Source organism: Phaethon aethereus (assembly GCF_964289735.1).
Source record: "Phaethon aethereus genome assembly, chromosome: W".
Lineage (NCBI taxonomy): Eukaryota > Metazoa > Chordata > Aves > Phaethontiformes > Phaethontidae > Phaethon > Phaethon aethereus.
Window position 1 is genome coordinate 26,374,644 of NC_138581.1, and position 126,298 is coordinate 26,500,941.

At 54.1% G+C, this 126,298-nt stretch overlaps 4 protein-coding genes across 11 annotated transcripts; 1 reads left to right on the forward strand and 3 right to left on the reverse strand.

The window, feature by feature from the left end:
* Positions 1-30,794: 30,794 nt before the first annotated feature.
* LOC309415048 (gamma-secretase subunit Aph-1b-like) lies at positions 30,795-34,856 on the reverse strand (the record flags this gene model as incomplete). The annotated part of the gene is made up of 7 exons (XM_082012439.1): positions 30,795-30,832; positions 31,073-31,196; positions 31,502-31,629; positions 31,980-32,102; positions 32,260-32,333; positions 33,767-33,937; positions 34,744-34,856. The coding sequence occupies 7 exons, from the start codon at positions 34,854-34,856 to the stop codon at positions 30,795-30,797; spliced, it is 771 nt and encodes a 256-aa protein (XP_081868565.1).
* Positions 34,857-39,302: 4,446 nt separating this feature from the next.
* On the reverse strand, positions 39,303-55,473 carry LOC309415066 (tropomyosin beta chain; the record flags this gene model as incomplete). Of its 8 annotated transcripts, none has more annotated exons than XM_082012461.1 (9): positions 39,303-39,580; positions 42,659-42,728; positions 43,446-43,508; positions 43,640-43,715; positions 44,480-44,550; positions 44,688-44,805; positions 48,855-48,988; positions 54,523-54,648; positions 55,360-55,473. In XM_082012461.1, the coding sequence occupies 9 exons, from the start codon at positions 55,471-55,473 to the stop codon at positions 39,498-39,500; spliced, it is 855 nt and encodes a 284-aa protein (XP_081868587.1). The 8 variants fall into 8 exon arrangements, with proteins under 8 accessions (XP_081868587.1, XP_081868585.1, XP_081868591.1 ...); XM_082012459.1 differs by lacking the exon at positions 43,640-43,715 and adding an exon at positions 44,156-44,231; XM_082012462.1 differs by lacking the exon at positions 39,303-39,580 and adding an exon at positions 42,253-42,335.
* Positions 55,474-59,842: 4,369 nt separating this feature from the next.
* LOC309415152 (talin-1-like) lies at positions 59,843-85,432 on the reverse strand (the record flags this gene model as incomplete). Its single annotated transcript, XM_082012592.1, is given in 53 exon segments — positions 59,843-59,974; positions 60,612-60,628; positions 60,631-60,730; positions 61,455-61,637; positions 61,893-61,955; positions 62,089-62,214; positions 62,510-62,634; positions 62,776-62,881; positions 65,767-65,874; positions 65,991-66,176; positions 66,257-66,373; positions 66,684-66,740; positions 66,742-66,882; positions 67,825-67,971; positions 68,255-68,374; positions 68,499-68,504; positions 68,508-68,867; positions 69,058-69,228; positions 69,346-69,447; positions 69,570-69,702; positions 70,059-70,240; positions 70,495-70,635; positions 70,724-70,885; positions 71,190-71,333; positions 71,713-71,910; positions 72,069-72,188; positions 72,277-72,393; positions 72,397-72,485; positions 72,566-72,668; positions 72,779-72,907; positions 73,068-73,202; positions 73,365-73,478; positions 73,705-73,818; positions 74,160-74,270; positions 74,272-74,286; positions 74,657-74,823; positions 74,925-75,210; positions 75,476-75,643; positions 77,299-77,349; positions 77,540-77,638; positions 77,756-77,830; positions 78,367-78,547; positions 78,730-78,806; positions 79,013-79,114; positions 79,358-79,513; positions 79,829-79,930; positions 80,231-80,315; positions 81,226-81,353; positions 81,780-81,922; positions 82,237-82,386; positions 82,620-82,749; positions 82,974-83,071; positions 85,303-85,432. Coding segments are annotated over 53 exon segments (6,702 nt in total).
* Positions 85,433-98,251: 12,819 nt separating this feature from the next.
* Positions 98,252-103,746, forward strand: LOC309415153 (cyclic AMP-responsive element-binding protein 3-like; the record flags this gene model as incomplete). The annotated part of the gene is given in 13 exon segments (XM_082012593.1): positions 98,252-98,368; positions 98,372-98,389; positions 98,468-98,741; positions 98,952-98,956; positions 98,960-99,064; positions 99,293-99,385; positions 99,979-100,074; positions 100,078-100,082; positions 100,602-100,670; positions 100,826-100,910; positions 101,047-101,124; positions 101,126-101,158; positions 103,531-103,746. Coding segments are annotated over 13 exon segments (1,194 nt in total).
* Positions 103,747-126,298: the final 22,552 nt, after the last annotated feature.

Consider the following 126,298-nt stretch of genomic DNA (forward strand, 5'->3'; position numbering starts at 1 on the left):
GACAGGTATCAATGGTGTTGGTTTTCCAGGACTGAGTTTTGAACACAGGCACCTAACAGTGGAAGTTAGACACAGAAAACTTTCCAGTAATTCAGGACATTGGTTTCTACCAATTCTTGCAGCAAACGACTTGGCCAACAGTGTGATCCCAGATCCCTCTCTAGAGGTCAGTGCGAGCCTGCTCAGCATCACAGACTGCAGCTGGACAGCCATGCAAAAGTGCGTCTCCTTTTTTAACACATTTGCTACCGATGTTTGTTTGAAAACCACAATTTCCATCACACATGAAATTCTGTCACTTCCACATTTGTCTTCATGCTGATTCAGAAGGAAAACATGACATTTTGAGACTTTTGTGATAAAGAGTATCTCAAACCTCAGTGTATTTAATTTTAGTGAAGCAGATTTCTTTCTTCCTAATATAAATTACATTGAACGAATAACATTAAATGCAACAAGTGAATATAGCAAATTGTGTTTTGACACAATGAAATTAAATGAGCACCCTGGGTGAAATAATTGCAGCCTGTCAACATGAATTGCTGGCAATATTCCTGTAGAACATTTCCATTTCAGAGAACCTGAATGTTCAAAGGAGATGTAACCAGAAAAGGCATTACACTTGTACCTCTGCACTTGGCTTTCCAAATACTGGACTGGGTCTCTGGGTTATTTCAATCCTACCCAAGTGCAAAACAAGGACAAATATATGAGCAATTAAAGTTAAATGCCAGGGGAAGTTACTCTACTTGCAAGGACATAGGTGAAAACAAAACAAGGCCAAATGCCGGGTCCTGCACTTCGACCACAACAACCCCATGCAATGCTACAGGCTTGGGGAGGAGTGGCTGGAAAACTGCCCAGCAGAAAGGGACCTGGGGGTGCTGGTTGACAGCCGGCTGAATATGAGCCGGCAGTGTGCCCCAGGTGGCCAAGAAGGCCAACAGAGTCCTGGCCGGTATCAGAAATAGTGTGGCCAGCAGGAGTAGGGAAGTGATTGTGCCCCTGTACTGGGCACTGGTGAGGCCACACCTTGAATACTTGTCCTGGTTTCAGCCAGGATAGAGCTGGTTTTCCTCACAGAAGCTAGTGTGAGACTGTGTTTTGGATTTGGGATGAGGAACTGTTGATAATGTGCTGATGTTTTGGGTTGTTGCTGAGCCGTCAAGGACAGTCCAGCTTCTTGTGCTGGCCTGCCAGCGAGCAGGCTGGGGGTGCACGGGGAGCTGGGAAGGGACACAGCCGGGACAGCTGACCCAGACTGGCCAAAGAGATATTCCCTACCATACGACGTCATGCCCAGTACATAAACTGGAGTTGGCCGGGGGGGCGGAAATCGCTGCTCGGGGACGGGCTGTCGATCACGGGGTGGTGAGCAATTTCTGTATTGGGCATCACTTGTTCTTATACATTCCTTTGTTGGTATTATCATTATTGTTCCCTTCTTTCTTTCTGTCCTATTAAACCGTGTTTATCTCAACCCACGAGGTTTTTCCTAATTCTCTCCCCCGTCCCGCTGTGGGAGGGAGAGTGAGCGAGCGGCTGCGTGGTGCTTAGTTGCCGGCTGGGGCTAAACCACGACAGTCCTTTTTGGCGCCCAACGTGGGGCCCGAGGCTTGAGATAATAACGGTTGCAGGTCACAATATCAGTTTGATTTGCATCATGCTCTCGTCTTTGCTGTACATGTTAAGGATCGGTGTTGGTTTCTGCGGGCTGCTGTACTCTGCAATGATTAGTAATGTCTCGCCTGTGAATTTTGTTTTTAGAGCACTGACCTTGAGCTTAATGTGGTATCATCTGAGCTCTGTACTAAAGCCGTTACTGTATTTTGGCTACAGTCTTGTGGAGACGATTAGCAATTATACTTCTGCCTCTGAAAGGTTTTTTATGGAGGAAATGCAGAATGGTACCTTTGATACCCTCTATCATAACATTTCCTCCTTCATCACAATAATTTTTCAGTATTTTGAACACCCTTGGCTGGTTAAAATACCTCTATTGCTACTTCTGGGGAACATGGTTTCAGTTTTGTCTAAGGTTGGCAAGCAATTTAAGAATATCACCCGGAGATCTGCCCCAAGGCTGGATAGTTATGAATGGCAGGGTGTGTGGAACAGCATGGGCAAATGCCTGGGGCGGTGGGCACCTCCGGTGTTTTGGAGCTTCACTCCCGAACAAGTGCAGAATCCTGATAAACTAGCAGAATATCTGGAAGAAGTATGCTGTCAGCCTGGCAGCTCCAAGGAGACACAAATCATTGCCATGTGCTGGGGCCTGGCCCATGCCTACCGAACCCTATTTAACACTATGCAAAGGGGAGAGGGGCTCTCTGGGTCTGATGGCAATGTGGCAGGCACTGTGACTACTCCAACCCCTGTGGCAGGCACTGTCACTACTCCAACCCCCACGGCGGGCACTGCCACTACTCCAACCCCCACGGCGGGCACTGTAGCTACTCAGACTGTTGCAGCTGAACCAGAGAACCAGCCCATCCCGGTATCAGTTGCCCCTGTACAAAAGAAGAAATCTTGGAAGCGGAAGTCAGCTCGTTTAGTAAGGGAGGAGGAAGATCCTGCTAAGAAGGAGCCAGAGGAAGAGAGTGAGGAGGCAGAGTGCTCTGAAGCAGGGCCATCACAAGCACGGAAGAGGGAAGAGAGCGAGTCATCGCTTGAAGAGGAGGAAGAGGAAGAACTTATAAAAGAGACGGTAACTACCCGATCTCTATCCCTGAGTGAATTGCGAGATATGCGAAAGGATTTCAGCCGTCGTCCAGGTGAGTGCATTGTCACCTGGCTGCTCCGATGCTGGGATAATGGGGCCAGTAGCCTGGAATTAGAGGGTAGGGAAGCCAAGCAGCTGGGATCCCTTTCTAGGGAAGGGGGCATTGACAAAGCAATTGGAAAAGGTGCACAAGTCCTCAGCCTCTGGAGACGACTCCTATCGGGTGTGAAGGAAAGGTATCCCTTCAAGGAAGATGTTCTATGTCACCCAGGCAAGTGGACCACCATGGAGAAAGGTATCCAGTACCTGAGGGAGCTAGCGGTGCTGGAAGTGATTTATGGTGACTTGGACAATGGACAATCATCCAAAGATCCAGATGAAGTCAATTGCACGCAACCTATGTGGCGGAAGTTTGTACGGAGTGCACCATCATCATATGCCAACTCATTAGCAGTAATGGCCTGGAAGGACGGAGAGAGACCAACGGTGGATGAATTGGCTGGCCAACTCCGGCAATACGAAGAAAGTCTCTCTTCCTCCCTACGGGCCTGCGTCTCTGCTATAGAGAAACTGTCCCGAGAGTTCCGGCAATTCAAAGAGGATATGCCCTACCCTCCACCCATACGGACCAGTGTCTCAGCCATTAGGAGTAAGCGCTCTTCTGTTCAAGAGAGAAGATATAGAGGATACACACCACGAGCCACCCTGTGGTTTCAATTGCGTGACTACGGAGAGGACATGAGGAGGTGGGATGGAAAACCTACCTCGACCCTAGAGGCACGAGTACGCGAGCTGCAAGGAAAAACAATTACAAAAGGGGGTTCAGGTTCCTCGAGGAAAATCGTCGCTCCACTTTCCAGTGGGCAGCTTCCCAGAAAGAATAGAAGAGCTGATCTCACCTCTGATCCTCTTGAAGGGACTTCTGATTCCTATTTACAAGAAGTGGGTAACGAGTACTATGAGCAGGATTAGAGGGGCCCTGCCTCCAGCCAGGCGGAGGAGAGGGACAACCGAGTTTATTGGACTGTGTGGATTAGATGGCCTGGCACGTCAGACCCACAGGAATATAAGGCTTTAGTGGACACCGGTGCACAATGTACCCTGATGCCATCAAGCCATATAGGGGCAGAACCCATCTGTATTTCTGGAGTGACAGGGGGATCCCAACAGCTGACTGTACTGGAGGCCGAAGTGAGCCTAACTGGGAATGAGTGGCAGAAGCACCCCATTGTGACTGGCCCGGAGGCTCCGTGCATCCTGGGCATAGACTACCTCAGCAGAGGGTATTTCAAGGACCCAAAAGGGTACCGGTGGGCTTTTGGTATAGCTGCCTTGGAGACGGAAGAAATTAAACAGCTGTCCACCTTGCCTGGTCTCTCAGAGGACCCTTCTGTGGTGGGGTTGCTCAGGGTCAAAGAACAACAGGTGCCGATCGCTACCACAACAGTGCACCGGCGGCAATATCGCACCAACAGAGACTCCCTGATCCCCATCCATGAGCTGATTCGTCGGCTGGAGAGCCAAGGAGTGATCAGCAAGACTCACTCACCCTTCAACAGCCCCATATGGCCAGTGCGAAAGTCTAATGGAGAGTGGAGACTGACAGTAGACTATCGTGGCCTGAATGAAGTCACGCCGCCACTGAGCGCTGCTGTGCCGGACATGCTAGAACTTCAATATGAACTGGAGTCAAAGGCAGCCAAGTGGTACGCCACCATTGATATTGCTAACGCGTTTTTCTCGATCCCTTTGGCGGCAGAGTGCAGGCCACAGTTTGCTTTCACTTGGAGAGTTGTCCAATACACCTGGAATCGACTTCCCCAGGGGTGGAAACACAGCCCTACCATTTGCCATGGGCTGATACAAACTGCACTGGAACAGGGTGAAGCTCCAGAGCATCTGCAATACATTGATGACATCATCGTATGGGGCAACACAGCAGAAGAAGTTTTCGAGAAAGGGAAGAAAATAATTCAAGTCCTTCTGAAAGCTGGTTTTGCTATAAAGCAAAGTAAAGTCAAGGGACCTGCACAAGAGATCCAGTTTTTAGGAATAAAATGGCAAGATGGACGTCGACAGATCCCAACGGATGTGATCAACAAAATAACAGCTATGTCTCCACCAACTAGCAAAAAAGAAACACAAGCATTTCTGGGTGTTGTGGGTTTCTGGAGAATGCATATTCCAAATTACAGTCTGATTGTAAGCCCTCTTTATCAAGTGACCCGGAAGAAGAACGATTTTAAATGGGGCCCTGAGCAACGACAAGCCTTCGAACAAATCAAACAGGAGATAGTTCATGCCGTAGCCCTCGGGCCAGTCCGGGCAGGACAAGATGCTAAAAATGTGCTCTACACGGCAGCCGGGGAGAATGGCCCTACCTGGAGTCTCTGGCAGAAGGCACCAGGAGAGACTCGAGGTCGACCTCTAGGGTTTTGGAGTCGAGGATATAGGGGATCTGAGTCCCGCTATACTCCAACTGAAAAGGAGATATTGGCGGCATATGAAGGAGTTCGAGCTGCCTCAGAAGTGGTTGGTACTGAAGCACAGCTCCTCCTGGCACCCCGACTGCCGGTGCTGGGCTGGATGTTCAAAGGGAGGGTCCCCTCTACGCATCATGCGACTGATGCTACGTGGAGTAAGTGGGTCGCGCTTATTACACAGCGGGCTCGAATAGGAAATCTTAATCGCCCGGGAATCTTGGAAGTGATCATGGACTGGCCAGAAGGCAAAGATTTTGGAATATCACCGGAAGAGGAGGTGGCGCGTGCTGAAGAGGCTCCACCATATAATGAACTGCCAGAGAACGAAAGGCAATATGCCCTGTTTACTGATGGGTCCTGTCGTATTGTAGGCAAACATCGAAGGTGGAAAGCTGCTGTATGGAGCCCTATACGACGAGTTGCAGAAGTGGCTGAAGGACAAGGTGAATCAAGTCAGTTTGCAGAGGTGAAAGCCATCCCGCTGGCTTTAGATATTGCTGAACGAGAAAAATGGCCAGTACTCTATCTTTATACTGACTCATGGATGGTAGCAAATGCTCTATGGGGGTGGCTGCAGCAATGGAAGCAGAGCAACTGGCAACGCAGAGGCAAGCCCATCTGGGCTGCTGAATTGTGGCAAGATATTGCTGCCCGACTAGAGAATCTCGTCATAAAAGTACGTCACGTAGATGCTCACGTACCCAAGAGTCGGGCCACCGAAGAACATCAAAACAACCATCAGGTGGATCAGGCTGCTAAGATCCAAGTGGCTCAGGTGGATCTGGACTGGCAACATAAGGGTGAATTATTTATAGCTCGGTGGGCCCATGACACCTCAGGCCATCAGGGAAGAGATGCAACATATAGATGGGCTCGGGATCGAGGGGTGGACCTGACCATGGATGCTATTGCACAGGTTATCCATGAATGTGAGACGTGTGCTGCGATCAAACAAGCCAAGCGGTTAAAGCCCCTCTGGTATGAAGGACGATGGTTGAAATATAAATATGGGGAGGCCTGGCAGATTGACTATATCACACTTCCACAAACTCGCCAAGGCAAGCGCTATGTGCTTACCATGGTGGAAGCAACCACCGGATGGCTGGAAACATACCCTGTGCCCCATGCCACCGCCCGGAACACTATCCTGGGCCTTGAAAAGCAAGTCTTATGGCGACATGGCACCCCCGAAAGAATTGAGTCAGACAATGGGACTCATTTCCGAAACAACCTCATAGACACCTGGGCCAAAGAGCACGGCATTGAGTGGGTGTATCATATCCCCTATCATGCACCAGCTTCCGGAAAAATTGAACGATACAACGGACTGTTAAAGACTACACTGAGAGCAATGGGTGATGGGACATTCAAAAATTGGGATAAACATTTAGCCAAAGCCACCTGGTTAGTCAACACTAGGGGATCTACTAATAGAGCCGGCCCTGCCCAATCAAAACATCTACGTACTGTAGAAGGGGATAAAGTCCCTGTGGTGCATGTGAGAAACATGCTGGGGAAGACAGTCTGGGTTACTCCTGCATTAGGAAAAGGCAAACCCATTCGTGGGATTGCCTTTGCCCAGGGACCTGGGTGCACTTGGTGGGTAATGCGGAAGGATGGGGAAGTCCGATGTGTACCTCAAGGAGACTTGATTTTGGGTGAAAACAGTCAATGATTTGAATTGTATTATGTTAATTGTTCAGAATGACATTACTACTATGGCTGCTATCTACCATATCAATGGTATTATAGTAAGAATCACCCAGACTGATGAAGAATGAGCTTCACTGAAACCAAGCAACGTGCAGCAGTGATGAAACCAGAACTGGCTTCAGCAGCTTGCGCCCAACAAATCCCTCGAGATCGACATCTTCGACCTGCAGATCATGGACATGGACCGTGCCAGATGACAATCCAACACCACATACCATCTCCCCTGCCCTGAGAGACTGCTATGATGGATGAAGCCCAGAGTCATGGACTGAATGAACTCCATAGACATTTTAAGTGATGGCCCATGGACTAAGAGAGTGATATCTGTGTGTATATATTAAAGGACAGGAAGAGTAATAATGAATAATTGGAATGTATTGAAAAGTATAGGACCTGGGCATGACGTAAATGGTATGGAATAAGCAAAAGGACTGTCGTGGTTTAGCCCCAGCCGGCAACTAAGCACCACGCAGCCGCTCGCTCACTCTCCCTCCCACAGCGGGACGGGGGAGAGAATTAGGAAAAACCTCGTGGGTTGAGATAAACACGGTTTAATAGGACAGAAAGAAAGAAGGGAACAATAATGATAATACCAACAAAGGAATGTATAAGAACAAGTGATGCCCAATACAGAAATTGCTCACCACCCCGTGATCGACAGCCCGTCCCCGAGCAGCGATTTCCGCCCCCCCGGCCAACTCCAGTTTATGTACTGGGCATGACGTCGTATGGTAGGGAATATCTCTTTGGCCAGTCTGGGTCAGCTGTCCCGGCTGTGTCCCTTCCCAGCTCCCCGTGCACCCCCAGCCTGCTCGCTGGCAGGCCAGCACAAGAAGCTGGACTGTCCTTGACGGCTCAGCAACAACCCAAAACATCAGCACATTATCAACAGTTCCTCATCCCAAATCCAAAACACAGTCTCACACTAGCTTCTGTGAGGAAAACCAGCTCTATCCTGGCTGAAACCAGGACAATACTGTGTTCAGTTTTGGGCCTGTCACTACAAGAAGGATGTTGAGGTGCTGGAGCATGTCCAGAGAAGGGCAATGAAGCTGGTGAGGGGTCTGGAGCACAAGTCTTATGAGGAGCGGCTGAGGGAACTGGGGTTTTTTACCTTGGAGAAGAGGAGGCTGAGGGGAGATCTCATCGCTCTCTACAACTACCTGAAAGGGGGTTGTGGTGAGGTGGGTGTTGGTCTCTTCTCCCAAGTAACTAGCGATAGAACGAGAGGAAATGGCCTCAAGTTGCGCCAGGGGAGGTTTAGATTGGATATTTAGGAAAATTTCTTTACAGAGAGAATGGTCAAGCATTGGAACAGGCTGCCCAGGGAGGTGGTGGAGTCATCATCACTGGAAGTATTCAGAAAACGTGTGGATGTGGCGCTTCAGGACATGGTTTAGTGGACATGGTGGTGTTGGGTTGACAGTTGGACTTGATGATCTTAAAGGTCTTTTCCAACCTGAATGATTCTGTGATTCTCTGATTCTGTGCTTGGAGAGGCTTTGGCCAAGAGTATTGTGCCTTCTCAGCATGCTAATGCCTTACTGCACCAGCAAGCCTGAGTCTGGAAACCTCTAGCTGGGAACACATGGGTCTGACGCTGGCCTCCCTGGGGACTGGGAGCACTACCATGGTAGCACGTGAGATAAGTTGGGAATCCCTGCACAGAGGCAGCTGCTCACTGTCCACTGAAAAACTCTTTCTTGCTTCCAGGGAAGCTGAAAAATTGCTGATTGACAAGCCTTTGGGTTGTTTCCTTGTTCGGATCAGCCAGAGCCAATCAGGCTACACCCTCACATACAGGTAATGAGCCTTGCAGAGATGGAGAAAGAAGGTCCTAAACTGAGCTATGCATGGCTGGAGGAGTTAACGTCCTCTACAGAGGAGTCCACTGACGATGATGCTCAGCCTCTCCTGTTGTGGATGCCTCAGACAGATTGGAGTAGCAGACAGGACACTGCAGAGTCTGTCTCTTGCCAAAGACTAGATCTGTTTGTGGGTGGGGTGCTGCAGCTCCAAGGCATACAGGATGCAAATCCTGCTTGGGACCTGCAGGTCCTGTGCTATATGGCTGAGTGGGCAAATCGGAAGAAGCATTGACTGGAGCAAAGGAGATGAGTCTAGAGGAGGGCCTGAGGAGAGGCAATCAAAATGCTACAAAGGCATGGTCTTTGTATAGCATCAGGAAAGGGGTAGGGCAGAGTTGTAATGTGGACAACAGGCATGGGAGGCAGTACAGTCTGCTGGGGTTTGGATCTGGCTGCCAGGGTTCTCCTGCCCCTGTCACTGACTTTGGGGAAAATGCTGCTCCTCCAGCACCTATTAGAACAGTGTGCGATACTCCAAGATGGAGCATCTCCTGCATCTTTGTGATATTTGTTACTGTGGCTCCTGATCACACGTGGGCTCTTGAGACAACAAATGCAGAAAGCAATGACTGGGTCCTGGAGAGATGCTACGGCCCCATGCCATGACTATTTCTGACTGTCCATCTCCCCAGGAGTGAAGGTTACTGCAGACACTATGTGATCGAGATGCAGCCTAATGCACGCTATGTCATCCTGGGGGAAGACCAGGCTCACGCCTCACTCACTGAACTGGTTCAGTATCACCAGACTGTGGGCGTCCAGCCCTTCATGGAGATACTGACTGTCCCCTGTGGGCAGGTGAATGTTGAGGATCTGCAGCAGGAAAAGAGGATGGGGCATAGACTGTGTCCTGAGCTGATGTCACTGAGTTATGTGGCAGCATCTCTCTTGGGGGTGTCACATTCTGGCCAAGCAGCTTGGCCTCTTTGCACACACCGGGGAACACTACTAGCTGGGCACTGGGGAGTCCTGGGGTGGGGGAGAGGCCCTGGTGGGTAGGTGACACTTTCCTGCCCCCTGAATGTCAGCAATGGTCACAGCTGGGTGTTCCTCTGTGCTATTTGGGGTGTGTGGAAGGTCTGCAAAGCCACTGCTGAATACGCCCTTCCCTCCCTCAGAAAAGCAGTGAGAGTTTGGATTACGAAGACCTGGAGTGCCTCAGGTTGGGTCCACCAGCAGCCGAAGAGGAAACCCCTCCAGAGGAGCAGTCCTGCCCCTTTGGGCCTCCTGCTCTGCAGTCAGGAGCAGCCATGGTTCCCAGATGTGCGTGGTTCAGGAGGACCAAGAATTGCCAAGAGCAACAGAGCCTGGACAAGAGCAGAACAAAGCCAAGCCCAGGCAAGGAGGGAGGCAGAAATGTATAAATATTTTCCATGTGTTAACCGAGGTGATGTCAGAGACAAATGAAAGATTCTAACGGGGCAGGTCAGTAGGAGACAACACAATTAAAAAAAGATTAATGAATGCAGATTTAGTGGTCAAGAAGATGATGAAGTAGTTGTACTTAAGCAGTAAACCATGAAGACTGAGTTGTTCTTTTATTCTTGAAAAATGTAACTGTCATGAGGTCAGCAGAATCCACAGTAACTAGGGTAAAGGTAAAGGCGGCAGAGGGAGATCGCGACCACCAACTCAATTGAGGGATTACGCAAATTACCCCCCCCCCTTCTAGGAGCATGCATGATAATTTAAATATGTGTAACCAATAGTATGCAATGTGGTAATTACTAGCCAATTAATGTAAATTTGGGAGGATTCTTTATTGTTTTCGCTAATTGCGTACCGGGATAAATATGTGGTGATTCCTCTGTGTGGTGTGCTAGCTTTGTGGAATACCACCTAGCACCCAACTCTGCACAGATTTGGAATAAACCGATATCTCGTCTCTGTGTGTGAAATTGGCTTATTGCACACAAGGTAACGAATCCGCCTTTTTGGACAACAGTTTTCTGGTGACCCAGGTGGGACCACCGTAAGGCCTTGCCCGGATCAACTTGCTGCACCCGGCAGGGAGCTGTGGACCGATTAGACTCCAGCGTGCACCAACCTCTTGTTTGGGGACTCTATCAGGCCATCCCCCCTGCTGGAGCGGTAAGTGACACAAAGGTGCAATGTTTAAATCAAGATATCAATTAGTAGGATAGCAAGGAAAATAAAGAGGATTTGTTTTATTAGTATTGTTGGTATTGGATAATTTCGATAAAAGAGCTGGCATTTGGTATTGGTATTTGGTCTGGTAGAACTGATCATAACATACATGTAGACGCCTGAGTGCTGAGTGTATGAGATCCTAAGTAAAGGACTTTTTAACAATAATATGGGGACCGGTCTTTCCTCTGAAGTATCTCCTTGCTCTCCTTTAGGATGCATCCTTTAAAATTGGGGTAAATTTGGTGGGGATCCCTCAACAAAGGAAAAACTGAAATGCTATTGCATGCAATGGTGGCCAACGTATAAATTGGAAGATGGGGAAAAATGGACAGCTATGGGAATTCTGGGGTACAACAATATACTGCAGTTGATGTTATTTTGTTGCTGAACAGGAAAATGGGATGAGATCCCATATGCAGATTTGTTTTTCACATCACAAAATGATTATGATGTTAGAAAAAAAATGTAAATTAATGGAAACTGATTCAGGAGCTATAATGATGTTGTCAGAAAATGAGAAAACCAAGAACGAAAAGAGGTATTGTTCTGCATGTAGCATTGGAAAAAAATGTTTAAAACAGAATAATGAGGAGGAGGAGGATGTGCAGTTGTTGGTGGCTGGTGCTGTGGACGGAAGGTGGGATGATGATGTTTCAAATGGTAGTGGGGAAGTAGGAAATGGTCAAACGATGGGATTGGAGGGATTTAGTCCTACTGTGGGAAGAACTAGGTCTCAGCAAGCCCCGGTTGTCTAGGCACCACTGAGGCAGGCTGTAGGGCCCATGGGAGCGCCTGTCTGGGTGCAGGTTCCTTTTTCTTCCTCAGATCTAATGAACTGGAAGGAGTCGGCTGGGTCTTATAGGGAAAATGCAGAAAAAGTTTATAGAACTATGCAAATGATCATTTTAAATCATAATCCTGACTGGAAAAATATGCAAGTTCTGTTAAATACGTTGTTACTTCCTGAAGAAAAGCGGCTGGTTTTAGAGAAAGCAAATGAGGAAAATAGAAGGGTAAATGCGAGGGAAGGTCCAGAAAGATTTATGCCTGAACTAGAACCAAGGTGGGATCCCAACACAGAGAGAGGGCATTTGATGACCAAACAATACCAGCAATTGACATCATATGGAATACAACATGGAGTAACAAGACCTAAAAATATTTTGAAATTATATCAAGTAACTCAGGGCCTGACTGAAGAGTCATCAGCTTTCTATGAGAGATTGTCCTGGTTTCAGCCAGTATAGAGTTAATTTTCTTCATATGACGTCATGCTCAGTATATAAAGCTAGGGCAAAGAAGAAGGAAGGGGTGGAGGGACGTTCGGAGTTATGGCATCTGTCTTCCCAAGAAACCATTACACGTGATGGAGCCCTGCTTCCCTGGAGATGGCTGAACACCTGCCTGCCCATGGGGAGTAGTGAACAAGTTCCTTGTTTTGCTTTGCTTGCGTGCGCGGCTTTTGCTTTACCTATTTAACTGTCTTTATCTCAAACCATGAGTTTCCTCACTTTTACTCTTTCAATGCTCTCCCCTGTCCCTCCATGGGGGAGCGAGCGAGCAGCTGTGTGGTGCTTAGTTGCTGGCTGGGGCTAAACCATGACAGTCCTTTTTGGTGCCCAATGTGGGGCACGAAGGGTTTGAGATAATGACAGATTGGATTGGAATGTGCTAGATCGAGTTTATAGCTGTTATTGCCATTTATCTATTAATTTTCAGGCTCCTGTGCTTGCCATGGGTTTGCTTTCCTTAAGTATATTAGAGTCTAATGCTCATTAGTGGCTGCTTTTTGCTTTCGCTGCTCGCCGTGCTGCTGTACTGCTTATAGTCTGAGTCTGCTGTGCCTGGGAGCATTTTGATAACAGCAATGGTGATGTGCCTGGGCTGGCAGATGGCCAGGGCATTGCTGCTGTTTCTGTGCTGCTGTACTGGACAGGCTGGAATTCCAGCATGAACTCAAGTCGACGGGACTGTGACCTGTGGACAAGTCCATGCGGGAGCAGGACACACACAGAATCACACAGAATCACAAAGGTTGGAAGGGACCTTCAAGATCATCAAGTCCAACCATCAACCCAATGCCACCATGTCCCCTAAACCACGACCTGGAGCGCCACATCCACATGTTTTTTGAACACTTCCAGGGATGGTGACTCCACCAACTCCCTGGGCAGCCTGTTCCAATGCCTGACCACTCTCTCTGTAAAGAAATTTTTCCTAATATCCAATCTAAACCTCCCCTGGCGCAACTTGAGGCCATTTCCTCTTGTCCTATCGCTGGTTACTTGGGAGAAGAGACCAACACCCACGTCGCCACAACCCCCTTTCAGGTAGTTGTAGAGAGCGATAAGGTCTCCCCTCAGCCTCCTCTTCCCCAGACTAAACAACCCCAGTTCCCTCAGCCGCTCCTCATAAGACTTGTGCTCCAGATCCCTCACCAGCTTTGTTGCCCTTCTTTGGACACGCTCCAGCACCTCAACATCCTTCTTGTAGTGAGGGGCCCAAAACGGAACACAGGATTCAAGCTGCGGCCTCACCAGGGCCGAGTATAGGGGCACGATCATTTCCCTACTCCTGCTGGCCACACTGTTTCTGATACAGGCCAGGACGCTGTCGGCCTTCTTGGCCACCTGGGCACACTGCCGGCTCATATTCAGCCGGCTGTCAACCAGCACCCCCAGGTTCTTTTCTGCCGGGCAGCTCTCCAGCCACTCTTCCCCAAGCCTGTAGCATTGCATGGGGTTGTTGTGACTCAAGTGCGGGACCCGGCACTTGGCCTTATGAAGCCTCATACAGTTGACCTCTGCCCATCGATCCAGCCTGTCCAGATCCCTCTGCAGAGCCCTCCTACCCTCCAGCAGATCAACACTCCCACCCAACTTGGTGTTATCTGCAAACTTACTGAGGGAGCACTCGATTCCCTCATCCAGATCATCTATAAAGATATTGAACAAGACCGGCCCCAGAACCGAGCCCTAGGGAACACCGCTTGTGACCAGCCGCCAGCTGGATTTAACGCCGTTCATCACAACTCTCTGGGCTCAGCCATCCAGCCGGTTCTTTACCCAGTGAAGAGTAAACCTGTCTAAGCCATGAGCCGCCAGTTTCTCCAGGAGAATGCTGTGGGAGACGCTGTCAAAGGGTTTACTAAAGTCCGGGTAGACAACATCCACAACCTTTCCCTCATCCACTAGGCGGGTCACCTGGTCATAGAAGGAGATCAGGTTGGTCAAGCAGGACCTGCCTTTCATGAACCCATGCTGGCTGGGCCTGATCCCTCGGTTGTCCTTCATATGCTCCATGAGCACTCTCAAGACGAACCGCTCCATGATCTTCCCTGGTACAGAGGTCAGGCTGACAGGCCTGTAGTTCCCAGGATCCTCCTTCCGGCCTTTCTTGTAGATGGGCGTCACATTGGCAAGCCTCCAGTCTTCTGGGACCTCCCCTGTTAACCAGGACTGCTGATAAATGATGGAGAGTGGCTTGGCAAGCTCCTCCGCCAGCTCTCTCAGTACTCTCGGGTGGATCCCATCAGGCCCCATAGACTTGTGGGTGTCCAGGTGGCGTAGCAGGTCGTTAACTGCTTCCTCCTGGATTATGGTGGGTTTATTCTGCTCTCCATCCTTGTCTTCCAGCTCAGGGGGCTGAATACCCTGCAGATACCTGGACTGGCTATTAAAGACTGAGGCAAAGAAGGCATTAAGTACCTCAGCCTTGTCCTCGTCCTTGGAAACAATGTTCCCCGCCATATCCAGTAGGGGATGGAGATTCTCCTTGCCTCTCTTTTTGTTGTTAATATATTTGTAGAAGCATTTTTTATTATCCTTTACGACTGTAGCCAGACTGAGCTCTAGCTGGGCTTTTGCCTTTCTAATTTTGTCCCTGCTTGACCTAACAAGATCCTTGTACTCTTCGTGAGTTGCCTGCCCCTTCTTCCAGAGGTGATAAACTCTCCTCTTTTCCCCGAGTGCCAGCAAAATCTCCCTGTTCAGCCAGGCCGGTCGCCTTCCCCGCCAGCTCTTCTTACGGCACATGGGGACTGCCTGGTCCTGTGCCTTTAAGATTTCCTTCTTGAAGACTGTCCAGCCTTCCTGGACCCCTTTGTCCTTCAGGACTGTCTCCCAAGGGACTCTTTCAACCAGTGACCTGAACAGGCCAAAGTCTGCCCTCTGGATGTCCATGGTAGCAGTTTTGCTGACCCCTCTCCTTACTTCCCTCACAACTGAGAATTCTATCATGTCATGGTCGCTAAGCCCAAGACGGCCTCCGACCACCACATCTCCCACCAGTCCTTCTCTGTTCGTAAACAGCAGGTCCAGTAAGGCACCTCCCCTGGTAGGCTCACTTACCAGCTGTGTCAGGAAGTTATCCTCCACACACTCCAGGAACCTCCTAGACTGTTTCCTCTCTGCTGTGTTATACTTCCAGCAGATGTCCAGTAGATTGAAGTCCCCTACAAGAACAAGGGCTAGCGAATGCAAGACCTCCGCCAGTCGCTTATAGAATGTCTCATCTGCCTCTTCGTCCTGGTTGGGTGGTCTATAACAGACTCCCAGCAGGATATCTGCTACCTGAGTGCACTGCGTGCACTGGTGTAGATGCATTTGAGCTGGGCTATCAATTTCACCCCCAACTCCGGCATGCCACCCCTAGGCTCATCTCTAGTGAGCCTGGTTTTATCCCCTTCCCCCTTCAAATCTAGTTTAAAGCCCTCTCGATGAGGCCTGCCAGCTCATAAGGAAGAATCCTTTTGCCCCTTGGAGACAGTTGCACTCCATCTGCTGCCAGGAGGCCCGGTGCCATGTAAACCGCCCCGTGGTCAAAAAACCCAAAATTCTGATGACAGCACCAGCCCCTGAGCCACGTGTTGATCAGGTGTGCTTTCCTGTTCCTTTCAGCGTTCTTCCCTGTCACTGAAGGGATTGATGAAAACACTACCTGTGCTCCTGCTCCATCAACCAGTCGTCCCAGTGCTCTGAAGTCCTTTTTAATTGCCTTTGGGCTTCTTAGCGCAACTTCATCATTGCCAACCTGTAGGACCAACAGCGGGTAGTAATCAGTGGGCCGAACCAGACCAGGGAGTTTCCTGGTGACGTCTCTCACCCAGGCCCCAGGGCGGCAGCAGACTTCCCTGTGGGTTGGGTCCGGTTGACATATTGGGCCCTCTGTACCCCTCAGAAGGGAGTCGCCTACGACAATTACCCTCCTTTTTTTCTTAACAGAGGATGTCTTGATGCGTGGGGCTGGCTGACTCACCCTCGGCACCCCCCTGGATGGACCTTCGTCAGGATCCTCATGTTCCTGTCCCTCAAGTTCCAGAGCCCCATACCTGTTGTGTAAGGGCAGCTGGGACGTTGAAGGAGGCCAGGAGGGGATTCGCCTGCCGCCCCAAGCAGGGACCTGCTTCCATTCCCCCTCATCTCCTAGGTCCCCTCCTTCTGCCCGGCAGCAGGAGGGCCGGGGATCCCCTGCTGCTTGTGGAGCCTCCACTGGCTGCCCCTGCCTCAGGGATGGCAGGGTGTGGCTCCACCAACCTATCCCCTCTCACACTCCCTGATGCTCCTCAGCCTCTCCACTTCCTCTTTCAGCTCTGCCACCAGACTGAGCAGGTCGCTCACCTGGTCGCACCACACACAGGTGGTGTCTCCGCTGGTCTCTGGCACAAGCAACAGGCTCGGGCACTCTTTGCAGCCCGATATTTGGACAGCTGTGTGCTTGAGCGGGAGCTCTGTCTGTGTTTCCATATTCCTTCGGGCCACAGTTTTCAGCCGAGTGGTGACCATGGCTGAGCCTCTTCTGGGAGGCTGATGGCCACTCATCAGAGAGCCTCTAGTGCCGGGGGGGGGGGACTGCGCCCTGCCCGCACGCCTTCCCTGCACGCCCTGCCTGTGCGAACTGCCACGCAAATTGACGCGCTACGTCCTTCTGACGCGCCACACCCTGTTTGCCCGCCCTTTCGCCGCGCTCCGGGTCACTCGTGCTCCCTGGAGCTGCTCTTGTATGTGAGGGGCTTTGGCCGCCGCCGCCCTTGGCCCCGCCCACGCTGAGTCAGAGCTGCCGCTCGTCAGGAGCCCGCTCTGCCGGCCTGGGGGGGCTGGGGCACCCTCTCTCTCCCCGTGCTGCCGCCTTCGCGGTTTTGCCGCTTCAGGAAGGGTCCCCTGGCACGATCCTTCGCTTTGGAGCCCTTCGCCTCGGTGGCTTTGCCGAAGCGTCTGTGGCCGTGGATAAGCCCATGCCAGAGCAGGTATATCTTGAAGCATCTGTGGCCATGGTTGTGTCTGTGCCGCAGCAGGTACACCTCTGATAGGATTGTGGCACAAGGATAAGTCCTGGAGAAGGTACATCTCAAAGGTACATCTCAAAGCGTCTGTGGCTGTGGATAAATCCACGTTGCAGCAGGTACACCTTGAAGCATCAGTGACTGTGCATGAGGTCATGCTGGAGCACCTCAAAGTGTGTGGCCATGGAGAAGCCCTCGACAGTGCAGGTACATTCCTGGAAGGACTGGAACTATGGATAATGCCACGCTGGAGCAGTTTTACTTCTGAAGGGACTGTGGCTGTGGATAAGGCCACGCTGGAGCAGATTTATCTCTGGAGGCATTGTGGCCCATGGAGGAGGAGGCCATTTTGGAGCAGGTGCACCTCAAAGTGACTGTGACTGTGGATAAGTCTATGCCACAGCAGATATACCCCTGGAGAGACTGTGGCTCATGGAAGGGACTGCAGTGTGTGGATAAGTCCAAGCTGGAGCAGGGGCAAGGGGAGGAGTTCATTGCAATGTTAAACCCTATAGTCCGGTCCAAAGGGGCCAGGGGTGGAGATTGTAATGGAAATACCTTTAAACTGTTGTAACCCATGATTTGAGTTGCATGTTATAGTATACTATAGTGGGAACCACCTGAACCAATGGAGGACAAGCCTTACAAGAAGCAGTGCAAGTGCAGCAGTGACCTGACCTGAGCTAGCTTTGGTGCCCAGTAACTCCACACAACACACCACCTCGCCTGTCCTGAGTGACCACCATAAGAGATGGAGCCCAAAGTCTATGGACTAAATGAACTCAACGGACATTTCATGGACATTTGTGGACATTTCACGGACATTTTACAGGGATGGTCTATAGACTAAGGGAATGATAATCTGTGTATTATATCAAAGGATGGGAAGGGGGGTGGTGGTCAATGAGGCTGTATTGGATAGTGTGGTACCTGAGCATGTTGTAAATGGTATGGAATAAGGGGTGGATACTGTCCTGGTTTCAGCCAGGAATCTCATCAGAATCTCAGCTTGCTGCAGCACAGCCAGGTGCATCCCAAGGCAGTGCCATTAAAGCAGGCATGGAGCAGGCACTGCAGCGTGTCCTGCGGCACACACGTTCCTGCCTGATGTAGGCAGCCATGGCTTGCCTGGCCCTCTGCTTGCTGCCCCTTCTGCATATGCCTTTGGGAGTACCCTGTGCCTGGGTGAGTGACTCCTGAGCATCAGAAGTGCTGCATAGATGAGTCACTGGAGATGCTGGAGGGAGCCCTGAGGGCTGTTCCCATCTCTGCAACTCCTGGTGCCCCTAAGCACCCTCCAGTCCTTACCAGCCTGTTTTTGCAGTGGCCATCTGTTCTCTAGGGCGGCAGCTGTGCCAAAAGCCCCTGGCAGCGCCTGTGCCCAGATCCTCACTGAAGAGGAGGGCAGGGTCCCACTGGGCTTGGGACCTCACACAGGACATCTGGGCTTCCGAAAGTGTGCCTCTTCCTTTCTCACCCCTGAGCTGGAATCTACTATTAATAGCAAGTGGCTGTCAATAGCTGTTGTCAGCAGCAGGGACAGGGACCGGAGCAGTGCCTGCTGAACCACTCCAGAAGCTGGACAGTCCTTGACTGCTTAGCAACAACTGAAAACATCAGTACGTTATCAACATTATTTTCATCCCAAATCCAAACCACAGCACTATACCAGCTATCAGGAAGAAAATTAATTCTATCCCAGCTGAAACCAGGACACTAGGGAAAGGGTTTGCATGAGGTAGAACCCTTATGCACCTCTGTGGGAATTTGGGTGGTCAGGTGAGTTGGGGCAGGGGGCTGCTGGGACAGAAGCTGCATGTTTGGTCTGGCATGTTTTCCTGTAGCAGTCTGCCCCTGTGGCTAGGGGCACTTGCTGTTGAGGAAGATGAGGTTTTGGTGCTCATTTGCTTCCTCTGCTGTGAGTCCTGGGGCTGCTTTCCCCAGTGGGAGGAGGGTGTCTGCATGGTGCATTATAACTTGCTACCCAAATTCTTTGTGGTGCAGGAGCTGCTCTTCCCCCACACCTCCTCCAGTGCTTTGGCATTGCAGGAGTGCCACCAGGACAGCCACTTCCTTGCCTGCTCTTGCTTACAGAGCCTGAACAGGGAAGCTGCAGACCTGTCTCATTAAGTGCTTTGTCTCGGGATAGTGGGAGGTTTTGGCTGCTCCCGAGTAGCTTCAGGAGCGCCGGTACAGCTGCTCAATGATGGAAGCCAATATCTGTGATTTTTCCATTATAAGGATAATAAGAAAATGTCAAGCTGTTATGGAAATTACGCATGCCAGCCACCATAACAGGGTTTGACTTTAGGTTTCTGTGTAAGCCGAAAGATAGATTCCTTTATGAAAGTACTTTTTATTAATAGCGCTACAGCTTGAGCTGGGTGCCTCCGAAGAGGGACCCCAAACAAAGAAATCCCTGGGCAATTATACCCTTACAATCTAAGTTCCCCACCCCTCACACAATAGTTCAGACCAATAATAATATTAAGGTCTGGGGTCATCTTGCTTTTTTATTGGTTTGATTTGCTTGCTGTTTCGTTACTAAGCGGTTGCTAAGTGGTCATCTTCTTATACAATACCACATCCTCTTAGGTCGGTTTTGGCTGATTCTGTAGTTAGCTATTTGGCATGTTGTAATATGGTTGTTACAGTTCATATGCCACGATCTATAGGCTTTGTCTACTCTAGCTATTAATGTTTAAGATGCTAGCTCTAAGTTTGAACTAACGTTTTCTACAACAAGCCCCGGGGTTTTCCCTCTGGATGAAGTGTGCAGACCTGGCCCTGCTCAGAGGAGGCAGAGCCCTCTGGGAACATCCCCCTCACTGGGGCGGGGGGAGTTAGAAAGCGAAGGCAGGGAGAGGGATTGAAGGCAGAGGGGTGTAGTGGGAGCCCAGGGACCTGCTGTCAGGGCTGAGAGTGCTGCCCAGCAGAGGTGTGTTTGCTGCCAACATTTCCCTTCCATTCATGTGGGGATTTTTATCCTTTTCAAGGTCCTGACCACAGTCACTGGAGCTATGAAGGTAAATACCCTGCAGTTACTCCTGCTTTTTTCCTACCACCCAGCAGACCCTGGGCCTGAGCCAGCTGTGGTTAATGATTACAGGGCTCCTGTGCACACTCTGTGGCTTGCCCTTCCCTCCTGCCTGACTCTGCCACCTCAGCAGTGCCCAAACCTGGGCACAGATGGGCTGAAGAGCTGGGGTTTGCTCTGATTTGAGCAGGAAGCAGTGGCTGCACCAAGTGCCCCTTGGGTGTGGGGGGGATGCCCCTCAAGGCAGGGCTTCTTCCTGAACAGGCGCTTGCCTGGTCCTGTGCCAAACTGGGAAGCAGACTGGGCTCTCCAGGCTGGTCTTGCAGCCTGTGCTGGTACTTTGACCTGCTTGGGGATTAGCTCATGTCCTCGCCCCTGTCCTCTGTCCCCTTCCCTCCCCATACTGCCTGGCCCTGCTCTCCCACCATGACTTGGGGGGCTTCTCCATGGTACCTGTGATGGGCATTGCTGCAGCTCTAGCACAAATGCACCCCTTCCTGTCACGGTGGTGGACCAGACCCTGGCATCATCACTCTGCTTGGGACCAGGGGCTGGCTCAGACCTGCTAATGCCCATCTCAGTCTTTACAGGGGTCCTATGAGGGGCTGGTGAGGTGAGCCTGGGCTTGCACTGGCCCAAGGCATGCTAGAAGCAGCCTCTGTGGTGCAAGGGGAGGTTTTGGGGGCATCAGCCATGCTTATCCCAGCTATGGCGCTGCAGAGAAGGAGCAATTTAAGCAGTCACCCCAGCCATGTGAGCTAGCCCTTTGCAGGGCTGTACCAGCACAGCTACAGCTGGGAACCCATCAGACCTGTGGCTGTGGACTCGCATGATTCCAGCAGCACTGTAGCACCTCGCACCCTGCACTTGGCCTTATTAAACCTCATACAACTGACCTCAGCCCATCGATCCAGCCTGTCCAATGGTTCTACACTTTCCAATATATTCTAATTAATCACAACCACTTTCCCTGTCTTTTGATATATACACATGGATATCATTCCCTTAGTTTATGGGCCATTCCTCTAAAATGTCTGATGAGTTAAATTAGTCCATGACTTTGGGCTCCATCTGACATAACACTATCTCAGCAGGAGAGATGGTGTGTAGTATTGGATTGTTGCATGCTGAGGCCAGTTCTGGTTCTATCAATCACCACTGCTCTTTACTCAGTTTCATTAAAGTTCATTCTTCATTAATCTGGGTGGTTCATACTATAATACTGCTAATATGGCATATAGCAACTATAGTAGTGATGACATATAGTATTATATAGCAATTAACATCATATAATTCAGAACACTGGCTATTTTCCCCAAAAATCAAATTCCCCCTGAGGGAGTTAGTTAGTTACACATCAGACTTCCCCATCCTCCCGCATCACCCACCAAGTGCACCCAGGTCCCTGGGCAAAAGCAATCCCACAAATGGGTTTGCCTTTGCCTGAGGCAGGAGTAACCCAGACTGTCTTCCTCAGCATGTTTCTCACATGCACCACAGGGACTTTATCCCCTTCTACAGTACGTAGAAGTTTTGATTGGGAAGGGCCAGCTCAATTGGTAGATCCCCTAGTGTTGACTAACGAGGTGGCTTTTGCTAAATGTTTATCCCAATGTTTGAATGTTCCATCACCCATTGCTCTCAGTGCAGTCTTTAACAGTCTGTTGTATCGTTCAATTTTTCCGGAAGCTGGTGCATGATAGGGGATGTGATATACCCGCTCTTTGGCCCAGGTGTCTATGAGGTTGTTTTGGAAATGAGTTCTGTTGTCTGACTCAATTCTTTCTGGGATGCCATGTCGCCATAAGACTTGCTTTTCAAGGCCCAGGATAGTGTTCCGGGTGGTGGCATGGAGCACAGAATAAGTTTCCAGCCATCTGGTGGTTGCTTTCAACATTGTGAGCACATGGCGCTTGCCTTGGAGGTTTGTGGAAGTGTGATATAGTCAATCTGCCAGGCCTCCCCATATTTATATTTCAGCCATCGTCCTCCATACCAGAGAGGCTTGTTTGATCGCAGCGCACGTTTTGCATTCATGGATAACCTGTGCAGTAGTGTCCATGGTCAAATCCACACCTTGGTCAAGAGCCCATCTGTATGTTGCATCTCTTCCCTGATGGCCTGAGGTGTCATGGGCCCACCGAGCTATAAATAATTCACCCTTATGTTGCCAGTCCAGATCCACCTGAGCCACTTCAATCTTAGCAGCCTGATCCACCTGATGGTTGTTCTGATGTTCTTCAGTGGCCTGACTCTTGAGTATGTGGGCATCTACGTAACGTACTTTTACAACCAGATTCTCTAGCCGGGCAGCAATATCTTGCCAAAATGTGGCAGCCCAGATGTGTTTGCCTCTGCACTGCCAATTACTCCGCTTCCATTGCTGTAATCACCCCCACAGGGCATTTGCCACCATCCATGAATCAGTATAGAGATAGAGCACTGGCCACTTTTCTCGTTCAGCAATATCTAATGCTAGCTGGATGGCTTTCACCTCTGCAAATTGGCTTGATTCACCTTCTCCTTCAGCAGTTTCTATGACTGGTCATATAAGACTCCATACAGCAGCCTTCCACCTCCGATGCTTTCCCACAATGCAACAGGACACATCAGTGAAGAGGGCATATTGCTTCTCATTTTCTGGCAGTTTATTATACAGCAGTATTACCATACTCACTCACTTCCCCCCCCCCCGGTGGGATGGGGGAGAGAATCAGAAGAGTAAAAGTGCGAAAACTCATGGATTGAGATAGATAAAGACCATTTAGCAAGTAAGTAAAGTAAAGAAAAAGCCATGCGCACAAGCAAAGCAAACCAAGGAATTTGTTCACTACTCCCCATGGGCAGGCAGGTGTTCAGCCATCTCCAGGAAAGCAGGGCTCTGTCACTCATAACAGTTATTTGGGAAGACAGATGCCATCACTCCAAATGTCCCCCACTTCCTTCTTCTTCCCTCAGTTTATATACCGAGCATGACGTCATATGGTATGGAATATCTCTTTGGCCAGCCTGGGTCAGCTGTCCTGGCTGTGTCCCCTCCCAGCTTCCCGTGCAACCCCAGCCTTCTCACCGGCAGGCCAGCACGAGAAGCTGGACAGTCCTTGACTGCTTAGCAACAACCCAAAACATCAGTATGTTATCATCAACATTATTTTCATTCCATAGCCAAACCACAGCACTATACTAGTTACAAGGAAGAAAATTATCCCAGCTGAAAACAGAACAGATGCCTTTTTTATTCTGGCAACTGCCAGTCTGTTTTATGAAAAACTATAAATAAAAAATTGCAAGTCTACTAAGATATTTGTACAGTTACTCCTTTTTGTAATATAAAGTATATACACTGTATAAGCTTTTGCAAGGGCCTGAAAAATCACTCTGTTTACTGGTAGATGTACTGATTTAGATATACAAAAGAAATATAAAAGCAGATAAATTCCCAGGGAGGGAGCAGTCTCCTGCTTCTGGTATTTGAGTTTTGTATGTGGCAGGGAACGTCACAGAGGACAAATGACTCATCACAGCCCTGTTATGTTAATCCCAAACCTGTGCCCTAGCTCCGTGATGTGACTAAGAGACACTTCACCTATAAAGGAGGTAGGAAAAGAGTTGATTTTGAGGAAAAATGAGGAAAAGGTTCTTAGACGGATGGGACAGCCTTTCTCAGGGTCGAGGGATGCTCCTGATATTTTTACTGCGTGTCCAGGTGTCCTGGTTTCAGCCAGGATAGAGCTGGTTTTCTTCACAGAAGCTAGCGTGAGGCTATGTTTTGGATTTGGGATGAGAAACTGTTGATAATGTACTGATGTTTTGGGTTGTTGCTAAGTAGTCAAGGACAGTCCAGCTTTTTGTGCTGGCCTGCTAGCAAGGAGGCTGGGGGTGCACGGGAAGCTGGGAGGGGACACAACCAGGACAGCTGACCCAGACTGGCCAAAGAGATATTCCCTACCATACGACGTCATGCCCAGCACATAAACTGGAGTTAGCCGGGGGGTGGAAATCGCTGCTGGGGGACAGGCTATCGATCGCCGGGTGGTGAGCAATTGTTGCATCGAGCATCACTTGTTCTTGTACATTCCTTTGTCGGTATTATTATTGTTGTTATCATTGTTGTTTCCTTCTCTCTTTCTGTCCTATTAAACTGTGTTTATCTCAACCCATGAGTTTTTTTTCCCAGTCCTCTCCCCTGTCCCACTGGGGGAGGGGGAGTGAGTGATCGGCTGCATGGTGCTTAGTTGCTGGCTGGGGCTAAACCACAACACCAGGTAACTCAGCTTTTTAGATCTGCCACACCGCTGTATGAGTCCAAGATACCTGGTTAAACCACATTAAAGTAAAAGGCAAAACCAAGTATGTATTTACTGTACCCAAAGAGGCAAAGTTTTAGCTCTAAATGCTGTCAGAAAATGTAATGCTTTTGTGTCACCAGCTCCAGTGCTGGTCAGGCACTCACAGGCCCCTTTGTTTAAATTGTCCCAGCTCGCCCAGTGCTGCAGCTCTTTGTCCCCGACTGTCCTGCTCTCATAGGTATTCACCACTCTGCCAGTATCTTTTTCCATTAATTTTGTCCACAGTCTCTTTATATTATTCTCACTTACTGAATAAACTATTGGATAACATCTGGCTTGGAGCTGGCCCCTGGGAGTCTCTGCAAGGTGGGGTCTGTTCATTTTCCAGCATTTTCATAGCAGCTATTTTTCAAGCTGATGTATTTACCAGGGTGTCCTGCAACCTGAAGCTGAAAGTTAAAGCCTGTTGCATTGGCACAGCTCTGGTTGCATTGGCACCCACCCATAGCCTCATTGAAGATGGAAAGCAAGCTTGTTTGTTGTGGCAAATTTCCACAAGCCCAGGGTGACTCTTCCCCTTGAGACATCTCTATGTACCTGTGGGATGGACTGGGCTTTGTGTTTTACTGACTGATCTCTTCCTTCTGTCCTTGCAGTTGTCCTTGAGCTGCCTGAGTCAATGGCCATCACCAGTGGCTATACCCAGCAGTACCAAGCTGTGCAGCTGCACCTGCACTGGGGCTCCCTGCCAGGACACAGTTTGGAGCACACTGTCAACAGGTGCCGCTTTGCTATGGTGGTAAGGAGCTCTTGTGTCAGTGGATGCATCTTTTCCTCTCCTGGTGCTGGAGTGCTGTCCTGCTCCTAGCCCATGGTCCTGGTTGTCACTAGATGAATGCTGTAACTACTTGGCCAGGATCCCTGCTTCCTGGGCAGCTCTGCAGCAGCAGAGTTCAGTGTAGGAGCCCACACTTTGGTGCTAAGTGCACAAAACAAAAGCCAAACTCACACTGCAGCCTGCAGTGCAGAGGTGAGGAGGACACAGGATGCTCTGCCCGCAGGTGGGCTGGGGCTGGCCACATGTTAGCAGTGCAGCCTGTCCCTGTGCTGCAGCCCGGTCCTGGGCTGATGGAACAGGAGCCACAGCAGTCCCCAGGCTGGGGGAGCCAGCTCCCCAGGTGGCTGCGAGCAGCCCACTTTGGGAGCTGCAGGGACTGTTTACTCTGTACACATTGTCTTCCTGCTCTGCAGATCCCATCTGGTTTTATTCCTCCTTCACTAATGTGGTCCTCAAACCGAGCCCAGCTCTGCGGTACAACCCCCAGTATCTAGGGCAGAGTACTGGTTTGCTGTCCATGACTGGGGGAGTTCCTGTGGGCAGCCCTTCATGCTTGCTGCTTCACAGTGGCACACATTGTTCCACCAGCATATTCCCTTCCTAGGAGAGATGCTCTGTGCATGTCTCTTCCAGCCCTTGCTCTGACAGGCTAGAGCCCTGGGGGGGTGAGCACCTCCTGGAGGTGCCCATCCTGCATCAGGGTTGCATGTTTTCCTTCCAGATCCACATGGTCCACTACAAAAGCAAGTATGACAGCTTTAAGGAGGCAATGGTCCTCCTGCCCTTTCTCTAGCACACTGGGTGCAGCAGGGTGGACTCTGGCACATGTGGTGCCAGACTGGGCTGGGGGGAATGCTCCAGGTCAGGTCTGTTCCCATGATCTCCATGCTGGTCCTGCCTGTTGTCCTCCAAGGGGTTGCCCCACTCTTGCTCCCATGGTGTTTCTTCTCCCAGGCAAGGAAGTCTTAGTGCCTGGATTCAACATCGCAGGCCTGCTGCCTGCCAACCTGAAACTCTACTTCCACTACAGTGGCTCTCTGACCACCCCTTCCTGCTACCAGATGGTGAAGTGGATGGTCTTCAACCAGAGCATGCTGCTCTCATGACCAGGTCTATCAGGGCAATGAGCTCCATGCTCAGTCTTGCCCAGCCTCTCCCCGCAAGCATGCACCATCCACATCTGTCCCCTGGGGCTCACCTGGCTCCCAAAGATGGGATACACCCTGCTCTGCTCATGCTGCTCTCCTTTCAGATGTCAGTGCTGGTGACAAGCCTGAGGAACAACAGCAGCAAACCTCTGCAGAACAATTTCCAGCTGGTGCAGGACCTGCACAGGTAATGGGTGCTGGCAAGTTTCCAGATCACCCTCCTTTTGGCAAAGCAGCTGCTTTCTGGTAAGGAGTGTGTGAATGTGCTCAGGCCACACCCAGCCACAGGGATGCAGGGACAGGACGAGGAGCAGGAGTTGAGGCTTCACGTCTCTTTTGGAAATGCAGCATTTCCATGGGTTAGCCCTGCCCAGCAGGTGACTTATGGCAGCGCTGGTCTCGGGGTCCTGCTCTCCCCCATTTCTGCACTTGTCTCACCCTGCATGGGGAAGATCGGTTTCTAGGAACTATTTTGTCCTTGGTCTTGCAGAAGCAATAGTAGCACAGCTGGGGTCAAGGGCAAATAGCCAACTCCTAGCATCCCAGCCAGATTCCTCATCCCCAAACACAATAGCTAAATTCAGCAGGAGCTGCAGAGGTACAGGCTTGCAGCGAGTACCCCACTGCCAAGTGCAAAGACATGCAGAAAGGGCAATGCAGGGGACCCCTCCCAAAGGCTGCGCTCTGCCAGTGGGGCAACACGGTCCCCTGCCCAATGCATCCCCATCTGCCCGTCCTCTGTTTGTCCTTGAAGGCCTTTCTTGTGTTGGTGGTTTCCAGTGATGAGTAGAAATTCCTGTTAACCCTCAGGTGCGACCATCTCTCTACATTATTGAATTCTTGCCCGTTGCTGCTCTCTGAGATCGCTAGGGTTTTTCTGTCCAACATCCTGTTCCTTTTCTGTTTTGATGGCATTTCTTACACCTTATATCAAGGTGACTGATAGGAACAGCACACAGGCTTGGTCACAGGCCTTTGGGCAATGCCTCAGTAACCACACACCGTGGTGCAGGGCACTTCCCACCTACAGCCAGCTCACTAACAGCCATAGGCTTTTAATTACTGTGGTCTTAGTCTGGCTAGCAATTTCCCACATGGCACCACATCAAATGCTTCACTGACATCAGGAGAGATAGTCTACCGTATTTTCTTTTGTCTAGAATATCACTTATCAAAGAAGGATATCAGGTTAGGTTGGCATGCTCTATCTTTGGTAAACCTGTTTGTTAGATACTTTATCATGTTTTCCATTTGCATCTAAGCCTTTCTTTCACTACTTTCTTGCAGAAGCTGTTCCAAAGCTTCCAGCCACTGAGACTGAGGCAATGGAGGCTGGCAATGGCCAGCTGCCTCCTCCCAGGGAGCTGTTCACCAACTTGCTGCAGGCAGCTGTCCCTGTGGTTGCTGCCTGACAGGCTCGCCCCATGCCCCTCTTCAGGGTCTCCTGCAGGGCTTGGTGTGGTCATGGGGTGCTGGGGTGCTCTGTTCCCTGCCTGCCCACTTCCTGGGTGGTGGCAGCCATGGTGGGGGTTTCTGGCTGGACTCAGTGAGGTTTTCACATGGGCTGTGGTTCTTTTTCCTTCCTTTCCCTTAATGCTTTTGGCAGGGTGTTGGGGCCAGGCTTGAGAGCTGCTGGAGATGTAAGAGGGCAGCTCTCCCCTGTCTGCTTGCAGGCAATGGGGAATCTTGCAGGCAGCCCTGCTTTGGCAGCATGGCCTGAAGCCCTGCAGACTTGACATTTCCCTCCCCAAACACCTCAGGCAAACTCTTGACAGCACTGTCTCTCCAGGTAGCCACGGCTCAGCAGCAGCAGGTATGTGAGGTGCTGGCCTGAAGGAGGGGAAGGCAGCTGGGGGGCATACCTGCCTGGGAAGGGGGGTCCTGGCAGCTGTGTGCTGAGCCAGGGGGCAGACAGCCATGGTGGGGGTGTGGGGCTGCCCTAGCATCTGCACAGCTGGCTCTCACAGGCATACTCATCTTTGTCTCTTGCAGGACACTCTAGCTCTTCATTTCAGGCAGGTAAGCATGCTCAGCTGAGGCTTCTGCCTTCATGTCCTCTGCCTTTGGGCCACTGGCCTTCTCCAGCCATGCCCCATCTCCCTCATCCAGTAGCTGCAGGAGACTGTCCCCAGTGTAACATACCTGTGCTCAGCTCCCTTGCATGGGATGTGCTGGCCATGCTCTTCAGGGTGCTCTTTGCCATCATGGCACTGGCCTTCCTACCATACAGCTACAAGCACCACAGTCAGAATGCACGGTGAGTGACAGGGAGCTGCAGGAGGGGCCCCAGGGGGTGGCAGGGGTCAGTCTGGGACATGAGAAGGGGGTGGTCTCTCAGGCAGCAACATGGGTTAGCAAGGCCCCTCTGCCTGCTCTAACAACACACACACACCCCCTTCCTCCCCCACCAGGCTCGACTCTCCGACCAAAGGTCATCTACACAGCAGCCACCACCGACAATACTGTGTGAGCCCCATGCCTCTGAAGAGGTCCTGGCCCTGCTAGCTCAGCCTGTCCCACCCCACCTCCCCTCACTCCTGCCCCAGGCTGAGGGAGGGCCAGTGCTCCAGCATCCCTTGGCCACACAGGCTGCTCACATGAAGTGTTTGCCTGGGGCAGCATCTGGCCTCAGCAGATATTTTCGTTATTAAAAAAAAAAAAGGGTTAAAATATATTTAAAAAAAAGAGAGAGTAAGTCTCTCATGGTGCCAGCTGTCTCTGCTGTCCTAGTCTGAAGCTGCAGGGCAGGAACAGGTACTGGTGGAGCTGAACTCACAGCAGAGGGGTGCACAGGGACCCCTTCCCAACCAGCAGACAGCATCAGCCTCTGTGCCCTGGGCAGAGCTCTAGAGCAAGCAGCAGAGAGCTCCTTGCACAGCCTGGCCCTGCCCTGTCTCTCTGGGACTTCTTCCTCCTCTTATTTGTGCAAAGTGTTGGAAAAACATAGCTGTGGCTTGGTAGGACTGGAGAAAGGCAGAGCTGAATGTTGGCAGAGCCACAGCTTCCTTGCTGGCTGGCCCCCACCCAGCTCCCCTCCAGCTCTGAAATAGCTGGAGCAGTTCCTGACACATGGCTGCCTCCCACCTTTCCTGGTAGCTCTAGCACAGCCAGAGACAAGCCCTGGGGAGTTCCACAGCCCCACCAAAGCCAAGAGAAATGGGCTGGACCTGGGAGAGGGGAGGAACCTGCAGGTCTCTAGCTCTCAGCAGCCTCCACCTCAAAGTGGTAAAACCAGAGGTGGACAGAGCAGGAACAAGACCTTCAGGCAACTGGGGTCTGTAACTGCCAGACACCCCCTGTGGTCACACCAGCAACCAGCCACTGCCACCAGCAGTGGCGCACACACACACCCCCACTCACCTATGGTACTTCTTTTTATTGGTATAAAAGCCCACTGTGGACTTCTCAGCCCTGAGCCTGATGGCAGTTTCTCCCTCCCAGCCCTGTGGCACAGCATCAGGGCTGGTGCCTGCCTGAAAATCCCCCTCCGAAGGCAGAAGGCAATGATCCACTGGCATGGCACCCTGAACCCCCCCTCCCCAAGCTGTGCTTGCACCAGTTGCAGGGTTGCATCTCCTCCCGAGCCCTCTGCCACCCTCCACATGGCACTGTCTTGTCCTGTCCTCCTCCTGCCCTGGAGGCTATCAGCCCCCTTGTGTCCCCCAGTACCGGTGACTGCTCCCAACACACCATCCCTTCCCATGCTGGGATGCCAGCTCACTGCAGTTACCGCAGTCCAGCGTGGGGAGCCGTGGCTCCCAGGGCAGCGAGGCTGGGCTAAGAGGCTGAGAAAGCAGCACCATAGCGGTCAGCCCCGGCCCAGAGCCCAGCAGCACTTTGCAAAGCCACTTACTCCACCCTGCGGTGAGGAGGCGGCATGGTTTTCCCCTGCCCTGGCACAGGAGACAGCACATCTCCTGCGGCAGGGGGAGAAGCAATGGATTTCTTTGGGCTCAGGCCTCCGGCAGTCCAAGGTAACATCCTTCCCAGGAAAGCTAACTGGGGCTCCACTCACGGCAGGGCCAGCAAAGCAGAGTCCCCCAAAACTGAGCTGTTCTCTAAGGGCTCCCAAAGGGGTGGCAGAGCAAGCCAGCCACACCAGTCAGCTGGCTGCTGCAGCCAGACCCTAGCGCCTGCCCTGCTGGGACTGGCCACGGTCCACCAGTCCAGGAGAAAAGATATTGCAGAGAAGGTGATGGCTGCTCTTGCTGCCAGTATGGAGGGGAGGGCAGGGGCAGCTGGGATCAGGAACATCCCACAGGGCCTCAGGATTCCAGCTGAGGGCTGGCTCCGCTCCATAGACCTGTGGGAAGCAAGAGAGGAGGGGGGCAGTTTTCATCAGACTCCTTACCCCATCCACTTCCCCCAGGAGAGGCAACCACCTGACCGTGGCCCCAAACCCCAGCGTCTCCTCTAGTCTGGCAGCCAAGGGGATGATGCCCTTGCTCCAGCCCCTGGGGCACCCTTTCCCCACCCCAGCACTGGTCCAGGTACCCAGAGGAACCTGCAGGGTCCCCTGTCCCCATTATGGAGCAGGACTTACAGAGCAGGAAGCGCCGCAGGTTCTGGGCAGAGCCCCCTGAGAGCAGGTAAGCCCAAGTGGCGGCGGTGGCCATCAGCAGGTAGGAGGGCACCAGGCTGCCCATGTACAGGGGGTTGCAAAATGTCTGGGGAGACAGGTGGGAGAGGGAAGGGGTGAGCAGGCAGGAGAGGACAGGGCCAGGATGGGTGGCAGTGTCACCACCTCAATGAGCAGAACAGGACAGGGGACACCAGCTTTGGCATTCAGTTCGCGAAGGGCCTGTCCCGTGCGTGGACGTCTGCAAATCCCCAAAAACCAACTGCTTCGCTAGTGCCAAAGGCACTAGTGTTGCACTAGGGAGGCAACACCTCCCCAGCACAGGGACCAGCACACACCACAGCCATCCCCAAATATAGGTACCAGTGCAGAGCTCCACTCCCGACTACTCACCGACCCCGAAACGGCGAGGTGCATGACAATGACAGCTGTGATCTCCCACCAGTGCTGGTGCTCACAGCCATGGAAGAAGAGGATCCCCCAGAAAGTGTGAAGGAAAATCAGCACCATGGTCATAAAGGCTGCAGGAAGTAGCAGAGGAGTGTCACCAGGGAGCCACCTGCCCTGGCCCAGCCTGCAGGCTCCAGGAGGGATGGAGAGGAGCCAGGGAAGGGGAGTAGGGTCACTGCTGGGTCAGATGGGGAAGCACTGGGAGGGATGGGAAGAGGAGCAGAAAGGGTCACGGGACAGAGAGAAGGGTTTGACACAGAGAGATGTGACAGGGGACCACAAAGGACTCATATGGGTATGGGGAGTGGCAGCAGGGTGCAACATGGAGGAGAGAGCACAGGGGGCTGAGCCCCAGCCCCCCCCCAGGTCTGCTGCCTCTGTAGTGGGGCAGAGATGTGGGTGAAGGGTGCCAGTTGCTCACCTGAGGTCAGGAAGTAGAGCTGTGAGTCCCCATGGATGCCCACGGTGCCAGGCCCTAACGCATCTGCCAGAAGATTGATCATGGAGAAGGCGCCACTCATGAGCCCGAAGCCCATACCAGCCACTGCCAGGACAGGGATGCCATCAAGCCCTGAGCCACACAGGGCAACCCCAGGCACCTCCCAGCCCCTCAGGGGACTCAGCCAGCTTCAAGATGAGAAACCTCCCTTTCCCCCCAGTGCCATGCCCAGCCCTGCCTGGCTGCTCTGTGCAGCACTCACCGTACGCCATTTGCTGGATGGAAATGGGAGAGCAGCCGTCCTCACTGAGGGCCACCAGCCCCTTGATGGCCTTCCTGCAGAGGGGAGAGCATGCTGGAGGCTGGCACAGTCTGGCTGCCTCCCAGGACATGGTGCAGCACCAGGACAGAGTAGGTGGTCTCACTCTGCACCATCCTGGTAACCTCCCCATCACTGAACCACAACACCTGCCGTGGAGAGCATCCGTGGGACCACCCTGAACCGCCAGACAAACCACACATGTGAAAACCACATGAAGCCACATAAAAAGATTTCCACAGAGGGATGCAAGTGCAAGCCAGCCCCACAGAGCAGGGGTGGGGTGAGTGGGACGCCAGGTGCAAAGCAAGCAGCACCCCCACACAGAAAACAGCCCCAGCATGGGAAGCGCATGCCAGGAGGGTGTACCTGATCTTGGCAGCTATACCCTTGGAGATGTTGGGAAAAAAACAGAAAGGGTGCAGGGAAGAGCTCAAATAGCTAGAAAAATTCTTTGGGGGGAGAAACTGAGAGAGCTGGGCTTCATAAGTTTTATTGGCTAGAGGTGTGGCAGGTGAGGAGGACGCCAGATGGCTCCGCAGCCCCAGAAGGACAGCAGCGTTTGCAGCCAGAGATCCGCAGGGCAATGAAACACAGTGGTTTGTGTCAGAGGCCACTCTGTGGAACTCTGCTACCCTCTGCCTGCCCACCTCCAGCAGCACCCTGCCTGCATACCCAGCCCTCCCAGCCTTCCTCCAGCCCCTCACCCCCACGCCAGCTGGGAAGGTAGGGACTGCTGGGGGGGGGGGGGGCACTGAGGGATGCCGACTCCAGCATCGCCTCCCCTTGTCTGCCTGCCCAGCCCAGCGCAGCTTCCATCCAAAAGCAGTACAGGGTGCAACGCATGCTCACCCAGCAGGCAGCACAAGCCCCCGAGCTCCAGGCCAGCCGGCGCCAGGGAGGCCGGGAGCCGCTGAGATTGCGCCAAGACTTTGCCCCAGGATGGCCAGGGCACTGAGCACAGGACTGGCAATGATTCGCCACCTTGCAGAGCACTGAAACCACTCTCAGGCTGTCCTCACTGACACAAAGCCATCCCTAAGAAAGGAACAAGACATGCCAGGAGGAGAGGGAAGATCCCATCCCCCACGCAGCAAAGTGGGCATTTCCTGGTGCCTGGCATACCCCCAGCTTCCATCTGAACTGTGGGAGCACTGCTGGCAGGGCAGCCCAAACACACAGCCTACCCTGTCCCGAATTCAGAGAGACAACTACCAGCCACCTCAGCCCTGGGTCCTCCAGACCTTAGGGCTGCTCTGCTTTGCCACCCGAAACCCGCTCGAGGTCAACGTACTGACACAGGTACCACCCACGTGCTCCTAGCGAGGACAGAGGTGGCTTGGTGCCATGCTCTGCATCCCCCCCTCCCAGCCAAAATCTGGACCTGCCATAGCTGGGAGGGCAGAAGGATCATCCAGCAGCACTGGAGCAGGGTGGGAGATGCCATTACCTGAGGAGCTTGTAGTAGAGGAAGCGGAAGGCCTCCTGCAGCAGCACAGAGAACATCACCCCAAATATCAAGAGCCCTTTCTGCAACGGCTCATCCCAAGGGTCACTGGCTTTAACGGCAATAAACCAGATGAGGGAAGAGAGCAGCAGTGACACCAGCCAGAAGAAAGCCCTGCAAGAGAGAGAGAGTGCCTGCTGGCACCAGTGCCATGCCAGGACTGGTGCCAGTACCAGTGCCAAACCCATGCCCATCGGCACTATGCCTGCACCCCTCTGTGTTGATACTGACACTGGCCCAGCCAGTGCCCCAGCCTTGCCCACTCTCCTACCAGTACGAGCACCATTCTGGCACCAGTGCTGGGCAGGTGGTGCCTGTACTGGTACTGCTGCTGTGCCTGCACTCCTCCTCTGCTGGTAACCAGAACTGGCACCAGTGCCCCTGCCAAGCCCACACCAGTACCAATACCAGTGCCAGGCTCATATACATGTCAGTACCAGTACCATACCCTACTGATCCCACAGTGGTACTGGTACCACCACCCCTGCTGTGCACATGTTAGTATCACTACTGACCCTGTACTGTTACTGGCACCAGTGCTCTACTGACCCAATGCCATTACCAATACCAGTGTCTCTCTCCATCATACCCACACCATGTGGTGACCACAATGGTACCAGTACAATACCAGTACTGGAGCCCTTGTTGTGAAAAAGGCAGGTACCAGTATGAGTACTGGTGCTCCTATCATGCTCACAACCACACCAGTATGAGTACTGGTGTCCCTGTCGTGCCCACAACAGCACCAGTACTAGTCCCCCCGTTGTGCCTCTGCCAGTACCAGTCACCTTCTTGTCACGCCCATGCTGGTGCCATACCAGTACCGATACCAGTACCAGTGCCCCCTCCATACCCACACCAGTACCCACGGTAGCACCAGTGCCCCTCCGTACCGACACCGGTGTCGGTGCGGGACTGACCCAGCGATAAGGATGATGATGCAGAGGGAGTCGCGGGCGATGGTGAAGAGGAAAAGGCCGAGCGCCGGCCCGAAGGCGATGAAGGTACATCCAAAGAAAATGGCGAGCGTCATGGCGGTAGAGTCCAGGACACGGAACCGGGTACGAGACGAGACGAGACGAGACGAGACGAGACGAGACGAGACGACGCAGCTCAGTCCCACACACCCCCTCTCCCTCCCCCGCCCTTCCGGGGCCACCTGACGTCACATGCCGCCTGCGCGCGCCACCGGAAGGGCCACACTTGGGCGGGGGCGGGGTCTGAGCCGGAGTGGGGCGGGGCTAGGGCCTGTTATGGGGGGGCACGGCCTGAACCCCGGGGCTCGAGCCTGTCACGGGGGGAGCTCTTGGTCTGTCATGGGGGGTGGCAACAGCCTGCACTTGGGGGCTCAGGCCTGTCACAGGGGGTGGGCGGGATCTGGTCCTGTCACAAGGGGACATGGCCTGCGACAGGGCCTGCACCAGTTGGAGATCTGGGCCTGTCACAGGGGGGCACAGCTTTCACTGGGGGTACATGGCCTGCACCGGGGGGGGACCCTTGGACCTGTCATGGGGGAGACACGGCCTGCACCAGTTAGGGACTTGGTCCTGTCACCAGAGGGCACAGCCTGTATGAGGGGCTCTGGTCTGTCACGGGGGAGGGCAAGGCCTGCACTGGGGGAGACATGGCCTGAACCCAGGGGAGCTTGGTCCTGTCACTGGTGCCCTCACAGGGGCCACCCAGTGAGGGGGGCCCTGCACTGCCCCCCCAGGACCTGGGTCAGCTGGGGATGCCCAGGCTTGGGTGAGGTGTGCTGGCTGTTGCCCCACCACAGGCCTGTCTCGGTGCAGGGGGCCTCTGGCACTGCCCCCAGGCCCCCTGCAGCCCCAGAGCCACGTGCCCTCTGCCCTCCACGCTGCTCCTCCTGCAGTGCCCACTCTGCAATCACAGCTCAGGCAGTGCAGCCCCGATATGGGGCACGGTACCGAGTGCTGCATACAGAAATGAGACAGTGTCATGTGGTTATAACCATCTGTGTTTTCCTCCAGCTGCATTGTCCTCTGGTGGGGTTGATAAATCAGTAATATTGATTATATTGACTGGGAGCTTCATGTGGTGCTTGGCTTTATGTGGCCCGACTTGTTCCAAAATCGTCCAGAGCCCTGCAAAACTCACACAACTCAGCAACACAGCTCTTCCCACCATCACACAAATGTCTTGGGCTGTAAATGTGGGGATAATCGCACCCGAAGGAGGGGCCGGGGGGTGGCAGTGGTTTGTGTCTGGCTCTGCGTGGCTCAACATGTCTCATCAAAATGTGTCTGCAATGCTCTTTGTGTGGTCCTTCCCCTCCAGCACGTAATTCAAGGATATCAAACAGGAAGGATTCAGAGATGAGATGAGGCACCAGACCGATCAGAAAACTGGAGAAGAGAGCGGAGGTGAGAGGCTGCCAGAGGTTAATGTGGTGGTTTATGAAAGGGGTGGCAGCCCACACCAGGGATGAAACCACTTCGGGAAGATCTTCAGTCTGTCAGGCCAGGATAAACAAATTCAAAGGCTGAAATTCAACAGAAGAGGTTCAAGGGGAGGGAGGAGGGGATGGGCCCTGTGGTCCTCAGTGTGGGTCTGAGTGGGGAGACATGCCTCCAGGTTGAGCCACCATGCTGCCCAGCCCCTGGCCTGCATCTTTCTGCAGGACCACAGGGGGGGAAGCAGATGGGTGGGAGGATGGAGAAAATGCGAAGCTTTGCTCAACCGTGAAAGATAGCCTCACATCTTTGGGGAAGAGCATCACCTGGGAACAGCAGTCAGGATCTCGCTGCCAAACCACAGAAAGTTCAGAGGGAAAAAAAGACCCTTGCAGCAGGGTGTAAATGGTTAGGTTAAATGGACTGGTCCAAACCAGGAGACTGGGCAGCTAACAGGGAAAAACACTGAGTGTGAAAGGGCTCTTTGTCCCAGCAAGAAGGCGGGGGCGCACAGAGGCTGGACACAGATGACCCAACCTGATAGTAGTGCTTGTTTGCAGTGTGGGGCACTGCTTGCTGGGACAGGCTCCTGCAGAAGAGGTGGTTTTGCACTCTTGTTCCTTTTGCAGCCAGACAAACCCCTGCCTGGAAGCTCAGTTGATGTGCTGTGGAAAAGCAAGGAGGATCCAAGGAGGAGCCCCAGTCCTTGTGCAGGGCCAGCTCTGCTGGCCAGGACAGCTGTGCACCATCCTTTGCCTCCAGCATGTCCCAGGGAGGGAGGCTGCAGCTTGTGGCAGGTCCTGCACCCCAGGAGGACAACCAGAAAATGAGTACCCTATGTGAGGAGAGCCCCTTTTCCCTGTAGGAGAAGGTCTTGGAACCACAAACCAGAGGTGCTGGGCCAGGGGGAGGCAGGAGGCCAACAGCACCTGGGCAGGAAAGAGATGCAGTCTCACCACCCTCCTTTTCTGAGCTGAGAGGAAAGCAGATAATGAAAGCTATCCCTGCCAGCCACTGGGACAATGGCCCAGCTCAGCAAGGGGTCAGCATAAATTATGTTTCCTGGCAGCGTGAGGCTGTGCTTTTAAAGGGATATTTGCCAGGTAGTGTGGGACAACAGGGCTCGGCACACATCGTGGAGGGGCCCAAAGCAGAGGGCAGGATTAGATCATGACTTTGGGCATCCCCAGGTGTACTGGGTTTGTGTGGCAAGGTTTTGGCAGCGGGGGGGGGGAGGAAAGGGGGGCCTGCAGGGGTAGCTTCTGTGAGAAGCTGCTAGAAGCTTCCCCTGTGTCTGATAGAGCCAATGTCAGCAGGCTCCAAGATGGACCCGCTGCTGGCCAAGGCCAAGCCAATCGGCAACGGTGGTAGCGCTTCTGGGATAACATATTTAAGAAGGGGGAAAAAAAAAGGCACACAGCAATTGCAGCTGATGAGAGGAGTGAGAATGTGTGAAAACAACTCTGCAGACATCAAGGTCAGTGAAGAAGGAAGGGGAGGAGGTGCTCCAGGCGCTGGAGCAGATTCCCCTGCAGCCTCTGGTGAAGACCATGGTGAGGCAGGCTGTCCCCCTGCAGCCCATGGAGGTCCACAGTGGAGCAGATATCCACCTGCAGCCCGTGGAGGACCCCACACTGGAGCAGGTGGATGCCTGAAGGAGGCTGATGACCCCGTAGGAGGCCCGCACTGGAGCAGGCTCCTGGCAGGACCTGTGGAACCGTGGAGAGAGGAGTCCACGCTGGAGCAGGTTTGCTGGCAGGACTTGTGACCCCGTGGGGGACACACACTGGAGCAGTCTGTTCTTGAAGGACTACACCCTGTGGAAGGGATCCATGCTGGAGCAGTTCATGAACTGCAGCCTGTGGGAAGGACTCCCATTGGAGAAATTCCTGGAGGACTGTCTCCCATGGGAGTGACCCCACGCTGGAGCAGGGGAAGAGTGTGAGGAGTCCTCCCCCTGAGGAGGAAGGAGCAGCAGAAATGACGTGTGATGAACTGACTGCAGTCTCCATTCCCCATCCCCCTGTACCACTCAGGGAGGGGGGAGGAGGTAGAGAATTCAGGAGTGAATTTGAGCCCAGGAAGAAGGGAGGGGTGGGGAAGGTGTTTTAAGATTTGGTTTTAGTTCTCATTATCCTACTCTGATTTTGATTGGCAATAAATTAAATTAATTTCCCCAAATTGAGTCTGTTTTGCCCGTGATGGTAATTGCTAACTGATCTCTCCCTGTCCTTATCTCGACCCACGAGCCTTTGTTATATTTTCTCTCCTCTGTCCCACTGAGAAGGGGAGTGATAGAGCAGCTTTGGTGGGCACTCAGTGTCCAGCCAGGGTCAACCCACCACACCAGGGAATCCAGCCTTTTTTGGTAACAAAGATGAGACACATTCTGACACTCTTCTCCATGTTGGAGAAAAAACAGCAAGCCAGGAGGAAACTTCCTGAATGCTTTGGAAATTGGTTGCCTACTGCATTAATATTTGCTAGTTTATACAGCTGTCCCTCTGGCAGGTGTTCAGTGACTGGTAATAGAAAATGCAACTAGTACGTGGGGTAAGCAGCTAACCACAGACCTGGAGAAGACCCTGGTAAGTAATAGTGTGTGCATGTGTGGTCACATGTTAGTCTGCATGCTCAGATGGCATCATGAACGTGAACCATGAAGCAGACTCCATGGAGATCAAAGACCTTGTGGCTTCCCCAAGTGCCAGGCAGGCAACATGCTGGCTGTGGAAGGGGACATGCCAGTGACATATCTCTATCTCTGTGCATTTGAAGAGGATGGTCAGTTTGGACTGAGCTTGAGACTTAAAAGTTTTCTGTGCATCCCAAGGAGGTGACAGAGACATGGGAATGCAGCCCAAACCATGCACATTATCGCTCCCAGCCCCCCACAGCCACGGAGGACATCCTTATGCTGTCCATACCCACCCCAGACCCAAGACCCTGCAGAGCCTCCTTGTGCAAACTGGGCAGGGAGACCCCCACCATGTCTCCCACTGCCTGTGCCCACCCGCAAGGACCAAGCACACCAATCCACCTTGTCAAACTGCTTTAATATTTGGACACGAAGACAGGACAGAGCCAGTCAGGCTGTGCACAGACAAGACAGCCCTGAGCCATGGTGTAAGGCTGCAGGGCTTCCCTTCTCAATGGGTGTGTGAATTTGGCCAAGATGCAGTTCAGCTGATGATGTCCTCTGAGTGTGCCAGTGGGGTGCACATGTGGGGTAGGGAAGAGGGACGGGGGCTCCCCAGGGCAGCTCAGAGGTTATTCAGCTCCAACAAGGTCTGGTCCAGGACCTGGTGGATGCCCATGTTTTCCTCTTTGGCACTGGCCAGACTCTCTGTGAACACAAGGGGGACACAGCCAGCCACGCACAGACACAGCCCAAGCGTACCCAGGCACAGCCAGACCCATGCACACCACACCAAGAACAGACACACACACACAGAGACAGACATTTCAGTACGGCACCAGCCTCCAGCCATGAAGGGTGTCCCTGTGGAGCAGAGTCTGCGCAAGCAGCCCCACCGCCAGCAGGGATGAGCTGGTCACTCAGGGTGGGTGGTCCCTGCTTTTCGGCATTTCCATCCTCCCGTGCCGCCCTGTTGCCCACGGCCAAGCTCTCTGCAGCCTGTATACCGCTGATGAGTACCCCTCTCTGGCCAGCCACGAGCATGGCCCTGTCTCCCTGCTCTGCCCACAGCACATCCTGCCCCGGGGCATCACCACCATCCAGCTGTGGGCTCACACACAAACCCTTGGCCAGCAAAAGATGATAGCCAGTGCCTGCTACGTGACTCAGCAGTGCTCTGTGAAGAAGAGTGAGACAGCAGCCCAGGAAGGCAGGCAGAGATGACAGCAGAGAGAGAAAGAGCAGAGCTAACAAGGCTGCAGGGATGACCTATGCTGGCCAGCCTGCTGCCAAGGCAGCCTCCTCTGGCACTCATTTCCAAACAGCATCCTCCCCTTTAGAGAGGGGATGAGAGCTCTGCCCACCCAGCCCTGTCTCCCAGTGCTCCCGGCCAGGCTCTTCCCCATCCCCTGCCCTAGGTTTAGGGCAACAGGTGCTGCTGGGTCCCCAGCTCCTGTCCTAGCCCTCCCAGCACCCTGCAGGAACCCTGCTCCGAGGGGATCCTCCCTGCATAGTTTGGGGTGACCAGAGTGAGGGGGAAGAGGTTGGCCACCGACTCCTGGGACAAGGGGAGGAAGGCAGTGATACAAGCCACCGCATCCCTCCCCCCGTGGGGCCAGACTGATGCTAGGGGACAGCCAGGACATAGCAAAAACCCTTGTTCCTCTCCCAAGAAAAAACAATCAGCTCCAGAGGGCTCCCCATTCCCCCCAAGCAGGGCAGTTAGTTACCCCTGGGGGGATAAGCCAAGGCTCCACACACCGCCTAACCCCAGCAGGGAGTGGGGAGGGGCTCCCAGCCCTGAGCCAGCCTGGCTGAAACGAGGCAGGGAGTGGGGCTGGTGGCAGCCCGGGTGCTGGAGGCTGGGCTGGGGACAGGAGTTCTCAGCAGCTCAGTTAAGTTCAGTAAGGATGACCCGCAGCTTGTTAGTGAGAATGCAGTTTTTCTCGGCCTCCTTCTGGGAGTGCTCTAGAGAAAACGGAGACGGTGCAGCAGAGGGAAGAGAGAGAAAGACGAGTTAATGAAAAGAGAGAGTGTTCCACAAAGCCCTCGCTGGAAACCCCGCTGCTGCCCAGCCAGCAGTGGGGAACAAGCTGGGCTGGCAGGAAGAAGCAGCTGGTCCTGAGACAGGAACAGGGCTGCAGGTCCATCAATTCGAGGATGGAGTTGTGGGGCAGGGTAGGATGCTGAGGAAGGAGGAGGAGGATCAGAGACCCATTTAGGGACAGGGATCACTGCTGAAGGGTAGGGTCAGCCCCTTCGGTGTGGGAGGGTGATGCAGGAGAGATGCCAGGGCTGAAACTGCTGCTTGTGGACAATGTCTGGGAGTGAGTACAGGGAATGGACAGGACCAGGTCTAACCCTGCTATTTCAGGCCAAGAGTCATGGAGAAGGTGGCATGAGATGAGGAAAGCTGTGTCAGAGAACCAGGGGGTTGGTGGGGCTCATCCCCTGGGCGGAGGCACTAAGGGCCCTGTCCCACTCAGCCTGGCAGTGCGGGAGCTGCTCAGGGCTCAGCCACGGCTGTCCCGGGAGTCCTGCAGCTGCGAGCTGCCTGCAACCACCTCCTACCACCCGGCTGCCAGCACCCACATGAGACAGGCAGAAGATGAGGGACAGAGCAGTATGAAGAAAACAAAGGAGAAACGGAGGAGAGAAAATGCTTTATTGAGACCAACTCAGTAACCCAGAGGGATAGAGCAGAAAAGAAAAAGTCATGAAATGCAAACTGAAGAGCGATGGGCAAAGGATAGAAGGGAGGCAGGGGTGAGGGAGAAGCAGGGGTCTGGAGGCTGCCTGCCTAGGGACAGGCTGCCTGCACAGTCAGACACACACCCCCTCCATCCCCTGGGCCTAAGCCCTCCTCTCTGTTTTGGCAGTGGAGGTGCTGCTTCCCCTGTGTGGGTCCCCCCAGCCCTGGGCCCAGCAAGCAAAACCAGGGGGCTCTGCTGGGGGGATGTGGGGGGCAGGTGTCCCCCCAGCACCAGAGCTGTTGGGGTCCCTAGTGCTTGTGCTGCCAGGGAGCCGAGGAGGGAGCTCCTGAAGCGAAGGGCTCCTGGGCACAGCTCTGTTCCTCACCAGGCAATGCTGGAGCACAGAGGTGCAACTGCATGGGCACTGTCCACCCAGCGTGTGGGGGTCCTGGGGGCTGCTCCCCTTCCCCGCCAAACACCCCTAAGCACCTACACCTTGTCTCCCCACAAAGAGAAAACCCCAGGCCAGCTCCTGTCCCAAAGGAGCCAATGGAAAGGCACGGGCTGGGAAGGACAGAGGGGACAGAGTAGGCAGGGAGAGCGGTGGGATGACCAGGCAGGCAAGTGGCTGAGCTGGGGAGGGGTGAGGCAGGTGGGGCAGTGCGGTGCTGGTGCTCAGTGCGGGGCTCAGAGGGAGGTGATGTCATTAAGTGCATTGTCCAGCTCCTCGCTGATGGCTTTGTACTTCATCTTCTGCGCATACACTTCATCTGCAGGTGGGGGGCAGGTAGCAGAGCAAGGTTGGGGGCAGGCAGCGGAGAGAGAGAGAGGCTGTGAGCAGGGGGCAGAGGGCAGCGGGAGCATGCAGGCACAGGTGGTGTGGATGCGGCCCTATTCCCCACCTGAGGGCAGAGCCACAGACCCCAGCAGCTCTGCGCTCCCACACTGGACACCACGGCACCCAACCTCCCCCCTCCCAGGACCCCTGGCCCACCCTCTCACCCCAGCCAAACCCTGTCTGGCCCCACCGGGGGCATATCCTGGTCAGTGCTCCCCAGGAAAGAGGGACATGGGGCTGGTGAGGATATTCTACCTTCTAGATCATCAATGGTTTTCTCCAGCTTCGCCACAGACCGCTCTGCAAACTCTGCCCGGGTCTCAGCCTGCAGGAGTGCAGAGGGGAGAAGGTGAGCTGCAGGGCACAACAAAGACAGTACAGACTGCACTGCACCCCTAATCTGCCCTGTCTGCATCTCCCGTATCCTTCCCCATGAGCCCTCCCCCGGGAAAGGCAAGGGACAAGGGCCCCATGGACCCCCACGCCCTAAACCAGCAGCAGGGGTGAGAGCTTGCCCTTAAAGGAGGCAGCTGGGCAAAGTGCCTCCATGTTGGGCTTCCCATTTATCCCAACCTGTCTTGACCACCAAAAGCAGAGGCGTCATGGGAGCCCGCATGCTTCACAGGTTGCGTGTGCAACCAACACTAGACGGATCACCCCAAATCGGACATGGCTTGAAGTAGGTGTGTGCAGGGCATGAGCTCCTGCCAGCAGCATGTCCTGGGAGCAGGACACCACGTGGGGCAGAGGTGAGCGGAGCAGGAGCAGAGCGCAGCATGGGGCTGCAGGATGCACCCCAGTGGGGCTGTGCTCCCTGGGGACACAAACACCAGCCCTCCAGATGGGACAGGGACCCTCTCCAGGGTAGCAGGACCCCACGGGGCATCCCAGACCCAGCCACCCACCATGCTGCAGGGCTGCAATTTGGGGAAGGGCGAGAGGACACGGGCATAACAGGGTCAAAACCTGGGATGGCAAACTCATGCCTGCACTGATGCAGTGACAGCCCCTCTCTTGGGGGTCCTGGCCCCATGCCCCTTACCTCCTTCAGTTTTTCCCCTAGAAGTTTGATTTCCTCCTCATACTTGTCCTCCTTGGTGGAATACTGCAGAGACAGAGACAGGCACCCATGAGCACCACAGGACACCACTGGCCATCCTTTGCCCTGGTGGGGGACCCCAGCACCCCCACACCCCACGCACTCTGCCCAGCCCCAGCAGCCCTGCCAGGTCCTACCTTGTCAGCCTGGGCCTCCAGGGACTTCAAGTTGTTGGTGACAATTTTCAGCTCCTCCTCTAGGTCACCACATTTACTACATCCCAAGTAGGGGCCGCCAGGTGGGGGAGTGGGGCCGAGGGGCAGGTAAGAGGGGGAAGCAGAAAGAGTGGGCACAGGGAAGGAGGAAAGAAAGAGAGAGAACAAGTTGAGAGAGGAGAAAACTCAGGCAGCGCAGGCGGAGAAGGAGCAGAGCCACTGCGAGCAGAAGCTGCCAGGACACATCCATTCCTTGTGCCTTCTTGCACAGACACCCCATGCATCGCTGCCAGCCAGGCTCCCACCAGCCCTGCAGAGAAGGAGAGCAGGCACGGAGGGATGGAGGAGAATGCCCAGCCTATGCCTGCTGGAGAGGGAGGGAGGCAAGGGGAGGTCGGTGGCAGAGGCAGCGGTGCAGAGAGGAGAGAGGTGGCTCACACAGTTCAAGAGACGGAGAGGGGGGCTGCTGCACGTTGCCCTGTGCCCCTGCCCCAGTACCTCTTCTTCCGAGGCAATGAGGGATTTGAGAGTCTGGTCCATGGTCCGCAGCTCTTCTTCCAATTGTCTCACTCGGCTAGAGTGGAAGAGGGGCACCCCGGGGGAGGACAGCAGAGAACAGGGTCAAGGACATGCTGCCGGTAGGCTGGCATCCCCCTGCCCCCAGCCTGCGAGCCCAGGGACCACCCTGACAGCAAACCCTGCTGTTCCTGGGGACCGACATCCACATCCCCACACAGACACACAGCCACCCCCAGCTGCCAGGGACTCAGGACAAAGGCTGCATGGGACCCCCGCATGATGCCCGCTGGGAGCCCCGCTCACCTCTCCGCCACCTCTGCCCTCTCCTCCGAGCGCTCCAACTCTCCCTCAAGGACAACCAGCTTGCGGGCAACCTGTCGACAGCAGCAAGGGGCATGTGTCAGCCCCGTGCTTGCCCTGGCTCAGGGCACAGGGCTGTGGGGAGGCAGCCCCGGGTGCTGCTGGGGGGGTCAGCACTGGGGGAAGGGGGCATGTGGGTGCAGGCACGCACCTCCTCGTATTTGCGGTCAGCCTCCTCCGCTATGTGCTTCGCCTCCTTCAGCTGCATTTCCTGGAGCTCCATCTTCTCCTCATCCTTCATGGCCCTGTTTTCAATGACCTTCATCCCTCTGAGGAAAGCCCAAGCCAGAAGATGTTACTGCTGTGGGACAAGGTGGCACCTGCACCTCCCACCCACTCACTGTGCCCTGACCCTGCCATCCTCCAGCTCCGGATACTTGGGACACTGGCACTCGCTGGCCACCTCACACAATAGGGTCACACCAGCAGTACCCCAAGTATGCTCCTGCACACAATTAAAGCAGTGGAGCTGACCGCAAGGCCACCCCAGGGCTGTCCCCCAGAGTGAGATGTGGCCACGGTGTCTCTCAACCAGGCAGGTCATGAACCCATCATCCAGGGGGGAGGGGGGGATGTGGTGTAAAAATGTGTGCAGCCCAGGACGAACTGGCTGCAAACATCCACAAAAGCAGCCTGACAGGCCAGCAACCTTTAGAAAATGCTAGAAAACATCTCGTGGCAAAGCTTTTTCCCATTCAGAGGTGATGCTCACAAGTAGGGGGACACCAAACCCCCACAAACCTCCACTGCAGAGACTCCTGTAGACTCTTCTCTCGCTCAGATGCCGTTGCTCAAACTGGTCTTTGTCAATGGAGGGAAGAGCTCATGTAACTGTCAGGAATGCCATGACGTCTCCAGGCATTCCCATACAACCTGAGTGCCCTCACCTACACGACTCCAGCCCGGTAAAACTGCTTGCTGCGAGGATGGGGAAACACACTCTGCAGGATTTTTTTTTTTTGAATGAGGCTGGTTTGTTCTCAAAGGTCAACCACAGTTCCTAGGCGCAGAAGTCCCCTCCTGGGCCGTTGCTCAGCTCTCGAGTGGAGGAGGCTGCTCTGGGGCAGAAAACGGGCTCCGAGCACCCTCTGGCTTCGGTTACAGACTGATATTTGTATAAGCACCAGATCAAGTAGCTTGAAGGCAGTAGTTTAAAGGAAAGGAGCGAATGGAGGCAGGTCCATGCTCGGGGCAGCAGGCAAACCCCTACCTTGCCCACCTCGCCTCCCCAGGTGTCTCTGTACAACAGGTATGAGGCTCTGGATGTGGAAGGCCAGTCCATGGATGAAGTGGATGATGGTCCAGCTACACCAGAGATGCTGCCAAGGTCAGAAAGGCCTACCCCCCATATCACGACCACCTCCACAGGGAAGAAAAGACGGGTTGTAGTTGTAGGTGACTCCCTTCTGAGGGGAACAGAGGGTCCAATATGCCAGACAGACCCTCCTCTTAGGGAAGTCTGCTGCCTCCCTGGGGCCCAGGTTAAGGACATCACTAGGAAACTTCCTAGCCTGGCGCGGCCCTCGGACTATTACCCACTACTGCTCTTCCACGTGGGTGGAGATGAAGCTGCAACACATAGTCCAAGGGCGATTAAAAGAGACTTCAGGGCCTTGGGATGGTTGGTAAGGGAATCGGGAGCACAGGTTATTTTTTCCCCCCTCCTTCCAGTTGTGGGCAGCGACACAGGAAGAAACAGACAGGCCCAGTCTATTAATACATGGCTCTGTGACTGGTGTCACTGCCACAATTTTGGGGTTTTTGATAATGAGACAGCCTACATGGCACCTGGCTTGCTGGCATCAGATGGGATTCACCTTTCTCAAAGGGGGAAGAGGATCTTTGCTCACAAGCTAGCAGGGCTTATTGACAGGGCTTTAAACTAGACTTAAAGGGGGAGGGGGATAATATCAGGCTCACCCACGACAAGCTGTGGGATGACACACCAAGGTTAGAGGGACGGGGTGCTAGTGAGGCCCCTCAGCCTGTTGCACCAGTGAAAGACCTCAAAGGAACTACGGTGTGTTCCTCTAAGAGGGTGACACAGCCGACAGCCCAGCTGAAGTGCCTCTACACCAATGCACGCAGCACGGGCAACAAACAGGAGCTGGAAGCCACCATGCTGCTAGAAAGCTATGACCTAGTTGCCATTACTGAAACCTGGTGGGATGAATCCCATGACTGGAGTGCAGCTATCAAAGGCTACAGGCTGTTCTGAAGAGACAGGTGAGAAAAGAAGGGTGGAGGTGTTGCCCTCTACGTCAAGAAATGGATAGAGCGTGAAAAGCTGTCTCTGAAGAACAGCCACGAGCAGGCTGAAAGCTTATGGGTAAGAATCAGAGACCAAAGCAGCAAAGGGAACCTGCCTGACCAACCTAGTGGCCTTCCATGATGGAGTGACTACATCAGTGGACAAGGGAAGAGCTACTGCTGTCGTCTATCTAGACTTCTGTAAGGCCTTTGACACAGTCCCCCACAACATCCTTCTCTCTAAATTGGAGAGATGTGGATTTGATGAGTGGACTGTTGGGTGGATGAGGAATTGGGTGGATGGTCGCACCCAGAGAGTAGTGGTCAATGGCTCAATGTCCAGACAGAGATCAGTGATGAGTGGTGTCCCTCAGGGGTCCATCTTGGGACCAGTACTCTTTAATATCTTCATCAATGACATAGACAGTGGGATCGAGTGCACCCTCAGCAAGTCTGCAGACAACACCAAGCTGAGTGGTGCAGTTGACACGCCTGAGGGACAGGATGCCATCCAGAGGGACCTGGACAAGCTTGAGGAATGGGTCCGTGTGAATCTCATGAGGTTCAACAAGGCCAAGTGCAGGGTCCTGCACCTGGGTTGGGGCAACCCCTGGTATCAATACAGGCTGGGGGATGAAGGGATTGAGAGCAGCCCTGCCGAGAAGGACTTGGGGGTACTGATGGATGAAAAGCTGGACATGAGCCAGCAACATGCACTTGCAGCCCAGAAGGCCAACCGTATCCTGGGCTACATCCAGAGAAGCAAGGCCAGCAGGTCGAGGGAGGTGATTCTGCCCCTCTACTCTGCCCTAGTGAGACCCCACCTGGATTACTGCATCCATCTCTGGAGCCCTCAGCACAGGGAAGACATGGACCTGTTGGAGAGGGTCCAGAGGGATGGAACACCTCTCCTATGAAGAAAGGTTGAGAGAGTTGGGGTTGTTCAGCCTGGAGAAAAGAAGGCTCCGGGGAGACCCTATTGCAGCCTTCCAGTACTTAAAGGGGGCTTATAGGAAAGATGGGGACAGACTTCTTAGCAGGGCCTGTTGTGATAGGACATGGGGTAATGGTTTTAAATAAAAGAGGGTAGATTTCGACTAGACATAAGGAAGACATTTTTCACAATGAGGGTGGTGAAACCCTGGCACAGGTTGCCCAGAGAGGTGATAGATGCCCCATCCCTAGAAACTTTCAAGGTCAGGTTGGAGGGGGCTCTGAGCAACCTGATCTAGTTGAAGATGTCCCTGCTCATTGCAGGGGGCTTGGACTAGATGACCTTTAAAGGTCCCTTCCAACCCAAACTATTCTATGATCAAGTTTTTCAAGATTTTATATGTGCCCTTGTTGAGAAATGCTTTTACCAAACAGTGATTAACTTTGAATTTAACAAGACCTATGAGTGATTAACAAGTACAGAGAAGATATCTCAACCTTGAGAATAGAAACATCCTAGCAGGAGTGCTCAAACAAGGTTGATAAGAAAGAACCGCTTGGCCGAACAACAGAATTGGAAAACATCCAAGGAGAAGAAACTATCCTCAGGAGACCCATGACCATAAAAGGGAAAAAAGGAGTGGGGCCTAACTCCCCAAACGACCACCCAAGACCCCCATGCATGCGTAGTGTAGTTTTGCAATGCCAGCATTATGTAAATGTAGTAGATAGGCAGGAAGGTGGAGATTTCTCAGAAAATGGGTGAATATTCATGTCTTTACAGTATATAAAGGATGAACTTTTGTTTCAGGGCATGCACGTTAGGTGGAGCGATTCCCCATGCATCCAGCGCTGCAATAAAAGAACGCCCACTTCTTAATGCTACATTGGTGCTAAGAAGTTTATTCCCGATTTCGGCGACAGCCTGGAAATTTCAAAGCGTGCCAAGAATGCCCATATCTGGGGGACTTCTCTGTGTCATGGCTTTGCTCCTTCCCTTCAAGGTCTGCAGGAAAACCAATGCAAACCCCAAAAGATCACTTCAGGGGGATCCCCAAACCCCACTGTGAAACCAAGGGGGTTGCCTGCAGTCATGGATGACCTGACACCACCCTCGTGTCCCTCCCTGTCACACCTCTCGCTCTCATCAGCCGCCTTCTCAGCCTCCTCCAGCTTCTGCAGGGCGGTGGCTAGGCGCTCCTGGGCTCGGTCTAGCTCCTCCTCCACCAGTTGGATACGGCGGTTCAGAGAAGCCACTTCAGCTTCGGCCTGGGGGAGCAGAAATCCCTCGGTCACCCCATGTGACATATATATATATATATATATATATATAAAAGCATTTTTGGCAGTTACTTTTGCATTCGTTATCCAGAACACCCCTTGGCACTGTACAACAAGCCTTTCTATAGGGACAATGGGGCCCTAGCACCCTGTTTGACGCTGGCTCCTCCCAGCCATACAACCAGAGTCCAGCACATGCAGCCCCTCCACCACATCCTCACACCTCCAGCTCCCACCTCCAGCTCCCACCTTAGAGAGGGACGAGGCATGTTCGCCAGGGTAGGGTGGCTGGAGTGGCTGTGCCGTCATGGGGACAGTATTTGGGGTTTGTGGAGTAAAGGGGAGGAATGCCCTGTGCAGCTTTGCTCCCAAAAAGGAGATTGGAGATGCTTGTGGATTTCCTGTTTAGAGGCAGCAGAGCAAGCTGGGAGCCTCTTCTGCAGGAACACCCCCCCCGTGGCCCTGCATAATGGGGCAGCCTGAAGCTGAGCACAGCCCACCTCCCCCCAACTCCTCCCCCCAGCTGATGTACAGCATGGCACTGGGGGCAATGGAGTGAGTTGCCCTCAGCAGGCTGGAGCCCAGCCAAGCCGCAGCTGCAGGGGCCTGTGGGACCAGGGCTCCCTGCTTTCCCAGGCTCCCTGTGCACAAGGCCAGGAGCCAAGGCCGGCTGGGAGCAGTGGCCCTGGACCCCACCAGCCCCTTGATGCCTGGTCCTGCACTCTTTCCATTTGGTAAAGGCCTCCAGAGAATTGTCCCCAAAGTGTCAGAGCTGCCCAGATGGACACTTGGGAACATGAGCTCTCCAGCAGCGCCCAGTGACCAGGGAACACGATCTGCGGCTGCAGGAAGGGGCCATTTCTTCCACACACAGCCTGAGTGACAACAGCCTGGGTACCGCACCCAGCTCTGCCGCTCCTGATATGGTGAGGATGTTAAAGGAATGTGCATAGGAAAAAGAGAGGAAAAAAACCTCACAAGCTCCAACAACAATAAAAAAGCTAAACCAGGAACAAGCTGCAGCCTGGAAATGCTGTCCCAGTGCTACAGAGTGGAAATTTTGGCACATGGCTGTGCAAAGGAGTGGCTTGTCCCCGCAAAGGGACACACTGGAGAGCCAAAGGCTTTGCAACTGCTGCAGCCCAGACTGCAGAGCCTGCTAGAAGCCAGACAAGAGCCTAGGTGTGGGATTTTTAGCTGTGCACACAACTGGCCTCCGAGGGAGGGGATCCTTTCCCAGGATCTGCATGACCCCAAGCAGAGCCAAGGCAAAGCTGGCCGCTGACTGCTCCCCCGTGCCCCGCCAGCCGGGGAAGCCCTGGGGGGCCCCGCTGCACGGAGCATCCCTAGCAAGGCCCATGAAGGAGGCAGCTAGAGGAGGCAGTTCGGATTGCAGCGCCCTCCAGCTCCCACGAGACCTCCCGGCGCTCCGCCCCGGGGGCAGCCAGCCCGAATACCGGGGCGGGGGGGCGGCCGGGGCCAGCCCGCGGGGAAGGATGCCGGCGGCGTTGCCGGAGCCGGTGGGGCATCCCGGGGAGCTGCCGGAGAGCCCCCCGCCGCGCCCCCCCCGGCGGCTCCCCCGCCCTGCGCCTTACCCGCTCCCGGGCCTGCCGCTCGGCATCGACCTCCCGCTGCAGGTGCTCGGCGCGCTCGTCCGCCTCGTCAGCCACCTGCTGCAGGCTCTGGATCTTCTTCTTGACGACGTCGATGGAGCTGATGCCGGCCATGGCGCGGAGCGGCCAGCGGGGAGGCTGCGCCGCCGAGCCCTTTGTGGGATCCGCCCGGCTCGGGCAGGAAGCGCTCAGGCAACAGCCGCTCCCGCCGCCCGCCCTGCCTCTATCCCTTCCTGTTCCTCCTCCTTCTGCTGCCACGGACCAACCTGGGCAACCCCGGGCAGCGCACACAGACCCCGGGCAGGGTACACGGTACCCATCCCCGGCAGGGGGCAGTCCCCCATCAGACGGGGTGCACAGTCCCCCCTACCCCAAATAGGATATAGTGTGCCCTCCTGGGCAGGACACATGGTCTTCACGCAGCCCCCCCCAAGGCAGGGCATAGTCCCCTCCCTGGGTAGGGTGCATGGTGCCCCCCAGGATACAGGACATAGTCGTTCCCCCAAGCAGGGCACATGGTGCCCCCACAGAGGTGCACAGTCCTACCAAACTCCCCCAGAGTGATGGAGAGGAGCCCAGGGAGTCTGGGGGTGCCAGAGTCTGGCCCCTGGGAGCCCCCATGGACACAGAAGCAATGTACCCATGGGTGCTCCCCAAGCTCTGCCCCACACACCCCCTGCTGCAGAGCCGGGGGGGTCATGGACTTTTGCCCCATAGGGGCCATGGGGCAGAGCCCACTCCCAGGCATCCCCCTGAGGGACCTGGGGCTGGGGCTGCAGGACTCAGCCAGATCCCCAGCAGCCATCCCACTCAGCCCCTTGGCATCCACTCCCCCAAGCAGGGACCTGGCCAGCAGCCCCACAGAGACCCATAGGACCCATGGAGCCCCCCAGATGCCCTGGGGGCTCTACCCCATAGGGGAGGCCAGTTCCCAGCTCCCGGCTCTGCATCCTGGCCAGGGCACATGCCCTGATCCATCAGTAGGGGCTGGCGCTGGTGGCACTCAATCCTCCCTTTATAAGGGGCTCTGACAGCTCTGGGGCAGTCCCAAATTGTACTTCACACGACTCCAGGGACGCCAATTCCCGGGCTGATCTCGCTGACTGCCCTTGGCTCCGGGGTCAGGGGGCCTGAGGGGGTCCCGGCCACACCGCCGGCAGAGCCCTGCAGCCCTGCGTCCCCCTGCTAAGCGGCGGCGGAAGAGGCGGCGCTGCGGATCCCCTGGGAGCACGTGGCCTCGGGCTTGGCCCCAGTCCTGGCCGGTCCTGCACCGCTCCCAGCCCGACGCCTGGATGCCGAGAGCGCTCCCAGGTCGGCGCACGGGGCCCGGAGCAGAAAGCGGCGTCCCCGACAGCAAAGGGGCAGGAGCGAGCTGGCTGCGGGCAGGAAGGGGGTAGGTTGGGGGGCAGCCACCCGGCCGGACTGGTTGCCTCCTCCTCTGGCCCCACCCAGGGATGCAGTCACTTCCTAGCAGAGCCCCGTTCCCTCCCACCGGCTCAGGAAATCGCCAAATAAGAGCAAAGTCTCATCTGGGGAGAGCAACTGGGGTGGGAACTTGGGTGAAGTCTTTGGGATCATGGCCTTGGAACTGTGGAGTTTCCCTGAGCCTCTGCTGCACCCCGTGGGGTGGCTGGGGACAGGCCACCAGCTGGGGACATGGGGGGCTGGAGGGGGCTGCTCTGGCTAAACCCACTGTCCTGGCTGCACCACATCCAGCAGCTCCCGCTAGCATCCTGCCATGGGCCCCATGGGCTGTCCCTCCTGGGGCCAAGGAGGTGGTGGGGCCACAGTGGCCTCACAGAGCTGCTGGGAAGGGGATGCCAGCGCCATGGAGCTGCCAATCCAGGTTCAGGTGCTCTCTGGTCTGTGCCACCATCTGACCCCCCTCCAAGTGCCTGGGGAGGTTGCATTTGCACCCCTTAGTGCAGTCCCTGTGGGCTTCGTGCACTGCCACCCCATGCCAGAGGCAGGGCAGTGCCAGATCAGGGGGAGATTTATTCTTTTAAGGCATTTGTTGACATTTTTGTCAAGACCAGGAGCCTGCCTGGATCACTGTGATGGGCCCTGACTTGGCTGAGGGATGGGGACACTGTGCTCACAGGCACACACTGTCCTTGGCAGTCAAGGGGGGCACGAGGGTCCCTGGGGAGGTGGGTGGGTGGGCTCCAGGGGTCTACTCTGCGCTTCCTCCACCAGAGCCGGGAGCAGCACTGCACCTTGTCCTGGGGAGGAGGTAACACCAACCCTAGCACTTAGTGCTGTCAGCACATTCAGGTCCCTGGTGCAGGGACCTGGTGACTCCCAGTGCCCTGCACACGGCACAGCCTGTCCAGGCTTCGACATGGCCCTGGGGCAGCTGTGCTGGTGATGGACTCCCAGCCCTGCCCGTAATACCTGCCTGCAGCCAGCCTGCCCTCCCTGACACTGCAGGAGTGCTCTTTCTCCATGCCTCCCCATCTAGCCCTTCCCTGGAGGGGTTGGTGGCTCCCATCCCCCATATCTGCTGGGACAGGACTCTCCTTGCCAAAGCCCACAGACTTGCCGAGCCACTGTGGACCAAGAGCGCAGCAACGCACCCTCCCTGCCCAGGATGGCATCACACAGCCCACTGCCAGCAGCAAACTGCTCTGTACCTCACAGCCAACATCTGCCCTTGTGCCACCATTTACCCCTTCCTCCGAGCACCTCATCGGGGACATCCTGTCCACACTCAGCCAGATCCCGCACTGAGCTTGCCTTGTCACACACCAGCATAGATCCAGTCAGACAGTACAGACCCCCACTACACAGAGCAGATGACCTGCCCAGCTTGACGTGCCTGCCCCATGCCAGGATAAATATGCCCTTCCAGAGGAATTTTAATGTTTTAACTACTTGGTTTAGTATCTAACTAAACTGGGGCAGGTCTGGAGGGTCAGCAAACAACACTGGGGAGCCCCCAGCTGCTCCCCAGGGGCTCTGGACTGCTGCTGCTCATCCTTGTCTGTATGCTCCTGTCCTTGGCGGCCGCCTCAGAGATTTGATGCATCTCCCCTATTTAGCTCCATAAACCATCTGGGACTGAATTTTTTGTTCTTAGTCCTAAAAAGCCTGGCCATGCCCTGCTGGCTGCAGTCCAGCCGGCTCCCCTTTAACTTCTCCTCCAGTTTCCAGGGTTGGCTTTCATCAAAGAAGGGCTGGCTATCAAAAGGAGGATTTACTTATATGGTGTCAAACACCCTGTGTGGCATCACAGGTCATTATACCCCGTTCCTGAGCAGCACTGTGGCTGCACACAGCTGTTCCACCCTTCATCCTGGCCAGGCACAAGCCAATTTCAACACCTTCCTAACATTTCCCCAGCGGAATCCATTTCCTAGGAGAAACATCAGTCATGGCACTAAATAAAACTCTTCTTGGCCTTGCCCTTCCCAGGGTACAGGATGGCACATTGGACCCCAAAATGACCGAGCCCCACACACACCCCCCAAGCATCCTTCCTCACAGCCAGCTCTTGGCAGCTGGCCACGGGCAAGAGCTTTTTCCATTTCTCTGCTCTTTTTTGCTTTCTTGCCAATTCAGCAAGCGCTGCAGACTTTTTTCCACAAGCATTGCGGAGGCATGTGCCCAGGGACCGGTGACACAGCTCAGAATGCTCCCTGTTAGCTTTGGGGAGCTGGGCAGGCAGCTGCCCATGAAGCTCCAGAGCTGACCGAGTGGTGCCTGCCGCAGCCTGCCTGGCCCCCGCACTCCAAGCAGGATCCAGCCAGTCCCTGCCCTGCATCTCAGCTGGGTTCAGTGTAAGCGTCGCAGAAATGGGATTCTGACAGTCTTCCCCATGGACACTTTCCATATAAGGCCCCCCTCTTCCTTCATCCCCCTGAGATCTGGTGCCCGCGCAGGGGAGGAGTTGCTGGCACGCCTACGTACGTCTGTAGCTTTCTTCTCTGCCTGCTCCAGCTTCTCCTGGGCCTCCTTGACAGACTCGGAGTACTTCTCCACCTCATCTTCCGTGCCCTTCAGCTTCTTCTGCAGGCCCTGCTGTTCCTCCTCCAGCTGGAGAAGGGATGGAGAGTGTGAGTCAGGGGGGTGGCAGTGCCTGCAAGGCTGGGGAGGGGATGGCCATCCTCCTCCTGGGGTAGCTGAGGCTGGGGGCACAGCAGGAGCATGCAGACATGCTCACCCTGTTGACTTTGGGGCCACACATCCTCGGGGAGCCCTTGGTTCCCAGGGCCACAGCAGTCTCCAGCATCCCTGAGGCCAGCAGGGGTAAGGGGGTGGTGGGCTCGCTCCCTCCCTGTGCAAGGGACTGGAGAGGTCCTGACTGGGGAACACAGCTCTGGGGGGCACCGAGAAGGTTCCCATCTCTGTGGCTGGGGTGGGAGTACGCTGTCCCCAAGGGTCTCCCTGGCAGAGGGATAGGGAGGTGGCACTGTGGTGTCCCACCAAGACATAGCATGTTTGGGAGGTACTGACGTGAGTGGTCAGGGGGCAACAGGCTGGAGTGCTGGTCCCTGGGGATGGGCACACAGCAGGGTGAGGTCCCCAGGTACAAGCACCCAGTAGGGTGAGATCCCAAGGGCTGGGCACCCCTAGAGCTGGGATCCACAGGCTGGACTGGGTAGTGGGGCAAGGTCCCCAGGGTAGAACACCCCTAGGACAGGGGTCCCCAGGCTGGGCACACCCAGCAGGACGTGGTCCCCGGGGCTGGAAACCCTTAAGGCGGGGGTCCCCGGGCAATGCCGGGGGGGCCGGTGGGACACCCACCTGCTTGCAGCGATCCTCCGCCTGCTTCTTGTCGGCCTCCGCCTGCTCGGCGCGGTCGATGGCGTTCTCCTTGTCCAGTTTCAGCATCTGCATCTTCTTCTTGATGGCCTCCATGGTGGCGGTGGGGCGGCGGCGGGGCGCGGAGCACCGGGGGCGGTGGGAGCACCGACACTGCGCCCCCTGCCCCGCGGCGCCGCCTAAGAACCGGGGAGGGGCCGCGCCGGGCGGGGGCCGCCCCGGCACCTCCCCCGCTGCCTGCCAGCACCTTTTAGGGACAGGCTCGCCACCGACCTCGCCGCGCCGAGCGGGACGGGAGGGCGACACTCCCGGCGGGCACCACCGCAGCCCCGGCACCGGGCACCCACAGGGGCACCGGGCAAGGGACGCCCCGGGGAAATGCACTAGGGACACCCCGGTGGCACTGTGAGAGGGATGCCCGGGGGCACTGCACTTGGGACACCCCAGGGCACTGCATTAGGGACACACTGGTGGCACTGTGCTAGGGACACCCTGGGGATATTGCACTAGGGACACCTTGGAGCACTTTGGTAGGGGCATTTCTGGTGGCACTTCCCCAGGGACACCCTGGTGGCACTGGGCTAGGGAGAGACCCTGTTGCCTCTCACCACTGTGGGGGACATCCCATGGCTGTCCCTGCACTTGGGACACCCATGGGCTGGCAGTGTGCTGTTACCATGGCCCAGGGACACCACCAGCCATCCACCCCCAGGGCCTGAGACCCACTTCTGCTCTGGCCAGAGCTGCCCCTGTGCTAGAGGACACCGCATGGCTGGCACTGTCCTAGGCACACCCTGTCACTGCACCCTGGGGCCTGGGGGACCCTGCTTCCTGGCACTGGCTTGGGGGCACCTTGGGGTCTGGCACAGCAATTGGGGGCACCCATGGGCTAGCACTGCAGTCTTGGGGACACCCACAGGCTGATTGCACTCAGGGATGCCCACGGGCTGTGATTGCAGTTGGGGACACCCGTAAGCTGTGATTGCAGTTGGGGATGTCACAGGCTGGCAATGCACTCAGGGACACCCACAGGTTGTGACTGCACTTGGGGATACCCATGGGCTGTGATTGCACTTGGGGACACCATGGGGTGGCACTGCCCACATGGGGAAAATCCTCTGGGAGAGAAGCAAGCTGAGCCCCCAACCTCCCTGTCCAGCTCATGCATCATAGTGGGACAGGAGGGCTTGGGCTCTGCACAGGCTCCCTGACACCCATCTCTCCACTGCCTTGCACCCTGGTGCCACTGCCCCTGGCACCCATGGGGACATCCAGCCCATGCACAGCCCATAAGGTGGCATTTCAGGGCAATGCAGGGTGCGCGGACAGCCCACTACCCTGCTCTGTCTTTCTGCTCTAAATAAACTGTATTCCACAGGCAAAAAAGTGCAAACCTTTCAGATTCTGACTCCTCCAAAAATAACACACACATTAATAACACTCATAAATGCTTCTGCTGCATTCCCAGCTGCAGGGAGGGCTCTGAACCAGGGGGACTGGAAGGACCTGGCAGAGGGGCCACAGGAGCCATGTGGCACGTGGGGAGGCTGGGATGGGATGGGGACAGGAGGAGTGCACAGGGCTCCCCCAGCCCATCACCTTGGGACCGCATGCAGCCCTTGCCTGCCACAACTTTTCGGCACCAGTGCTCCAAGTAGAGGGGAGCAAAAGGTTTTTGAGAACTGGAGAAAGTGGCTTTCTAGGAATGCTCAGCCCTGAGTTGGAGGGGGCGTAGGAGGGACGGGAGCAGCTGAGGACTGAGAGGCTACTGGCGCCATGGAGAAAGCAGCAGAAGAGCCGCTGCTGGACTCTGGAGAGCAGCTATTAATAATGACAAATTAGGTACATATTTGGACAAGGAGAGTCAGTAACTGCCAGCACGTGGCTTCCGAGGGGAGGGGGAAGATGCATCTCCCATCATTCCTGGGCAAGGATGGATGGCTTTCTGTGAGATGCTTTGGCCCGGAGAAACTTCATGGGCTCAGCACTCAAGGGGAAGACGATGATGTGCATGGTATGAGCAGCCAGGAAGGGCAAGGCAGGGCTTCAGCCCTCAAATGTCCCCCCTGAAGGAGCAGTTTCCCCTTGCTGTCCACTCCCCTTTGCTCCGGGCATCAGGGTCACATCCAACCAGCACAGCTGGGGCCATCCAGGTGCCCAGGCCCATGAGTGCCCTCAAAGTCGTCCTCTGGGGTGGCCTCCAGGACAAGGGGGTGCAGAGGGGTCTGGGTGCACACCCCTCCCATTGCTGCCCCATGCCCAGCCCCGCCCTGGGCTAAGGTCTCCAAGGATGGTGATCTCCCCTCCATGCCCCACTCCAGGGTCCAACTGCCCCTCCTGGGGAAAGGCTTGTCCCACTGTCTAACAGGAACTTCCTGGGTGTAACCCCTGCCTCAGTGTCTTGCCCTGTCCCTAGGCTCCCTGAGAAGTTGGGCTGTGGCTTTCCTGCCTGCCTCCAGCTCAGCCGGATTTGGGTGCCTACAGAGGTGCTGGTGCCTTGTGACTGCAGCGTCCCAACTCTAAGCTTCCATGAGTGCTTGCCCAAACTTGCCTGCCAAAATAACCCCTCACTCTGGCAGGGAAGATTTAGGGGGCTGGGATGAATCGCACCCCATGTCCCTCCCCTGGTGTTTGTGCTACCACCCCTTGCCTGTACACCAGCTGCTCAGAGGGGCCACATGCCCGGCTGGTACCTGGGTGAGAGCCTAGTGTCAGGTCAGGCCAGCACAGATTGTCAGGGGACAGCTGGGAAGACTGCAAGAGCCACAAATCCATCCTGGAGCCTGGCCAGGGCAAGCATCCTAAGGGGGAGAGCCCCTCTGCACCCCCGGGGATGTGCCTGCGGGGGGACAGGGGGTTGCAGGCAGTGACACTGTGGGATGCTGCCTTCACTACTCATGATGCTTGTAACTCATGCTGCTGTGGACAGATCCTAGAGACAGTGGACACATGCAAGCCTGGCCATGTCCCCTGCTCCACCTCACAGCAACCCTGCTTGCCCCACCACTGCTTGGGCCTCCCAAACCCATACTGAGCAAGAGGGTGGGAACATGCTGAGGGCAGCTGCCACCCCTGGAAGCTGGCCCCAGGGTGCTTTTTCAGGGAGTGAGCTCAGTGCCAGCGCCTGGGAGGGCTCCAGACACATTCCTGGCCCTGCTGCACACCAAGCACCGCCCCTTCACCAGCAGTGGGCTGCTGGTGACCAGAGGGTCCCCTACCTGCACACCCATAGCATCCTATCCAGATATATTTTCAGTTGGTGGCAGGAATATGGCCAGGAACCTGTCTAGTCCCCCCACAAAGCCCAAATGCCCCAGCAACAAAATCCCCAGGGCCCCCTCCCGCAGCAGTATTCCCCCCCCTCCCAGCAGCACTTGTGAGGGCCATCACATGGCTGGCATTGGGGGTCCAGCCCACCGGGTGCCTGGGGCTGGACATGCCTGAAATATTTTCCATGCTGTATAAACACCCACACAGCATCCCCACCCCTGCCAGGAGGGCAGGTGCCCATAGGCCCCCCTGCCCACCAGCCCTCCCTGTCTCCTAGAGGGCTGTATTGAGACCGAGGCAGTGAGAAAGCAGGAAAACCAGATTTTATTGATGAACACATCTTTCAAAGGAGACATCAACAGCCCAGAGCCTCAGGGGAAAGCTGGTTTCCTCCAATGTTTAATAGGGGAAGCATAATAAATGAACGTTGAAAGCTGCAGGCTCAATACTAGAGAAATGGAAGTTACAAAAATACCGCAGACCTTGGAAAATGATGCAGGCACTTGGGAAGGAGGATGAGGGCAGAGGTGGCTGGTGCCATGAGGGGGGAAAGCCCAGTAGGAAGGCAAAGAGCAGCTCCAGGGGCAAACCCATTGCATTCCCCCACCCCAAGTAGAGGCAGTGCAGCTTCCAAGCCTTCCCACAAAGGGCTGAGGCTGAAGATAATGAACACTGGGGGGGGGGTTGTGTTGGTGCCTCTCAGGGAAGCTGGGGAGGAAGAGAAAGAGGAGGGAGACTGAGCCAGCAATAAGGCACTGGAGGTGAAAGATGGCTGCATGCAAGAGGTCAGTGAGGTATCACACTGTTCCCTGCACCACATCGCACAGAGAGAGAGAAGGAGCACAAGTGGGAATGACAAAGGCACACAGAAACGTTCCCTGCACCAGGGAGCTCTCACGGCTCCCCACCCGGGGGCTGGTAGGTGAATCCTGAGCCAGTGCAGCCCTGGCTCCCACCCCAGCCAGGCGCCTCCAGGCACCCTGGCCATGCCCTGGGTTCATGTGGGAAGGTAGGCTAGGCAGCAAAGCAGAGTTGCTGGTGCAGCACTGGCGAGCAGCAGCTGGATTAGTCCCAGCGCTCTGGGTGCAGGCAAAGCTCTGGTCTAGCCCAGGCAGCCCTTCACTTGAGGGGGGTTGCCTTAAATAGGAGCAGGCGGGCAGCAGTCTGTGCAGTGACCATGGGGAGGGCACAGGGCTCAGTTCTGCTCCTCATCCTCCAGCTCCGAGGGCAGAAACTTGTACTGCTGCTGTCGGATCATGGCCAGTTTCTTCTGTGCCTCCTCCAGCTCCCGCTCCTTGCGCAGCATTTCCTCTTGGGCAGCGATGATCTGCTGGGAGAGCATGGTGAGCACCCCAGGATCACAACTGCCTCCATTGGCGATGGCCAGAGCCTCCACTGCAGCAATGCCAGGCTCTCAGGCTGCCCCCCCGCCATCACAGCCACAGCCTCCCTAGGCTGGGATGCCCCGGGCATGAGGGCTACTGTCCCTACGGTGGGACTGCAGTCCTCTGGAGATAATGGGGAGCAGCAGAGCTCCCGGGGCTCAGCCCCACACACTCTGTGAATGGTCTCGGCTGCAAGCCTGTGGCCAGGAGGCAACGCTGGAACCTGTGACAGCCCGTACCAGGCAGCTCTCACCCCTTACCAAATACTCTGCTCTTCATGTGTGTCCCGGACACTGGGATGGTGCAGGCACCACGCCAAGGAGAAGCCAGGGCATTACGCTCCTGGGAGCATGCACAGTCACCATCTGTGCCCACGGCTACTCGTGTCAGAACAAGGGTGAAGCCACCATGTTTAATTGGTGCTGGGTGGGATGGGTGCACCCACACCATTTTTTTGAGGCTCTCCAGTGACGTGCCCTGTGCCAGTGGGTGGTAGGACATGCTCCTGAGACAGGCGCACACAGGCTGTGGTGGCAGCCAGAGCCACCCCTGCTCCATGAGAACAGCCCCACTCCTCACTTGTGCAATTCCTCCAATTCCTTCACCACCACCATCTCGTCATGGCCCTGGAATGCAGCTACCTTCTGTGCTGCCTTCACCAGATTGTCTGATGCTCTCTTCACCACATTGCCGGCAGCCTGCAGCAGGGAAGAGGGGGAGCAGCAGCATAAGTCCCAGTCCCAGGGCACAACTGCCACCTGAGTGTATGAAGGAACCCCTGTCCCAGGCCAGGCTGGCAGGCAGGAGAGGCAGCCGGGCATGCTGGGAGCTGCAGGCAGGGATTCCTTTACATGGATCGCTGCAGCACTGCTACCACCCACTCATGACCATTTCAGGCACTGCTGCTCCCAGCTGGGCTCTGGCTCCCATCTGAGCTGTGGGGCAGGGACTGGGGGGCAGCCCCACTGACACTCCCCAGCCCTTCGCCCTGAGAGACCAGCACTAGAACCCCATGTTAACCCCTCAACACATGGGCATTAACCTCTTGTGTGCCATGGCCTCTGAGGATTGAGTGTTGCAAAACATGAACCCCAAACATTAACCTCTTGAGCGCCAGGGATCCAGTGTACACATTTCAGATGTTTCTGTGCCAGTTCATCAGCCCTGAATGCCCCTGGACTCAGCAGCCCAGAATCACATGTACACTTGGGCATGCAGTAGCAGTAAAGTCCAAGCTACCTGGAGCCTGCACCCCAACAAGCTCCCCACTGATACACACAGGCAGGGAGTGTGAGCCTTAGGGAGACACCTCTGCTGTGGAGGCCCCCATCCTGAAGTCCCATGTGTCTTCACCCCACTCCCACCCACCTCTCAAGCAGCTGGGAGGAGGCAGCTGGGGCTGGAGGGCAGCCTGGGACTCACCTGGAGCTGCTTCATGGCTGCTGAGTCATGGTCAGCCTTCACCTTGCAGGCCACCAGGAGCTGTGCTGTGGAGGCAGCCACCTGCTTGGCTGACAAGATGAGCTTCTCCTCACTGGCATGGCCCTGCACCACTGCATTGGCAGCTTCACACAGGTTGTTGGTGGCAGCAGCCACCATGCATGCCTGCAGTGAGAGAGGCTGTTGGGGGGATGCTGGAGCCTCCCCCAGAGAGGATATGCCCGGACCAGCCCCAAAGAGGTTGTGGGACATGGGATAGGGATGACCAGCTTCCATGCCATGTCTCAGCTGGTGGGAGAGAGAACAAGAAGCGAGGCTGCTTCTTCCATAGAGAAGTGCAAAGGCAGAGTATCCTCATCTTTGCAGCAGGAGACAAGAGGATGGTCCCCCTCCATCCCATGGGTATACCTTGATACTCACAGCTGAAATAAGTCCCTGGGACCACTGTCCATCATCCACTGCATTGGCAGGGATGGCACCCACCTGTGAGGCAGGAGAGGAGTGAAGCTCACTGCCCCACATACCCCTTGCCCCAGGGCTCGAGTGCTGCAAGCAGCCCCAGGAGAAGGGAGAGCCCACCACAACCCTAGATTTTCTTTCCCCCTTCCAGCCTTACCTTTCCTTGAGCCACTAATTCTTGCTGGGCCACTGAGGCTGTATTCACCAGGGCACTTGTGGCTGCAGCAATGGATTTGGCAGCTTCCAGGATCTGCTCCTCGAAGTTCAGGCTCTCATCTGCTTGCTGTGGGCAAAAGCAGGGCCTAAGTCCCAGGCAGGGGCACTGGGACAGATAGGGCAGAGCAGGAAGATGGCTGCAAGGGGCACATATAGAGCTGGATTAAAGGCCATGGGGTACAGGAGGGTGTGGGCTGCCCAAGGAAGGTCCAGCCAGGGATGTGGGAGGCAGCAGGAGTGCAGGAAGAGAGACTGGCTGTTGGATGGGGCTTCCTACGCATGACTCTTCACATCTGGCTGAGGCCCAGGCAGGAAAGCACCAGCCCACACCAAGCTGAGCACGGGGCTCAGCACCACTACACCTTGGGCTCAGCCTTTGGTTTCAGCTGCTCCAGCTTCTTGGCTGCAGCCTCAATGGCAGCTGTTGCCCCCAGCAGCTCATTCTCAGCAATGACGGTGGGGTCTTCTGGGTCAACCCACTTGATCCCTAGAAAAAACAGGAAGCGAGGCAGGTTAAACCTGTGTGCAACTTCATTTCTGACTTGTCCTACCTCCTCTGGCAGCTGCTGAGCCCTTCACCCTAATCTCAGTCTTTAGCCCTGCCCCCTTGAACAGGACCTTTCCTTACCTTTCATGGCCTCAGCTGCCTGAATGAACTTGATGACGGAGCTGGCCGCATGCTTGGAGTAGCCTGCCAACTGCTGCTTCAGCTCATGAGTTGGCTTCTGCAGGATCTGTGGGGAAGGAGCAGAGGTAAGCACCTGGAAAAGAGGGGGCCCCACTGGCCTGTTCAGGGAGCGCTCCCCAGGGAAGGAGAGTGGGATTCCCCAGCCCCACTGCACGTGTGCATGTATTGGGCATTGTCTGTGATGCTTTCTTGAGTGACCCTGGCAGATCTCCTCCTGCCCGAGGATGGGATGAGTGTCCACAGCTTCTGGGACATCTCGCAGACACAAGTCCCTCGACACAAGTCCCTCAGCACAAGCCTTCCTACACTCAGTGGCTACACCCTCCAGGATTTATCCCCCCCCTCAGTATTTCAAGCTCCAGAAGCATTCCCCTCTCACTGTCCCCATTTTGGAGGTTTGTCTACAAACACAAGCTGGGCAAGGGGGGGACCCTAGAGCCATGTCCCAGCCCAGGAGGACTGGCCCTACCAGCACAAGGTGTCAGGCAGAGCGACAGGGGTCCTTCACCGGGGCAGGGGGGCAGACATGCACATACCACGGCACATGCATGTGCACACACACAGGGTCCATATGCACAAGCAGAACTCACTGCTGGCCCGACTTGCACTGCACAGGCAGCAGCCACCACATCAACTAGAGTGGGTGTGAGTACACATGCGCACACATGGACCCCAGGGTCCTTATGGACACATGCAAGTGCCACCCCAGTGCTGGGCTGAGCACGCAGACACGCCATGAGCAAGGCTCATGCTGAGGTTAGACATCAAAAGGCACCCCAATGTTGCCTTACCAGCTGACAGGGAGAGTGGGAGAAGAGAGAGAAGACAGCAGCAAACGCCCCAGCTGGGAAACATGGGCACTGGGGATGGGGAGCACAGAAAGGTGGGTGCTCTCTGGTGGGGGGTAAACGGCAGCTGAGAGGTGGGAATGAAAGACCAGAGACCCCAGGTGGGGAGCTGTGCTGCCAGCATTAGCTCATACTTCAGCCTCAGCAGGGCCAGGGGAGCCAGGGTGCCTGGAGGAACCACCTACAACCCAGAGCAGCTACAGAGCCACTCTCCTTGCCCCCCTTTGCACCTTATTTCTCCCCACCCTGAATTGTTTCACTACAGTTTTCATCCACCAAATCTCTCTGTTTTCGAAGAGAGACCTATTGTTACCAAATACCAAGTCCCCGTGGTATTATGCAGGGAAATATGCAGGCTTTCACACTTTTCTGCCAGGAGCCATGTTTTCTATCCCGAGTCAAATAACCCCCTTTCCCAAACCCTAACCATGCTTGTTCACGTTCCGTGCGAGGCACTGGTTCCCATGGGAACCCAGCATACAGCAATGGTCTTGCTGCTGCCAAGGAGCGAGGCAGCATTGCATCTACCATCTCCCTTCCCATTCCCCTACATCCTTCCTGCTCATGGCTTTCCAGGAACCTGCTGCCCTCTTGATAAATGTGACCCTACATGCTTCATTCCTGCCTTTGCAGACCAGAGTGCTGCAGAGGCTGGGGGGGGTCATGACTTTATTCTGGATTCCCTTGCGTGGGGCCATCCCAGCAAAGTCACTAGAGCTGCACGTGGCTCAGAGTCCCCGAGCTGATGGCACACAGCAACAGACTGTTTGCCCTCATAAGCGCATCCAGACAAAATGCCACATTATTAAGTCTGCTGTCTGCTCTGACGACATGCTTAAAACTGCTGAATGATCTCTATCGGGAGCTGAAGGCAGCCTGGAAGCTATGAGCTTACTAAGATGCACCTCCAGTGAATGTTTCAGGGGATGTACCACACGTACGATATTCAAGAGACGCCACACGACAGCTGGATGGTTACACCCAAAATACAGAATAGCATATTCCTGCAAGTAGGCTGACCTTGGACACTGCCACAGTAAGTCATTAGCCCAATCATCTGTTAACAACAGGTCATCCAGAGAGTTTTTCCTTAGCACTACAGCCTTGGCTGCGATAACTTACGTGTGGCTAAAGCATCTTCCAGACAGACATTTGATCTGGATGCAGAGGATGGAAAACTCACTGCTCCTCTTGGAACTGTACCCCAGTGGTTACCTCCTTTGGATAAAATCATCCTTTGACCTCCCCTCTGCCCAGCTTCAATTTCTAGCCATTGATTCCTGCCCACCTCCTCTTTGTGCTGCCAGCACTGGTTTCCCTCTGCCTAAAGGGGCCTTTTCTGGTGAACCTGAATGGCACACTCTTACCAAGCCCTTCTAACCAGCTTAGTGAAACCCTGCTGCAGAGCTGACTTGCCCTCAATCTTTGTCCTGACCCTGGTTCAAGGGCTCTCACAGCTCCATGGATGTGGGTTTGTGCATCCCTCCAGCACCCTCAATTCCACCTTTGCGATCTCGCCAAGAATGCAAACTGCTAGGACCACCTCACTGGATCCTTTCTACCACTCTCTTGGTTAATGCGGTCTTAATTTGCTTCTTGTAAACTACACTCATCTTGTAGGACAGTTAATTAAAGCAGCCAGCTGAAGTCCTCAGCAGGACTAAGCTAGAGGAAGACTGGATCAAAAGGGTGCAGCTGGTGCTTGTAGTCATTACCTCTGCCATCGCAGGCACTGCCCCTCTCCCACTGGCTGAAGTTTCTTACTCCCACCACTCTCACTGGAAGCTGCTTCAGAATTTTGCTCCTGTATTGTCAAATTTCCAGCCTCCACCTGTTTACAGCCAGTTAATCTCCATTTGTTGTTAGCCAAATACCTTTCTTCAGAGCCTGTTCATCTCTCTGACATCTGCTTCCATGGCAGGGGCTTGGCCACATGCTGTGCCAGCACAAGCAGTGAAGGGGGCCATGCAAAAGCCTCAGTGGGAGGAGGTGCAGAGCTCAGAGAACCTTGGGGATTTGGGGAGCACCCTGGCATCCACAGGCAGCCTCTGCACATCCTGGGAGCCAGGGCGGGGACACTCACCACCAGCACATGCTCCAGCAGCTCCAGGTAGCCATCAGTGCACTCCTTGCCAAAGCACAGCGCCCGCTGCAGCATGTCCCCACTTGTCTCTGGGTGGTAGGTAGCCTCCTTGAAACCCAGAGACAGAAAACCCTGATTCACATCCAGGCACCTCCCCTGCAAGATGCACACTGCCCCCCACAAACCCATGCTAGACCTATGGCCCCCACTGACCCCTGCCATACCTTGCAGGCACGCAGCGTATCTGTGATGGCACAGCGGCTCAGGTTCGCCATGGCGATGACATCCTCCTGTCCACACGAGTTGCTAGCGGCCACCGCTTTGGCTGTGGCCTTCATGATGCCTTTTGTCATACGGATGAAGTCCTCTGGTGTGGAGACCTTAGTGGGAAGCATGGGGGAGGAGAAGACCTGCAAGGTGAGATGCAGTGGTGAGGCGTGGGGGCAGCTGGTGGGCAGGACGGCAGCCACACCGCTGCGGCTTTACTCACTGCCAGCTCTTGGCGTATGTGCTCTATCGTGGCCTCCAGTGCCCGCGTCCCCTTCGTGGCCTTGTCCTCAACAGCCTTCACCATCTTCAGCAAGGAAGTGATGTTTGTCACCATCACCTGTGGAAGGGAGAAGAGCACTAGGTGAAACCCCACACAAACTCTGAGCTGCTGCCAGCACCTGCCCCTCCCTCATGGTTTGGTCCAAAACTGCTCCGTCTCCATACTCCACTCACACCACCTCATCTTGTTCTCCCATCAATGCCTCCTCTGCCTGTTGTGCTCCACCTTTTATGTGCCCCTTCCTCCCCCCCTTGCCCTGACTGACCCCCAGTTGTCCTCCTGCCCCCAGGCAGGCAGAGAAGCCCCCCCTGCTCTTTCTCCAGCCCCCCTGCCCTATCCCCTCCTTTCCATCATGTCCAGCTCAGACCTTGTTAGAGTTCTTCAGCTGGTAGACAGCAGGGTCATCCCCAGCTTTGCCAGGAACCCTCCCGATTGAGGGTTCCTGCCATGGCAAACATGATGGTGGTGTCGAGGTCAGCAATGATGCCAGAGACAGTGCTGGCTGCTGTGATGCAGGCTTGTGTCCCACAGTTCCCAGCCTGCAGGGCTGCCAGCACGTGAGACACCTGCAGGGTACGAGCAGGGTGACTGGGGGAGCAGGGCAGGTTCAGGCAACCCCCACTGCACACCTCCTCCAACATCTCCCCAGGATGGAGCCACTTCACACCAAGGAGGGGAATCAGGAATCATGTGGTCTGGACACCCCTTCTTAGCTTCCATATTTTTACCTTGTACCTATCATGTTTGGGGGTCCAGGAGATATTGGACTCTGCTAGTTTCCAAATGAATAAGGTTTGCATGATGGGCATCAGAACATTGCAGCTCATTCCTTCTTTAACTGCTCAACTCAATTTCTTTACTTGGGCAAGCACTCATAGAAGAAAATATTTCCTGATGGAAAGCAATCTTGGAAAGGAAGGACCTACAGGAGGCTGAGTGTGCAGACATGTGCCAGGCACTATGAACAAGTGTTTGTTTTGCTTTTGTAACCTTGCTTAAAAGCATTGCTGCTCTACCCTTATCAAACTAGAGTTTTTTAGACACATTTTTGTCTATTATTCAGAAGCGTGCTCTTTAGATTGACTGATAGACAGGATGCTTTCCACCATGCCAGCAAAAGGAGAGATCGACCACCCAGCATGAGCTGCAGGCTGGCTAGAGATGTAGCAAATGCTACACCCGCCACTACAAGAGCTGATTTGGAGGGCCTTGGGCTGCCATCAGTGTGCAGATTAGTCTTCCCTGGCAGGACATCATCGGCATGTCAGCAGGCAGCACCTGGATGTTGCACTCACCCATCATAGCACCAGCTGCTGTTACAAGTGCCTGGAGAGGGAGATCCATCCTCCACCTCATCAGCTGAATCAGGCCAGGTCAAGCATAGCTGAGAGCACCAAAGTCCAACAGGACCAGGGGAGAACCCATCACGGTGGCTCCAAGGGCACATGGCTTGATCCAGCATCCCTCCAACCTTGCCATGCCATTGCACCTCTCCCTGGGCTGCTCACCTTCTCAGAAACCTTGCACACACTCTCTATCAGCTCCTTCTTGGTATAGGCATCGCTGGGGCTGCACTGCAGGGCTCCAGCCTTAGTAACCAGGGCAGCACAGCCATGACCCAGCTCCTGCACCTGGCACTTGATGTGGGAGCCGATCTGGAGGGGAACACGTGTGTGAGAGCACCAGCAGAGAACTAAGCCTCACATCCATGATACCCGCTGTGAAACACCAGCCACCCCCATCCAGCTCCTCTCCCAATCCTCCCAACTCAGGAGGAAAAAGAAAACATGGCTTTGCTCTGCATTTCCACACTGTGTTGCAAGGGAGGTCTGAATGCTGCCTGCCCCCAGCTCCGACAGGAAGTTCGAGTGCCCCCGTCCTCTGCTCTCATGCCCCAGCAGATCCTGCTCTGCCCCATGGTACACCCCACACTCACACCTCCTCGTTCTTGGCAGTGAGTGCAGCCGGCTTGGCCTCTTGCGCCAGCTGCCTGTAGTCATTGGTGAGCTGGTTGGCCAGTATGCCCAGCTTATCTGGGTTGGTGGTGGATTTGGTGACCTGCCGATGGAAGAAGAGCAGGAGGTGGAGGGACCCTATGCTGGGACGGGCAAGCAAGGAGGGTGGTTGCCCTGCCTGGGTGGCAGGCACCGCTTTCTGTGTCGACAGGCTTGCTTGCACTCACCATCTCTTACACAGTCACTGCGATGGCCTTGGCTGCCTTTACCATCGTGGTCTGGTAGTCCACAAAGGTCCCCTCTGGCTCACCCATCGGCCCCCTCATCCAGCTGCAAGAGACCATCAGGAGAGTCTGGCTCCAGCTCCAGCCCAGAGACCTTGTAGGGTTTGACTGACTCTCCTCTACCCCCAAGCCTGGGCCGGGTCCTCTCCGCACTCCTCTCATCTGGTTGATGGCCTGGGTGATGAAGTCCACCATGCCCCCCACGACACCCACAGAGCTGGCTGACTCGTTCAGGGTGGTGGTCAGGTCCTCTACCGCTTCCTTCATCATCTGCATGGCCTCCTCCAGAGCCTCCTGGGTGTGGGCAGCTTGCTGCAAGGATGAGCCAGAGTGAGGGAAAGCAGGCAGCAGCTCCCCTCCCACCAGGGATGCTGCACACTTACAGCAGCCCCGGCCAGGTTTCTGTATCTGGCATACATGTGTGCGGCACACAGACGAGCCTCTCATGCAGCACCCATGGGTGAAGGTGAGCACACTGTCAACACATGCCCCTACTGCTCACCTTCAGGTTCCCACCAGCTTCCTTGGCCATATACAGCATCTGCAGGGCAGACTCAGACAGCGTTTTGGTCTGGTCCAAGAGATTCATCTGCTGCTGGTGGTTGGGTGTTTTGGAGGCGGTGCTGATAGCTGCTATAAGGAGTGGCTCAAAGTTCTGAGCCATCTGGGACACCTAGGGAAGAGCAACGTCAGCAGCTTCCAGACCCAGCTGCCTCATGCCTTTCCTCCTGCCACAAGCTCCTCCATATGCACTGAGCACCTTGTCAGCAGCTCCCCATCCCTGCATTACTTTGCAACCCAGCTGCAAGGCCTCGGCCCGTGCCGCGCTGGCTACAGGCTTGATCAGGTTGCTGATCTCCTGAACAGCCGTGATCATCTGGTTGTGCAAAGCCTGTTGCAAAGAGAGGGTGTCGTGTGAGGCTGCAGTGGGGCCAGGGTCACCGTGCACTGCTGGGAGCCAGGGAGAAGGACACCCGCCCCAGCTGAGCTTGCAGCAGCGTGTCCCTAACCCACCTCCTGGGAGACATCTTCTCGGGGGGCCAGCTGCTGGCTGATGGCAGCGAGGGAGATCTGGTCCACCTCCCGCATGCATTTATTCAACACCTCAATGGCCTCATCACACTCCCACTGTCCTGGAGCTTTGTCCCTGTGTGACAGATGGATCAGCCCAGCACTGGCAGGTGCTATGCCATCCCTTTGCCCCTGGTCTCAGCTGGTGCTGGCAAGGGGCAGGACCCCTTCTCCTGTGCCAGGGGCAACCCAGTGTCAGAGCCCAGGCACACTGGCACGCATCCTCATCAACCTGTGCCAGGGCTGGAAGAGCAGCTCCCGTACAGGATGAGGGATGGCATCTTCCATCCCATCCCTTGCCTCCCCCCCTGGCAGCAGCCGAGGAGAAGATGAGCCAAAATGTCCCTGGGGATGCTCACTTGGAGTAAGCCTGAGTGGGGGTGCCCACCAGTGGGGACAGGGCCATGGCCAAGTGGGCAGGACTTGCCTCACCTCATGTTGGTGATAAGCTTCTTGATGGAGTCTGAGATGGTGCGAGAGTGGCTGGCCAGCACCGACCACTGTGGCGGGTCCTTGGGGTTGACAGCCAGAGTGCAGGCAGTCTGGATGAGGCCAGCAGAGCTCTCCAGCATGGTCTTGGCTGAAGAGACGATGGGCTCCATGGCTCTGCGCCCCTGCACGGGCAGACGATGGGCTGGTGACGCACACAAGGGACTGCATGTGGAAAGTTACCCCCTCCCTCTCCCATGACCCTCACCCCAGAGCAGCCCCTCGAAGCCCAAGGCTTGCTGCCACACCCCCCCCCCCCAAGCTCCAGCCCCACACTGGGGCCCCACCCCAAGCTCAGGGGGAGGCACAACTCCCCCCCACCCTTCAGCAGCCCCTGTCACAGCTGGGCCATCCTTTCCCTGCCCCTGCAGCATCCTACCTCCAGGCTGGTCTGGGCAGGAATGGATGCAAACTCCAGGTTGGAGGCAAAGGCCGTCAGGTTATCCATGGCCTCTATGAGAGGGGCGGTAGCAGCGTGGCACTGTTCCCGGTTCTCCTTGTTGAACGCACCATCCAAGGCCTGGCATGAAGAGACCAAGGTAGTTATCCAGCCCCCACCACGCCCCAAATCCCATCCCCACCATGGCATCCCAGCAGGGAGACCGCACCTTGATGGTCTTCACCAGGTTGGCCGTGCTGTTGGCCACCTCCTTGGCTGACTGGACAAACTGGCGCTTGACCACAGGGTGGGCAGTGCGGGAGGAGGCCAAGCAGCATGTGTTGCACAGGGCCAAGGTGTGCTTCACTACAATGGTAGCTGATGACAGCACCTGCAGGGAAGAGCAGGGTGAGGCAGGACCCACCACATCTCCCTTCCCGCCAGCCCCACATGGGGTACCAGTGACTGTGGAGGTCCCTCTTGGGACCCAAGAAGGATCATCAAGGTCCTGCATGCCCATACAGCCCCCCATCTGGACTGTTACTGTTGCCAGCTAGTTCCCAGTACAGCTGATGAGGCCTGATGAGACACTACCCATAATTTTGGCCAACTCTTGGGACACAGTTCTTCCCACTAGCCTCACACTCCCTTTCGTGCAAGAAAATGCCTGTAATGGTGCCCCACCTCATGCTCACCTGAGACTGGGTGCAGGCAGGGTTCACCAGGTTCTGGCAGTCCATCTGGACGGCTTGGTTAGCTCTGGCAAACTGAGCGGGGTCTACCAAGCCCTGCTGTCCAGCCTGGCTGTTGGGGTCTGAGACCCCCACAAGATAGGCAGCCTGGGAGCATGAGAAAGGTAGTTGAGAGCTCGCATGTAGTGGAGAGTCTCAGAGCAAGCATGGGCTGGGGAGGAGGCTAGTAGGACCGTTACCTGCAACAGGTTTCCAAGCTCCACACCAACCCTGGGTCTTCTCCAGTAGTTTCCAAGCTGAGCCGGTTCCCTTCATCCAATTCATCCACCACCAGCAAGGATATGGCAGCAATGCTCGCTGAACCCTGCTGCTGTGGTTTTGCACAGCCCCAGACCCCCATCTCACCGGCTGCATTGGCCACAGCCACCCTAACCACCACTGCTTGGCCACCCTGCCTGGCCTGTGGTCAGCTGCCTTCCAAACCTCTCACCGTACCCAGGATCCCCCAACAGGCATTTGCTCTCACCGGGGACTGGCTGGCCATTTCCACTCCTGCCTGCAGGAACTCATTGAAGTCCTGCCCAAATTTGCCAGAGAACACGGCCAGGTCTTGAGGGGTGCCACGTGATGCCTGCACTAACTCGTTGGCAGACTGGTTGAGCCCTGCGGCCGCCCGGTTCAGCTGACTCTGTGCCTCCTGGAAGCTCTTGGTGCTGGGAAAGAACTGGAGGCAGGGAGAGGGGTTAGGAGAGGCAGCAAAGAGGATGGAGATGGAGGATGAAGATCTGGCACCTGCTTGGGGACACGCTAGAGAGGAACCCAGTGCAGATGGACTGGTTTGCATCCCTACAAGGCTTCCTCCCCTTCCCCAGCTCAGTTCACTGAATCCACGAGCAGCCTCTTGCTGGCCTCTCCCACCATGCAGATGGCAGCATCCACGTCCCGCTGTCCTGGCAGACAAGTGATGCAGCGGCTCAAGGCCTGTGACACCGCCTTGGCCACCTGCGGAGAAACAAAGAGCAGTCACCATCCCCCAGCCAGCCCCATGCACTTCCCATGGGCTGGCGGGGTGCACCAGGGCTCCCCCCACCTGGGCCAGGCACTGCTGGCTCTCTGGGTCACTGGGCTTGGCCACCGCTTTCCATGCCTCCTCAGTGAGGTTGTTGGCTTTATCCATGATGTCGCCGGCACACTCCAGCATGGCACTCTATGCTTGTGGGTTGGGGGTGCTGGCTGCCACACCATGGACAGCCTGGCTGAGCAAGTGCAGGGCCTGGGCCACCTCTTGGGCAGCAATCCCTGGGGGGTGGGGGGGGAGAGGTCAGTCACTGCCAGCACAGCCCCCTCCCCTCTCCCAGCCCTTGTGCGGAGGCCAGTACCTGTGTAGTTCTTGTTGCCCTGGGCCACCTCTCCCAGGAGGTGAGCAATGGCAGAGCTGACTGCTCTTGTGCTGTTCCCCAGGTCCTGGGCACACTTCTCCATCTGTGAGTGGGATGAGTGGGGACATGCTGGTGGGCTGCACCTCCAGCCTCCACCCCAGTGGCTCCACTGCCCCAGCACCCATCCCACATCACCCTTCCCCATGCTCTCACCATCTCTCCTGGCAGAGGCTTGAGCTTGCTGTCGCGGGCAGCTGCCTTAGCTTCCTGCAAGTCCCTCTCCAGGCTCTGCACGAGACCCGGTGTGGAGTCTATTTCCAGGGGTCCGTACACCTCCTGAGCCTGTGATGGGGCAGAAGGGAAGGTGAGTGGGGCAACCGCCGAGCCCACCCTGCCACAGCAGAGACCGTGACCTGCCACCAGGCTGTCCCTATTGCCACACTGTCCCCATCCTGCTCTGCGTAGCTGGGGTTCTGCCACATGACAGGACCCAGCCTCTCACCTTCTGGGTGGCCGTGCAGAGCTCGGCCAGAGCCACAGCCAAGTTCTTGGCACACTGGCTGAGCTGCATCACGGAGGCTTGGTCCATGATCGTGGGGACAGTGGCCTTGGCTGCAGCTACCATCTTCCCACCGGGCTGCCGGGCCAAAAGACAAAGCCGTGAGAAGGGGACAAACACACATCTCTCTGCTGCCCATGTGCAGTAGGTTTCCCAGTATCTTAGGAGGGCCAAGCACGATATGAAAGCTGTAACACCCGTGCCGGAGCCAGTGCAGGAGGCTCTGGGCAGCATGGCTACCTGCAGGAAGTTCTGGTTGGCAGCAATGAGAGCCAGCTGGGTGCTGGGGCTGTCCAGCTGGGATCGGCTTCCTCGCACACCCTGCACCAGCATTGGGATCTGCTCTGCCACCACCCGCCAGAGAGGAGGGTCACTAGAGAGGCTCAGCTGGGAGGAGACAGCACTCCCATGAATCTAGTCTGGGACCAGTGACCGGAAGACCGGCTCCCAGGGGAGCCACACAAGGACCCCAAGGTCTGCCTGCCCACTGAGGTCGAGCATGGAGCCCTGGCACAGCTGATGGGGGAAGGAACAGGGACAGGTGGTGCAGGAGATGCCAGGATCTGGCCTGGGCCCTTACCTTGCAGCTCTGTACCAGCTGCTGCTGCGCAGCAGGATTCTTGTTGGAGGACGCAGCATGCTGCGTGGCAGCGATGGTCTGGGTGGCAGAGGCGGCAGCTTGCTTGACTATGTACTGGCAGGGGAAGGCACGGGTTAGTACCGGTGGTGGGGCAACCTACCCCAGAGCCTCCCTGCCATGCACCGGGGCCCAGCTCGCCCTAAGCTTCTCCTCTTGTGTCTCCACCTGCAACAATGGAGCATCCCCAGCACCCTTGATGCCCAGCATCCCAAAGCAACACAGTGCACACAAGGGAAGGGAGCAGTGTGGAGGTCTCTACGGGATGCAGCATGGACATTGTACACGAAAAGGACTTTATCCTTCCAGAAAGCTCAGGGACATGGGGGTCTCCTAGCCAGGTCTCGTTCACTGACCATGCCTGCTCGCCCTCCACAGCCCTTTGCCCAGCATCCCACCTCCAGCTTGTGTGCAAGCTTCTTGATGGCGTACTGGGCTGCATCATTGGTTGCCATGTGGAGCCCCTCCATCGCCTCACGTAGCCGCTGCTGCTGCTCCTCACTGTCCGGGGTGGGCTGCGGCTCCCTGGAGAAAGCAGGAAACCCATCACACCTTGCAGGGGCCACTGGGTCCCTTATCCTCCTGACAGCAGCAGCTGTGCTCCAGCCTGATGCTGGGGAACACCCCCCAGGCAGTCCAGCTGCTTACTGTGTGGGGGAAATATGCCCAAAGTCTCTCCCAGAGAGCTCAACAGCAGGAGAGCTAACAGCTCCTCTGCTACCACCTACAGCTTCAGAAGGAGCCTCACTCCATTGCACAGGTCCTTGTCTCAGTGCAGGACCTTACTCCGGGAACTGCTCCCCAACCCAGAGGCTGCTTGTGCCCTCCACAGCACTGAGCCAATGGCATCGGACGGGGGCCAGAGCCAGCGCCCATCCTCCTGCACGCCACAAACCTTCGCAGACTCCACCATCTTGGTGGTGGCGTCAGCCAGAATCTTGGCCGCGCTCAGCAGCTTGCGCAAGTTCTCCAGGTTGGTCTCTCCCTCTGCATCAGCTTTGATGGCGTTGACAAGGTCAGAGGTGGCCTGTGCCAGAATACGAGCCTGACACACCATTTCCCCTGGGAAAGAAAGGAAGGGTGGCCCGTTAGCAAGTCCCACGGGCTTCCCGATACCTCCCCACCCATCGTGCTCTATCTTGGGTGTCATCAGCCGCTCTCACCTGCACCACCCATGGAGTTGAATATGTTCTCGGTGACGTTGAGGATTGTGTCAGTGGCCTGGTCATAGCGCCCGATGGGCTGCCCACCTGTGGCGTGCTGCTTGATATGCTGCAGCAGGTCATTCAGGCCCTGGGTGACAGCTGTGGCTGCCTGCTTCAGGAGCTGGTCATCACTGGTGGCCGCCTTGGAGGCCTCCACACAGCCCTCCGCTGACTTGGCCACCAGCTTGCCAGCCTCGATCAGCTGCTCCTGGCAGACCGGGGAGCTGATTGTGGGAGCCACTACCTAGAGGAGAGGAGGAAACGCTGGGCAGCATGTGTGATGTGCTCCTTGTAGGAGCTGTGCAGGGACAACTGTCCCCAACTTCTTCTCCTCCAAAGAGGATTCGGGGGTGGCAAATGCCTGATGCAGCCCATGCTTCTGGTGCCAGACCCCTAACATCCCACCTGAGGACATGTGGTCCTGGCACACCTACAACCCCACTGGCTAGAGCTGACACCACCCAGGTGATGCTTGCAGCCATGCCAAAGCAAGGGTTAATGCTGCTTACCTTGGTGAAGGCCACCAGCTGGAAGGTGGAGAGGGCACACTGGGTGGCAGCAATGATCACCTGCGTTTGCAGCTCCAAGTCCTCCATTTTCTGTGACAGATTCTTAGCTTTGAGCACCAGTGCTTCAGTGGCACTGGCCACCACCTTTGCCAGCTGCATGAGCATGTCCTGGGGGGGGGGAACTGAGAGGGTCAGTGTGGGAGCAGCAGTGAGAGCACCAGCAGCGGGGAGGGGGGGCTTTCATCCACTCCAACCCAGCACCAGCAGCACCGAACATCTGGAAGTGGCTGGCAACACCCTGAACCTATCCCTACCACGTGCGACAGCCGGCAGTGAGGTTGTAACCTGGCTTCGAGCCGCAGCCTGCACCACAGCACCTCTTTGCACCAGGATGCTACCACGACCACCGCCCAGAGCAGCTCGGGCAACACTCAGCATCACCCCAACACCTGTTCACCGCCCACTCCCCAGGCAACAATCCGCACCAAGTCCCTGACTGTACCACAGTGACAACCTGCCAGCACTGCCCAGCTTCACACCCCACACTGGGCTCTGGCCAAACAGCAGGCACAAGCCAGCCATGGGCACATCCACGTGTGAGCAGCATCCAGTGCCATCCCATGGTACTGCCTGCCCATGGGCTCACCCCACCAGCAAGAGGTGAGCAGGAGCTGCTGCCCACACTGGTCATCTGTACTGCAGGCATACCAGCTATTTTCTAGCTCTTTAGCAACAGGCTACATCTCTGCTGTCATTCCCAGGGCTAAAGGAGAGGTATGACACAGCAACCAGCTTCCTCTCCCCCAGGGGTGGCAGGGAAGGCATGGGGCCACCCTGCCAGCATGCAATAGGCAGTGACCAGCACATGGCAAACTGCTTTCCCTCTGGGCACCAGACCCAGACCTGCAGTGAGTTGCCCTGCACCCTGCAACAGCTAAGCCTCTGGCCTCCAAGTCAAAAATGTCACAGCATCCCCTCACCTTCTGCAAGCCAAGACTACTCCCATTGCAAACCATCACCCTTCCAGACAGGAGGAGAGGCTGGAGAGCACATGCACCCAGCTCTAGAATTCGCAGACTGCATCATCCGACTGTGGCAAGGAAGCAGTCACCCCACCAGAGGAGCCCAGGGAGGGAAGTAGATACACTCAGGTCTAGCAGCTGCAGGGCAGAGCACCCCACGTGTGCAAATTGTCTTCCATGTCCTAAATCTGCCCCTTGGGGCTGCCCTGTCCTGACACTGCTGCCTGGCCATGCATGACCCCCTACCCGGGCGCTAGCTTTTCTGCTCCCCTTGGCTCTCTGTCCAGGCTTTTCCACTCATGTTGAGGCCATGTAGCTGCGGTGAATGGAAACTCCTCCTTTCTGGAGTCTGTTTTGGTCTATACTACAGCTGGATCCCTCCTCCCCAGCATGGTGTGCTACCTTCCTTGTGCTGGAAGCAGCAGTCGTGGGAAAACAGGCCAGCTGGAAGCCAGCTCAGCCAAAAAAACCCCAAAAACAACCAAAAACAAAAACCACCAAAAAAACCCATCCCACGAGGCTCCAGCCACCCCAGTTCACAGTTCCCTGATGGGGGCAGGCAGGCAGCTCCCGACCAACGGGCAGGGGGTGGCAGGCAGGAGCCGAGGTGGCTACAAGGGAGGGTTCCTGGGGCAGCGCTCACCTGAGTGGCGACCCAAGTGCGTGGACTTCTGAGAACTGACCACCAGAAAAGCAGATTTTTGACAAGAGTCCTTCTCCAAAGAGTTCAGTCCCCAGAGGAGCACTCCTCACATCAGAGAGGGCAGGGACCATCAAGCCATGCCTACAGCCCCCTTTTACTATCTTTGGGTCAGAGGCAGGCAGGATCCAAGCATGCTGGCTTTCTGGGATCTACATGGGAATCCACAAGATAAGAGGTGTTATATCACAGCGGCTCTAGGGCCGGAGATGGGCAATGGCCTGTCCCTTCTCTCAGCAAAGTCACCGCCATGCACCTGGTCAAGCTTTGGCCTGAAGCCCTCCTGCTGGTCCTGTGCAAAGGCTGATGGTTTAGGGAGCAGGCGTCCCTGGGTGCACTCACCTGGAACTGAGGGTTGGTATCACTCTCCCCAATCTGTTGCAGCAGCTCCCTGCTGGTCTGGCCCATGAGGCCAGCAGTCTGCAGGAGGTTCTGGTGAGGCTGCGAGGAACAAAGAAAAAGCAACACCAGGCTCATGAACAAGCCCTAAAAACTCTCCTAATGGTTTCCCTTGGCTTCTACCTGCCTCTCGGCCCCAAGGCCCCTCCTGCCCCCCACCTCAGCACTGGCAGGCTGCGCCATTTTCAGCAGGTCCGAGACAGCACTCGCCAGGTTCTTGGCTGCCTGCAGAAGCTGTTGATGACAGTGCTCTAGGCAAGCGCCTCTGCAAAAAGGGGGTGCACCCAGCAAAAAGGAGGGTATCCCCTCTACATCTCCCTATGGGAAATGTCCCAGCTTGCTGCAAAGCGTCTGCCCAGGGTGGGTATGAGTGAGTCCCGCAGTTAGGCAGCTCTTAGGGGGTAGATGAAGAGGAACCTTTTTAAATTTTTCTCCGGCTGCAGAGAAGGATGCGGGGGGGGAACCAACACCAGGCGCAGGACTCTGCTGCAAACCATGGCACTGGTGGGGCTGGCTGGGCACAGCAGCTTGGGGTGGCATAACCTGAAGGAGAGGCTGGGGCTGCCAGCCAGGGGAAAACACCAGGATGGAGCTCAAGTTTGCAGGAGGATGCCAGCTCAGACAGGCCAGCAAGTGCACAAAACCAGTGGCACAGAGCCCCTGCTCTTCATGGCAAGCAAACACCTGACAACAGACCCAGACAGGTCTACGCAAGCCTGACGGGCACCACTCAGAGTCTGTGCCCTATAGTGGGCATGGGGAGAGCTTACCAGGGGAGGCATGTGCCCTTGGTGCATCTGGCCACTGGTGATTTGCAGTTGAGCCTGCAGCATCGTGCCCACCTGGAAGCTTTCTGGACCTCCAGCCCCTGTCCGCATGATGGCTGGCAGAGCCACTGAGCCCAGTTCCACTTTGCCTACATGGTTAAACTGCTGTTGCAAGACAGTCAACCTGAAACAGGGAGAAATACCAGGTCAAGGGATGCCCGTGGCCCCGGCACCCAGGCTCTCTGGGAATGTTGCTGCCGAAGGACTGGCAGTTCTTCCTCCAGACATGCTGTGCTGCAAGCTTGGCTAGAGCCCGCTCTCCATTCAACTCCTGATTGGCAGCTAACTTGCTTCTAGAGGACTGAGTTCTTTGGAGACATGGAGTCTTCCAGCATGGTGGATGACTCATCCCCCTCCAGTCCAAAGTGGTCTTTGCTCTTTTTCTGCAGAGGGAAAGAGAAAATAGATCAGCTAGCACACACCTCCCAGCCTCCTCCTCCTCCCACAGCCCAGGCACCATACCAGGGGTCCCCCCAGCAGCGCCATGTGCCAACAGCTGTCTGAAGACAGCTAGAAGGGGCACCCTGCACCCTTCTCTCGAGAGGAGACTGTTATCGGTGCCCAGCTGCCCTTCCCAGCACATCCTCACCTTTTTCAGGATGATGTCGATGTAGCCAGCAATCAGCTGGGCAATCTGCTCCCCCTCCATTGTCTGCACCGAGTAGTAACCATCTTGGTAATCTCCAAAATCCTGCAATGGCATGGCACAGGGTAGCACTGGAACAGGGCGCCGGCAGCTATCCTGAGCCCCTCTGATATGTGCTAAGCGCCCAGTGTCAACCTCCAAAACAGAAGCCGGGGCTGGGAGAGGCACCGGAGGAGGGCAAGGTTGTCACATCGCAGGGCAATACCCAAGAAAGGGGTTGGCATGAGAGCAGCCCCCCACAGGGGCACCACCAGGGAGGCAGAGTGGAGGACCAGGGCTGGCCCCTACCAGGGTGAAGCTCTTGGGCGAAGCTGCCCAGTGTTTGATGTTGGTCAGGCTCCACTCCTGAATCATTTCCTTGGTCTTCTCATCCACGCGCATCACGCACTCCTTGGTGATCCCCAGCAGCCATGGCACCAGCTTGTTCTTCCCCTTCATCTTCTCCTGCAGGCCGTGACAGAAGGGTTACGGGCTGCTCCTGGGATGAATCCATCCGAGCAGAGGCCTTTAAGGCCTCCCTTGGCTACCAAACACCCCCAAAGCCACACTTTCAGGTGGTGACAACCATGACATGGGGCTTGAAAATGAGAAAAAGCGTGAACCAAGAAGTGGGAAGGCAGCGCACAGGGAAGGCCAAGAAGGACAGGCAGATAGTGGGGACACAAGGAAAACTGGAGCAACATGGGTTGATGGGTAGCAGCTCAACAACAGAGAGATGCTGGAGAAGGGAAACTTTGGCCAGGGGAGCCACTGCTCTACCTTGACCAGGAAGGAGACCCCATAGGTCTTGAGGGAATGGGCAAGTTTCACGTAGCAAACTTTGGCCTCGATCTCGCTCATGTTCCCACAGTTCTTGTGGGCCTGCGACAGCAAAGAATGAACATCACACTAGCTCCACAGTCCCCTGGCTGTGCCACTATCACCCTGTCATTGCCTTTCCAGGCTCTCCCCACCCCACCGGCATCCCCTGCCCCTGCTACAGCATCCCTCTGACCCTCTGAGACCTCAGGAGCTGCCTTGTCTGCCCACCTACAGCTTCATGCTCTTATTTCTCACCTGCCAAGCCACTACATGCTGCCTCCAGGAACAAGATCAGCCTCAACCTTTGGCAAGGAAGAACAAGCAGCCAAACAACACCCCACCCCCACCCCCTGCACGTACCATGAAGATCTTGTGCTCCCCTTTCTGCTTGATGTACTCCTTGGGCAGGAAATCCTTGAAGTCTGCCAAGAGACAGCCATGCCAGCTGTTAGTGGCAGAGCCTGAAGTCAGCGTCTGTCTTCACCTACAAAGAGGCCCAACCCAGAGCCTTAGACAAACCCCTGCCAGGGCACAGGCTGGGAGTTTTTGGGAGCAGGAAGGATGTGGGAGAGGTTGCTGCAGTAACAAAAGCTGCCCCAGGAGCCACCCTGCTGAGAGCAGGGTGGAGGTACTAAGGATGCAGCCCCTCATGCGGCATCAGAGGAGGCTGTACAGCAGGCTGAGGTCCCCCCGTCAGAAGGGGAGCTGGCTGCATGTCCCAGGGAGGTGTCAGAGGGAGCAGGACTGGGGGCTGACACCCCTTGCAGCTGGCATGGACCTCCATACTTGGGCACTGTGTTGCAGGGAGGAGAGAGGTCACTCCAGAGACGTCCACATCCCTGTGCTGGCACAGTGCTAGGGGCTGCTGAGCTGCTCGAGCCACCCAGGCAGAAGGACTGCCTGTCCTTCTTGGCCTTCCCTGTGCGCTGCCTTCCCACTTCTTGGTTCACGCTTTTTCTCATTTTCAAGCCCCATGTCATGGCTGTCACCACCTGAAAGTGTGGCTTTGGGGGTGTTTGGTAGCCAAGGGAGGCCTTAAAGGCCTCTGCTCGGACGGATTCATCCCAGGAGCAGCCCGTAACCCTTCTGTCACGGCCTGCAGGAGAAGATGAAGGGGAAGAACAAGCTGGTGCCATGGCTGCTGGGGATCACCAAGGAGTGCGTGATGCGCGTGGATGAGAAGACCAAGGAAATGATTCAGGAGTGGAGCCTGACCAACATCAAACACTGGGCAGCTTCGCCCAAGAGCTTCACCCTGGTAGGGGCCAGCCCTGGTCCTCCACTCTGCCTCCCTGGTGGTGCCCCTGTGGGGGGCTGCTCCCCAGACAAGCCCACGGGCTCCCCGGGACACTCACTCCAGAAAGTCCAGCTTGTGCTTCTGCTCGTTGTGCAGCCCGAACTGGATCTGGCACTGGTAGCTGGCAAACTTGCAGGCTTTGTCAAAGGAGACAGGGTGGGAACCATTAAAGATGTCATCACGAGCCTGTGTGGGAAGAAGAGACACCGCTGTGGGCTGGGCAGCCACGCAGCCCTGCCACCACTCCCCTCCACACCAGGCAGGACCTATTTTTCCAGACAGAAAAGAAGAGGCCATGAAAAAGAGGAGGATCTAGGGGCAGGCTGTCCCCTACAGGGACCATCACCACGCCTGGGAGAGGAACAGCAGCAGGACTTCAGGATGGTTCTTACCCAGGCAGGGGAGACACAGGATCCCCTGGGGAGCTCTAGAGTACATAGAGGGCAGGGTTGGAATTGTCAGCATTGGCTCTTACCCAGAAAATCTCTCCCAGGAGATAACTGGGCATCCTGAAGTGCCCCTTGTGGTGGCTCCCAGCCAAAACTCTCAGCCACCAGCCCTGACAGGGGGCTGGCACAGGGCAGCAGAGAGAGGTGCTCCAGGGGGCTGTACCTGCACATAGAGCAGATTGAGCTGCACAGGATCTCGTGAGTCCACATTCTGGTCGGAGTAGAAGAACTTGTGCCGCAGCAGCAGCATTTCGTTGCTGTCAATGCCTTGCTCACGCAGGGTCCAGCCATGGTCCAGCCAATTCACTGCAGGCAATGCCAGGGTGTGAGCAGGGACAGACACCCAGGCAGGGTTGGTCCCGGCCCCGGGGCTGCTCATGTGGAGCAAGAAATGGATGTCCATTTGGCGTATCCCGGCTTTCACCCCTCTGCCCTGAGCCTCCACACAGGAGAGGCTCTAAGGAGCGTGGCCACATGTCCCCTTGTCACAGTCCTCTCCACTCCTCTGCGTTGGGTCTTCCCCTTGCAGGAGGGCCCTGCTCCCCTCCCTGCCCACCAGCTCTCCTTCCCGCTGCCTTTGGCACAGGCTAACCCTGTCCCCAGCACATGCAGGCACATACACTCGTCATCTGTGTGCAACTTCTGCTTGAGCTTCTCCATCTTCTCATCTCGCAGCAGGGTCTTGTCCTTCTTGAGGGTGCCGATAACCTCCTCCTTCTTCTCTTCCATAATCTCCCGAACAAGTGAGTACTCATCATAGTTGGTGATGCCTGTAGGAGCAGAGGATTGAGCTCTGCACGACATCACTGCCAAATACAGAGCCTGGAGCGACACAGGGGTGCAGAGTAGTGTCCTGTCCCCAGCATCACACACCCCTCAGACATCCCCACTGCCAGGCTACCTGCCACAGAGCTGCTGCCGGTACCCTGGTACCCCTCCACCAGATGCTGCCATCTCTCCCCACTTCCCTTCACTCCCCCTTGCTGCTGCCCCCTCCTCTCACCGATCTGGGCACAGATTGTCATGAGCATGTCCATGACTGTTTTGGAGTCATCCACCATCACTGTTTTCACTGTCCCATCCAGCATGCAGATCTTCAGGGGCAGCTGCTTCTTCTTGTACTCCATGGTGTCCTGTGAGCACAGCTCCCAGCAGCGGCACCGGTGCAGGGTGCCCACATCCTGCCACCATGCTGACAGCTCCCATCTCCCCGGTGCAAGGGGGGGGGGGCATGGGATACATCCAGGCACAATGCAAGGCAGTAGGGCAGGGAACCAGAGCACTTCCCCACCATGGGCACATCTGACCACAGAGCTGAGGTGGGTACCAGCTGGAAGGATGTGGGATGGATGCTTACCCCATTGCGAAGCATGTAGTATTCCAGAGCCTTCCCAGTCTCCAGCCAGATCCCTTTCTTTGTGTCTTCATCCAAGAGGAACAGCCCAAAATCATTGGCTGAAAAACAGGTAAAGTCTCTGACAGAGTAATCCTGAGCAGATGCCAGCCTGCGCCCAGGGATGTGCCTGCAGCAGAGCACGCGAAGCACAGCAGTACTGTGCACGCTGGAGCCCAGCAAAAAGCTGGCAAGCGAGCTTCAAGGTACATGTTTTACCATATAGTTACCTACGGAAAAAATCATCTGAAGCATGCTTATGCAGTGCCCAACTTGGAACTGACCACAACTGAAGGAAGAGCTTGGAGTCACGGTTGACAGCTCTCTCAAATCTTTAGTGCAACGTGTAGCAGTGGCCAAAGCAAGGTAGTAAAATGCTGGGCATCACCAGGAGGGGTGCTGGGAACTGGTCTATAAAACCTAGGCGCATCCACACTTTGAGTGCTCTGTGGTGGTGTGGTCTGCACTTCCCCAGAAGGACACAGTGGAACTTAAAAAGATACAGAGAGGGGCAACTTAAACGATGGAGCCTTGGAACGAGGGACTAAAGGAGCTGGGACACCTCCGTTTGGGGAGGAGGCTGAAGGAGGATGGGATTGAAGCTTACAAGGTCTCAAGTGGTGAGAAAGTATAGAAGTGCTGTTCACCAAATCCTGCTCCCTTGGGGTTGGGGTACTCAGTGAGAGTGCTGCTGCTGATGCCCAGGCAGTGTCACCCTGGCTTGGACCCACGGGGATGGCCCTATCTTCCTGCTGCAAGAGGCCAAGACCACACCTGGCTTTGCTCTGGAAAAGGTCCTTCTCCACCTTTCCAACAACCCCATGCCAAAGGCTGTCTTGGCTGGCTGCTAAGTTTATAATGAGTCATCTCCCTGGCAGCTCTCTGCAGGGGAGGGACAAATTCCTGAGGCACCCTGCTCCTGCCTGGCTAACACTGCTGTTAGGATCCTACTAAACAGGGAGCAGAAAAATCACTGAGGTTTGCCTTTCTATTTTTAAATTAAAAAAAAAAAAAGCAAGCTATTTTCAAAGTAAATTCTAAAAGGATAATTCTAAAGCGCTGAAAAGTGAGCAGCTTGCCCCAGATCCATAGCTTGGGCAGGGAGAGGTGCTTCCTGAGACAGAGCAAGAGCAGGGCTGGAAACCTACACTGAAGGTCCCCCAGTCCAAAGGTCACAAAAAACCAGGGCAGCTCAAAAAGGGACCCCCAAGCCATTGGGTAAGGAGAGCAAAGAGAAACAAAAGCTGCAAGGAACTGATAGGAAAAGAAAAGCTGTGAGCAACTGAAAAGGAACTTGGGAATAAGCAGTTCCTTTTAAGGCTTTCCCCTTGCCTTTTTTTTTTTTTTTTGTATAAGCAGGCTGGCTCACACCCAGAAGCAGGAAATGCAATGCTCTTTCCAACACCATTACAGTCCCACTTCCACATAAACATTCAGTCCCTCTCCAAAACCAAAAGCCATGATCCCACAGGCCAGCTGGGCACTGCACAAGAAGGCATTTCCTTTCATCCATGAGGAATTCACAGCTCTCAGATGTCACTGCGCTCCCCCTCCTCTTCCCACAACTCCTGACCTCCTGTTTGCTGCCTGCCCCATGCACGGCTCTCCTCCACGGCAGAGCCACTTTCAGAGATGGCAGGGACCCAGAAGAGCCCCCAAGACAATGTCCCAGCACTCCAGCCCCACCCCATCCATGCTGGGGACAGGCCACATCTGTGTGGGTGTGAATCGCATCATGAGTTCATGTGCCATAAGCTTACTTTTGAGCCTTGTGGCAGCAGGGAGATATTAGAACAGAAAAAGCTTAGCAAGGTAACGGAGCACCAGCACAGAGTCTGGCAGAGAGCTGCCAGGGGAAACAGACCTGACAGAGGACTATATATTCCCCAAGAAAGGAAAAATTAACTTACATGGTTTATTAATGCTCACTATGACCCCTGTGACTGTTTAAACCTACCTAGTCCTGGCTAGTGGTGATGAATGCAAGTAGGAGAGAGGAGCAGAGACAGAAAGGGCAGGAGGCTCAAAGAGCTCAATGAGTATTTCACTTCCAAATGTGTTTTCCTATCTTTCAAGCCCCCAAATTTTTTCTGGGTTGTCAAGGAGGGAGCCTGAGGAGCTCAGCCCCTCACCTCAACTGGGCAGAAGGACTTGGACCTTGCTCCCCCCACTGCTGGGAAAACCCAGACAGGCACTGGGACAAGAGAGGAAAGGGAAGCCAGTGAAATGCCAGGAGCCAAGCTGGGGTGGCCCCGACACGGCAGCACAGCAGGCAGCCCCACCGGAAACTTATGCTGTCCCATCTGGGCCTCAGGCACCCGTTCGTGGATCATCCAGCAGGCATTGTACACCATGGTGGAGGGCTCAAACTGCACTGTCTTCACCACATTGCCAATGCTGATCTTCAGTGAGAGGGCAACCATGGTGGCAGTTTGGCTGTCCCCACTCCTGTGTCACCTGCTGGAGGAGACAGCCAGGTTAGCTCTGACTGCCGTCCCCGCAAGGTCCCCTACCCCACGCATCAGTCCTTCCTCTTCCTCCAGCAGCACCTCTGCTCCCCAAAAGCTGGGACCTGGTTTCTAGTGGCAAGCAAGGGCTGCACCCCACACTGGTGAGCCCACGAGGGGGTCCTGCTTTCCAGCCCCATGCTGACCCCGGGGTCTCTGGCCAGCGTTGGGGCCCTTGTCTCCCCATCCCAAGGTCCTAAAGCCTATTTTGCTCGCCTGCAGGAGTGACGGCGGCTGGTACTCAGCAGAGATGCTGTCAGCAAGGAGGAAGCAAGCACACAGGAGCATGTGAGATAAGCTGGGAGAGTGTGATGGAAGGGGTTATAATTAAACCTGCCGTGACACAGAAGCCACAAGAGGAAAACCTGGAGCTGGTGGGGCCCTGCCCCGGCTATCAGGGCCCCCCATGTCACCAGCAGATGGTGCTGAGCCAGCAGCCTGAGCACAGAGGAACCCAGAGGGATGGAAAAGCCTGGAGTTGCTTGGGGAGGCAAGATAAGGGCACAAGGCACCGAACCCACCCATTAAAAATAACTACCTGTGGAAAGTACCACTCACGCCAAGTACCACATTGGCGCTTGGAGACTGAGGTCTATGGCAGCAGCTGCTGCACAAACCCAGGGCAGGGGAGCCCATGCACAGGGCGATGCGCAGGAGGATGAGGGACCCAGCTGCTGCAGCTCTTGCTGCAGGGGCACATGAGAGCCGCACCACAATATCTGAAACGGGCCCCAAGCTGGGTCCAGCTTGAAGGATCAGCTTCAAGCTTGAAGGATTGCATAGCTCAGCTTCAGAGCAAGCATCCCTCAACAGGGCTCCGAAACACCAGGTTTAACACCTAATTAGAACTACAATATTCTTACAGCAGATCAAAAAGAAATAACAAAAGGAGGTTGTAAATAAGCCCCGTCCACTTGCCTGCTGTGGCTTGTAGGGTGAGTGCTTTTCTTTGGGTTTACCTGCCATGCAGAAGCTTTCAGTGTTTTCCCAGGTTGCTGCATGCCTTGGGGTCCCTGCGCCAGGTCCTTCTCCCTGCCCTTCTCAGCATCCCCAGTCCCCAGCCAGCCCCAACCCAATGCTTTCCAGTAGTGACACCCCTTTTACTCTCCCTGAGAGCCTGCTCATGTGGAAGGAGTTCCCTGCTCTGCCTTGACCCAGGCTGCCTTGTCCTTAAACACCAGCTAGTAGGAAGACACAAGAGCACCAGTGGGATGCACCATATCTACTTGTCCTCTTTTAGATTGATTTTCTCCTACCAGGCCTCCTATTATGGCTGTTGGGGAAAGGTTACCAGCCACGTGCATCCTCAGCCTGGCCCAGGAAGGTTCTTGGGCAAGGCTTGCTAGCAGCCTCCCTTGCCTGCCTTGTGCCACAGCAGTGGATAGCAAGCCTGTGCATCCCTGCCTGGTGTTGCCGGCTTCGGTCCCCCGCAGAAGGGGGTACACTGGTGTGAGCTGCTTCCAACTGTGGACCCAAGTGGGCTAGGGTCACAACCTGTGATGGATAAAAAGTTCCTGCATCCGATTTTGGGCAGGAGTGAGTCAGAGCAAGGAGAGGCAGAGGGCCCACTCCTGCAGAACCATAAAGACGGACGGAAGGCAGGGACAGAGGAGCTTGCTGCCTCCACCAGCACATGGAGCCGCTCCAGCTCCACATTCCTGAGCCATTCAGCAATGTTTTTGCAGAGGCCCATGGCCCCCACTGGCTCTGCTGACAAGGAATGAAATGCATTTTGGGTCTGGAGCGAGGGAGCCCACTGGCAGCAGGAAGGAGGCGATGGAAGCATCCGCATGTGCCATTGCTGTCCACCCAAAAGCACCAGCAAAGCCGCAGAACCGAAGGGATGAGGAATACCCTGCTGTAGAAAGGGCTTTCTGAGTATTTCATACATAGGGCAGGCTGCTGCAGTCACCAGGCCGGTACTCAACATCTTCTCTATATCTAAAAATGTTCACGAGCTGAGCATAAAGCTGCTCTCTGTCCCTCTGCAGGAAAAGGGGAACATGCTACCACCAGGACAAGGTCAGAAACTGTTGGGATCACTCTGCACGGCTCGACCTTAAGGAGAAGGAGCTGCAGCATTGAGAAGCTGGTAAACAGCTAGATATCTGCACGGCTCGGCCTTGAGAAGAGGGAGCTGTGGCACTGGGAAGCTGGTAAACAGCTGGACATCTGCAGGGCTCGGCCTTGAGGAGAAGGAGCTGTGGTAAACAGCTAAGAAGCAGCACTGTATAAGAAAAACAGGATGGAACCCGGACCACGTAGCAGTAAGCGCAAGTAGGAGGAGTATGATAATGCAATCTTTAGAGCTAAGCCAATGATTGTAAGACAAGTATGCATAAGGTAGAACTTAGTGTATAAATATGTGTAAGGTTTTGCAATAAAGTTGAAGCTTGCTTTATCACTCATATTGAGTCGACTGCATGCCTTCCCTCGCTCGTCGCAAGTGGCGCCCGAACAGGGACCCCCATCCTTGTTTTTCACCGGACAGCGAGATCGGAGAAGCACTGGTAGCAGCGACCAGGGAGCAGAAGATCGGCGGACGCTGCCGCGGCGCGCCTGATCCGTGCTTGAACCCAGGATAATTAAGAAGGGGTTCGCCGTCCGAAAGAAGGCTACCCAAGGGAAAAGGCTGCAAAAATAATTGACCGGATAATTAAGAAGGTCAACGTAGCGCGCAATGGAAATAGAGGTAGCATTCGAAATCTTAAAATGCTTTTTAGAAAAGCGGGGAGTAAGCCAATTAAAAGATCTGGCTGGGTTAATTGCGTTAGGGAAAGCGAAAGGGTTTTTTAAAGACCCTGAAAGTATGTTTGAAGTAGACGAGTGGCGTTCTTATGGAGATTGTTTGTGGGATCTAGTAATCGATGATGAAAAATCAGCAAAAAATTAATGAAATCTTGGAGAGATGTTATTCATTGCATAAAAGATATAAAACTGAAAAGCGAATAGCACAGGCAACAAAGACAGTATAAAATCTAGGACGCTCTAGAGGTTGATCCTAGAGACATTAAAAGAACTAAAGGCAGAACGCATCGCATGAAGAAGGGGCGATGGTCAGACTCCTGCCACATATGCTCTCTAAGAGAGGACTGAAATATGATGAATATACACTTAGAAGGCTTCTAATTTGGTGCCAAAAAGGGTACCCCCCCGATGCGTCTGTGGCGTTTAAGGCAGAGACGTGGGAGGAGATAGGAAAAATGTTATAGGAACATATTGGGAATGGAGATAAAACCACCGCAGAGTTAGTGACAACATGGAAGTTGATGTTAAACACATTAAAAGCCTTAAAGGCAGAGAGAAAAGCTGCAGCTGATATGGAGGAGGCTGTTAAACCGTCTTCAACCAATCCCTTTTTAACTGAGTCAGAGGGTCCAGGACCTTCAGCGACTCCGACTGCACCTCCTGAGGTGCCAGATGCACCGAGTAAACCGGCTGCATAGATAAGCCAGAGAAACAGATCTACGATGATGTATGTGAGGGCAAGACGGGACAACGTTGCCCAGAACAATGTACTCAATGTTCCCCTGTGTGCCCATGTGAAAGATCAATGGGGTGAGTCTCGAAAGGAGATGGGCAAGCAGCGGAGCTAGCAACAACATGGCAATTGCTATTGGAGACTGTTTTGAAGAGCCAGGGGCTAGCAGCAGACTCTGCAACAGCTTTTGAGTTACCTACCTGGGAGAAAGCAGGGAAATTGGTGTTTGAGGCAGCCTCTAAAGAGGATCATACGGCTGCGAAAGTGTTAACAACCTGGCGATTAGTCAGAGACTCTATAAAGGCGATAAAATCAGAGCGGACGGCGGCAGCAGCTGCCGCTGCCACAGCCTTGGGAGAGAAGGGAGGCCGAGCTGGGGATGGTGAGAACGAGCAACCCCCGCCCGCCCCCCCCCACCCCCGCTAACGCAACCAACGGAGGTGGCGAGTCCTCCTTGGCCCCCGCCTCCTGACCCGTGCCGCAACAGGAGGGGGCTGCCTGGGATGATCCTTCCCCCAAGTCAAGATCCGACCCTGCCCAACATTGGCGAGGCATGAGACAAGAGACTTTGGCAGAGAGGGAGGGGACGGAGTGAAGCAGGTACCGGCCAGGTCGGTACGGCCGACAGTAAGACCTGAAGATCTTGTTACACGTCCCACGGACGCAGTCAACTCCGTCGTACCACCAGCTGATGCTTTCACTCTTTTGTATGCAGAATGATGGCTCGTTGACTGTCTCAGCGGCTCTCCCCGGACGGTCAAGAGCAGGAACTTCAATATGCCATATTTGTAAAACGGTGTTTTGGGTTTGTTCTATGTCGTTGTAATTATTGTCACAAATGTATCATTTCTTTTGCAGGGAATCGAAGAGTATATTTCAATTGCTTTTTTACCATTCCCTTAGCAGCTGAGGATGCGGAGAAGTTTGCCTTTACGGTACCATCGGTAAATAAAGGAGAGCTAGCAAAAAGTATCATTGGGTAGTGTTACCACAAGGAATGCAAAATTCACCTACGATGTGTCAGACATTTGTGGCATGGGCTCTAGAACCGGTGTGGAAAAAGTATCCAGATTTAATAATGTATCATTATATAGTTGATATATTAATAGCAGGGACACAATTGAATGCAGACCACATTTTACAGCACTTAGAGCACTATTTAGGAAAATGGGGTTTAAAAATAGCACCAAAAAAAAAAAAAAAAAAAGAGGCAAAAGAAGGGACCATGGCAATATTTGAGCTGGATTATTACCAGGGCAGCGGTCCACCCACAAAAAATAAAGATTAAGGCGAAAATAGAAAATCTTTCTGATGTCCAAAAATTAATGGGGGATATACAGTGGGTTCGCAATATTTGCGGAATTACTAATGATGATCTAAGGCCATTGATGCCGCTCCTGGAGTCTTCGGTGGAGGCTCCAGAGCGACGTCAACTGAATGAGGATCAACACCAAGCTTTGCAGAAAATTACTGAGAAGATAGCCAGGTCACAGGATGTAAACCCCACGTTAGCCATTTTTCAGAATGCTACCAATTGGTGTAATTATACAACGAGCAACATCTCACGCTCTACTATTGTCCCAATGAGACTCCCTAAAGGAATATTCTTGATTTGTGGTGATCGTGCATGGCAAGGTGTTCCCTCCCGTTTGAGAGGTGGTCCTTACACATTGGGGCACCTAACATTGTTAACTCCCAACACTTCTATGATATTGAACCTTACCCGACGGCATAGAATAAGATGACAGATTTGAAAATATCAGGAAGAGTGCAATGACCAACTGGATTTTTGGACTGCGGACAAAACCATACTAACCTCTTTCCTTGCCCCTGGGGTCGCTGCTGCCCAAGGCTTAACCACTTTAAATAAATTGGGATGTTGGCTAGCGAAACAAACCAATGCTACTTCTGCAACACTCAGTGCTTTGTTAATGGAAACTGACTCAATAAGGCATGCGACATTGCAAAATAGGGCAGCTATCGACTTCCTACTTTTGGCCCAAGGGCACGGGTGTGAGGAGTTTGATGGCATGTGTTGTATGAATGTAACAGATACATCACAGTCGGTAACTCAACAATTACAAAAACTGAAGGACTTAACGGACAGGTTACAGACAAGTTCACTAAACCTCGAATCATAGCTGTCAAGTTTGGGCCTAAGTGGATGGTTACAAGACTTAATAAAAGGGGCAGTTGTTATAGTACTTGTTATCTTAATACTAATGCTTATTGTACCATGTTTATTGCATTGTCTACAAGGAATGGTTCAAAAGGTAGTAAAGAATGCTTGGCTAGCTAATAACTCCAACGAGTATCTTACACACCCAATGAATGAGCTTTGTTAGGTAATCACGCTCAAAACAAAAAGGGGGAGAGGCTACCACATTACCCTAAGAACGTTTGAATAAAGCCTTATATGTGTTAAATTATTTGCGGAAGGAGAAAGGACCTTTTCAACTGCTAACCAGGGGACGAGGTTGACGGTGGTGGCTGTTTAAAACCATGGGTAAAACCATGGGTAACCCACTTTGCAGGTGCCTCGAAGTGGGTGAGGCCATGGGTGGGGCAGTCGCCATCGTCATCGTTGGACACATCATGACACTATCAGGTGTCATCGCAATCTGGATGCCACCTCAGTCAAAAGAAAATGTAGGGGTAAATCACACTGAAATTTGCGGTATCATGAGATGAACGTGGAAAGCTTTTGAGGCAAAGCGTTCTATAACTACAAATGCTTTGGTAAGATATAATATTGGTCTTCATAGCCTTATACAAGTACCTTTTTTCTATCACTAGGAGTAGTTTATATCACTAGAAGTAGTACAGCTAGAATTGTTTTGCTTTGTAATATTCTGCTATTGACTTAAGCATAAGTTGATATGTGACTGCTGAGTTATGAAAAAATGCCGTGTGAACAAAGCCTACGAACCAATAGACGGGATGGCTGTGGCGCGTGCAGCACGTCTGGCCAGCGGGCGCATACGCCATAGGCTCCCTGTGTTAAAAGGTGACAACTGAGGTGAGTTCTGACACTCGCTGGCCACGTGTGTCGAAACTCGTTCCTCTACAAATGTGTAATACCGGGATTTCCTGAAGGGCAGTGGGCTGGTGTACAGCAAGGCCACCGTTGCCTCCGTGGGGACGCCCACGTAAAGCTGGCACCTACCAACTGCTGGGCTGAGTTCGCGGCACAGGACGATACAAGAATGTACAGAGGGTCCATCTTCCTCACAGTCCTTGGGTTGCAAATGATCCATCAGGTTTTGTTTATACAAAAACAAAAAGGGGGAGATGTTGGGATCACTCTGCACGGCTCGACCTTAAGGAGAAGGAGCTGCAGCATTGAGAAGCTGGTAAACAGCTAGATATCTGCACGGCTCGGCCTTGAGAAGAGGGAGCTGTGGCACTGGGAAGCTGGTAAACAGCTGGACATCTGCAGGGCTCGGCCTTGAGGAGAAGGAGCTGTGGTAAACAGCTAAGAAGCAGCACTGTATAAGAAAAACAGGATGGAACCCAGACCATGTAGCAGTAAGCGCAAGTAGGAGGAGTATGATAATGCACTCTTTAGAGCTAAGCCAATGATTGTAAGACAAGTATGCATAAAGTAGAACTTAGTGTATAAATATGTGTAAGGTTTTGCAATAAAGTTGAAGCTTGCTTTATCACTCATATTGAGTCGACTGCATGCCTTCCCTCGCTCGTCGCAAGAAACCACGAAGGAAGAGGAGGGGAGGATGCCGAATGGCAGAGGAGAACTGAGAGGAGCCAGGCCATGCTGGTGTTGCTCCTGCCCCAGTCATTTCTACAGCCTCCTCTTGCCCTCCCAGAGCCACCCAAAAATCAGGCGCTGCACCGGAGGCATCCCTTAGCATGCCCTTCACGGGCTTTCCAAGACCTCGCAGGAGGATGATTGCTCAAGCCTTCCTACTCCCAAGCTCTTACAAAAATGACAGAGCTTAGAAGGAAAGGTGCTTACAACATCAAGCAAACCCTCGGAGGAAAGGGAGATAGATGGTTCATTTTAATTCCCATATTCTATGGAAACAGTTCAGGCTCCAGCAGTTGAACTTTGCTGACATCAAGGTCTAAAGCACAAATGCTCTCTGCCGCATAAGTATACCTCCTCAAACCCTGGAGAGATTTGTCAGCAAACATGGAAATTAATCACACAGGGTTCGCAAATCTGCCCACACACCTCCTCCTGCGAGAGGGCACCGACACAGGGCTCAGCTCCTGCAGACCCCTCCCTTCCAGGTACCATGTGGGAAAGGAAAAGCTGGACTAGGTAAGGGACAGGACAGTGTGGGAGCCTGGTGCTGCAAACCAGAAAAATAAAGGAAAAGGACAGCAAAATTCAAGCTCTGGAAAGAAAAAAAAAAAACAACAAACAAACCAAGTCTCGATGAATACACACCAAATTTCTGCACTGGCTTGCCGCCAGAGCAAGCAAACCCATTTGCAATCAGCTGTTAGTATGCAAAGGCAGATAAGGCACCGGAGCAGTGAGCTGGCCAGCTGGCAGCTAGATTAAGGCACTTCTGCATTTTATGGCAAACTGCATGCAACCCTTTGAGCCATGAGCATGCTCCTGAGCCCATCCTGAAATGGGGGGGGGGGGGGAGTTCTTGGTGGGGTCCAATCCCCTCAGGAGCCATCCCAGCTGCCTCCATCTCACCCGGCACTAGGTGAGCAAAACCACTGCAGTGGTGGGTTTCCTGGCTTGGGGCTCTGCTTAAAGGCAGGACCAGCACAAGCAGGGACAGCTGCAGGGGAGCCAGCGCTGCACCAGCCTGAGGAACAACTGCATCATTGCCGGGACCACTGAGAGCAAGTTTTTCATCACATGACATAACTGCTATATTTGTATCGGCCAAGTTTAACACTGCAAGAACAGTTACAGAGGTTTTATATCTTAACAACAAAAAATCAACTAAAATTCAATAGTATCGAAGCAGCCTGCCAGCACACTCATGACAACTTTCCAGAACAAGCCACAAATCTTCAAACATAACAATTTCACCATTTTTAATGTGCCCTTTCTAAGGGAGGCTCTGGATGATGTTTGGGTTTTGTTGTTGTTTTTTTACAGCAATGCCAAATTTCATTTGGGAAAGGCCCCGCTCTAGACCACCCCCAGGCTGTGAGTGAAGCAGCGCTGGGAGCTGGCTGCAGGAAGCTTTATCAGCTGCAAACCACCCCACTGCTGGGACTTTCCATGGGCACGGGGCTGCCCACCCGGCCAGCACAGCTAGGCAGGTCCCAGGCTACCACAATGCCTGCCAGCAGCAGCTCCGTTCGCACACCAGCAGAAGGAACTGGGTCAAAAATTAACCCGGTAAGAAGCCGGACCCAGCTATGGACAGGTCCTCCGGCATGGGACCAGTATACACAGCCACAGCAGGCACTGGGGGCACGGGTGGCTCAGCCTCACACTGATGGGAAGGCTGAGCCAGCAGCCCTGGCTGATGACAATGATGCACACTGCTGAGCCAATTCAGCCTGCTTCCTCTTTCCCAGCTGCGTGGCCACACTGGACAGTGAGATGGTTTCTTCCAGCCAGGGCCAAGCTTGCTCCTGAGGAACGTAAGTGGCTGGTGAGCCCAGCCCCACAGCACTTCTGCGACCCCATGGCTGGGGTAGGAGCATTCTCTTGCCCCTGCAGGAAGGGCAGCCCTTGGCATGGGAAACAGGCAGTGGGGCTGGGGGATTGCAGCCACAGCTGCAGGCAGCCCACAAGCTCACCCGCACCAGGATGAAGCGGCTCTGATCATTAACTGCTGGTGTTTCCCCACACATCTCCAGGCCCATCCACTCCTGCTGGACATGTCCTGCCCTCCAAAGGGCACAAACAGTGGCATCCCTGGGCTGCCCAGCACCAAGGCAGGCACAGGGGCAAGCAAGAGCAGAAGGACGGCATGCTCAGCCAGCAAAAAGGAGAATGCCCCACAGGTCCCTGTTCCCCAGCCTTCCTGCTCCCCTTCCCCAAATCTGCCAGGACATGCCACTTCAGGATGCACCAAGCTCCCGCCACTGCCATTCAGCAAGCAAGCTGCACACTTGGCTGGTGGTCACCACACACCATCATGTATGTTGCTGTCCTGGTTTCAGCCAGGGTGGAGTTAATTTTCTTCATAGAAGCTAGCGTGAGGCTATGTTTTGGATTTGGGATGAGAAAATGTTGATAAGGTGCTGATGTTTTGAGTTGTTGCTAAGTAGTCAAGGACAGTCCAGCTTCTCATGCTGGCCTGCAGCGAGCAGGCTGGGGGTGCACGGGAAGCTGGGAGGGGACACAGCCAGGACAGCTGACCCAGGCTGGCCAAAGAGATATTCCCTACCGTATAACGTCATGCTCAGTATATAAAGCTGGGACAAAGAAGAAGGAAGGGGTGGAGGGACGTTTGGAGTTATGGCATCTGTCTTCCCAAGAAACCATTACGAGTGACGGAGCCCTGCTTCCCTGGAGATGGCTGAACACCTGCCTGCCCATGGGGAGTAGTGAACAAATTCCTTGTTTTGCTTTGCTTGCGTGCACGGCTTTTGCTTTACCCATTAAACTGTCTTTATCTCAGACCATGAGTTTCCTCACTTTTACTCTTCCAATTCTCTCCCCCGTCCCACCATGGGGGAGTGAGTGAGTGGCTGCGTGGGGCTTAGTCGTCAGCTGGGGCTAAACCATGACAGTTGTGCAGCAGCAGCTACTCATTTAGCACTTGGGGTTTTCACCCTGTAGTCGGGGGTGTGTGTGTGTGTTCAGACCCTTTACCCAGCAACCTGTGGGCTCCATCAAAGCTAAAGATCCCCAAAAATACATCCCTTCCCCTTCTCAGCAGCAAGACACAGGGAGAGAGAAGGGAATAAACAATGATTGCTACCAAATATGGGTCTAACAGCCAGCAATGAAGCCATGGCAGAAGCACATAGACATCCTGCCAGCAGATTCAAAGGGCCAGGAAGCTTGAAGGGGTGCAGGTAGGAGCCATCATAGAGCAAAGCTAGTCAGGGAAAAGGCAAAGGATGTGGCAGGGTTTCCCTTGTCAGGTTAGCTGCTCCAGCCAGGGCATGGTGGATATCAGTGCTTTTCCTTGTTGGGGGTCAGTCCTGCTCCACAGCACCCACCCCAGCCCCATGCGGTCACAAAGGGCAGCAGGAAAGCTTCACTGCGGTAACTGACCAGTACTGAAAGTCATCCCCCTGGTTTGAGGGCCTGTGGCCACACCCAGGCCTCTTCCACTTGTCCCCAGGGACACCCAGGCAGGGATGTCAAGCAGGGCCTGGTGAGCACTGACTTCAGGTCGAGACCTGTGGTGGCTATTTTAGGACAGGACAAGGACAGGGCTGGGATTAACAGAGCCAAGGCCAAGCCCAGTCTGGCTGTGCCTGCCCACATTGTCCTGGGGTCACCAGCACCGGCAGGTGCCAGTGCCTGGCAGGAGGGTGCTACCAGCCCCGGGGGCGATAGGGCACATCCCAAAACCTGGTTAAGGTGTGACTGTCCCCTCGGAAGCCCCTGGGATGACCACAGCCTCTCCTTCCTGGGGAGGCACCCCATTGGGAGCAGGGAGGGCTAGGCCCCGGTAACCGAGGCACTGCTCCCTCCTGCCACCCTGTAAGCAGGGGGCTCCCCCCAGGACATCCGCTTCCAGCAGCCCCCGGGAGTCAATGTGATGCCGGTTAGCAGGACCCCGTGCCCCCCCATCCACCGTCCCCCATACCTGTACGTGGGAAGGAGCAGCATGGCAACCCTGCCAAGGCTGTGCGGAGCAGAGCGGCACCACCCGCTTCCCGCCTCATTGCCCCCCGCCGTGCATGCGCTGAGGCACCACGCGCTGCCGGGCGGCATGGTTCGGCACGGTATCCCAGGCCTGTGCTCCGCCCCGTCCCTACGCCCAGGGCTGCTCTGCGCCCGTACCCCGAGGCCATGCTCTGCCCACTGCTCACCCCCCCGAATCCCCACCCGGCACGGCCTAGGCCACGACGCAACCAGGGCCCAGGCATCCCCGGACGTACACCCACTGCCCACGCGCTATCGAACAGTAGGCGCCGGCACCACCGCCTCACCCCGGGGAGGGGCAGGACCGCCGCGCGCGCGCGGTCTATTGGGAGGTGAGTGACGTCACTGGTGGCGCGTTTGGGAGTGGTGCGGCCGGGTGATGTTGCACTGAGGTGAGGGGTGGGGACCACCACCCGCGCTGGGGGGCTCTGCGGGGCGTTGGGCTCAGGGGTTGGCGGCTAGGGGAGTTCGCAGTCGCGGCGTGGCCTGCCGCTGACAGCCCACTGGTGAGGCACCTAGGGCCTCGGCCCTCCTCCCGCGTGGGGCTGTGCTATCAGGCCTCGGGTTGTGCTGCCCGGCAGGGACTCGCTGGCTGCAGGCTGTGGCTGTGCCCTAGGCAGCGGCATGCCGTGCTTGCCCGTGGGTCAACCCCATGGTTGGGGCTGTGAGAGGTTTTTTGGCTTCCTTTGGGTGGGTGTCCAGGTGGGGGGAATAGTTCCTGCCCTGCACGCTCCTGTGACCCTTTCTTCTACCTCACATGCTGTTGTCTCCTATTCTCTTCCTCTCCTTGCTGCCTGCCAGTGCATTCTTCCTAGATAGAAAGTCCTTATGTCTGTGGAAACAACGGGCCCCCGCATTGCCCCACCTCCCCTTCCTCTCACTGTTCTGCTTCCTGCTGGCCAGACTCTGCTCTCCATGCCATTTGGCAGGGCAGCCCTGCACACCAACTTCCTTCTCCCAAGCAGCTGGCACAGCAGCCCTGTGACTGGAGTCTGCCCTGTCCTTTTTTTTCCCCCCTCCTTCCCCCCCCCCCTTTTTTTTTTCCCCTCCTTCCCCCCCTCCTTTTTTTTTTTTTGGGTTGTGACACCTGTCAGTTAGTTCTGAAATCTTAATGGTGCTAATGGGGACGCTGTCCCAGCTGGCTGCATGCCAGGGGTACGGCACCTTCAGGCTTCAGTGGAATGGCAGGCTCTTGCATACCCTCCATGGCAAAAAGTCTGGGGCTGTTCCACTTTCTCTCTCCTTCCTGCAGCTTTTGCATTCTGGGTGGAGCCTGGCTCCTGTGGCTAGGTCCCAGTAATCTGGTGGGGCCACCGGTGCTGCTAACAGCCTTGTTGGGACAGTACTCATGGCTTAGTTGTTGTTGCAGGGCCCTGGCAGCTGTTGCCATTGCATGGGAAGACTTTGTCAGTAGGGGCTGAGTGACATCCCAAAGGCTGGTGTCTCCCCTGGGGCCTGTGCTCACTTTGGGTGTCTTGCTCATATGTCATGCCCAGAGGAATTGGCTGCCCTGGCAGATGAGGACCTGCTTGACTTCCTCCTGAAGGATAATGCTCCCTGCCCTGAAATCCCAGGGGAGGAGAACGGTCTGCTGGAAGACTGAGGCCTGCCAGAGCCTGAGGTGAGTTCTTCAGGAGGAATTGCTGCTGGGTTGTGGGGAGGTTTGGCTCCCTGCTTATGAAAAGCTTTTTCTCTGCAGCTCCTGAACAAGGAGATGGATGACTTCATCAGCTCCCTGCTGAGCCCCTTTGAAGATGAACTAGGCATGCTGCAGGGTTATTCACCTGCTGACAGTGACAGCAGCATTTCTGAGGATCAGAATCTGTCCCATAGCTCTGGCAGTGACTTTGCCGGCAGTCCTCAGAGCTCAGACATTGTGCAGTTTGATCACAACTATTCCTTCCATCAGGATTGGCCTGTGCTTGAAAGTGTGAGGTCTGAAATGGCAGAAAGAGATGTTTCCATTGACCTTGGTAAGTGATGTGCGTGGGCTCTTTCTATCCTGGCTACAGGCAGAAAAGCAATCCCACATAGAGGTTTTTGTGGAGGTGCCAGGCAGCGATGGAGAAAGCTGAGTTTGGTGGCTTTCTGCTGCCATAAAATTGTGGTTTCGTGCTACTCAGATGGCTGGTCGAGTGCTGCCTCGCTGAGGCCCGGAGCTTGACTCTCCTTTCCTTCCCCAGAGACATGAATGGGTTTGGAAGGCACAAGTGAGGTGCTGGAACAGAGCTCCAGTTTACCCATTGCTGTTGCTGTGGATGCCAGACGCCAGCTTGTGCCTGGAGCCACCATGCAGGTACTGACTACCATGCCTTAGGAAGCATGTCAGCCCCAGCCTTTGCTTCTGCTTACATTTCCCTTTCTCTCCTGGCTTGGCTCCTGTGAGGGATATCTCAGAGGAAAGCGTGATGCTTCTTTTGGAGAGCTGATCCCGGTTCTGTAAGCTTTCTGCATGCCCTCTCTGCCCTGGGATGGACTCCCTTTACTTTGCATTCTCAGCAGGCGTATTTTTGCTGTTTTCTAGTCTGACTTCCCAGAGCTGGTCCTGACAGAGGAGGAGAGGCAGCTCCTGGAGGAAGAAGGTGCTTCATTACCGACCTGTCTGCCACTGACCAAAGTGAGTCTTCACTACAGCCTGTCACTCCCAAACAGACTTGGACTACTCAAACCCTTCAGCCAGAGTAGGGGTTGAAAATGCAGGATGGTACCTTGGTGAGAGCATTAGCACCTAGGTGCTGCATTCAGGGCAGCATGCAGCAGGGCTTGGTGTCTTCCTCCTCCCTTCGAGGCCCGGGGGGGGGGTGTCCACATGCACGGCAACCTCTGCTTTGCTAGTCAGGTGGATACGAAGAGCAGCAAGACCTGGCTGCTGTCAGTCTCCCCACTTGCAACTGCTTGCAGGAGGCAGTTACACCACAAATGCCCTTTTCTTCTCACTTGCCTCATGTCTTGTGAGCTGTGTGCTTTTCATCTCCCTTAGGTGTGCCTCACTCTTCTGCTACACCGGGGAAGCTGCTGGCCTCATCGGCAGGCCAGAGTTTGCCTCGCAGTTTGTGCAGTTCGTTCAGTGGTGTGGGAGGGACAGAGGAACAAAAGCATGTGGGTTGCTGCCTTTCTAAGCAGGGCTGAGTGCTGAGGTGTATGCAGGATTTGCAAGGGCTGGATTGCCAATGCCCTGGGATGGCTGCTAATGAGAAATGGCCCTTGCAGGCTGAAGAGCGACTCCTGAAGAAAGTGAATCAGAAGATCTGGAACAAGCAGTCAGCCCAGGATAGTCATTGCAGGAAGATCTATGTGGATGGCCTGTAAAACAGGTATGGACACACAGCAGCCGTGCTGTGCCACTGCTGGGGTCTTGCCACCCTGGGCAGAAAGTGAGGCTGACCCCTGTGGTCTTCTCAAGAGGCTCAGAAGCTCAGGGCATATCCTGCCCTGCTCTTTTAGGCTTGGAGATGGCCCAGAGCTTGCTCTGTTTGAATCAGGTACTGGCCTGCCAGGTCCAGCGTGTTCTCCAGGTTATGCTAGTTTGTAATACAGCCTGGTGTCGCTCATCTGCAGGGCTGGTGTGCTGCTAGGAGCGAGCATCCTTAGGGATTAATCTGGTGCTTCCCTGCTGGACTGGGCAGGGCTTACCCCTCCCCAAACCTGGTGTGACATGTCATTCTCTGGGCTTTGCTCCAGCTGGTGCCAGGTAGACCCCAGGAGCACTTGTAGTTGCCCCAGCCACCCAGAATTGGTGGCTAATTCCCTAAGGGACTCTGGTGAAGTCCCTGCTGTTGACTAAACAAAAATCTCTCTGTTTTTTCCCCGTGATATTCATCTTTCCCAGGAAGAGTGGCAGCCTGCATGGCTCAGAACCACGAGCTGCAGAAGAAGGTGCAGCTGCTGCACAAGCAGAACATGTGAGTTCTCATTGTTGGACACAGCAGGAGACATGGTGGGGAAGGTTGTTCCTCTTCTTGGGATTGTGGTCTGTCCCTGGCTGCAAAGGGGCAGGAGGGGAATGCAGCTCTTGGTTCAGCTGCTGCATTAACCTGTGTTGCCTGCTCTCCTGCAGGTCACTGCTTGAGAAGCTGTGGAAACTGCAGGCCTTGGTGAGACAGTCCACCACCAAAACTACCACAGCAAGCACCTGCATCATGGTGAGTGGCTTCAGCCCCAGTGTCTGTGAAGGGGTCTCTGCTGTCCCCATAAGTCTGGGAGAGGTGTTTATTGCAGCCAGTGATGTCTATCCGTGTCCTTTGCTGAGGGCTTTGCTGATCTTCTTTCTGTTTACAGGTTCTGGTTCTGTCCTTCCTCATTGTCTCCCCCAGCCTCTACTTGTTTAGGAGTAGAGAGCCACAGCCGGAGCTCAGAGGTGAGTGCCCAGGGGGCTGAGGCATGGTTCCAGGTGAAGTGCAGAGCACCTTCCTCAGTGACAGCCTGAACTTTGGGGTGTCTCCAACCCAGCAGCCCCTTGCCTGGGATGACCACTTGGTTTGGCTTTGCTGTCTTGGCCCAGCTCTGGACACTTCCTCAGTCCTGTTGTGGAGGCCTGCCTGTGGGCAGGGCCCTGGGCCAGGGACAGTACCAGAACTGGATGTATCCAGTCCCTTTTGGAGCACAAGCTGTGCTTGTGTCTGGCAGCTGTGCAGCATCCTCTCCCCACCTCCCTGGGAGGAGGCAGCCCTAGTTGAACAGTTTGTTCCCCCTCTCGTGGGCTCTGTGGTGGCCCATGCTCAGAGCAGAACTGTGAGAGTGATTCAAAAAAGTCAAAGAAATATAAACTCGATAACATCAAAGTGTTATTAAGCAGACATCTTTATTGCAGCGCTGGACACATGGGGGATATCTCCTCCTAACATGCGTGCGCTGAAACAAAAGTTCATCCTTTATATACCTTAAAGACATGAATATTCACACATTTTCCAAGAAACCACTGCCTCCTTGCTTATCTACTACATTTACATAATGCTGGCATTGCAAAACTACACTATGCATGTGCGGGGGTCTCGGGTGGTCGTCGGTGGTCGTTTGGGGAGTTAGCCCCCTACTCCTTTTTCCATTTTATGGTCATGGGTCTCTTGAGGATAATTTCTTCTCCTTGGATGTTCATCCCTTCTGTTGTCCAGCCAAGCAGTTCCTTCTTATCATCCTTGTTAGAGCACTCCTGCCAGTCTGTCTCTATGCTCAAGGTTAAGATATCTTCTCTGTTCTCTTTAATCTCTCAGCCCTTGCTCTTAACTCATCTTTGTTTTAATTTTCATGAGGCCTGCTTTCCTTGTGATTAACCCTTTACACATAGGTACAATGTTAGCATTGAGGCAAATACAGCCTAAGGACTATGAGAGTAGGCCGTTAAACATAATCACATAGTTATTAGGCTAAAGAATTCTATACTAAAGTCAAACTAATCATGTAATCAATAACCTTCCATATATTAAGAAATTTGCAAAACTTACAGTTGATTAGTGACACATGCTAAAACCTTGTAATTGTTTTAGATCCTTGTTTCATTCCCCCCTTTTCTATTATCCTTGCAAATTCTTTCGCAATCCCTTATAACATACCATTATCATTTGTCCATCGATTAAAATACCTCCCTGTTGCGACTTCATGTTTGATCTTATTCTTTTTCCACGTAACATAATCATGCACGTTCTTCTGACAACACCATATTGAACATCAAATCATGCAACAAGTACATAAAACAAATAAGCTATTGACTAATATGAGTACAAACAGCTCTTTAATCCATTTAAAATTTGGTAACCAAGAGGTTAATTTGTTCCAGACTTCTTCAAATCCCCAAGAGGTGTCATCTAAAGTTATTCTTATCATGACCTACTCCATAGTGGGGGTTATTAAATAGAGAGATGTTAACCGGAACTGGAACTCCTATTAGAGATAATGTCTGGCTAGAATCTCTAGGCATTTGCAATCACTCTTGTTTCAAATTTCCTAATATTATTATATATTTCTGTAGACTATTTTCGCCTGACTGTGTGAGATCTTCCCCTTGGTATTGGGATTGGTACAGCCTCCCAAAGAAAATTTCTTAGTTCTTTAGTTCTCGGTTTTACCCTGATTCGTAATAGGGCTACTGGGAACACTTGGTACCAATGTATATTTGCTTCTTGACTGATTTTAGCTAGCTGTTGTTTAATTGATTCATTTTCTCAACTTGTCCACTTGCCTGTGGCCGATATGGGGTGTGTAGTTGCCAGATTGTTCCTAAAATTTTACTAACTTGTTGCACTATTTGCGCACAAAAATGAGTACCTCTATCAGAAGATATTACTGCTGGTATTCCAAATCCTTGTTAGAGCACTCCTGCCAGTCTGTCTCTATGCTCAAGGTTAAGATATCTTCTCTGTTCTCTTTACTCTCTCAGCCCTTGCTCTTAACTCATCTTTGTTTTAATTTTCATGAGGCCTGCTTTCCTTGTGATTAACCCTTTACACATAGGTACAATGTTAGCATTGAGGCAAATACAGCCTAAGGACTATGAGAGTAGGCCATTAAATATAATTGCACAGTTATTAGGCTAAAGAATTCTATACTAAGAATAAACTAAGTTAAACTAATTAACTAAGTTAAACTAATCATGTAATCAATAACCTTCCACATATTAATAATTTTGCAAAACTTACAGTTGATTAGTGACACATGCTAAAACCTTATAATTGTTTTAGATCCTTGTTTCAAGAGACTGGTGTGTCCTGTTCTCAAGGTGGGAATGACAAGGCTGGCTCTACCTCTCTTGCAGTGCTGTCATAGTAGATCCACAAGTTCCCAAACCAGGTTAGGCAGGCAGCACCTGATGTGCAGGAGGAAGCTGCACTGGAGAGGCTCAGCCCAGAGCTTGAGGACCCCTCATTGTTGGGCAGCCTCGATTGGACATGGGAAGAGGGACAGAGTCCACCCAAGCCCAATCCCAGATCTGCTTTCAACAGCAACTCATCCTCTGCCACACTCTGGCAGCAGCTTTTGAATTAATTCCTTGTTTTGCTTTACTTTGCATGCACAGCTTTTGCTTTACCTATTTGTTGTGGTTTAGCCCCAGCTGGCAACTAAGCACCACGCAGCCGCTCGCTCATTCCCCCACGGTGAGACCGGGGAGAGAATCAGAAGAGTAAAAGTGAGGAAACTCGTGGGTTGAGATAAAGACAGTTTAACAGCTAAAGCAAAAGCCGCACACGCAAGCAAAGCAAGACAAAGAATTCATTCACTACTCCCCATGGGCAGGCAGGTGTTCAGCCATCTCCAGGAAAGCAGGGCTCCATCATGCGTAACGGTTACTTGGGAAGGCAAACACCATAACTCCGAACATCCCCTCCCCTTCTTTCTTCTTTGCCCCAGCTTTATATACTGAGCATGATGTCATATAGTATGGAATATCCCTTTGGCCAGCCTGGGTCAGCTGTCCCGGCTGTGTCCCCTCCCAGCTTCCTGTGCACCCCCAGCCTTCTTGCTGGCAGGCCAGCATGAAAAGCTGGACTGTCCTTGACTGCTTAGCAACAACTCAAAACATCAGCACATTATCAACATTTTCTCATCCCTAATCCAAAACACAGCACTATACCAGCTTCTGTGAAGAAAATTAACTCTATCCATCCCAGCTGAAACCAGGACACTATTAAACTGTCTTTATCTCAACCCACGAGTTTCCTCACTTTTACCCCTCCGATTCTCTCCCATATCCCACCAGGGAGGAGTGAGCGAGTGGCTGTGTGGTGCTTAGTTGCTGGCTGGGGTTAAACCACGACACCCAGACCCCACAGTGTCCCACTGAGGCTGTGCCTCATCCTGCCACCTGAACACAGCCCAGTTTGCCCTGCACCCCCTGGGGATGTTTGGGAAGGACCCCGAAGGACAAGTTGCCTGCAGCACGGCAGCAGATTTGCAGGTGCAGTGCTACTGCACGCTGCCAGGGAGGGGACATGGGACAGTCCCCATCCCCAGGGCCCCTGCTGCCCTCAGCAATGATGCATGAAGCCTCCCCATGGGAGGGTGACTCTGGGGCAAGACATTTGTCTTGCAGGTTTGAGGCAGGGCAGAAACCAGAGCCAAGCCCTACATCCCCACAGAAACCTTTTATTTTGCACCTGGTGCCCAGCCTTCATGCTAGGCTGAACTTGCCTGGGAAAACATGAACCTGTGGGCTGAGAGCTGCCAAAATGCAGCACGTCAGCATGGGCAGAGCCTGGCCAGGGGAAGCGCTGTCTCCTTGTGGGCCTGGCCTGGGCCTTCTGCATTTCCCCACTCGCTGTTATTTTGTCTGGGTGAAAACACTGGTGCCAATCCTGCAGGAAACCCCAAATCACTGTGGTTCATTCAGCTGGGGTCACTTATGCTGTGGTGGTGGTGTTGCATTAAGAAGCAGAGCAATTTGGCAGAAACTAAACCCCCTTGCGTTCCAGTCGATCCTCAGATAACAGAGGGACTGAGGGCGGCTGAGCTTAGGTTCTGAGTGATGCCCAAAGTCAGCATTAGTAGTCCGGTCGTGCCTAACACCTTTGTTGGACTATCACGGGTCTGGATGCACTACTAACATCACACTCCCTGCTCAGCCGGACACCTCCTGAATTCACACGGCCGCACTCAGAGGTACGGTCGCATTCAGGGACAACACACTCTGATGAGTCGATCAATAGCGTGATTTATTGAAGCAACAGATGCACAAATTATTTTAGATTGCCAGTGATAAATTCACTATCTGCAAAGCACGTGCAATAAATTAAATACGGCTGGGTTACACACGCGTGGGGTAATAAAACAACTCTATAGAGATTCCTAAAGTTCCCAGGGATTCACTCAGGATATCCGAGTGTTCAAATCTTACCCAAAGGCATTCCAATGGGGGGGAAGAGAGGGTCAGCCCGTCAGCGGATCCTAAAGGTCAGGAGCGATGGTGTCTTCCCTGACATCCAGCTCTTTTCAAACTATTTTATAGTGTTTTACTTTACAGGTGGAGCCTGACTAGTCATACGTACCCTTATCAGGATTGGTCCAAAATTCTCTCGCTTCACGTTTAAAGGCACAGACTAGGAAAAATTCAGTGCGCAAGCTCATTGAGGGGTGGTTGCACCTTGGGAAGTGGGTAACTTTTGAGATGGATGTACGTTTTGGTATTATAATGATATTATAATAAGCAAAGTTCACTCCGAGTACAGAATTTCATCAAAAGTTGACAGGTCACTGACCCAGGGCATCGAATGTGCAGCTTATTAATGTACACACTGTGTACCTTTAAATTCCCTTGTTCACAGAGCGTGGCCACGACATCTCCACTCCGCTCCATCCTCCATGCAATTTCTCCCAGAGTCAGCACACCAAGTTCCCCTGATGTTGCCAACATCTAGGGTTGCCTAGGGAATTGCCATGGTACAGACTCATTGTACATTAGCTACGTTTCACCCTGTTTCAATGCTGTTCTTAGAGCATGAATATAAGTTTAATTTCTAAATTGTCCCCCAGCAATTATTCCACAGGTGGGTACAGAGGGAAAACCTGAGGGGGGGGCACCGTGTCCTTGCTGGGTGCTGAGCAGGATGCCCAGGGCTCCAGCACCCTGTGGCAGAGGCTGCTCTCTCCCCCCAGGGCTATGTGTGAGTGGAGTCCCAGGGGGGTCCAGCTAGGGCCAGACCCCATCCTGGGCTCACCCAGCCCTGGGGCATGCCTGGGATGCAGGAACTGGCCAGGTCACAGGGATGCTCCTTAGCCCCTGTTCATCACCAGTGATAAACCTATTTCACCCTCACTGTCCCACTGTGCCTCATTCCATGGGATTTCTCCCCTCTCCAGACCGGGGCACAGGAAAGCTCGGCACAGTGGTGGCCAGGACCCAGCACTCACCAGGTGGCTTTCTAGTCCTTGGCAGGGCCCTTGGCCACCTCTCGCAGGAGCCACAGGGTGTACAGGGTCTCTTCCCCGTTAGTGCCCACATAGCACTGTCCTAGGAAGGCAGTTGTCTAGGCTCTCTCTGAGTCTGGAAGGGTCCAAGGGGCATGAGCCAGGGCGGCAAGGCATGAAGCCACCCTCCTGGGTCCTGCTGGTGTCCCCACTGCAGGGCGATGGCCCCCTCCCACCTACCTTGGAGCTGCCAGCACACTGTGAAGGAGAAGGTTGGCTGTGAGACCAGCCCCACATCCTGCTGGGACCCCTCCAGCGACAAGGTGAGGATTTCTGGGCTGCTGCCACAGGCCCTGGCAGGTAGGAACTGGAGAAGCTGCTGTCCTTGCTGAGGATGGACGCAAACATCCAGCAGCTGGCGTCACTCCGCCAGGACTCGGAGAGGAGGCACTGCAAGGCCAGTGCTGTGGTTCGGAGTGCCTGGCCAGGCAGGGGAGGGCACCCTGCTTCCATCTCACCACCCTGGCTCTGCTCTGGGGCACCACTGGGGGATGCACCATGCAAAGCTAATGCCACTGGCATTGCTGCCTTGGCACAGGCATTGCACCTGAGGCACCAGTTGCCTTCAGCCCAGCTGCTGCTCCAGGCTGTTTGCTGCTCCCACCCAGGGGAGAGTGGGTCCTCCCCATGCTAAAGCGGGATGTGCTGCTTTCCTTGTGCACTTGGTGGGTGTAGTGGTTTAACCCCAGCCGGCAACCAAGCACCACCCAGCCACTCACTCACTCCCCCACAGTGGGATGGGGGAGAGAATTGGAAAAGTGAGAAAACTCATGGTTTGAGATAAAGACAGATTAATAGGTAAAGCAAAAGCTGCACATGCAAGCAAAGCAAAACAGGAATTCATTCACGACTCGCCATCAGCAGGCAGGTGTTCAGCCATCTCCAGGGAAGCAGGGCTCCGTCACATGTAATAGTTTCTTGCGAAGACAGACACCATCACTCCCAACGTCCCTCCACCCCTTCCTTCTTCTTCGCCCCAGCTTTATATACTGAGCATGATGTTATATGTTATGAAATATCTCTTTGGCCAGCCTGGGTCAGCTGTCCTGGCTGTATCACCTCCCAGCTTCCCGTGCACCCCCAGCCTTCTCGCTGGCAGGCCAGCACGAGAAGCTGGACTGTCCTTGACTGCTTAGCAACAACTCAGAACATCACCACAATCCCATCAGAGGTATACCTCTCCAGGGGTTTGTCTGCTGCGGCATAGACTTATCCACAGTCACAGTCACTTTGAGGTGCACCTGCTCCAAAATGGCCTCCTCCTCCATGGGCCACAATGCCTCCAGAGATAAATCTGCTCCAGCGTGGCCTTATCCACAGCCACAGTCCCTTCAGAAGTAAAACTTCTCCATCATGGCATTATCCACAGTTCCAGTCCCTCCAGGAATGTACCTGCACTGTCGAGGGCTTCTCCATGGCCACACACTTTGAGGTGCTCCAGCATGACCTCATGCACAGCCACTGATATTTCAAGGTGTACCTGCTGCAACATGGATTTATCCACAGCCACAGATGCTTTGAGATGTACCTTCTCCAGCGTGGACTTATCCTTGTGCCACAATCCCATCAGAGGTATACCTGCTGTGGCACAGACACAACCATGGCCACAGATGCTTCAAGATATACCTGCTCTGGCATGGGCTTATGCACAGCCACAGATGCTTCGGGGTGTCCTACTCCCACATGGACTCATCCACAGGTCACAGTCCCTTCGACTCGAGTTCACACTGGAGTTCCAGCCTGTCCAGTACAGCAGCACAGAAAAAGCAGCGATGCCCTGGCCATCTGCCAGCCCAGGTGCAAGGCCATTGCTGTTATCAAAATGTTCCCAGGCACAGCAGAGTCAGACGATAAGCACTACAGCAGTACAGCAAGCAGCGAAAGCAAAAAACAGCCACTAACGAGCACTGGACTCTAATATACATAAGTGTCCTGGTTTCAGCCAGGGTAGAGTTAATTTTCTTCATAGAAGCTAGCGTGAGGCTATGTTTTGGATTTGGGATGAGAAAATGTTGATAAGGTGCTGATGTTTTGAGTTGTTGCTAAGTAGTCAAGGACAGTCCAGCTTCTCATGCTGGCCTGCAGCGAGCAGGCTGGGGGTGCACGGGAAGCTGGGAGGGGACACAGCCAGGACAGCTGACCCAGGCTGGCCAAAGAGATATTCCCTACCATATAACGTCATGCTCAGTATATAAAGCTGGGACAAAGAAGAAGGAAGGGGTGGAGGGACGTTGGGAGTGATGGCGTCTGTCTTCCCAAGAAACCATTACGAGTGATGGAGCCCTGCTTCCCTGGAGATGGCTGAACACCTGCCTGCCCATGGGGAGTAGTGAATGAATTCTTTGTCTTGCTTTGCTTGCGTGTGCGGCTTTTGCTTTACTTATTAAACTGTCTTTATCTCAAACCATGAGTTTCCTCACTTTTACTCTTCCAATTCTCTCCCCCGTCCCACCATGGGGGAGTGAGTGAGCGGCTGTGTGGGGCTTAGTTGCTGGCTGGGGCTAAACCACAACAATAAGGAAAGCAAACCCATGGCAAGCACAGGGGCCTGGCAATTAATAGCTAAACAGCAATAACAGCTATAAATTCTATCTATCTATCTAGCACATTCCAATCAAACCTGTTGTTATCTCAAACCCTTTGTGCCCCACGTTGGGCACGTGGACTGTCGCGGGTCCACGTCATAGCTTCTATGGAGAAAATTAACTCTATCCTGGCTGAAACCAGGACAGTGGGAAATGAAGTTTCTCTGGGGCATGGCTCTGTTTTCCTGTCTCTGGGGCAGATTCCCACAGCGAGGAGCATACTTCCATGAGTGGTACCTCCTTCCTGGTCTCTCCGCAGCTTCCCCCAGCATCCTGTAGTGCTAGTCCCACCAGCTCCAGCAGCCCAGCCCCAGCTCCCTGCCAAGCACCGCAGCCCCCAACCCCAGCCTTTGGGGTGTAACAGGGTGCCAGCGCCACGTCCCCATCACCACCTGTTGGGGTCACCCTGCAAGGGCTCGACCTTAAGGAGAAGGAGCTGTGGCATTGAGAAGCTGGTAAACAGATGGACATCTGCATGGCTCGGCCTTGAGGAGAAGGAGCTGTGGTAAACAACTAAGAGGAAGCAAAGGAGCGCGTGGACTCCTGCAGGCAGCGAATCCTGACTGTGGAGAAGCGCATGGACTGTGTGTGGTAACCAACCAGGACATATTTTGTGGCGCGTGAAAGAGCTGTAACTGCATAAAAAGCAGACACTTGTAGCAATAAAGGTCTTTGGCTTGAATCCCCGCCAGAGTCCGTCCCCTAATACTCCACAACCACCCATACCTTCCTCTCCACAGGGGCGCCGCACACCACCAGGGTGAGGACCAGGGCGAGGACCAGGGCGAAAGTGCTGCTCCCCATGACCACAGGGTTGCGAAGTGCCCAGCACAGCTCCCTCCCAGCCCCCTTTATAGGGCTGTAAGCAGGGCACAGAGAGCACTGGGCTGGCAGCCATGGGGTGGGTGGCTGCGTGGCAGGGTGCCTGGGACAGGCGAGGAGAAGAGGTCTGTGAGACCCAGGCAGTGCTGGAGGAATGTGGGGATGAGCACGGCTGTGGAGAGAGGAGGGGGCAGTGGGGTGTTTTTAAGGCCCTAATAGCAGCATGGAAAGTATCAGCTGCCTTCTTTGGGAATTTGCATCCTGTGCATGCAGACTGGAAATTACTACCTGTTTAAACATTTAACTGCTCCCTGCTTTGCTGGTGCCACTGCCTGGCCGGGGTGTCACCCATGTGGTGCTGGGGCATCCCTGGCAGAGGCAAGCTGCAGTGGCTGCAGTGCTGCGCAGGAGGGAAAGCTCACCCTGCCTTTTGCTTTAGCAGCAAGAACATTTCCCCAGCATCTTCTGCATAGTGGCTGCTAATTTTGCTGCTTTTGCTTTTACAGGAGTTAGAGGAAGAAGTAACTGCAGCGGGACATAGGGGTCCAAGCAAGTGTGTTTACTAAATGCACTAACCTTCCTTGTGTTTGCGTTGCTCCTCTTAGGGGCTTTGGATGTGCACAACAGGGTGTGCACTGTCCCTGTGCACCCGAGCTGCTGCTCTGCTCCCTGCAGTGCCCAGAGCAGGCATGGGGCTGTGGGCAACTGAAAATTAAGGTGGGATTCGGGTGCCTAAATACATGCCACCTCTGGGACGGCAGTGTCTGGGGCACTGGATGGCACCAGGGCTGTGGTGTGCATACTGGGGGTGGTGGAGCCCCACGCTGGGGTGGCAGGCACCACTGCCCATGCCACTCAACACCTGTCATGAGCCCTGGCACACCCTGGGGCCCCACTGCTGCTGCTGCTCAGTACCTCTCCCTCTGGTCTGGGTGGCTCTGAAGGCTGGGGTGAATGGAAACCACCCCTCTCCTAACACATCACTCCTCCTTGTTGCCTTTTACACAGTCCCAAACTCACAGGCTTTTCAGAGAGGCCTGAGAAATCCCTCCTGGGGGCTTTCTTGCCCTTGCCCTGGATGCCATGCTCCATCCTTTTGGCCTGACACCAGCCCCTGCCTTTCTGCACTGTTTGGCAGGGACAAGCTGCCCCATTTGAGGTGCCAGGGAGGTGGCAGTCACCACTCCATGTCACACAAAACAGCATGCACCAGCCTCACTGGGGCTGGGCCAGGCTGAACAGACTGTATGGCTTGTGTGCCAGCATCCCTGGTGCTGGGTTATATTTGTAACACTTCTGCAAGAGGCTTCAGGTTCACCCATGGACCTGCCAAAAACCTTGTTTCAAAAGCGCAAGCTTGGCAGGTGTCCACAGAAGCAGATTGAGCAGCACTGCTGAAATGCAGTAGCGGAGAAGGGTAAAATCCCTGGCTGTAACCCAGAAGGATTGGATGGATGGAATGGGACAGGATGGGGGCTTTGACTGTGCATGTTTCACTTAGGGTGCCGTGCAGCACAAAAGAAGCGCTTTACCAACATCTCACATCTATCAATACCATTACATCCATCACCCAACTCTACAGGGAGTCCTGGGGCTGGAAAGGCATCTGGCGAGGATGTGTATTGAAGGCACCACAAGGCAGGTGGCTGGATTCAGGATGCTGATGTCACCTCTGCCACTGGCGGGCAGGTGTGGAGCAATGGCGCAGGGTGGAAGTTTGGATTAGGATAAAGTGGGAAATGAACCCAGGGAGTTGGATGAGGGTAATTGGGAGGGATCCAGATGTCCCTGGGAAAGGGCAGCTGTGGCCAGCAGGTAGCAATGAGCCCTCCCCTCTGCAGGGGGACCTGTGGGGACAGAAGCTGCCTCAGAGGGGGAGCTAGGGCAGTTTTTGAAAAAAGACAATCACAGCTGACATGATTTGTAAATTATTTTTTTTGATGTGAGAAGCTGATTTTGCTTGCCTTGGGGAGCCAGGTTGCAGCTAAAGCGTACCATCACTGGGTGGGCGATGCTGTGTCCTTGCAGGATGGCGACAAGCTCATCAGGACCTTTCCTTTTGGGGTGCGTTTGTGTATGAAGACATTTCTGCCCACCCTGTGGGGAAGCAGAGTTCCCATGGGATGACCTGCAGACATGACCCACTCAGGGGTGGCCCTAAATGCCCCCAAGCAGCTGCCAAATGCCCCTGTCCAGGGCAAGCTACTTGCCAGGAGGCATTGGTACCCGCTGCAAATTCACGCTGCAGGGGTGTCCTGGTTTCAGCCAGGATAGAGTTAATTTTCTTCACAGAAGCTAGTGTGAGGCTATGTTTTGGATTTGGGATGAGAAAATGTTGATAACGTGCTGATGTTTTGAGTTGTTGCTAAGCAGTCAAGGACTGTCCAGCTTTTCATTCGGGCCTGCCAGAGATAAGGCTGGAGGTACACGGGAAGCTGGGAGGGGACATAGTCAAGACAGCTGACCCAGGCTGGCCAAAGAGATATTTCATACCATATGATGTCATGCTCGGTATACATATATATATATATATACACACATATATATATATATATATATATATATATATATGCGAGCCCTGATGTGGGTGCAACTGCAGGGCACAACTCTCCCTGTCCCCAGTTTGGGGAAATGCTCCCCCAGGTGCTGCCAGCTGCTCAGCAGACGGTGCAGCCTGGCCAGCACATCCCAGCCCGTCAGCATGCATGGTGCCCCTGGGCACAAAACCCCATGGGAAGGGATGCCCTGTGCATCGTGCCCCCAGACACAGATCTTGTGGGAAGGAATGCCCCATGCATGGTGGCCCTGGGCACAGACCCTGCAGGAAGGGATGCCCAGTACACAGTGCCCCTGTGGGAGAGAAACTTTGTGGAAGTGGTGACTGGGTGGCTGGGGTGACCCAGAAATACCCTGCTCATTGCCTGGACTAGGTGCTTGCAAAGCTCTCCTGCTTGCTCCAGCCTAAAATGGCATTTAAGAGAGGACCTCCAGCTGCTCATGCTGCATCCCAGTGCCATGTCTGCCATGCCCCCATCAGCACCTGTCCCTGTACCTTCCTCTCCACAGGGGCAATGCACTCTGCCAGGGCCAGGATGAGGACCAGGGCAAAAGTGCTGCTCCCCATGGCCGCAAGGCTGTGAAGTGCCAGACACGGCTCCCTCCCAGCCCCACACCCCAGCCCCCTTTATAGAGCTGTAACCGGAGCCTTGCAGGTACCAGGCTGGCAGCTGCAGGGCGGGCAGTTGAGTGGCAGGGCGCCCGGGACAGGTGAGGTGAGGAGGTCTGTGTGACCCAGGCAGCATTGAAGGAACGTGGGACTGAGCATGGCTGCACATCCACTATCCAAGGGGCTTTTCCAGCCCATTCCTTGCTCCATGACAGAGCCCTCGGGGTTGGCACAGCAGCCTGACACCATCCCACTGCTGCCGTCCAAACACAGCACTGCAATAAGCACAGCCTGACCAGCTCTTCTCCACTGCACTGAAGGGTGGTGTGTCTGCCTGTGGGAGTTTGTCCTCATGGCAGTCCCCTCCTGTGTTACAAGTTTCCGCTGCTGTTTCTAAGCTGTTTTTCTCCTGGCTGTGCTGGGTTTTCCTTGTGTCTGGGAGCTGTGACTGTCACTGCAGCAGGAGCTCTTGGGCACCCCAGAATTAATCCCTCTTGTAAGTGCAGAAGGGCTTTTCTGGAAGATATGTAGATATTAAAATCTGCTTGCTCCTGCAGGAGGGGATGTGTGGTGCCCTGGGCACAGGCTCCATGGGAGGTGATGCCCCATGCATGGTGCTTTGAGGCCGAGCAGGGCATAGCTCCACAGTAGAGTCCTGTCTGAGCCTTCCCAAGGGTTCCTTAATGGTACAAGACCTTACCAAGGATGGACAGGTGAGCAGGGGTCCTTGGACCATCTGGCTGCTGCATGGGGACATGGCACAGCCACCTCCTCTGAGACATCTCTCCAACCAGGTGAACATGTCACTGCTGATGCTGCAGGGGAAGACAGAGCTGGCACCTGGCCATGTCCAGGTCAGGAGGGACCTCTCTGGCCCCTGCCCTGCACAGGGGATGAGTGTTTGCTTTGTTGTAGAAAACATTAGTCAAAATTTAGAGCTAGCATCTTAAACATTAATAGCTAGAGTAGACAAAGCCTATAGATTGTGGCATATGAACTGTAACAACCATATTACAACATGCCAAATAATAGCTAACTACAGAATCGGCCAAAATCGACCTAAGAGGATGTGATATTGTATAAGAAGATGACCACTTAGCAACCGCTTAGTAACGAAACAGCAAACAAATCAAACCAATAAAAAAGCAAGATGACCCCAGACCTTAATATTATTATTGGTCTGAACTATTGTGTGAGGGGTGGGGAACTTAGATTGTAAGGGTATAATTGCCCAGGGATTTCTTTGTTTGGGGTCCCTCTTCGGAGGCACCCAGCTCAAGCTGTAGCGCTATTAATAAAAAGTACTTTCATAAAGGAATCTATCTTTCTGCTTACACAGAAACCTAAAGTCAAACCCTGTTATGGTGGCTGGCATGCGTAATTTCCATAACAGCTTACAGCATTCTCCAGAGACACATCTACCCCAGGGTTGAAGGCACCAGGAGGGCCACTCTTGTCCTCCTCAGAGAGCAGGATGCAGTGATGCTCATGTGCAAATTGCACTTTGATTTTAATTAGAAAATTATAGTAGCTGCCTTCAGATCCCATCCTGGGGACTTGCTCCAGAAGTCCTTGGGGTCCCAGAACTGTTCTCCCTCACTTGCTACCCAGATGGCTCCCAGCACCAACACTCACTCCCGGGGCTCAGCGCTCCCCCCAGGGGCTCCATGCTGCACCCATGGGTGCAGCCCCAGCACAGAGCAGGAATAGAGCAGTGTCCCACAGCCCTGTTCTGCCCGGGGCTCACCCGTTGGCTTTCCAGTTGTCCTCGAGGCTGTCAGCCTCACTTCACATGATTCACATGATCCTCAGTATTTCCTTCCGGTCCTTGTTCACAAAGCACTGTCCCACAAAAGGCGGTGGTGGAGTCTGCGGAAGGGGTGGAAGGTGGGAGAGTGCGGGAGAAGGATGGACTTCACAACTCTATGAGAGTTATATTCCAAAGCCCTTTATTGTCTTGTCTGACTCCAATATATATCATAATTTTCGCTTAGTCGCTGCGCTCACACTCATGATTGGTTACAGCTTGTTACACACATTATTGCAATTGGCTATATACAAAATATCACGCGCTGTCCATGCACCTCTCATACAGTCAGAATTCGCTGCCTGCAGGTGTCCATGTGCTCCTTTGCTTCTTCTTAGTTGTTTACCACAGCTCCTTCTCCTCAAGGCCGAGCCGTGCAGATATCCAGCTGTTTACCAGCTTCTCAATGCCACAGCTCCTTCTCCTTAAGGTCGAGCCATGCAGGGTGATCCCAACATCTCCCCCTTTTTGTTTATCTATAAACAAAACCTGATGGATCATTCACAACCTGAGGACTGTGAGGAAGATGGACCATCTGTACATTCTTGTATTGTCCTGCGCCGCGAACTCAGCCCAGCAGTCGGTAGGTGCCAGCTTTACGTGGGCGTCCCCACGGAGGCAACGGTAGCCTTGCCGTACACCGGCCCACTGCCCTTCGGGAAATCCCGGTATTTATACATTTGCAGAGGAACGAGTTTTGACACAGGTGGCCAGCGAGTGTCGGAACACGCCTCGGTTGCCACCTTTTAACACAGGGAGCCTGTGGCGTATGCACCCGTTGGCCAGATGTGCTGCACGCACCACAGCTATCCCGTCTATTGGTTCGTAGGCTTTGTTCACACGGCATATTACCATAATCCAGCAGCCACATATCAACTATGCTTAAGCCAATAGCAGAATGTTACAAGGCAAACAATTCTAGCTGTACTACTCCTAGCGATGGAAAAAGCGCCTGCACAAAGCTATGAAAACCAATATTATATCTTACCAAAGGATTTGTAGTTATAGAGCGCTTTGCCCTAAAAGCTTTCCATGTTCCTCTAATGAAACCGCTAATTTCAGTCTGATTAATTATTTGCAAATTAGGAACTAGGACGCCCATGGTACAGTCCCCTGACCAGTTCCCGGGCAGCTGTTTCCCAGCCAATTGATCTCCACACAGCCACCATAACCCTTCTGGCAGATTGAAAAGGGATTGCCCGGGGAGGAAAGAGACAGACAGAAGGTGTCCTGTCCTATTTGATTTGCTAATGTTACCCATACATTTTCTTTTGGCTGAGGTGGCATCCAGATTGCGATGACGCCTGATAGTGTCAAGATGTGTCCGATGACGATGATGGTGACTGTTTCACCCATGGTTTTACCCATTTTGCGGGTACCCAACGAGTTCCAGAATCTGTAATGACACAAGCATAACCTCGTCCCCAGGTTAGCAGTTGAAAAGGTCCTTCCCACATATTCTTTTCCAAATTTTTAACTTTTACTTGCACATTTTGTGTTAACTCAAACAGACTTCCTGTCATTCCTTTTACATGTTTTATTATGGGAGGCACTGTTTCTCCTTCTGCTAGATGCAAATAATTTAACACATATAAGACTTTATTCAAACGTTCTTGGGGTGGTGTGGTAGCCTCTCCCCCTTTTTGTTTTTGCAATAAACACTTCAGGGAATGATTCATTTGTTCAACAATAGCTTGTCCAGTTGGGGAATGCGGTATTCCAGTAACATGCGTCACTCCCCATTGAGCAAAAAATGGTTGGGTTGACTGGGCTACATAACAAGGACCATTATCGGTTTTAATTTGTAGGGGTATACCATGGGCTGCGAATGCAGCTCGCAAATGCTTTTGTACATGCCTACTAGTTTCTCCTGTTTGTGCAGTGGCCCAAACTACTGCAGAATAGCAATCAGTTGAAACATGAACATATTTAAATCTTCCAAAGTCAGCAACATGTGTCACATCCATCTGCCATAGTTGTAGCAAATGCAATCCTCGGGGACTAACTGTAATTGGGATTCCTGGGCCTATTTTTTGACAATCAGCACAAGTCTGTATAACAGCTCTAGCGTCACCTGCACTTAGATTAAATTGTCTCGCTAAAACTTTGGCAGATTGATGGAAAAAGGCATGAGAGGCTTGTGCTTGACCTAAATGGTCCGGGGCAGGTCCAGCCCATACTGCGGCAGTCAGCCGATCGGCTCTTGCATTTCCTTCCACCAATTCCCCTGGAAGGTTGGTATGGCTGCGTATATGCATAACGTAATAAGGATGTCGTCTTTTCTGCAATAAAAACCAAAGCGTGCTAAATTGTTGATATAGCTGTTCCTGCTGTACTTGTCTGAGGATTGAACCTTCCAATCTTTGGAGTACTCCAGCTACATATAAAGAATCAGTAATTATATTCACAGGTTCTTCAGACCATAATTTAAAGGCTTCAATTACTGCCTGTAGTTCTACCTTTTGAACTGATCCTGGCATGACAAGTACCCGTTCTTTCCATTCTCCATGCTCTCGCCATACTATTGCTGCCTTGCCTGTTTTCCCACCACCATCCGTAAATACTGTAGTACCTTGAACTGGATATTGACTACACTTTGATTTTTCTTCTACTTCATGGTTTTTAAAAAAGGTAAACATTTTGTGTGATGGATAATGAATCTGAATGTCACCTTCAAATCCTGCTAATGCAGTTTGGAAGGGAACAGAGTGCTGCAAAGCCCAAGTCAAATATTCTTGTTGTAATGGTATTAAAATCGTTTTCGGGTCCTTTGCCGATATATCAATAATTCTGTTGCGCCCTTTCATAATCAAATTTGCAAAACACTGCTTTCATGGTGATGGTTTTTCTCTGCTGCTGAGGCAAAAAGACCCACTCTAAAATTCTCAATGGGTCCGCTTTTGATTCTAGCTTTGTTATCCACTGTATTATAAGCGCATAGGGATGTCGCTCGTGACTGATTACTGCCAAAGTGATCCCTATCGAGGGGTCTATCCTAGAACTAAATGCTTGAGTTACCTTTTCAGAAATGTTTGCTACTGCTTCCCGGGCTTCCTTGGTTAATTGCCGAGGAGAGTTTAACCTGCTATCCCCTTGCAACAGCTGAACTAAGGGCTCCATATCTTGGTTTGTGATCCCACAAATAGGTCGAATCCAATTAACGTCTCCTACCAATTTTTGTACATCATTTAATGTTTTAATCTGAATTCTCAATTCAACCTTTTGGGGGGTCACCGACGTTTCAGTGATCATCCACCCCAAGGACCTCCAAGGCGCTTCAGCTTGTATCTTTTCTGGCGCCACTTGCAGCCCACTTTGTCTTAAAAGCTCAACGAGCTCCCCGATCATTTCTTCCGGATTTAATTGATCACCAGCCAACAGTATGTCATCCATATAATGATAGATGAAATATTGAGGCCACCTTTTTCTGATTGGCTGTAAAGCCCAATTTACATAAATTTGACACATCGTGGGTGAATTTTTCATGCCTTGTGGCAATACTGTCCAATGATATCTTTGCATGGGTTGCGCCTTGTTTGTACTTGGGACTGAGAATGCAAAATGTTTGGCATCGTCTTCATGCAGAGGGATTGTAAAAAAGCAATCTTTGACATCTATAATCAAAAGCTTCCAATACTTCGGTATCATACAGGGAGATGGTAGCCCTGGTTGCAAGGTTCCCATGTCCACTATAACCTTATTGACTTCTCGCAAGTCAGGTAATAGTCTCCATTTTCCACTTTTCTTTGGAATCACAAAAACAGGTGTGTTCCAAGGACTAATGGTTGGCACAATATGGCCTTTTTCTAGCTGTTCTTTTGCCAAATCTTCCAGGTGGGCGACCTTTTCTGCGGTCAGCAGCCATTGATTTACCCACACTGGATCATGGGTTTTCCATTCCAGTTTGAGCACAGGTCGCGTTTCAATGGCCACTACCGAAAACCCTGCGGATCGCTAGAGAGTGATACATTCATTTGACTCAGTACATCCCGCCCAAGCAGACTTAATGGTAAGATGGCTACATAGGGTCGTACTGAACACACTAGCCCGTCTGGATTTTCACAGGTTAGAGTTGTTACGCTCTGTTGTGTTGCAGAAAACCCACCAACCCCTACAAGTCCGTGAGCTGGAGACTGAGCCAGCCAGCCTGGCGGCCACTCTCGCTGACTGATTATGGTCACATCAGCTCCTGTATCCACTAACATATCGATGGTCCATTGTCACGGTCACACGGCAAGGTCAGGATGCCTAAACTTCATTTTCCAAGTCGGTTTTCTTCTGCTGATATCTAATGCTAGAAAGATTTGTGGTCTTCCTGTTGAGTCTAACCCTCCATTCCCCCTCACTGATTGCGCTGCCTGAGGTACAGAAGCAGTAAAAGGCACCAGTTGTGCAATACGTGTGCCTGCAGGAACCGCAACAGGAGGAGATGGAGTCCACAACATTACTTTGATGGTTCCCGTATAATCAGCGTCGATGACTCCAGGGAGAACAAAAAGTCCCTGCTTTGTTGCTGAAGTTCGTCCTAATAACAAAGCACTCAATCCATATCCTAATGGTCCATTCGCGTTAGTCAGGACATCATAAACTGACATGTCCCATAAGGTAACTTCTACTGTTGTTTCCACGTCCACTCCGGTGCTCCCTCTGGTTTGGGCGCTAAGGCTTGCCAAGCAGCCTGGTGGCGCTTCCTCATTTGTGTCGTCGCGCGGGGTGCCTTCGCACTCGGTTGCCCGTATCCCAATTTCATACCATCCCGATGATACTTTGAACAACATTCTGAGGCTTGATGACCAAATTTTTGACATCGACCACATGGTGCTCCTGCTGGGCCTATTCCTTGCTGAAAGGGTCCTTGTTGGAAGGATTTATGACCTGTCTCAATCTGCCTAGGTCCTTTCCTTGTGGCCTTGCGCTGAGCTCTAAAATGGTCTGGTTTTTCACAATTAAAATGTTTTTTCTCCCCTTTTCCATTTATAAATGGCTTAATTGCTGCTGCAAAGGCACTTGCGAGTGTTTCTGCCTGATGTATGGCAGAGCCTACTCTGTTGCAGGCTTCTACCATTTGTACTAACGTTGCTTCTTTTGGCAAAGTTAACAAAATTCTTTTACAATCTACATTGGCATTTTCTACCGCTAAATTCAACAACACTGCTAGTTTTGCCTCTTCATTGGTATACACCTTATTCAAAGCGTCTCTCAGACGATCAACAAAAGACATATATGGTTCATCTCTCCCTTGTCTAATTTGAATATAAGATGGTTGCCTCTTTCCCTCCTCAGGGACTCTTCGCAACGTATTCAACACTAGTCGCCCAACTAATTGCAAGGCTTCTAAGGGCAGCCGAGCTTGCAATCTAACATCCACAAATGGTCCCTGGCCTGTCATTTGTTCCATAGTAATGTTCTGAAGCGGATCGCCGTCTTGACGCTCCAGGTTTCTCAGGGCTTCTTGCATACAGAGTTTATACCATCTGTCTGCCCACAATAACCTTTGGGTTGGTGTCAACAACATATCTATCATCTGCCGACAATCCCATGGTGTAAGAATCATTCCCATAAATATGTTATCTAATAGAGCTTGCGTGAAAGGTGATTGCAAGCCATAATTTTGCACTGCCTTCCGCACTTCCTTAATCAAGTCCCAGTGAAATGGGTCCCAGCGATTGGGCCTGTGAGGCTGTACACTAACAGGAAATGCCATCGGTAACTCCGTTTCCTCGTCTTTCATTGCTCCTAAAAAAATGTCTTTCCACCGCTCTCTAGGGTCGCCTTTCGTTCTAGGCTCTTGCCTCCCTATAGTCTCTACAACAGGCTCTTCTCCTTCGTCACTACTATCAGGCAACGGGGGCCGTAAAGGTGGCAGGGGCTCGGCTGAGGGCTTCAAAACTACGGCTTTTGATCGGTTAAGTCTGGGTGGTTTCGGGGGTGGTGAAACCCGCCCCATCAATCTTTCACACGGGCACACGGGGGAACATTGAGTACATTGTTCTGGGCAATGTTGTCCCGTCTTGCCCTCACATACATCATCGTAGATCTGTTTCCCTGACTTATCTAATGCAGCTGGTTCACCCGGTGCATCTGGCACCTCAGGCGGTGCATTCGGAGTCGCTGAAGGTCCTGGACCCTCTGACTCGGTTAAAAAGGGATTGGTTGAAGGCAGTTTAACAGCCTCCTCCATATCAGCTGCGGCTTTTCTCCCTGCCTTCAAGGCTTTTAATGTGGTTAATATCAATTTCCACGCCGTCACTAACTCTGCGGCGGTTTTCTCAATATGCTCCCATAATATTTTTCCTATCTCCTCCCACGTCTCTGCCTTAAACGCCACAGACGGATCGGGGGGGTACCCTTTCTTTCGGCACCAAATTAGGAGCCTTCTAAGTGTATATTCATCATATTTCAGTCCTCTCTTAGAGAGCATATGCAGCAGGAGTCTGACTATCGCCCCTTCTTCACGCGATGCGTTCTGCCCCATGCCGCCCCGGTTGCTCACCTCACCTCGCTGGGTGCTTTTCCGTTGCAACGTATTCCTTTTTCTTTTTCCTTGCGTCAGTCCCGCTGACTGCAATTCTTCCAACCGGGCTTCTCCCGCAGCGTCCTCTGCGCTCGACCTGTGTTCAACGATGAGATCCCATAGATCGCATCACGTCAGGGTCACCAGTTGCGGGAGAAGGATGGACTTCACAGCTCTATGAGAGTTATATTCTGAAGTCGTTTATTGTCTTGTCTGACTCCAATATATATCATAATTTTTGCTTAGTCGCTGCGCTCACACTCATGATTGGTTACAGCTTGTTACACACATTATTGCAATTGGCTATATACAAAATATCACGTGCTGTCCATGTGCCTCTCACACAGTCAGGATTCGCTGCCTGCAGGTGTTCCTGCACTCCTTTGCTTCCTCTTAGTTGTTTACCACAGCTCCTTCTCCTCAAGGCTGAGCCATGCAGATGTCCAGCTGTTTACCAGCTTCTCAATGCTACAGCTCCTTCTCCTCAAGGTCGAGCCGTGCAGAGTGATCCCAACAGGAGAGGGCACCAGGATGAGGGGTTTCCCTCTGTTAGGCAGCCAGCTTGCCAGTTTGGGAGTGGGAAAGGCTGCTTGCAGGTGGGTGATGTTTCCCTCCCCAGTCTCCTGCCCCACTGGGACCAGGGATGCGGCACTGGACAGGCATGGGATATGCAGGGCATGGGGGGATGAGCCCAGCTGAGCCTGCATCCAGCTCTGCCTCATCCTGGGCAGAACCTGCTTGGACAAGAGCCAGAAGTGGGGACTGGGAGGTGCCAACAGTCATGCAGCTCTGGGGTTGGGGATGGGGGAGCATTGAGGACACCATGGGGAGGGCTGGGGATCTCTGGGGACACCGCAGGGGATGGGGGAGCATTGGGGACACCACCAAGGAAGGCAGGGGATCTTCAAGAATACTGCAGGGAAGGGAAGAAGAACATCAGGGACACCACAGGGGAGGGCAGAAGAGTTCTGGGGACATCACAGAGAGGGCAGGGGAGCTCTGGGGACACTGCAGGGAAGCTGGGAAAGGAGGAGCACCTACCCTGCAGGCAGGGCAGCAGGAGTGGGCACCCCTGGGAGCTACAGCTCCGCTGCCTGCCTCCGCGCAGTGTGCCAGCCCAGACCCAGCACCAAATCTTACCTTTGGCTGCAATGCGGCGCTGAGGGATGCTATGGTCAGGGTGAGGAGGAGAGTGATGCTAAGCCTGCCCATCATCCTCAGGAGTGGGAGCTTGCTGCTGAACTGGGTGTTGCCTGGCTTTGTGGGAGGATGTCCTGGTTCCCAGTCAGCCCCAGGAAGGTCTGGGGACCTGGCTGAGGAGCTCCTCCATCCTCCCAGCATGATGGTCCATGCTCGGCAAGGCTGCAGCCAGAGCTGGGACAAGGAGAGAGGCAGAGGAGCAGAGCAGGGTTTGTGGTCCTGACCAGGGGGCTGGTGGGAGTGATGACCATGCGGACATGGCAGAGGGGGCAGGAGCTACGGGACTTCATTTATAAGTGAAGTTATAGGCTTGAAAATCAGATTTATTCTTTTGTCATCACTGCAGTGTGGCTTGGTACTGACCAGCCACGGAGTCCCTGGGTGACCTGGGAACTCCCCAGCTCCATCTGCTTAGATGGGACAACAGCTGGTTTGAGACAGATGTTGGGCACTGAGACACTGGACACTGAGACATTCAGTGTTGAGACATTTGTAAACAGTTGCTAGGAACAGTGCCTTCAGAAATGGTCACATAGGACAGTCTTCTGCATGTGGTTAAGACATGTAAGTGCTGTTTCCCATGTAGCTGAGATAAGCAGTCCCTGTCCTGGGTCCTGGCAGCCCCTGGCTGAGGGCTGTGCCTGGGCTTCACCCAGGCCCTGCAGGAGCCCCCACACCCCAAACCACCCCCTGGTCGTTGCAGGGGATGGACAGAAGGACAGGGAGTCGTGATGGCAGGGTGAGGGTATGTGTGTGGGAACAGGTGGTGTTCTGCAGCATCTCTAGGGACTCGGCAGATGAAGGAAGTGAACCTACCCCAACAGCAATAAGAAAACCCCAGGGCATTGTGGGCCAGAGGTGGGGACCCCCAGTCAGACATACCAGGCCGAGAGCAAAGGTCAGTGAATGTCAGGGCAGGATCAGGCCAGGGTGGGCTGTTGCTGCAGGGGAGCAGGACAGCTGCTGAAGGATCAAGGATGGGGCCATATGGGAAGTGGGGCCAGGATAGGGGATGTTTGGGGCACCTGACAAGTGCAGCTTGGGGCAGGGCAGTGGCGATGGCACTGTAGGTGCTGGCTTCCTGTAAACCCTGTGTTTTTGCTTTCTGTTTCTGTTCCACAATTAAGCAAGCAGACTGCTTACATCATCTCTTATCCCGTGGGCTGCCTTTTTAGGAGACCCCAAGGGACACCCCCAGCCATGGGGGTGATGAAAGGACAGAAATCAAGTTTTACTCCCCGGTCCCGCATGGTTCTCGATGGCCCCACATCCACTGTGGGCTCTCCTGCCAGAGCTCCCAGCTTAATCCTCCCGCTCCCACTGGGCTCCCAAGGCTTTAACCTCACAGACCATTTGGAGAAGCAGTTCGCAAGGGAAGCACTGAGGCAGGGACCTGCTCATGCTGCTGGTGACAGCCACAGGGGGTGTTTGGAGAGGGTGAGCATGAGAATGAGCCTCTGAGGATGCAGGGGTGAGGATGAGGGGGCAGGGGTGAGGATCAGAGTGGAGGGGTGAAGATGAGGATGAGGGTGCAGGGGTGAAGATGAGAGTAGAGGGGTGGCTTTTGATCAAAAGTTGAACCACTAGACACCTCAGCCAGTTGTGGCGCAGCCAGTAAAGGCATACCCTGGTCAGGTTCTGGTCCATGCACTCCCTAGGAGCTGGGGGGCCTGAGAGCAGCCCTGGAGCCCAGCAGGAAAGGAGAGAGAGGAGCAGAGGGTGAGGAATTCTGGGGAAAGGCAGGTAGGGGCATCCTGCAAGAGGAAGAGAATGGTGGACAGGCCCCAACACTTGGCCAGGGCACTGTGTGCTTGCTACCCCAAAACCCCTGCCCCATCTGACAGTCTCTTCCCCCGGCAGCCCTGCAACCCCCAGGCAGCACCCCCCTCCAAGCCCTTCGTGCCTCTCCCTGCCCACATGGCTCCTGCCTGGGATGCTCACAGGCACGTGAGTTTGGAGCTGCAAGTTAGGGATTAGGGAACTTGCGAGTTAGAAACTTTGTGAGTTGCTGAAGTGATGAATTTAGTGAGTTCACATGTTAGATGAGTCCATGCAAAGGGCTGAAAGGATTAAATACCTGACAATCACTGGCTAAGACCTTAAACATGTAACTTTTTGCCTGACAAGATCAGACCTTGAGCAAGCTCGTTAGGCTTCCCGTGTAAATCACTGATAACAGGAACTCAGGCACCAAAGAACTAGTTTAAACTGACCTCCTTGTACCATTCTGAGGCCGAAAGACTGATGAGCTAATTCAATGACTATATACAGACAAGGGAAGCCCAAAATTCAACGAGCGGACAGCGTGAGGAAGACTATGGACGACCACCTGAGGGTGAAAAGACCCTAACCCTAATTTTACTGCGCATGCTTGGACTATGTAAATGAATTCCAGGAACTCATCACCTTCTCAGGGAATCTTATGAATATGTATGATTTTTCTGTATATGAACTGATGTGCTTTACTAACCCATTGGAGCACTCGTGGTGGAGCAATTCCCAGTGCTGCCCAGCGCTGCAATAAAGAATGCCTGCCTTCCGAAACCTCAAAGTGTTAGAGGGTTTTCTTGCCGACTTTTTTGGTATCAGGGCAGTGAGCCCTTGTTTAACATGTTTGTTTGTTTTATTTCCTAGTGAATGCATTGGGTTTGCATGGCAAGGTTGGGGGGGGGGGGTGGGCTGCAGAGGGGGCTTCTGTGAGAAGATGCCAGAAGCTTCATCCATGTCCAACAGAGCCAATGCCAGCTGGCTCCAAGACAGACCCACTGCTGGCCAAGGCCAAGCCCATCAGCAATGGTGGTAGTGCCTCTGGGATAACAGAGTTAAGAAGGGGGGGGGGGGGGGGAAAGGCACACAGCAATTGCAGATGGAGAGAGGAGTGAGAATGCATGAGAAACAACTCTGCTGACACCAAGATCAGTGAAGAAGGAAGGGGAGGAGGTGTTCCAGGCACCAGAGCAGAGATTCCCCTGCAGCCCGTGGTGAAGACCATGGCGAGGCAGGCGTCCCCCTGCAGCCCATGGAGCTCCACGGTGGAGCAGATATCCACCTGCAGCCCATGGAGGACCTCATGCTGGAGCAGGTGGATGTGCCCAAAGGAGGCTGTGACCCCATGGGAAGCCCACGCTGGAGCAGGCTCTTGGCATGACCTGTGGACCCATGGGGGACCCACACTTGAGCAGTCTGTTGCTGAAGGACTGCAGCCCATGGAAGGGACACAGGCTGAAGCAGTTTGTGAAGAACTGCAGCCTGTGGGAAGGACTCATGTTGGAGAAATTTGTAGAGGACTGTTTCCCATGGGTGGGACCCCACGCTGGAGCAGGGGAAAAAGAGTGAGGAGGAAGGAGCGGCAGAGACAACACGTGATGAACTGACCGCAATCCCCATTCCCTGTCCCCCTGTGCCACTCGGGGGGAGGAGGTAGAGAAGTTGGGAGTGAAGTTGAGCCTGGGAAGAATGGAGGGGTGGGGGGAAAGGTGTTTTAAGATTCGTTCTTATTTCTCATTATCCTACTCTGATTTGATTGGTAATATTACCCCGTT